This window comes from Tachysurus fulvidraco, chromosome 1 (assembly GCF_022655615.1).
Source record: "Tachysurus fulvidraco isolate hzauxx_2018 chromosome 1, HZAU_PFXX_2.0, whole genome shotgun sequence".
Classification (NCBI taxonomy): domain Eukaryota; kingdom Metazoa; phylum Chordata; class Actinopteri; order Siluriformes; family Bagridae; genus Tachysurus; species Tachysurus fulvidraco.
In genome coordinates this window covers 32,985,023-33,126,330 of record NC_062518.1, presented here as the reverse complement: position 1 = coordinate 33,126,330, position 141,308 = coordinate 32,985,023, and the positions used below count along the sequence as shown (strand labels likewise).

General features: G+C 37.9%; 14 protein-coding genes across 32 annotated transcripts in view; 9 read left to right on the top strand and 5 right to left on the bottom strand.

Moving 5' to 3' along the window:
• Window positions 1–7,026, bottom strand: part of LOC113635162 (heat shock factor protein 5-like) — a 7,032-nt gene extending 6 nt beyond the window's left edge. Inside the window, exons 1-9 of one of the 6 annotated variants that reach the window (XR_007143410.1) lie at window positions 6,879–7,026; window positions 5,589–6,047; window positions 4,330–4,803; window positions 3,399–3,659; window positions 2,553–2,644; window positions 2,271–2,393; window positions 2,051–2,177; window positions 1,286–1,407; window positions 1–1,201 (exon numbers count right to left, since the gene is read on the bottom strand). The exon at window positions 1–1,201 is cut by the window's left edge and continues 6 nt beyond it. Coding sequence is in view for 4 of the 6 variants with exons in the window: in XM_027134425.2 (XP_026990226.2) it covers window positions 2,058–2,177; window positions 2,271–2,393; window positions 2,553–2,644; window positions 3,399–3,659; window positions 4,330–4,803; window positions 5,589–6,047; window positions 6,879–6,990 (1,641 nt within the window). In the remaining 2 variants the exon portion in view is untranslated. The other 5 variants (XR_007143409.1, XM_027134425.2, XM_027134424.2 and 2 more) reach the window with 5 other exon arrangements.
• A 2,788-nt stretch (window positions 7,027–9,814) lies between these two features.
• Window positions 9,815–17,430, top strand: LOC113635156 (E3 ubiquitin-protein ligase TRIM39). The gene is given in 10 exon segments (XM_047811907.1): window positions 9,815–10,009; window positions 12,909–13,033; window positions 13,035–13,248; window positions 13,402–13,557; window positions 14,469–14,590; window positions 14,592–14,790; window positions 16,048–16,156; window positions 16,886–17,161; window positions 17,164–17,354; window positions 17,356–17,430. Coding segments are annotated over 10 exon segments (1,662 nt in total).
• Window positions 17,431–22,418: 4,988 nt separating this feature from the next.
• On the top strand, window positions 22,419–28,543 carry ovol1a (ovo-like zinc finger 1a). The gene is made up of 4 exons (XM_027134531.2): window positions 22,419–23,047; window positions 26,399–26,637; window positions 26,920–27,211; window positions 27,437–28,543. Exons 1-4 carry the CDS (start codon window positions 22,948–22,950, stop codon window positions 27,775–27,777), a joined length of 972 nt encoding a protein of 323 aa, XP_026990332.2. The 5' UTR covers window positions 22,419–22,947; the 3' UTR covers window positions 27,778–28,543.
• An 894-nt stretch (window positions 28,544–29,437) lies between these two features.
• mus81 (MUS81 structure-specific endonuclease subunit) lies at window positions 29,438–36,928 on the top strand. The gene is made up of 16 exons (XM_027134463.2): window positions 29,438–30,234; window positions 30,347–30,476; window positions 31,335–31,453; window positions 31,541–31,657; window positions 31,811–31,891; window positions 32,000–32,088; window positions 32,635–32,802; window positions 32,979–33,134; window positions 33,217–33,344; window positions 34,203–34,315; window positions 34,408–34,527; window positions 35,352–35,447; window positions 35,553–35,693; window positions 35,782–35,885; window positions 35,993–36,076; window positions 36,733–36,928. The coding sequence occupies exons 1-16, from the start codon at window positions 30,097–30,099 to the stop codon at window positions 36,797–36,799; spliced, it is 1,851 nt and encodes a 616-aa protein (XP_026990264.1). The 5' UTR covers window positions 29,438–30,096; the 3' UTR covers window positions 36,800–36,928.
• A 154-nt stretch (window positions 36,929–37,082) lies between these two features.
• LOC113635179 (transmembrane protein 151A) lies at window positions 37,083–46,483 on the top strand. Of its 2 annotated transcripts, none has more exons than XM_027134464.2 (2): window positions 37,083–37,955; window positions 42,292–46,483. In XM_027134464.2, the coding sequence occupies exons 1-2, from the start codon at window positions 37,899–37,901 to the stop codon at window positions 44,074–44,076; spliced, it is 1,842 nt and encodes a 613-aa protein (XP_026990265.2). In that variant the 5' UTR covers window positions 37,083–37,898; the 3' UTR covers window positions 44,077–46,483. The 2 variants fall into 2 exon arrangements, with proteins under 2 accessions (XP_026990265.2, XP_047673278.1); XM_047817322.1 differs by lacking the exon at window positions 37,083–37,955 and adding an exon at window positions 40,312–41,029.
• Window positions 46,484–47,556: 1,073 nt separating this feature from the next.
• On the bottom strand, window positions 47,557–52,416 carry tmem179ba (transmembrane protein 179Ba). Its single transcript, XM_027134489.2, has 5 exons — window positions 52,259–52,416; window positions 51,071–51,261; window positions 50,755–50,892; window positions 50,550–50,628; window positions 47,557–49,467 (listed from the first exon to the last, which is right to left on the bottom strand). Exons 1-5 carry the CDS (start codon window positions 52,355–52,357, stop codon window positions 49,309–49,311), a joined length of 666 nt encoding a protein of 221 aa, XP_026990290.1. The 5' UTR covers window positions 52,358–52,416; the 3' UTR covers window positions 47,557–49,308.
• A 1,747-nt stretch (window positions 52,417–54,163) lies between these two features.
• On the bottom strand, window positions 54,164–59,150 carry prox3 (prospero homeobox 3). The gene is made up of 5 exons (XM_027134351.2): window positions 58,901–59,150; window positions 56,553–58,058; window positions 56,041–56,148; window positions 55,535–55,735; window positions 54,164–55,445 (listed from the first exon to the last, which is right to left on the bottom strand). The coding sequence occupies exons 2-5, from the start codon at window positions 58,029–58,031 to the stop codon at window positions 55,257–55,259; spliced, it is 1,977 nt and encodes a 658-aa protein (XP_026990152.1). The 5' UTR covers window positions 58,032–58,058; window positions 58,901–59,150; the 3' UTR covers window positions 54,164–55,256.
• A 3,521-nt stretch (window positions 59,151–62,671) lies between these two features.
• Window positions 62,672–67,991, bottom strand: snx15 (sorting nexin 15). 4 transcript variants are annotated; one of them, XM_047817815.1, is made up of 9 exons: window positions 67,650–67,991; window positions 67,090–67,125; window positions 66,419–66,539; window positions 65,556–65,671; window positions 65,127–65,418; window positions 64,350–64,496; window positions 64,050–64,259; window positions 63,106–63,222; window positions 62,672–63,065 (listed from the first exon to the last, which is right to left on the bottom strand). In XM_047817815.1, the coding sequence occupies exons 1-8, from the start codon at window positions 67,869–67,871 to the stop codon at window positions 63,110–63,112; spliced, it is 1,257 nt and encodes a 418-aa protein (XP_047673771.1). In that variant the 5' UTR covers window positions 67,872–67,991; the 3' UTR covers window positions 62,672–63,065; window positions 63,106–63,109. The 4 variants fall into 4 exon arrangements, with proteins under 4 accessions (XP_047673771.1, XP_047673766.1, XP_047673761.1 ...); XM_047817810.1 differs by having other exon boundaries at window positions 62,672–63,059; XM_047817805.1 differs by having other exon boundaries at window positions 62,672–63,222; window positions 67,650–67,990.
• Window positions 67,992–68,794: 803 nt separating this feature from the next.
• Window positions 68,795–75,135, top strand: fis1 (fission, mitochondrial 1). 2 transcript variants are annotated; one of them, XM_027134461.2, is made up of 5 exons: window positions 68,795–68,878; window positions 71,642–71,774; window positions 72,031–72,107; window positions 74,199–74,304; window positions 74,808–75,135. In XM_027134461.2, exons 1-5 carry the CDS (start codon window positions 68,834–68,836, stop codon window positions 74,906–74,908), a joined length of 462 nt encoding a protein of 153 aa, XP_026990262.1. In that variant the 5' UTR covers window positions 68,795–68,833; the 3' UTR covers window positions 74,909–75,135. The 2 variants fall into 2 exon arrangements, with proteins under 2 accessions (XP_026990262.1, XP_026990263.1); XM_027134462.2 differs by lacking the exon at window positions 68,795–68,878 and adding an exon at window positions 68,881–68,900.
• Window positions 75,136–78,388: 3,253 nt separating this feature from the next.
• Window positions 78,389–81,042, top strand: cldn15a (claudin 15a). The gene is made up of 5 exons (XM_027134474.2): window positions 78,389–78,803; window positions 79,463–79,627; window positions 79,758–79,839; window positions 80,082–80,189; window positions 80,445–81,042. Exons 1-5 carry the CDS (start codon window positions 78,587–78,589, stop codon window positions 80,542–80,544), a joined length of 672 nt encoding a protein of 223 aa, XP_026990275.1. The 5' UTR covers window positions 78,389–78,586; the 3' UTR covers window positions 80,545–81,042.
• Window positions 81,043–81,254: 212 nt separating this feature from the next.
• Window positions 81,255–87,156, top strand: dnajc3b (DnaJ (Hsp40) homolog, subfamily C, member 3b). Its single transcript, XM_027134473.2, has 12 exons — window positions 81,255–81,787; window positions 82,162–82,272; window positions 83,057–83,181; window positions 83,333–83,407; window positions 83,598–83,741; window positions 83,865–84,046; window positions 84,301–84,420; window positions 84,908–85,013; window positions 85,122–85,242; window positions 85,363–85,495; window positions 85,655–85,803; window positions 85,980–87,156. The coding sequence occupies exons 1-12, from the start codon at window positions 81,703–81,705 to the stop codon at window positions 86,129–86,131; spliced, it is 1,503 nt and encodes a 500-aa protein (XP_026990274.2). The 5' UTR covers window positions 81,255–81,702; the 3' UTR covers window positions 86,132–87,156.
• A 906-nt stretch (window positions 87,157–88,062) lies between these two features.
• LOC113635121 (cytochrome b5 domain-containing protein 1) lies at window positions 88,063–90,723 on the top strand. Its single transcript, XM_027134353.2, has 4 exons — window positions 88,063–88,331; window positions 89,115–89,191; window positions 89,371–89,589; window positions 90,238–90,723. The coding sequence occupies exons 1-4, from the start codon at window positions 88,211–88,213 to the stop codon at window positions 90,466–90,468; spliced, it is 648 nt and encodes a 215-aa protein (XP_026990154.1). The 5' UTR covers window positions 88,063–88,210; the 3' UTR covers window positions 90,469–90,723.
• A 768-nt stretch (window positions 90,724–91,491) lies between these two features.
• Window positions 91,492–131,726, top strand: chd3 (chromodomain helicase DNA binding protein 3). Of its 4 annotated transcripts, none has more exons than XM_047820018.1 (40): window positions 91,493–91,888; window positions 94,066–94,202; window positions 94,317–94,487; window positions 94,734–94,858; window positions 94,943–95,181; window positions 95,637–95,764; window positions 98,105–98,234; window positions 98,358–98,533; window positions 99,956–100,213; window positions 100,377–100,580; window positions 100,941–101,158; window positions 102,252–102,383; window positions 102,794–102,884; window positions 103,016–103,207; window positions 103,605–103,805; window positions 104,326–104,463; window positions 104,600–104,721; window positions 104,817–104,990; window positions 106,259–106,400; window positions 106,955–107,086; window positions 107,389–107,506; window positions 107,779–107,903; window positions 108,034–108,265; window positions 108,425–108,594; window positions 108,745–108,922; window positions 109,800–109,886; window positions 110,053–110,138; window positions 111,282–111,415; window positions 111,543–111,687; window positions 112,342–112,507; window positions 113,246–113,394; window positions 113,536–113,761; window positions 114,549–114,716; window positions 114,817–114,945; window positions 115,510–115,618; window positions 115,785–115,917; window positions 117,198–117,393; window positions 119,613–119,776; window positions 119,849–119,972; window positions 124,523–127,540. In XM_047820018.1, exons 1-40 carry the CDS (start codon window positions 91,723–91,725, stop codon window positions 124,726–124,728), a joined length of 6,321 nt encoding a protein of 2,106 aa, XP_047675974.1. In that variant the 5' UTR covers window positions 91,493–91,722; the 3' UTR covers window positions 124,729–127,540. The 4 variants fall into 4 exon arrangements, with proteins under 4 accessions (XP_047675978.1, XP_047675974.1, XP_026990324.2 ...); XM_027134523.2 differs by lacking the exon at window positions 124,523–127,540 and adding an exon at window positions 129,519–131,726 and having other exon boundaries at window positions 91,494–91,888; XM_047820020.1 differs by having other exon boundaries at window positions 91,494–91,888; window positions 114,573–114,716.
• Window positions 131,727–133,035: 1,309 nt separating this feature from the next.
• tnfsf12 (TNF superfamily member 12) lies at window positions 133,036–139,327 on the bottom strand. Of its 6 annotated transcripts, XM_027134525.2 has the most exons (8): window positions 138,781–139,325; window positions 137,244–137,303; window positions 136,408–136,489; window positions 134,819–134,875; window positions 134,436–134,492; window positions 134,315–134,338; window positions 134,045–134,172; window positions 133,036–133,885 (listed from the first exon to the last, which is right to left on the bottom strand). In XM_027134525.2, exons 1-8 carry the CDS (start codon window positions 138,985–138,987, stop codon window positions 133,631–133,633), a joined length of 870 nt encoding a protein of 289 aa, XP_026990326.1. In that variant the 5' UTR covers window positions 138,988–139,325; the 3' UTR covers window positions 133,036–133,630. The 6 variants fall into 6 exon arrangements, with proteins under 6 accessions (XP_026990326.1, XP_026990325.1, XP_026990328.1 ...); XM_027134524.2 differs by lacking the exon at window positions 134,819–134,875 and having other exon boundaries at window positions 134,436–134,558; window positions 138,781–139,327; XM_027134527.2 differs by lacking the exon at window positions 134,819–134,875 and having other exon boundaries at window positions 138,781–139,323.
• Between the last annotated feature and the right edge of the window lie 1,981 nt (window positions 139,328–141,308).

Sequence of the window (141,308 nt, the reverse complement as noted above, 5' to 3'; positions counted from 1 at the left end):
TTATTATTATTATTATTATTAATAATAATAATAATAATAATAATAATAGTAGTAGTGGTAGTAGTAGTATATACAATGTTTTTCTCATTACACTGTGGACTAGCACATAACTCAGACATTGCCTCATTCTCATTGTTACATGGATCTGTCTATACATGTTATATGGTATATGAATAAACCAAGCCAAAGAAAACTGTCCAGTATTGTTTACTGTCTCATGTATTATGTGCAATGCTACTTGCTAAGTTCTGAGTGTGGATGAAGCACATTTGAAATTTGAATCTAATCTTGTGAATGGAGCCATTGTTTATATTCCTACTACCAGGCCATGTGTCCTTCTAACTATGCACACACAAAACAGCTAATTCACGAATGTATTCACAACCTGAGCAGCTACTGTACTAGATTTGTTTTGTGTGAATGTGAAAGTGGAATAATTGTCATAATTCTTCCAGATATTTTTTTGACTGCAGAAAAGTCTGCAACACACTGCAACCATCTTTGTTTCTTGCTGATTTTTCCACATGTCTTCTCTCCTGGTGCCTCCATGGTTTATAAGCAGATTTTGTTCCTGCTTTCCAGGTATCACAGGGAATTACACAACAGTGCCCATGCACCCCGGTTTAGAACTGCACACCTCCTCAGGCCAAGTCAAGTCTAAATTTACCAAAGTTCACATAGCATTTATTTCTAAGGTCTAAACATGCTGATAGCACATCATATTGCTGCTTGAGCATCCTGACTCCTTATTGGTGGAACAGTATTTTGCTTCTAGCCATCATGTGTCTCTATCTTTTAGACAAACATCTAACGGCTTTAAACTTTAGGCAGTATCTAGTTTAGTATCTCACATTGTTGCACTGACCATGCAATAATTGTTATTTTGTACAAGTTCGATGTTTTATTTTATTGTATTATTAGTTATGCGGTTGTGTTTAAAATTGTCCTTTTGTTCCCAACTAATTACAGTATGAACACTTGCAATAATACATTTGTTTAATTTCAGCGATATAAAACAAAATGCCTCCTCAGTCAACCAGCAGTAAAACTATACAATATAAGAGCTTTTGGTATATATATTAATGTTTTTGATACATCTTGGATTTATTTTTTTATTAAAGAAATTATTCCAAAAATACTTTTTTAATTAATTCCCAGGTGACTTCTCAATGGTGGTCTAAATAGAGATGAAAGCAGCAGCCTGAATGAGCAGAAAACAAACACACATTCACACAATGTTTTGCATCACAATCATAGCATCACAGCATAATCTCAAACCTATCACCTTACTGTATAAACAGGTTGTTTTGGTGTCACGATGGTCACACTATGACATTTGGATACCACTCACAGAGATGTTCTCTTCTTCACTTCCAATGCAAGCAATCTCTACTTGCACTACTTAGACTAGATTTTAAAAAAGATCATATATCAGAACAACATTTCTGAGATATTCAGACTGAGTACAGCCCATATGTACTTACTGAAATAGACAAGCAGTGACTAAAAATCACTGAATAATTGTAACTGTGTGTTCATGTTAAAGCATGTGCAAAGAACAGGATTAATCCTAGAGGTTGCTTAGTAATTATAGATTCACTAGCTGACTAGTTGCACATGCTTATTCACACTGCAAAGAATTTATGGTTAGTTTATGGTTTTACTGGGGGGGTTTTTCATTACCTTGCACTTTTGAAAAAAAAAAAAATCAGTCAATCTTACTTGAAGTCAAAATAAAAATGGTATCAAGGTACCTCACTGCTGTTTGGTAAAACAACTACAATTATCAGTGCATTTTAGGAGCACACATGTTAGTGTTTATATGAAATATGGCCTTGAACTGACCATTTAAAAATGAAGCACAGAATATGGCCTTGAACTAACAGAGTTAAGTGGTAAACCTGGTAATGGATACAGAGATTTGGTCCTTATAGTACATACACTGTGGTATATATTACACAAAGTCTATTATTAGCACAGGGGGGTGTTCTTGATGGGGGATCATCTAATCTGACTTAACTGCATAATAATACTTTCTGTATAATCTGACCTGCATTTCATTTTCCACTATGAAAAAAAGTATCAAGGTTCATGTAACTTGTCCTGGGATACGGATCATCAGCTGATTGCCAGTTTGGATCCTGAGCAGTGCAACGGACAGGGCTGACTGAGGAGTCCTGGACAATAAGTAGTAAAATTCTGTGTTACAGCACACATTAAGGTTTTATTTTTACATCTCATCTGACCTGCAATGCTCTGCCTAAACTGACCTGCACTTCAACTTCCACTTTATCATTATCCAGGTTCATGTAACTTTTCCTGGGATCTGGAGCATCAGCTGATTGCCAGTTTGGATTCTGGACAGTGTACTGGAGGTGGCTAAATGAGTAGTCCTGTACAATACATGGTAAAATTCTGTGTTACAGCACACATTAATGTTTTACATTTATATTCCTATCAAACCTTATTGTAGCTACACATTCTAAAATAATTGCACTGACAATTCCTTTTGATTAGTACATAAACAAAAAAAATTAACTCTCAGCTCTCACAGGATCAAAGCCACGATGAGTGTAGGAGGCAACTTCTTGTTTGGAGCAGCGCATTTTTGAATCCAAGGAGCCTGGCATATAGCACTGATACTCTGCAATAAAACAAACAAAACAATGAATTCTGACAAACGGCTCGTTGTTGTGTAACATGTTACCAACATCTCACTAATACATTATTCTGGAACAAAATTATAATACAACGCAGCTCCTAGTGTCTATCTACTGAACTAAATGGCAAGGTGAAATATCAGGTTTTAAAATAACTGTATTACCCAATTTCCCACTGGGGATTAATAAAGTATTCTGATTATAAACACTCAATGTACACAGAAATAGATCATGTGCAATGTAAAACCTGACTAATATACTTGTTGGCCAAATTAAGGGTCCATTAAATCAACAGAAATCATGTGCATAAAGCACCACAAATAACACTTTAAATATGTTAAACATACGGATAAACACAATATATAAAGGATTTCAAACAAAATCAAATGCGCTGCCAAATGCTGTAATCACTTGCATTTTGATCACAAGCAGTATATGCAAGGCATTGTGGGACTTGTTGGTTATAGTGCCTGCTTGTGGAACTAAATACATAAAGGAAAGCCATGTTTTGAAAATTTTATTTTAAATAACATGGTAAATGTTAGATTATAAATAAATGTAGAAATTTGTTACTGTAATATTTTTACAATCTTTGTGCTTTATCCTACACTCATTATTAGAGATTGAAATTGTGAAAAATTGCACTGGGCTGCATCCAATATTGCATGCAAGCATACGCAGCATGCAACTGGGCTGCTTATTAGTCTTAGGGTAATTAAAGTATTAACTATTCATTACCTGGTGCATAAAGTCTGCATTGTGAGAAATGAGGTATGAAGGCACCTAAATTCCCATCAGGCACTGCACAACGTAAGCCCTGTTGCATTCGACTGGATGGATGTGCCCACAGAAAATCCATCTGGAAGTGACAGAACTGAGGGCGTGAATCACCATAAGCTGTTACAAATGCCTGGGAGGTTTGGGGTGTTGTGTCAGACCCCTTCCCCTGCTGAGAGTACAGGTGATAAGAAGCTCCTTGATGATTAACTAAATCTGTGCCTGAACAAACAGAAACAAATCATACATTAATGTAAAACAAGTAATAAAAGTACAGATGAATGCCAAGGCAACAATGTTAGCTAGCTAGAACTTTGTCTTTGTCTGTTTTCTTTACAAATTCCTTCATATTCTTACAAATTCTTTTCAAAGGACATGGTTTAAAATGGTTAGGAGAATGAGGAGGAATGTGAAAAGGACCAAGATGTCAGAATATGCACACAGGGCCCAGAAATCATTCCTACGTGGAGTTTTCTATAAATTCCAATCCTTCATACAGTATATTACTTACTTGATGCAAACTGACCTTTCTTAAAAACGGTTTTTCGAGTACTAGTGCTAGCTCAGCTACTACAGTTATGGGGTAGTGGGTAGTGTTTTTACAATATAGATCCAAAGAACCCTGCTTCAATCCTGAGCTCCCTTTACTGTCTGTACTTTCTGCTGCTTAATGTACTTAGATTTCAGAACTCCTACATCCTCCCCCATACATGCCACAAAATAGATGGGTTATGCTAATAAATAGCACATAGTTGTGAATGTATGTGATGGGCTGGCGTCCCATTCAGAACACCCAGTTTTATTTGGACAGGCTCTGGAGCTACCATGAAACTGACCAGGGTAAAGTAGTTACTAAAAATAAATGAATGTATAAATAAAAGAATAAACTGACCGACCACAGCAGAGTTCTCAGGTGAATTCCACATCGGATAATGGGAACGTCTTGACTGGTTGGACACTTCTAGCCCAGCGGCAAGCTTGGCCTTGTTCGAAGGTGTCAGTCGCTTTACCTTGACCAGAAGCTCTGGGTTAGCCCGTTTGAAGTTGGGGTTGGAAAAGTGATGCATGGAGCTGTCTCGCCTCTCTGAGATCTCAGAGTCTGGGCGCACTTTTCTGAAGCCGTACAGGTTTAGCTGACGAACAAAACTGATGAAATCTTTTGTTTCAAAGTACTTGTTCATCCGCTTCTTGGATGTAGATAGCACTTCAGCTTTGAAGGCCTCCTGACAGATCAGTATTCCTTCCCCACGGTCATCCCAGCAGATTGAGCAAATCTGAGGGTCATTCACCAAATGCCACAACTTGCTGGGAAAGTTTCGGCGGTTGATCCGGACGGAGAGAAGTATTTCATTGACTTTCATGCCAGCTAAATGATTTGTAACCAAAAGATAAGAGCTCAGTGTTATTAAACTATAGATGTTTATCCATCTAGACAATTGCTTACTAGATTGTGAAAATTGATCTGAAGTGCTAAATAGTTAGCAAGGCAGCTATCTAACACATTCATCCATTTTCATTAACAAATGATTTGTTCAATAAATAATGATTACTGTAAGTCGTCAAAAAATTTAAATCAACAACAAGCTAGCAACAGCTGTCCAGAGTTGGCTGGCCTCCTGAGTGGAAAAGAAATAAAAAAAATTTTTTTTAAAAAAGGTCTATACGAATAGCCTACATGACTTACACAATCGGATTATTACTGATATATGACTAGATCATATAAAAAAAACTTCAGGGAAATCTAAAGGAATCTCAGCTCCTCCTGGAGAATCCTCATTTTCATCCATGATCAGAAGCATTTAAACTATTTGCAAACACTTAAGCACGCTTGGCCCTTGTGCCTTTTAATTCATAACTAAGGTAGACGTGTGGTAATTCTAGAACATTCTGTTAAAATACATGAATATACAATAAGTGCGGGCTTGGATCTATCCAATCTGAGTAAAACAAGTGACTGCGACTTCATTCAATCGCAAAATGAAACCCTGCTGTTTAATAAATTGTAGGTCAACGTAGAAAAGATGCTATTTGAGAATATTTTGTTTTGAGATTTCAAACACCCCACCAATAAAAAAAATACAATAAAACATTAAGGGAACGCAACAGTAAGTCAATTAAGTATGTTGACTTATAGTTTGTTCTGATATATACCCATATACTGACCGACCACAGCAGAGTTCTCAGGTGAATTCTGAATCGGATAATGGGAACGTCCAGACTGGTCAGACACTTCTGGCTTAGCGGCAAGCTTGGCCTTGTTGGAAGCCGTCAGTCGCTTTAAATTGACCAGAAGCTCTGGGTTAGCCCGTTTGAAGTTGGGGTTGGAAAAGTGATGCATGGTGCTGACTTGCCACTCTGAGATCTCATAGTCTGGGCGCACTTTTCTGAAGCCGTACAGGTTTAGCTGGCGAATAAAACTGATGAAGTCTTTCGTTTCGAAGTACTTGTTCATCCGCTTGTTGGCTGTAGATAGGACTTCAGCTTTGAAGGCCTCCTGACAGATCAGTATTCCTTCCCCACTGTCATCCCAGCAGATTGAGCAAATCTGAGGATCATTCACCAAATGCCACAACTTGCTCGGAAAGTTTCTGCGGTTGACGTCCATCCTAGCTAAATGATTTGTAATCAACAGATAAGAGCTCAGTGTTATTGAACTATACATGTTTATCCATTTAAACATTTGCTTACTAGATTGTGACAGTTGATCTCTTGTGGTAACTACTTAACAAGGCAGCTATATTCATCGATCTTCAATGACAAATGATTTGTTAAATGAATGAATGAACGAATGAACAAATAAATAAATAAAAGAAAGAAAGAAAGAAAGAAAGAAAGGTAAATAAATTAATAAATCTTAAATAAATTTTAAAAAATTTAAATAAGAAAGAAAGAAAGAAAAAAAGAAAGAAGCAAAAAAAAACTGCCTTTAAACAACAAGTACCCAGAGTTGGCTCACATCCTGAGTGGAAACTAATTTAAAAAAAAAAGACAAAAAAGGTAAATAAATAAATGAATAATTAAATAAATAAATATATAAATATGTAAATAAATAGATAGAAAGAAAGAAAGAAAGAAAGAAAGAAAGAAAGAAAGAAAGAAAGAAAGAAAGAAAGAAAGAAAGAAAGAGAAAAGATTGCCTTTAACAAGTATCCAGGCTCACATCCTGAGTGGAAAATAATTTAAAAAGTAACAAAAAAGACAAAAAAAGTTAAATAAGTAAATAAATAAATAAATAAATAAATAAATAGAAAGAAAGAAAGAAAGAAAGAAAGAAAGAAAGAAAGAAAGAAAGAAAGAAGTCAAAGAAATCCGATTAACAACAGCTATCCAGAATTATCTCGCCTCTTGAATGTAAAATAATTTAAAAGGTCTATACGAATAGCCTACATGACTTACACGCTCGGATTATTTCTTATATATGATTATATCCTACACAAATACCTGATATTATATCGGCTCCTTCTTGAGATTCCTCGTTTCCACTTTTGATCGGAAGCGTTTGGAAACACTTAAGCACTTGCGGACCTCGAGCGTTTAAATACTCTACAAACATAAACAAGTGGAGGCGCCGTAATTCTAGAACGTTCGCGTCAAATTCGTGAATATTTAATAAGTGCGCGCTTGGATCTGTCCAATCAGAGTAAAACAAGCGACCAAAAAATGCAATTAAAACATTAAGGGACCACAACAGCAGATCAATTAAAGTAAATCGATCCCCAAATTAAAGATACGCTCAATCTTTCAATTGAAACTTTTAAATATTAAAGTTCGAGGGTTGTTTAAGTTTAATCCTGCATTAATGTGAGCGCGCTTCCTATTGGCTGCGCTATTGGTGACGCTACGTCGTGCTGAGTTAAATGATCAAAGGAGCAAAGGAGACCTGCTCTGTGTGAGAACATATGTTGTAGCTCCACAATAAAAGGTCAAATATATTAAGCTCATGGCCAGTTTTATACACAGTAAAAGGATTGCACAAACTATTATAATCGATTATATAAATAGTTCCCTTTCGAGGGAACTCGACGCTGTGTCAGTGTTGACGCTATGGGAATGCTTCTGTGAAGGAGTTACATTACTCCAGCTTTTTTGTCTTCTATCTAGCGCAGGGAAAGATGTATGTGTGTGTGTGTGTGTGTGTGTGTGTGTGTGTGTGTGTGTGTGTGTGTGTGTGTGTGTGTGTGTGTGTGTGTGTGTGTATATTTATTTTTATTTTGAAGGGTTGATTTCGGGTCCGAAGACACGCCCACTCCTGCAGAGCTGAGCGTTGACATTGAGCACTCATGTGCCACGCAATTGGTGCGGCGTGTTTTTTTTATAAAGAGCACATTTAAGTGGGGCGCTTTGATTTCTCTCTTGTGCGCATAAAAGGGCTTTCGTCTTATATTTTCCTGTTGCTTTTCCCTGGTAAGTCGTCTGCGTTATTCTTTTATTTTTCAGTCGCGTAGCGTAGTGACAATAGTTTAACCTCGTTTGTGAGGTAAGAAACTTTGGTTTGGGTTCTTTTATGGAAGGGGGAAACTTTGAAATGTTTTGGGTTTTGTTTTCTGCTGTTTGTTTGTTTGTTTGTTTGTTTGTTCTTTTTATGTACGTTTCTCCGAACTGTTTCAGAACCGTTTTATAAACTTGACTCATTGCTGATTTACAGTCGGGGCCGTGCGGACGTTGCAGCGGTGAACCGCTGATATACAGATTTTTGTTTGTAAAGATTGTTCTGCCCCGTTGACTGGTACAGTAGCTACTGTATATTTCAGTAATGCATTGTTGGATATTTGTCCCTGGTACAAGTTTATTGAATTAACCGATTTGTATTTCTGCTCTGTTAAGCACCTTGGGTCCTAAATACTATTTCTTTTCGGTTTAATTCTTTTTGTGTTTAATTCATTTTCCTGGGTTAATTAAATAACCCCTATGGCGTAGTTGGTTCTTTTATATTTTTAGTACTTTAGTACAGGGCTCTCAAGTTTTGAAGACAGGCAAGAGTGACATCTCCAAGAACACACACACACACACCCCATCTTTGATAGTCTCCCAAATTGGCTTAATCCAGTCACCTTTGAAAAAAGGAACCAGTGGCCTCTATTACTCAGATGTTTTCTGGCACCATCTCAGGGGCCCCAGTTTGAGAACCACTGGCCTAGACTCCTTGTTCTGAGCAGGTGTTGTCAGTGAACAGGCTGTAAAACTGTTAGCTAAGTTAGACGCTCATAAAAAACTCACGCTGATTATCTGGAAAACATTCCCCAACAGCAGTCAAAATGTCTTTTTTTTTCCCCAAATAAGTTGTTGTGAATTTGTTGTAACATTAAAACAGGAGATCATGACTAAGTCTGTGCTCAAAGTGATGTTTGCAGCTCCAGTGGTTTTCTCTGTGGGTGAATGAGGATGATGCTGAACAATTCCAGGATGATTTTTTTTTTCCATTGGTTGTTGTGTTAAATCTTACCCAGATACAATAGTGCTATTTTCTGATTGGCTATTGTGTAGCCTCTTTTTTTCTTTTTCTTTTTGAGTCGATCAGTGTCAGTCTCGACTAAGAACACCAGGGGAGACGCGCTTGATTCCTGCCCCGGTTCCATAGAGAGAGCGGTGTGTACAGACATTTTGGGCACTGTGCCATATTAAATATATGATAAATAGTAAGTTTTTCTGCGTGAGAAATACAATGTGTGGTGGGAGAAAAGACCAAAAGGCATGACACTTGACAGCTCTATCTATCTATCTATCTATCTATCTATCTATCTATCTATCTATCTATCTATCTATCTATCTGAGTGTGGGGTGTATGTTAATTAGGGAAAGCTAGGTGGAAAACACAAAACTGTTGCAATCCAAGCATGTTAAGAGACGTGCACATCCGTGCCCCCGCTTTATCAGGAGCTGGCTGCGTGCATTGTGAGGGATTCCTTCTGTGTACTCTCTGGATCCTGCCTGGCTGCATTTTCAGCTTTGGCTGCGCCTCGCGGTTCAGGCTTCGATAATGGGGTTCGCAGACTCGTGTCACCACCTCGAGGAGCTCCTCGAATGCCACCGATTGCATCGGCAGTTCAGCGAGGGAAAGTGGGTGGGGAGGGGCTTTCCCTCTCAGAGAGCTGGCATGCAAGGAGCTCCTCGAGGTGGTGACATGAGCTGTGTCTAGGTTACTTTTAGACTGGCCCGAAGAGGAAGTTAATGTCGTCCTTTCTAAGCTAAACGACCGCTTTCTGACTTCAAGCCGCAGGCCAACTTCACGCAGGTGGTTGCCGTTTTTCCCACACCTCCATGCCAAGGTGTGAGGTCTTGGGGAAATCCATATTCAGCATGTCTTTTCTTTTTTTTTCCCCCCTGCCATGTCTGACTATTCAGCCATTGACGGGCTTGAAAGTCATGGGTATGGGGCGATGCCTGGGATTGAAGAGACGCTTGCAAGCTATCTCTGCCCTACATTGCCCACATGGAGGAAACCTGCCCTTATTACCAAGCCTTGTAGGACTACTTCATCCCTTGTGGGTAAGGCCTACACAGCAGCAGGCCAAGCAGGTGCGTTCCTGCACACCATGGCAGTTTTGCAGGCCTACCAGGCTGACCTGCTGACAGTTCAACGGTGGTGAGGGGTTGGGACCTGTGGATAGAAATTTTAGGAGTGGAGTAACTGCCATATCACACGTAACTGCCATACAATGTGCACCTGGTTATCCTTATGTCACAATCTCATCCAATACAATAAAGAAACAAAGTGAAATTAATGCAGCAAAAAGAGAAAAATGAAATTGACGACAAATACAAAGCAAGGAAAAAGGAAGCTATTGAAAATAAACTAAAATAAATGGGGAAACTGTTTGAATGAAATGAAGAAATTGAATGTATCTGATTCAAATTGTGAAGAAGAGATCCAGAAGGAAGCTGGTTCAACAGGATGAACAGACACTGCACCTAGACAGTTGGATAAAGACACATTTTTGCTGAAAGAATATTATAGAAATTGCTATTTTTTCCATTTTATAGAATGATTTTTTTTCTTTACTTTTTATATGAACTTATGTAATCTTTTGTATGCTCATGGAATATATTTACCCATATATGGCTATTTGCTTTGACCTAGAGATTTTAAGAGGTTACTGTGAAGCATGATGAGAAGCATACTAATAAATTGTATAAAAAGGGTTTTAGAACCAGTTATTAGTGTGCATTCAACTAAAGGCAAGCTTAATGTGTTGTACTCAGTTATTGCTAATAGTGTGTGTGCATCAGAGAAAAAACACAGGCTTACACTTGGAGAGTTTCTTGGTTTATCTTTGCATCTTAATTACTTTTACTTATTCTATATGGTTTGATTATTTGAAGGAGATTTTTTTGTATTTTTCCTTGTATTTTTACTTTAGAGATATTACACATTTATCTATTACATTGCTATTAATAAAAACAAGGCCTCCCTAAGTCTGACTCCTTCATCTAAACATTCAAACAATTGATTGGGTAGAAGAACTTGAAAAGGACACTTTGTTAGAAGACCGAGTGACTTCGAAGGACACCTGCATTCAAGGTAAGACCGACTCTGATAGTTGATCTTGTGTTTTCAAAACTAACCCATGCAACCTAGGACACATTTCTTTGTGGGATTGTGGAAGAGTTTCCTAAGCAATCTGAAAACAAGTGTCACCAAAGGACACGTACGTCAGTATAAATTACGTCAAACTGCTACTGCCTTCCAGCACTCAGTCTCCATGGGATCTTCTCTAGAGCCACCTTTTGTGACCATTCTATGCACATGCTGTGGCGGTTCCTGCTTTTTTTTTTTTTTTTTTTTTTGTCCCCCCCCACCCCCATGTGGATCCTTAAATAAAATAAAAGTATTCTAAATTATGGACAATTTTAAACAATGTTACAAAATAACAACTTAATTCACCTTGATACTATTTTTTACTTTTCTAATGAAGATATAAAACATGTCTCTGCCACATACACATCATTAATTTGGTTAAGTTGAATAAGTTTGGAATTTACTTTCATTTACAGATGGTTGACGGTCAGTAAATACTGCAGCTCTGTAATGAGAAACATCAATTAATTTGCATGCTTTGCACTCCAGATACTCTCCTCGTAATGCCTGGTGAGAGTTTCTGTGGGGGGTTTCAGACAGGTACACCATTAACCCTGAATCTTCTCATTGTTTTTCCACAGCATTATTCTGAAAAGCACAATAATAATGCTTTCAGGCAAGGATACATAAAACATTTACATTAAAAACACAAGCAAGTGCAAACAAAATAATGTGTAAGTGATTCAGCATATTTAAATTGTCTGCCATCTAGCATTTCCTCTTTTGGTTCGAAACAAAGAACAGTCTGTGTATTTGTTCTGGTTTGCCATGAATGTTGTTTCAAGCCCAACAGTTGTTAACCTCCTGAATTCTTCTTTGACCTTCAAAACAAGTAATTCATTACAATTAGACCTTTAACATCCCTTAATTTTTATAACTGGACAAATTTAGCCAGTCAGACACAAAAACCTATTAACACAAGCTGTACGTGTAAATATGTACCTGAGAGATGTCAAACAAGGCAGGTCACCTTTACTGAAGAAATTCTATGGACTGTCCTTGACTATCTCCTGTTGTCCAGTTATCCTTATCTTGACAATTGTAAGGATGCTTTCTGCTTTTGTGTGCAGGAAATGTGCCATAAACATTTGCCTGAAAATCACAATGGTTACAAACACAATCACACAGTTTAAAAATGTTTTCGATGCTGTCTGAGATGTGTGAACAAGGCAGTGTCTGTTGGAAATGTGACAGAGGCACAAGGTTGACATGAGAAGGAAATGTGCTCCCCAGGTCTGTGTATATCATCAGGGACATGATGCCTTTTCAAGTGTGAACTAAGAGTTTAACGTCTACAATGAACATGGACAACTAAGATAAACACATGTAAGTGAACAGTGCCGACCTAGACAATCATGCTGTAATCTATAATGTTCGAGTCCATCAGGTTTTTTTTAGAAAAAACTGAGCTGCAAATTTGCATGGCCATATCATTGTGGACTAGGAGGTAAAGAATGATGTTTAACCTATGACTTTAAATAGCCAATAAAAAGCAAAGTGTTAACACATGTAAAGAACAAGACAATATATATTGTAAATTGCATATAATATAACATTGTTACATTTACATTGCTATTGTTTTTAGAGTTCAACTCCGTGCTCCCTATATACTTTCAAAGCAGACCTTTCTGAACAAGAATTTATAAAATTTCCTGCAAACCTGCAATGGGTGGATGTATTTTTAAAATATAATACAGAAAACTTACAAAACAGTAATGTAACACAAGAATTTGAATTTGTAAAGCTAAAAAAAAATTAGAAATGTTTTAGGTAAAATTTACTTATCGTAATACTTTGTAATTGTTGAGACAACGAATCACCTTTTACAGTGTTGAATTATTTCGATACATTCTTTCCCTTCTTCCATCTCACTTCACTTTCTACATTTGCTGTAGAATTATGTCATACCTGGAGTCCTCTCTGAGAAGCAGTTCCAATGCTCCATCTGCTTAGACATCTTTGACAATCCGGTTTCCACCCCAAGTGGACATAGTTATTGCATGAACTGCATTGGGCATTACTGAAATGGAGTCAAACTATCAGTGCCCATTGTGCAAGAAATACGTCAAGAAGAAACCTGATCTCCACATCAATCGCACTCTTCAAGGGATCACAGTGCATTTCAAGAAGATGAAAGAAGACACTGGGTCATGTGGTGGGTTTGGGAGAGGAGAATTACAAGGAAGATGGATGGAGAAAAGGGCTCAAACAATTGCCAGCTGCCTGGGGATCTCTTTATTGAAATGAAGCATAGGTTTCCCAAGCCATCTCCTCCTTCTGAAAATTATAACTGTCAGTCACCGGTGGACGGAAGAAAATTAATCTGATAAATTGCAGCCCCCAAAAGGTTTTGAGAAGAGTGTCTCTCAGGGGATACACTGAGTGGAGCTGCAGACAGCAAAAAAAGTGTCATGCTGTGCAAATCATCACCATAAACTGGATCTCTTCTGCAAATCTGATGGGGAGTGTATCTGCTCAGAGTGTGAAGATTTAGATCACCAATCTCATAACATCCCTGCAGAAAAGGGGTGGCTGACAAGCAAGGTATGAAGACCTTAACTAGACAATAATGCTTTTCATTGTAAATACTGTAGCTTAATTCTTTCTAATTCTTGGTTTTGAAAGGAAAATATGGTCAAGTGATGCTTTTATAAAAATTGAAATCAAGTATACAATGATTATCAATTGAAAATCAGTGTCAATCAACAGTGTGTTTTAGTGATGAGCTGTGCATACAGTATGCAACAAACTGTGCTGAACAACTTCCACTGTATAATGAATGTAGTATGGACTGCTGTCCTTCCTCTTCTGTATACCACATTCAATATAGATTCATTATAGATTAACATCACAAGCAATACAGGAAATGATTGGACAAAGGCAGAGGACAATAGAGGAGATTAAAAAAGTAAAAAAAAAAAAAAGTCAAAGGAAGAAAAAAGTAAGTGCTGTTTGATCACTTGAGTGAAAAAGTGTGCACACCCTTGGGATAATGGGATAATGTTAAACATTTATATACAATAGAGGTTACAAGAAACAGTGATTTCTTTTTTACATATAAAAATATTTGACATTTTTTAATACATATTTTTCAAGCTGGTGGGAATATATTTAAGATTTAAGATTATACAGGCAAAGTCTTGTGTTTTCAAACATGCTGCACAATAAATTTCTTTATCAGTGGAATAAATTTTTATAAATATTTTTTTTAAAAACAGAAGGACTCTTGCTTCATGCAAAGTGTATATTTTTGCTTTTTTGTTGCTATGGCAGGTCAAAGCAACTTCAAAGGGTTTATCTAGAACAATTCATATAAACAAAATTATATAGAAAAGAAAACATTTTAACCAGCTGAACAGTCCAGTAATTCAGAAAAAAATCCAAAAATACTTCCTGTTTTCCATTCTTTTGTCTCATTTATTTCATTTCATTTGTATATTTCTGCGAAAAGAGAGACACAGGACAGCATGCACATGTTTGGCGATCTTCAGAGCTCTGTTGAGCGCAGCCAGGCTGAGCTGCTGGAGGCAATTGAATTGAGACGGGGCTCAGCAGAACACAAAGCAGAAGGAATGATCAGAGTTGAAGCTGGAGCTCAACGAGCTGAGAAGTGCAGAGCTGAGCAACCTGACCCAGACTGATGACTGCATCATTGGACTGAGGGTTGGGGCCTATATAGATATTTTAAGCATCAAACATACTACTATTTACCCCAAGTCACCAAGGTTAATTGTCATCTTTAAATCATTAACCATGTTATTGTCTGGAGAGACTATCTGATTCTTTATATATCTGTGGCTGGTAGCCAACATTTAAATAATTCAAAATGTACAAAAATTCTAAATTAATGATAATAAAAATGATGATCTGAAATGTTTACTTTCCAGGTGCTAATAATTAGATTAGATTAGATTGGCTATTACTATAAACAGTAATTTACAGATGTGTATGTACGGTGAATATAATATACAGATGAATATATATGTAATATGAATATAGTGTACAGATGAATATATATGTGCTATGAACATAATATACAGATGGCTATTACTATAAACTGAAATTTACAGAAGGGTATGTGCTATAAAGAAAATATATTGTTATTACTATAAACAGAAATATACAGGAGGATATGTACTATGAACATAATATAATATAATTGTGGTTACTATAAACGGCAATCATATGGCATTATATAAGTCCACTTGTCCCCTTACTGGAAAGGATCACTATAAATTAATTCAAGGTTCAAGGTTCTTTATTGTCAATGCCACTATATGTGTGGACATTCAGAGGAATCAAACAGTGCAACAGTGTCAGATATATACAGAGAGTTAAAGTGTCTTGTGTGCCATGAAGAAGTGTATAGTGAGCTGTAGATTTTTTTAAGTTCAGGTGTAGATGGAAGGGGGGAAGGTAATGGACAGAGTTTAACATCCTGACAGACTGATGGATGAAGCTGTTTGAACAAGCCCGGAGGCTCCGTTACCTTCTCCCTGAAGGCAGCAGGCTGAGGGGGAGGTTTGATGGTTGGGAGCGATCAGCAGCGATCTTGATGGCTCTGCTAGTGAGGCGGGTGTGGAAGATATCCAAAAGGGAGGGCAGAGAGACACAGATGATCTTGCTGGCTGCATTCACTAGGTGTTGCAGAATCTTTCAACAGGAGGCAGTGCAGCCCCCTTACCACACAGTGATGCTCTTAATGGTGCCTGGTAGAAGGAGAATGATGGGGGTCAGTGCAACAGACCGGTAGTTGTTGTGGCTGGATGGGTGTATGTGCTGGATGTATAGAAGGATGCATTGAATGATCACCTTTATCCTACTACTCTATGTAAGATTTTTCTCCTGATGGGAGTTGTCTCTTAGATGACAAAGTCTCACAGGGCATGAAGGCTCACAGATTGGCTTGAGAATTAATAATAATAATAACAATAATAATAACATTAAGTATTATTGTTATTATTATTGTTATTATTATTATTATTTTACTCAAATAGAATGCCCTGTCTAAAGAGCTACACTTCTCATCTCTAAACGCCAATGCCAGTCAAAGAATGGGCTGAAGTCACAGTGACCTTTGATCTTGGTACAAAGTCAGTCGACACTTCAGTATGTGAACTCCTAGGGCAGTTCCAGGAGGAAAACTTACAATAATTCTGTTAGGATATGCATTTGTGTTTCATTGTAATACAGCACATGGATATTTTACATTCGGGGGGGTTGTCTTTCAATCAGTGAAAGCATTGAAGGGAAGTCAGTGCCATCTAGTGGCAGTGAAATAGAACTAGTGAAGTAACTGTTGTATTTTCGGGTAGTTAAGACATTTCACTCTAGAAAATGTACATATGGCTTAATGTGTTTAAGATTGGTGACAAGAATTGTCTTTAAATACCTAAATCACTGCATCCATAAAAATGTTGCAAAGCATAAATTGTTAGACCATAACCAGCAGACACCTTTGAATTTTTTACACAGGCTTATCATTAACTGATCTTTCATCACTGAACGCACAGCCAAGAATGTATCAAGGAATTGAACAAAATACTATATTTTTAAATGTTAGTTTGCATTTAACATTTGAATTTTATCCAATAAATTTCACTGTTTGCAGAGATAAAGAAAATACAGGGGTATGCAGTTATGTGACGACTATAAAAGTGGTGCATTTAGTGCAATAAAACATAAACTGAGCTGTTATCTAACTTTTGACATACTAGTAACTAAATCAACTGACTCACAATAAAACAGCTCTGGCATTTTGTGATCTAACTAGGTGTGTCATTTTTATTATTATTGTGGGTTTTTTTTTTTTTTTTTTTATAAAAATACTGTTAGGTTAAACCACTAAGTAATCCTAAGTAATCCTAATCAGTGGATGTGACCTTGGGCCCCAGTACAGTTCATCCTTGTCTCATCCTGTCAGAAGACAGGAAGCAAGTGAGGTGTGGAGAAAGGCACCAACTTGTCCCCAACAACCCAGAGCTCTTTGATTGTATAGTGTGTGTACTAGGCCAAGAGGCCTTTACAGATGATCTGCACTACTGGGAAGTGGAGGTGGGAGGCAAGACAGACTGCCATTTGGGGTTGGACCGCCACTCTGTAAACAGGAAGGGAAAAGTAACTGTCACCCCCAGCAATGGATACTGGTTTCCAGCCTACGAAATAAGACCAACTATGCCATTGGAACAGACCATTCTCTCAACCTTTCCCTTTACTCCAATCCCAGAAAGATTGGTGTGCTTGTGGACTATGGGAAAGGGCAGGTTTCCTTATATAATGTGGAAGCTAAGCGGCACATCTACACCTACAAAGATATGTTTTGTGAGGCCATCTATATGTTCTTTTGCCTCCTGCACTAACAAGTCGGACCAGAATGATGCAGCACTTGTCATTGCATCTGTTTTTTTTCCAGTCTGACAGATATGGTGGCTGAAAACTGTTTTGACCAAACACTGTAAAGGATAAAACATAATAAGGCATTTGAGTTTCAACAAGAAACCTTGTACAGTTTTCTTTAATACAGTATTTAACTAACCAGAAGGGTATTTTTATGAAATACATATGTTTTATCATTTACATTCTGTGCAATATAGTTATCTATCTTGACTATCTTAATATTTAAAAACATCTTTATAACAGTAATATTGTAATTTTCTATACTATGAAAGTAATCTGTTAATAAAAGTCCATGCTTTTCCTATTGAGGTTTCATTTACTTATACTATTCCTCTGTTTACAAAAAATAAAAAAATAAAAAAAATAAAAAAAACATTTGGCAGACCTCACCAGCAGCACGTCAAGCAAAATTCATACCGGCAAAAAGATGCTGCTCATGGGTGAAACTTACAGAATTAATAGAGGAGCTGACTAGAAATTTGGGTTGCATGCACCCAAAATATAGGTGGCGTCCACCAAATAGCACCTAGTCTACACCTTTTTTTAAACCAGCTATAATTCTTTTTTTTTTCTTGAAGAATCTAAGCCAGAATAATAGATACGGAGGTTAACATAAAGGTTCTCTAGTGATAAAATAAAAATGTATTGATTCATTTAGTAATAAATAAGATGGAAAATAACTTTCCAGATGAGTAAGATGGTCTACCAGTTTGACTGGCTTGGCCTGTGTTTTGTAACTGGTAGTTCATCAGACTAAACCGGATTGTTTTAGCAGGATTATGAGTTTAGGTGTAGGCCTGGCATTACAGTAATACAAAAGTGAATGGAAACCACAGAAAGATTAAAAAAAAATGGTTCACTCCACATAAAGGTATAGATTATTTATCTTTGTTTGTTTTTGATAGGAGTCCCAAAATTAACGAAAAAATAAAATTATGTTTAAATTTATGACTAACAGAATCAAAAATCAAAAAAATGGCAAAAACAAAGAGGCTTAAAGAACTATTTTTCATTTTGCATGCTCTTAGGAATGTTTTGTCATGTTTGATTAGTGCAGGTGATTGAAGTAGACAATAGTACAATAGGCTATTAGACAGTAGGTTGCTTCTACGTTTTGGGGTTTTGGTAGACCGCTCTGTCCCTCCCAAAGCAAATCCTAACGGTATTTTTTTACTTTGCACGCCAGGCTTGTTGAAGCATGTAGTAAGTAACAGTCGGCCAGGCCCTGGGGTGATAAAACACTGCAGAGACACTAACTTACATGACCACACGGTGGCTAATCCATATACAGTACAATGTTCTCTATATTGTTCGATTCTTGCACATAAATTTCTGTTTTTGATCCAAGGACGAATTTTATACGAGTTGAATAAAAAATGTTTTAGTGATAACTGACTATCAATGGTATAAAAGGGATTGATATATTGTTACAGTTGCCCCGTCTTGCTGTAAAAATTTCCTCCTTCCTTCATTTTCAGTCCCTTGAATGTAGCAGAAGCAGCAAAGGGTGGCCATACATGGGCATACCATGTTTATTTGATTTCATATATACACACACACAGGTGCTGGTCATATGATTAGAATATCATCAAAAAGTTGATTTATTTCACTAATTCCATTCAAAAAGAATATCATCAAAAAGTTGATTTATTTCACTAATTCCATTCAAAAAGTGAAACTTGTATATTATATTCATTCATTACACACAGACTGATGTATTTCAAATGTTTAGTTCTTTTAATATTGATTATTATAATTAACAACTAAGGAAAATCCAAAATTCAGTATCTCAGAAAATTAGAATATTACTTAAGACCAATACAAAGAAAGGATTTTTAGAAATCTAGGCCAACTGAAAAGTATGAACATGAAAAGTATGAGCATGTACAACACTCTATACTTAGTTGGGGCCCCTTTTGCCTGAATTACTGCAGCAATACGGCGTGGCATGGAGTCGATCAGTTTGTGGCACTGCTCAGGTGTTATGAGAGCCCAGGTTACTCTGATAGTGGCTTTCAGCTCTTCTGCATTGTTGGGTCTGGCATATCACATCTTCCTCTTCACAATAACCCATAGATTTTCTATGGGGTTAAGGTCAGGTGAGTTTGCTGATCAGCAGCAGGAAGCATGAAGTGCTCTATAACTTCCTGGTATACGGCTGCATTGACCTTGGACCTCAGAAAACACAGTGGACCAACACCAGCAGATGACATGGCACCCCAAACCATCAGTGACTGTGGAAACTTTACACTGGACCTCAAGTAACGTGGATTGTGTGCCTTTCCTCTCTTCCTCCAGACTCTGGGACCCTGATTTCCAAAGCAGTCCAGTCCTTTAAGACTCTTCTGATGCTGTCTGTGCATCTTCATGCTTCCTGCTGCTGACCAACTTTATGGAGATGCAGATTTCATTTTCCAACAGGACTTGGCACTTGTAAACATTTATTTACACAGAAAATGATAACGCTACCCAACAAAGCCCATACCACCAATGAGTACTTTCTCCATGGCACCAAATTAAGTTTTATAGTTTATTATTATATTTTTTTTGTAAGAAAAATTATTCCTAATAATATTGCATCACTGTATAAGTAAGATCAGCTTCACTGAAGTGCTGCACATAAAAATACTGAATATTAGAGTAAAGCTAACCAATAAATTAGTAAAGTGTACCAGCATTACTACAACTTCTCAGATTTAAAATGTATTTTAACATCAATCATGATAAGGTTAGTCAAGATTCCTTTAGATAATGCATTAGAGGTGTGACACCTAGCTGTAATTAACCATGCATCTCTGTACGGTGTTTAAAAGTTTATGAGAAATGCAATAACAGTGGCAGATGCAGATACACTGCATTCCTTTGCCTATTAATACAGTTAAGAATGTGGGTAGCCATCAAAAACTAGAACTAGAACTAGAACACCTTATGAGGTATAAATCTGTAATGTGATTGAAAATCTTTGGCTCTTTTTCATTACTTAAAGAAAAATGGAGTAAAACAGGCCTTGGGGGATGGAAGGTACAGTTAGCAAGAAAGGGGGCAACAGGTCACCATTCAGGTTATTCTTGATCAGACTTACAGTACATTAACTTTAATAGATCATAAAGCATTTTTATAAACCAGTGGTATCAGTTCAATGATACATTCAAGGAAGTAAAAAAGAAAAGCAAAGACTGCATCAAGTAGACTATGTGCTTGTGTAAGTGAGTGTAAATAAGATGAATCTTGTTATATAATTCTCAACACTTGTAATTAGTTCCTTTGTAATAGAGAGCACACCTTTGAGGACTTTGGGTTTAAGCTGTCCTCTGTCTGCATAACGGATGCACAAGAAGTAAATGACACTGAACTGTACATTGAACTGTACACCATTTGTTCTCTCATATTGTCTTCCAACTACGGAATACAGGACACTGTTCGGGCTCAAACAATTCACCACATCTGTTTCAAACACTGCACCTTATTAAACATCAGTACTTCTTTACTACAGTCCTTTTATATCACATCACAATCTAACATTAAACCTATTTAAACACCACAGGTTTTCAACTTTTTCAATATTTTCTTCTTATGCTTATCCACAATTATATGGATACAAGGTGATGATACATTCAAAAGTATACCAAAACATCAAAGCGATTTACAGGTGAAGCATTTTACATAAATCCTAAAATAGGCTACAAAAAATAAACTTAAATGAATGCAGTGATAGAGGAAAATAGACAAGAATCATTAAAACCAATACACCACCATCCCCACCCCCACCCCCACATACACACAGGCTCACAAAACAGTTAAGACTGAGTTTCCAGCAACTAACTGAACTCAAGAGCTATAATAGAGGGAACAAGGGAAAGAGGATGAGGAGGAAGAAAATGAGGTTAATGTGCTGCCTCAACCGCTCGGACAGCCCAGGTAACATACCACTCATTCTACACACCTACACACTCCCTCTTTCTTCGTCAATCCACATCTCACTTGTTATTCTCATTACATTTACATTTACAGCATTTGGCAGATGCCCTTATCCAGAGCGACGTACATAAGTGCTTAAATCTCTAAAATTGAATTAATGCTGGTTCACTAGGTTACATACTTAAGATACCATGAGTTTAAAACATTTGTTCAAAGTTACAATGAAAATCTTACTTGCTATCTCACTCATAATATGTACATTTTTAAATAAATATGCATTGAACATTTTATATATATATATATATATATATATATATATATATATATATATATATATATATATATATATACATATATTACTTGAGATAGCAAGTAAGATTTGTAATATATATATATGTATATATATATATATATATATATATATATATATATATATATATATATATACATATATATTACTTGAGATAGCAAGTAAGATTTGTAATATATATATATATATATATATATATATATATATATATATATATATATATATATATATATATATGCACTTACCACTGATAAAGAATCAGAAAGATATACAAAATATGGCTCCGGAAAACGTTCGATTTGAGATGGTGGAGGTTTCGAGGGGTAACAAGTCTACTGATGAATAATATATGTCTGATGGAGTCATCTGTAATCTTAGTTAGACATGGTTTTCTTCTAAGAGAATGAATTAGTGATGGGTAGGGTCATTCAGTCAAATCAGTTTAACATATTTTTCAACAAAGACAACTGGTGAGGTCTTATGATGATGATGATGATGATGATGATGATGATGATGATGATCTGACTGCCCATCACTAAAACTATGAACATCATCATAATCAAGTTCATATGTTAAACAATGGCCTGCGTTTAAAAGTTATAAACGTTCAAAACCTAGTTTAGTTTTTCAGTTTAGCTTTTACGCTCCAAAGCTTTACTCCAGTAGTACTAGGCCTATTGCATTTAGTTGCTCCTGCCTTGTGTGTGTGTGTGCGCGCGCGCGTGTGTGTGTGGGGTGGGGGAAGAAACCGGTTGAACAGGTAGAGCGTAGAGGTTGGGTCGGGTTTGTTGTCACCGTTATTTCCAGGCGCATGCGCGCTGCCACCTGTTTCCTCATGAATGTGTACCTGCGCTTCAATCAACCTTTGAAATTCGTTGTGCTGTGACTCAAGTGAGCGGATCGAAACATTTCCTCCATCGGTCTGCTTTGGCGGAGCTATCAAGCAGGCGTGTGGACGACCAATATACGCTCGTTTTGTTACAGGAACAAGCTTCCTGCGTGGAAGTTACGGAAGAGAAGGTAGGGCGCGCAAAAGTGGATTAATGGTGGGAGACGCCACAGGAACCTGTAGCCTATAGGTACAAAAGTTTGTAGAAACCGTGAGGAGGGAGGAGAAGGAAACCAAATCGTCTGAGTCTCCGTTAAAATCGGCTACTCAACGAACACATTCCACTAGCAAATATTTCATTAGCTGTGTTACCTGTGTGGTTCAATTTAGTGGTAGTTACGTAGTATAGAGACTACAATACTGTAGCAACCACAACAGTGTCGTGGACAGAGATAGCGGAGATCCACCTGGAGAACTCAGCATGCCACGAGCATTCCTGGTGAAAAAGCCCAGTGTTTCACCCGGCAAGAGAAGCTGGAGTGATCTACCTGACCACAAGCGAGGAGACATTTACATACCAGGTGAGGGGACACACTCATTATGTTGCACACCATTTAACCTGAGCCTTAAAACGCAGGCCGAATAACGGTTAACGGAAACCATACAATTTATATTTAACACTTTTAGTCATGACTTCAAAATTGTAATGTTTTGTTTCCAAGCATTTACAAAGCTATTCGTTACTTAAAATTATATCCCATAATGATAATTTTTTCCATCTTATTTTAAGCTTCTGCTCTGAAGCAATGTTTCACACTCTGACTTTATTTTAAAGCATTTCATTCATCAAATTTAACACGTTTTGCTGTTTTGTGTGTGTGTGTGTGTGTGTGTGTGTGTGTGTGTGTGTGTGTGTGTGTGTGTGTGTGTGTGCTCGCCCTAAAAACAACCAAGAAGCCGTTTAGCTGACCTTCAGCCCCAGCTGCCTTCCTTATAGGCGACTCAGTAAAACCCATTGCAACACATTGCGTTGCGCACATTTCAGTCTCGCCAGAACGTACCATTTGGAAAAGCTCTTAAATCCACGTTAATTTCGGAGATAAGACAGTATCGGGGGTGGAGTGGATTCTAAATAAACGGCGTTTAACCCACCTACATGTTTCGAAGGCCATGACAAACTGATTCATGTGTGATCTTGACAACGGTTTAGAAAAGCAGGCAGAAATTTTGGGTATCAGATGACCTGCTGATTCATATAACGGAATAACTGAAATACAACCCTGTCTTTGTGAGCCCCTTCACCATGTCCATTCTCTACATCCAAACAAGCTATTGGGATAATAACTGACCAGTCCATGATGGAGTTATACTCGCAGTTACAAACTAATTTCCGAACAGGATGTATAGGGACATAACCTCTGATAAGCATTTTTTTTTCACTTGCCTGTAAACCTAAAATGTATTTAGTGACTGAATAATTTAGCCTTTCAACTTTACATACATAAACCAAAATATTTTTCTTTAAACACTTAACATTAATTTAAACATTCACCATTTCATGTTGAGGAAAAATGTTTGTACAGATTTACTGTAACACTAACATCGTCGTGTGGCATGTAGTTAATGTTGTTCAACTTGTTTTTGTTATGAACCTAATTGCCATAGCAAACTATTTTCTACTTTCATTTCATGTTGAATGCAAAGTCCCTTCCCTTGACAAATGAATTTTTGAGGCTACTGAAAATATGTCAGAAGCCAGTGGTGACAACTGAATTAATCTTCATTTCTAAACACTGTTTTTCCTAAATAAATAAATTAAATTAAATTAATAAATAAAAAGCTAATAATAGGGAACCATTTCTTTTTCTATTATTAAATTGAATTTGGAAAGACGGTGTTTCTAATGAACCTATATTATATTCGTTCGGTTAGACAATTATCTGGTATGTTTATCCTACCAGTGGCTTTGTGGTGCACAGCTGAGTTAATGAACAGCGAAGGAAATAACGGAATGGCCACGGAGTCGCTTCTGTTTCTCTCTACACCCTTAGCAAACATGGCCCAAAGTAAACTGGCTTTCAGTGGGCTAGGCCTGCTCTCCACCTTTCCCTCACTGATAGCCGCTCTAATATACTGTTTTATTTACCGATACAGCATGCAAACTCTATACCGAGCTTTAAATGAACTGATATATATAAATTTTAGTTTTTTTTTACTTTCTTTCCGATTTGCACAGATTCCACACTCGTTTTTCACCACGAGAGCGTGATTTCGTGAGTTGTGACGTCACCAAAAGCGGTGTCACCGCTGCGAGATAAGACATGAAAAGTGGATTTGGATTGGCGCGTAGTGCAGCACAATAAACCGGGCCAGTAGTTGTGCACAGTCATTATGCTCCTTTTCCCTTTTGTTATTTACCCGTATCGGTTTCAATTAGTTTCCTCAAATGCGGAGCCGTCTTAGGAAATAGTCTAATGAAAAAAGAAAGATGAATATTATCGAAAATGAATTGGATAGTAAAAATAAACAAGGCCATAAATTGTACGTTAATAATGGCGCATAAAACGGACACTGCTATATTTACTGCTAGTGGTATGGTAACAAAAACAAATCTGTGCGTCAAATTTTAAACAAATTTTCTCTTGTTTTATCTGGATTTTATAATAATAATAATAATAATAATAATAATAATAATAATAATAATACTATTATTATTATTATTATAACATTGTTGATTCTGAATGTCAGTTAGAATTTTTTATTAATTTAAAGCTAGTAAAAAATTCAATAGACAAAAAGGTGTTTGGTTGGAGGAAATCATTTATTAAAAAACAGTTAGCCAGTTTATGACACATACATTTAGCATTCATATTATATTAAGCATATTTATTTATTTATTTGTTTGTTTGTTTATTGTCAATTGGGCAAGTCACTGCACATTTCCCTGCTTAAAGTACAAAAGCGCTAGTGTAATGTCAGTGTAATATTAACTGATGTTAAGATAATTTTTTTATGACGCCACTAATCAAGATTGTAATAGAATTAAACATGAACATTATAATAGAAGAGAACATGATACATTAAAGGGGTTCTGTTTGCAGCCCATGCTTTGTGTATGTATGTTTGTATAAAGTGAGATGATAAGCCTGTGTCTCTAGCTTGGCCAGTCAGACTGGTAATGCTGTAACAGGAGTGGCTGACTTCAGAACAGGACAATACAGTTGCACACACACCTGCCTCCCACCCAGCCATGCACACACACACACACACCCACACCCCTTCCCTTAAGGCACAACTGTCCCTAGTTTTGAGAGCCACACAAAACATCCAGTTTCAAATAATACAGATGGTTTGGCATGGTTAAAGAAATTATCTAAGAAGTGTTAGAGTTCTTAACACATTAGGCACCTGACCATCACACCTGTATGTGAATTTTGAACATTTAATTCCAGATTAGTCTAACTTTGCTGTTAAGGTAACCACTTCTGTTCTGGGAAGGCTTGCCACTGGATTTTGAAGTGTGGCTGAAAGGGCAAATCCCCTTGTCACTAATGACTAACAAGAAGGTCTGGGACACTGTCTGCATTCCAGTTTATCCCAAAGGTGTTTAGTGGTTAGGGCTCTTTATACAGGCCAGTTGAGTTCCTCTACTTCAGCCCTGGCAAACCATGTCTTAATGGAGTCAGCTTTGTTCACATCGGCATTATAATATTAGATCAGGTTTGGACCACTTAGATGCAGTGAATCTTAAGGCTACAGCATACAAAGACAATAGTGTTCCCCTGCAATAGTGTTGTTCCAACTTTGTGATGCCAGGTTAGGGAGGTCCCACATGTGGGTGTGATGGTCAGGTGTTCACATACTTTTGAATGCCATATAATGTAATATGACAACCATTAACACACACATTTCCTCCATGATTTCCCCTTCAGTCTCGGTGTCCCCTCAAGCTCTATGGGAGGAGTCAGAGGCAAGTACAGCTGAAGTGGCCCTGTGCCTGTCCACTCATAAAGAACACAACAGATGTACACGGAAATACTTGCAAGAGCCCTATACAGTGGTTTCTACAGCTGAACTGCCCTCCTCTACCGCTCTGGGACAGCAGCCCAGTCCTGAAACAGAGCGCATACGAAGTGCACAAAGCAACACATATGTCCGCTCCAAGATCAAGGTGAGGCTCTCTCTAAAACGTGCCTTTCATTAAGTTCCTATTTTAGTATCTGGCTAAAACTGGTTTGGCTTGCATGGTTTCAGTGTTAGTTTCCCACCTATTCTGATTCAGAAATTAAGTCTGGTATGTGGCATCATACCAGTAATTTATGTGCAGGCTGATTTATATATTACTGAGAAACCCAAGGAATCTTTTTAGATTTTAGTTAACTTAATCACAAATCATGTTGAATAAATTGTGACTCTTCCATCCATTCCCCCCCCCCATATTTTATATTCTCAGGTGACTACAGGTGAACTCCCCATTGACTCTCCACTTAATATTCTGAACACAAATGCTGATCCTCCTGCCACTGTAGCAAACCCATGTCCCACAAAAAGTTGTGGGACATCTTCTGCACCTACCGTAGGGGGAACCTATATATGTCAAGTGTGCCAGAAAGTGTTTCAGTATCAACGCATGCTCAACAGACACCTAAAGTGTCACAGTGAACAGAAACGGCATCTGTGCAGCTTCTGCGGCAAGGGTTTTAATGACACCTTCGATCTCAAGAGGCATGTGCGCACACATACTGGTATGTGAGCATAACGTATTTTCTTGGTCAAATTACTCTTTGACAAAAAGAGATTGACAAAACAGGGATCAGATTTATTTACCTGAGTGGGTAATATTTTATATAAATATACAGTTACAGTTTCAGTTTGCCTCAAGTTCTACTGCCAGGCATTAAGCCAAAACTTTGTGACAACACACTACACACAGACTCTTAAATATATACTTTTCTTTTGTCATATCCCAGGTGTTCGTCCATATAAATGTAATTTGTGTGAGAAGGCCTTTACCCAGCGTTGCTCTTTGGAATCTCACATGAAGAAAATCCATGGTGTGACACAGCAGTATGCCTACAAGGAACGGCGCACTAAGCTATATGTCTGCGAGGAATGTGGCCACACTGCTTCCACCCAGGACACATTGTTACGCCATATTCATAATCAACATCCAAACAGTGCCTTCTTGCGGGCCAAGGGGGCACGTAGACCTTCGGGGGCAGCAGGTTTGGTTGCACGGGAGGAAAACTCCCTGCCTGGTTCTCCTTTATCTCTGAACAGTGATGATACAACAGGTTCAGGAGGACGATAGAAAGAGTTGAGGTTAATTGAGACAAAAAATAACATTGTTTAAAAAAATAATGTCACATCTGAATAAGTGAAAAAGAGTGAAAAACATTGACAGACTAGATGAAATGATGAATGAGATTTACGCAGCAATCATAGTGAGATTGAGTTTACACATCCACTATAGAAGAGGGCTGGTTCTTTGCTTTGAAATCAATAAACAGCTAAATATGGACTATGCACTAGTTTAGTTTACATCAAAGCTTATTTTGAAAAACTTTAAAAAGTACACACTATTATGTAAATAATACTCCATTTGCTCAGGGGAGAAACAATAAAGAATTCTAAATATTGTTATATTAAAAATGTTATATATTATGTTCTTTTTTGTTGCAAGATTTATTGAAGAGGGGATGGTGTTCAGTAATTATTGATGTTTGTAATATATACTGTCAAATGTGTGATGAAATGTGTATTTATCAAGGTGGGTGTAATGTTCTCTTGACAGAGTTAAGATCAGTTATTCCAGATTATACAATAATAAGATAAATATTTGTACATAATATAAAAATAGATTCACATTTTCATATTCTTTAATATCCTCAAGAGTAAGATATGAGATCACTACAATTACTGTCTGATATTCTAACAGTACTAATTCTGATTTATCTTCAGGCCTAATTGTTTAACTGATGGTACTGATGTACTGTATGGAATTTTACTTCATAACCTTTTTACATTGAATGTGCTTTCTATATAAAATGCAATAAACTTTTATTTTATATTACAAATAGTGAGCAAGTGAAGTGAGTGAATGTCTGGGCTGAAATTAGTTTTGAACAGGAGTGTTTGTGTGTGTGTGTGTGTGTGTGTGTGTGTGAGAGAGAGAGAGTGAGTGGGTGGGCACTATGTGAGCATACAGCGGATTCCAGGTCCGTGTTTGGTCTTGTTGCTGGAATTCACTAGAAGCCTTATTACAGGGTTTCTAGGTGTTAACGGTTCAGGAGCATTATGTTCTTGTTCTGTGTCCGTTATGTTGCTTAAAATAGTTACTTTTTGGTAAGCTGTTGTAGATTAATTCTGTTTAATACTAAATAATAAAAAATATATATTTAAGTTTAAAAATACTAGAACGTAATGCTTATCTAATGTTTATCCTAAGCCATATGCTGATCTACACTTACTGCATCTCTTTATACAGATGTTACCCTATGATATTTTTTATACATATGTTACCCTATGATACCTTTTTATACAGATGTTACCCTATGATACCTTTTTATACAGATGTTACCCTGTGGTGCCCAGACACATGAAATACATGATTTAAAACGAGCACATAAATAACCAAGCTCACTAATTCCACAATATAAGACAAGAAAAGTTCAATATTAAATATGCACTAATTGAAAAAAAAATAATAAAATACATAATTAACAAAGATTATTCCCTATTAAATAGTGTTAATACTAATTTGCTACACACTAATAGTATCAAAAATCACAATACGTTATATTTTATAATCGTCTAAAGATTACTGCTATTTTTACTTTGCCATAAAAACACTTGTACAAAAGGCAAAGTTCTTTAAAAACCAAAGCTCTACGTCTATTGTGAAGTACACAGGACCGCGTCGCGTAACAAAAACGTCACTTAGGGACAAATGCCATGTCCGCGGATTTAACGCGTAATCACACACACACACCATCACGTTGTATTAAATATTCTAATATATTTTATCATGACAGTGATGGTGTTAGGCTTCAAATGGGTTTTAGGAAGGACAGAGCACAAAGTTTAGGTTTTTTTTGGAGGCAATGGTCTTGCAGATCTGGCAACCCTACTACGTACTTTGTTTTTAAATACACTGCCGCGGAGATCACAGGGCGCACAACCACTGTACTGGGCAGCTGTAGATATATTACATTTATATATATTAATAATAAGACACGATGAGTTTCGTATGCTGAAGCTATTATTCGGCTTTACAAACACACGAACTACGCTGAAGAAAAATTGGGAACTAATGTACACTAGGTACACTTACATTGTTAGCTACCTAAGCTAACATGTTAGAAAATCCGCAGGAATCACCGGCTAACTTCAGTTTTTAGTCGAGCAAAACGTTATATATTAGCTATCTCAGTGTCAGTGTATTCCAGTAAACAACACCTAACAACTCGTTTAAACAATAAAAAAAAACGCTAGAGCTGTTCCTTAGCTGCATAATTAGGTTGTGTATAAAGTTACTAGCACATTTAACGGTGTTTGTTTACATTCATTTGAGACACCCGGAGAGGTTTTTCGTTGCTTGGTTACGTGGCTGGACTCACTGTGTCTCCACATGCCATCAGAAGCATTGCGTTTGGGTCGGAAGCGGCCTGTACCTTCCTGCCCCAACCCTCTCTTCCTCGAGTGGCTCACTGAGATGCGTGATCACGCCAAAGAGAAAGGCCTCAAGACACAGTACGTCTATCAGAAGGTAAATTGCAACCTATCCTGTTAGCATTTCAGTAGATATTTCACAAAGCCATCACTGGTGTTGGTGGTGTTGGTGTTGGTGTTACAGTGCGTCCTGTTGTGTTCTCCTGTAGGCTATTAATTCTTTAAAAAAGTATCCACTGCCACTGAAAAACGGCAAAGAGGCCAAAATCCTGCAGAACTTTGGGGACGGAATCTGTAAGATCCTGGACGAGAGGCTTGAGAAACATTACAGAGAAAAGGGTAAGAATGAAGTGAACACCACTCAGCCAGCTGTGTTACTAATGTGATGTGATTTCATTAGTGGACTGAGTGACTTTTGCATTCTCAAAGGGTCCAAGTACAGTATATATTATCATGATCGTGCAGGTGTACCCAGGGCTACCAGCAAGCTGCTCAGAAACAGGTGTCAGTTCTCATACATAAATAAACACTAAAGGAAACACTTAATATGGATTTATTACACCTCCTTAATATAAAGGATGCAAAAATGTGTTTTTGGATATTTCTATTCTGAAAGTGCCATATTTTCCAGCATTGTATCCTATAACTCAACCTTAAGGATAGAGAGAAGTAAATGTGTAAATTGTTATACTTTATAATGTCTAAAGAGGAGCATCTGTGGACCTGTTTGGAAGGCTTAGAGACATGGGGTTGTCTAGACAGGACAGGACAGGTCTTTGTCTGGCAGTGCATCTAAGCAAGTTGTGCTCGTTCCTTGAAAAGTGTGATGCACTTTGTATAATCAACATAGAATTTGTTTGTTGCTGTAATATTATTTGAACTTCATTCTTGCAGCTACATGAAAAACAATGGACAGAAATCAGCAGTGGATTGATTAAATGTCAGCAGGTTAAATACAAATTAAGATGCTTCATTCTGAACCAGTTGTAAAGACTCAATGGCACAAAAGCCCAAACAGGAACAAGAAACAGTAGTCAAATCCCGAGATTGAAAACTGAACAACATGTACCTCTTTGGACAAAAATGCTTGAGTCCTCCTTTAAGGATTTTATAGAGCTCCTGATGAATTCTACAGGAGAATTATGTATAACCTAGTAAGGTTTGATCATTCTCTTCAATTATTTTTTTTCTTCATAGGTGCTAATGCTCCTGTTCACTACCTCCCTCATAGCGCTGAACCCTGCAGCAACATCCTGCCTTCCACCAAATCATCACACTGCTCCAACCTTCCTGCTCTAAAGGGTGGAAGAAACATGGTGATTTTCACATAAATTCACACCATATCTCAGTTCTTGTATTTCTTAATAATGTGTGTCTCAAACACTTTTTTTATGTTTTTGCAGAGCAAGGCTAAAGCTGATGCAGGACAGGAGAAAGGAGGAAAGAAGAAGAGGGAGTATGTCCCTCAGAAGAGATCAGGAGGCTATGCTGTTCTGCTCACATTGTACAGACATTCACAGGTATAACACACTGTTGTGGACATTTGTATAGCTTTATATTGATGTCATAGACAATAAGCAACAACTGAATTCCCTGAATTATCACTGAGTAAAAGTAAATAGATATGTGACTAAAAAAAATATTAAGAAATATTTGTCTACTTTGTTTTTCAGATACCTAACAGTAAAGGCTTCATGTTTAAAAATGAACTACAGACCGAGGCACAGTCCCTTTGTGATAAATCCTTCACTGTAGTAAGTACAATTTATATAAAAATGTATATAAAGCCTTATGTAATTTTACAGAAATGCCTCTTGTTGACTGTGGAAGTGCAGCCAATTTTAACCATATGTGTTGTGTAGCCTGATCTAGGAAGTAAATACACAGCCTGGGCTTCAGTAAGCACCCTCATTCAGAAAAACTTGCTACTGAAGACACACAACCCTGCCAGGTAAACTCTCACTCAGTGCTGCATTTTCCTTCACTCAGGAAGGTGTTTAATTTCTGTCTTAGACATGCAGAGCTATGTCTTATAAGATAAAAATCACAGAATGATAATAGAACTGTCCTAAAATAAATACTGTTTTAACCAGTGTTTATCAGGAACGTCTTTGTGCTCCTTAGCTTTTTTCCTTCCACCTTGTGCATAAACATTGTCATTATCAACACCAATATTATAATTAATAATATAATTATTATTTATAATCTGTGGTTACAGAGAAAAAAGTGTATATTGTAATGTGATACATCATGAATCTCAAATTTGCTGTTCTGTAAAGCCATTGTTAAAAGCACAATCCAAATAAAATTAAATTGAATTAAAAAGTCAGTTTGAAGTGTTTTTGCCAGCGTAAATGCTTGGTTGTTGTGACCTTTGTCATTTAATTGAATCAACTCATTATTCCTTATTATTACTTTTTCATATTGTGCTTTAGAAGCTGGTCTTAGTAGCTACTCCTTCGACTCATTCCTTCGGGTTCTCGCCTCCATTTGTTAGGTATTCATTGACAGAGTTTGGTCTGGCTCTAGCAGAAAGACTGGAGTCTGGAGAGCGGGGTGTAGATGGACAAGAGGAGGAGAGGAAGAGTCAGGCTGAGGACTCAGGGGATGGACCGGTTACTGTAGACCTGACTCTGCATGAAGACAAAGAAGAACAAGACAGCTGGTGAGAACAAGATTAATCCGTTGAATAAATAAGTGAATTAAGGTGCTGTGTGTTGAAGTGTTTCAAGTGTTGCACTCAATGCACAGCAAAACATTATAAAAGATACTGATCACAGTGTGAAATACTTGCGTCAAGTGTTGAAATTATCTTAAGAAATTAATTTTTATTAATTTCAGCATCCCAGGAGTGTCTAGCAGAGCCGTCTCAGTAACCCATGCAGGTAGCGCTTCGCTCTCAGAAAGGTTTCACAGCTCAGAGAAAGAGAGAGCTGCATATCTTCTCCCTGAAGACTATGACATTGTGCTGTGTGTTGACTTTATAGAGACCACTGGGTAAGTGCATGATGTGAAATTCTCTATCTCTATTTTGAATATGTTTAAGTTCTTTACTTACAAGGTGCTGTTGACTTGGCAGAGGGAACACAGCACGCAAACAAGAATTGGTCAAGGAACTACAGAGAAACGGTGTGACCTTTGACATCAGAAAACTAAATGTAGGCGACTTCCTGTGGGTTGCTCGTGAGAAAGTGGCACCTGTGCCTGGTAAACTGTCACTCTTCACTAGCTATGTTTATGTCTCACTCTGACACTCACCTGATTTCTAAACACATAAACTCCTTTTTATTCCTGTCTCTTTTATTGTGTAGGTTTCAGGGTTAAAACTAACTACTAGGTATAAACATATAAATACCTGAGGGATGATTTCTTGTGTTTCCTTTACTATAATAGAGCTTTTGCGCTGTAGTGACAGATACCTGAGCTGTTTTCTCAGATATTCTTTAATACTTACTGAAGATAGAAGTACAGAACATGGGAGAACTACAGTCAGGTCAGCTTGTCAAGTGCTTCAGAGGGAAGTGGAGTCACTGAAGTAGGTTTCTGCAAAGAATGAATAAATAAATAAATCTCAAAGTAATCTTTCTTATAATAGTAGTGATTACATTCTGTCAGCAGGTGGCGCTATTATTTTTGTTGCAGTCCTCTCTTTAGTCCCATTGTTTTCTAAATGATTCTTACTGTGCTAATACTATGCCCATAAGAATAATTTTACAATTCAGTTCAGATATATTTGTGTATTGCTTTTAACAATGGACATTGCCTCAGAACATAAGAAACAATACAAAAAAATAAAAAAGTAAGAATACAGATATAACTTATTATGAAAAATCAGTGTAATAAAACAAATATACATTATGGTTAATACAAAATAGACTGAGTTAATCAAGTATATTTTTATCTAAATAAATATGCAGGACACTTACATTCTTACTTATTGTGTAATATTTTATGATTTGTATATTTTTTCATTCTAGCTTTTTTATATTGACCGTTCAGTTATGTGTATGACAACAGCATATAGCTTTTATACAGAAGTTTATTCATGGATGGTTGTTAATTAAGGTCAGTTGCGTCCACCTGTGGCAAAAGAGCTGGTGCTTGATTACATCATTGAGAGGAAGCGGATAGATGATCTGTGTGGAAGTATAATGGATGGTCGCTTCAGAGAACAGAAGGTATGACATTCAAATGCTTCAAATAGCCTACTATACACAGCATCCACCAGATTTTTTTTAAAGGAACTTGGATTTCTTGGTCTCTAACTCAGTTCCGTCTGAAGAGGTGTGGTCTGCATAAACCCATCTACCTGGTGGAGCAGTGTGGTTCAGCAGCAGCACACCTCAGTCTACCAGAAAGCACTTTGCAACAAGCTATAATTAATACACAGGTATGCATGCGCACACACACATCGATTAAGACTCCGTATGAAATCACAGTAAGGCATAAAAATGGATTTCAGGTATGGAGTGTGAGAGAAATATCATCAAAAATCCCTGAACATATTACATGTTTTTGTGATTCTTTCAATGAACACAGTTCTTATAGAATAGTCTTTTTATTTGACATACTAAATTAAACAATTAATTGATTATTATTCTATTATATACATTCACTGTCCATAGATCAGCCAATCATGTAGCAACAGCTCAATGCAAAAAAGGGAAAGACCTTTAGTTAGTGTTCACATCAATGATCAGAATAAAGAAAGGTGTGATCTCTGTGACTTTATATGTGGCATGGAGGTTGGTATCAGATGGGCTGATTTGAGTATTTCTTTCTATAACTGATGATCATCTGGATTTTTCCACATACAATGTATCTAGAGTTTACACAGGACGGTGTAAAAAAAACAAAAAAAAAAAACAGAAAAGCTTGTATGAGTGACAATGAGTGGAAAATGGCCAGAGTGGTTTGAGCTCCCATATTAACTCAAATAGTCACTTTTTAACACTATCTAAAAATATCATGGGCATAGACTCTCAGAAATGAGTTTTAAACTGATCAGTGAATTTATTATTATTAGTGAGGTTGAGTATACACAGTGATTATAGGAACATGTAAGTGCCTTATAATAGAGATGCAACACACTTGCTGATTAAGATATGTTTGTGAATATAATAATTATAAATAAGGGTTAATGGAGCATTTGGCAGGTCATGCTTGTGTTTCTGTATACTTTTCAATACTTCACATCATTATGATATGTTCCAGGTGGTAGATAACTTCTTTGTGAAGAAAGTTCAGGATGTTAAAGAATCAGCTGCCTACCTCACAGTCATGACCAGATATCTGCAGAAACTTTATCAGGTCAGTCTGAGTTTGAGTGCCATATTGCATCATTGTCATGTGTGGTATTTCTTGACTGTATAGTGAGAGAGTTCTGTATAGTTATACTCTATAGTTCTCTTCCAGAATAGGACATTGTACTACCGCTCCAGAGAACTGGAACAAGGTGGAGAGTGTGACACAGAGAATGGAGCCAGGGAAGGTGAAACCCCCCGCTGCTCACTTATATCCTTCACAGACTTCAACTATGGAGCCTTGAAAAACAAGGTAGAATGTGTTTCTGTTCAAGTGCCACTTCGAGAACTCTATCATGCTAAACCAGTCTTTACTGAATTTACCTTGTACGCTCTTCCAGTCTCAGACAGTTAGAGAGGTTTTTGCCCGACAGCTGATGCAGATCAGTGGAATCTCTGGTGACAAAGCGGCTGCTATATTAGAGCACTACAGTACAGTAAGCAGGTATGAGCAATATAAACAAATAAAATCATTTCACTCTTCACTTTCTCACAGCCTAATTTTATATTGGCAGTATAATATAATATAATCGGACTGTTTTCCTTTCTCAGTTTATTGAATGCATACAACCAGTGTTCCACTGATGCTGAGAGAGAAAAGCTCCTCTCATCCATCAAATATGGCAAACTTAAAAGGTTTGACTTCTGCATTATTTCTTCTTTCTTCATTGGTAGTCTGTAAAGACTCGGATGTGTGTATGTGTGTGTATATATTTACATATTTGAAAGTTTTACATTGTGGTCATATTCATTATTTATTATATTAAGATAAGATTGTAGAAATCTACATATTTTGTTTAAAAGTAAATTTCAACCAAATAAGCATTTCAAAACGTGTTGGTATGTGTGCATGTATCTGGCCCAGATGTCAGTGTTGCCTGGGCAGCTAATTTGTCCAAATATTTATAGACCTGATTTTATATCATGTCTTACACTGTGTAAAATGAAAGGGGTTTGTGTTAAACCCAGGAGCTAAGATTGGTGATTGATGAGTATCTAGTTTACACAGTAACAAGTCAATATGTGAATAAACCTTCACTCGTGGGATAAGTCCTGTCTGCCACAAAATCTGTATCTCGCTTTATTACACAGATTCCAGAAACCTTAAGTAGTTGATTTCCTGTTACTAAAGTCGTAAACAATATTAAATTCAAGGATATCTACAGAAAGTCTGTTTTACTAACTTATATATTTTTCTGCATTGGGTTTTAACTTTGTGTCTTACTGTATGAAGTGTACAGGCTTCACAGTTGTAAAGTAACGCTTCATGGATGCTGTTTTATTTTTTCCAGAAACATTGGGCCGGCTCTTAGTCGGACTGTATACCAGCTTTACTGTACAGAAGGACCACTATCGTAACCACACAGTATTGCTGTCCATTCTTCATCAAACAGCAATGCAATGATTATTGCATTGCAGTTTATTCCCTAACCAGTTTTAGAGGATGTGCAATAAATAATTGAATCAAATAAAGATTTATATTTCATATATATAGTTTCGTTACTGTTGATGAAAAATATAAATGGTTTGGTTAAAGTAAAAGGACAACAGTTAACTGCTGCACTTTGTTGCTTAATGGTGTTTTCTATATTCATTATATTTGCATTCATCTTTACCGTGGCATTAGAACGAAACTTGGTCTGTGTGAGTGAAGGTGCTCTTACTCAAAGAAGCACAACGTGCTGGGGACTAAAGACATTGTCTGAGCATGTGCACTGTAAGGAAAACATGGTCGCAGTAAGTAAACGCTAGACAGGTAGATGACGTCAGCTCGTATTGAAGGATGTAATTTATAGGAAAGTCTCTGTGGCTACGTCCCAAACCGCCTACTGCTCTATTAATTAGTGTGTCAGTATAACGTACCGGTTATATCCTCCTTATAGGGAGGTATGTGGGTTTGGACTTAGCTCTATTGTTCCTCTATAGGCCAGGGAGAGAGCGGAGGGAGACCTCTGATGACGTGCTCAAGGAGAACAGCATCATACACAAAAGGAAGGAAGAGCAAAAGAAAAGAAATAATACCGCGAGTATTTTTTTTTTTTAAATAAAATTTGTAAAAGGATTCTATGTTAAATCAACAATACGCAAATGTTTCCCTTTGAACATCGAAAATGGATGCATTAATTTATTTAATTAATTAACCCAGCTTTCCCCCGCGCCTCCCTTTAGCAGACGTAAACAGCTTCACCTCCACATCCTCATCCTCGTAGTAACGCGCCTTTATAAATAAAGAGATGCTGGATATAGACGGGAACAAATGGGCCGATTCGAGAAACTGTATTTACGGATCTTCTAAAGAATTACATATTTAGAATTAGTGTGGCCGGACGGTGCGGTTTGTCTCGCAGCGGCGCAGGTGTTGGAGCGGATGCTGAGGCGGCGGATGGGGTGAGTCTGGCCGGAGCGGAGCGCTCCAACAGCGGGCTGCTCCTGAGTGAGGGTCCGCTGAGCGGGAATAATGCAGGACGCGGCAGACGGAGAGGAGCCCATTCTGGCTGGGACTGCCAGGGAAGAGGTGAGATTGGTTTATTTTGGAAAGGGATATACGATTAATGCCCATTACGCTGGGCTGAAATTACAGCCAAAAAGGTTTTATTGTCACAGATAGTCTACTGCGCTCCCATTATCACTTGAAGATGATCAGTCACATGGGTATAAATGTGGAGCTAAAATAATCAACACCGGGACGGACTGCTTCATGATGCGTGTCCTCTTCAGCATCCTCATCGCACTCCTGCATTGCAGTTAGGAGCAAATGCGCTGCTGTATTTATACATCATTATCTCATGCCGAGTTCATACTGCTCGTTTTCCCGAAACAGACCTTAATTTTGTGTCCTCTACGAATAAGAAATCTGTCTTACAGGTATGAAACGGGTGCACTAGCGAATTAGTGACTGGATTTTTTTTTTTTTGCCTGAAGACAGACTCCAGCTGCTCTGTCTCAGTCTTTATAAACATACACATAACCAAATCTTTCTACACTTTCCCTAAAGGGCAGTTGAAATCTAATAGGCTTACAGGGTTAATCGATTATAAAAGCCATAAAAGTTCTGACCTAAGTGTGAGGATTTCAGAGAACACATTGCATTCACGTTTCATTCAGGCCTGTAGGCTAATTTGTTCCCAAAACAGCAGAATAGTTAAAGCACCAATCATCCATGGATTTTTTTTAAAATTATTATTTATTTCTGTCAAAAACATATGTGAATGTATTCCCTATTCACTCTAAAGTATAAAAACTAGAAGATGCATTTGTTACTTTGCTATGTTGCATTATTTTTTATCATTCTTACTACTTTGTTGTGTGTTTTTTCAGATCTATAAGATGCCATAGAGCACAGACCCCCGCAATACATATTTATTTCATGAGCAGTATTTATTTACATACAACTTTTTTGGAACTATAAACCTTTTTATTGCATGTTTTTGAATCACTTGAGTCACAAGAGTCCTGAATCTGATCTGTATTTGTCCATGCACTTTATTAGGAACACTTGTACACCTGTACATTCATGCAATTATTCAGCATGTGAAAGCAGTGCAATACAAATAATTATACATAGACAGGTCAAGAGCTTTAGTTAATGTTCAAATCAAACTGTACACTTGGAAAGAAATATGATCATTGTGACTTTAACTGTGGCATGGATGTTGATACCGGATAAGCTGGTATGAGCTCCTGAGATTTAGACTCTACAGTTATACGGAACGGTGTGAAGAATTATACATTGAGTGGGCTAATGTTCTGTGGGTGGAAATGTCCTGTTGATAAATGTGGTCAGAGGAAAAAGACCAGATTGGTTTCAGCTGACAGGAATGATATAAAAACTCATATCGTCAATCATAGTTAATCTCAGCATTCACAAAACATTGAGCTGGATGGCCTAAAACAGCAGAAGCCCACATCAGTTTCAACCCTTGTCAAACAAGAACAGGAATCTTTTTCCAGTCTTCAACCATTTACTTTGGATTTAAAGAGTGATTATTTGAGTTACTAGTGAAATGAAATACGGCTAAGTATGGTGACCCATACTCAGAATTCATTCTCTGCATTTAACCCATCCAAAGTGCACACACAGCAGTGAACACACCTGGAGCAGCTGCGGCACCCGGGGAGCAGGGGGGGTGGGGTGGGGGTGGGGGGGTGTTCGGTGCCTTGCTACAAGGGCACCTCAGTCGTGGCCGCCCCGAGACTCGAACCCACAACCTTAGGGTTAGGAGTCAAACTCTCTAACTATTAGGCCATGACTTCCCAACTTCCCTATTATAGACTGCCTATCAACTGAAACCAGTCAGAATCTTCTCCTCTGATCTTTCTCAGTAATATACAGATATAACAGTATAAACAGTACACAGATCCTCCACTCACAGCCCCTTTTGTACCTGGTGTATGTAATCTGGTTAAAGTCATTTAGGCCTAAGTCCATTTGGGGAATATAGAGCAGCAACCCATTTCATTTTTGTTGTTAAATGTGAACATTAACTGAAGTTTTAAGCCTGTATGTACATGATTTTTATTACAATGCGCTGCTGAATCACGATTGGCTGTTTGGATAACTACATAAATGTCCATTTGTTCCTAATAAGGTGTATAGCAAAATATACAATGTTCTTATGAGCCCTATACACTAATACAGTAAGTGTGTATTTACCTCTGGTGTTTTGCTAAATACTGCATTTCCATGTCTCTTCTAATTTGTTTAGTGCTTTATGCAAGATTAAGACTTTAGTTAGAGAATAATCACTTGATAATGGCTTCTGTTAGACCACCAACCATTGGAGAGTGGATAAAAACAGATCCTGCCCACCCCACCTAAACCACACACATACATAGACACAGAAAAATCCTAATTGCTGAGCTAACCTTCTGTATCCTATTACAGTTGCAGAATCTTGAGATTTCATAGTGGTAGAAACTGAGAAGGCTGCACCCCACAGTAGCATGTATTGCAGTTTGCATTACTGTAACATAGCAATTTCCAGCATGTGTGGCAGAATAAAAGAAAATGTGACAGTGTCTTTAGACTGGTGCTATATAGGAATCCTACTTAAAGCCCACATGTAAACTTTAAGCTTATTATTTAGTGCAGAGCAACTGCAGGAATGACAAAAAGTCTAAATATTTTCATAATCTTTATTGTCTCATTTCACTCATTTCTGACTTTACACAAAAGTGTTTTCTTACTAGTGTATTTTATAAATATGACAGCACCTCATTCAGGGAGAAGGATTTATTTCATTTTCACCATGTCAATACACTGTTCTGGACTAGGTCTGTTCAAAACTAGTGAGAGATTACAGCATCAAATTGTTCTAAATCGGTGTTATCCAAGTATACAATCAAATAAGGTTTGCTGACTAAATAAGCTAAATATTTGTGAGGCTGTCTACACTTTGAATTTAAAATGATTATTAAAATTGTGCTGGTTTTGACAATTCACTGTGCTTTTAATTTATAATTTCAGTCATCGTTGCTTTCCTCTAAATGTGAGGCAGCATGAGCAGGGCATCTCTGGGAGGAAGCATGTATTAGCTTTCACTCTCCTCCTTTGGTAAATGTCGTATGATGGTGAGAGCTGGATAGTGGGTGGGTCTCAGTTATTCTCTCACACTTATGTTGATCTGTGATTGTTTTTCTATTCAGTGTGATTACAAATATTTCATTCATCTACTTTCATTAATATTTCATCAACTGAAGCATTATATATATATATATATATATATATATATATATATATATATATATATATATATATATATATATATATAAAAACATTTAACAAGGATACTGGTTAAAATTGCTGTCTCACCAACGTAGTACAAAGTCCTGGTTTATGGTTTCTAATGGCTTCCTTCTGCTCAAGACCAATCATATGTGCCTTTAACCTCCACAATGTGCTTTGCAAATGTAATCATATCCTCTACTGAAACATTTTAGATATCCTCATATTGCCATTCGGGTGAGATCATGAAATTCCAGAGAACCTTGAAGCTAAAATAATACTATTTAAATGATTATATCGCTGGATGACTGCCAGTAAAGATTATATTTGTGCATAGTCAGCTTAGCTTTTAGGTTTTAATAAAGTTTTTTTTTTTTTTTTAAAAAAAACATTATTTAGCTGTATGTTTTAGGCAAAATGTTGTGCAATTTTAAGATTGAAAATCTTGTTACAGTTGGACCTATGCAAGACTGGTTAATTATTTGATTTAGCTGAAAAATATGCTGTACTCATTTGCTATTTATAAATCACTTGACTACATTCAGTCTTTAAATAGATGCATGGCAAGCAGCAGAAATTGTAGAAGCACAAGCTGTTAATAATTGATTGCCAAATTTTTTATTTTTCCTCATGATGTATTGCTAGAAATCCTCTGGGAGTGGATGTGACTGTATAAGTCAGAAGCTATGACAGAGCACATGAACCCTGTTTCTTCCTCCCTGTGGGATCAGAGTAACGCTATTATTGGCTGTTATGCTAGGTGGCAGCAGAATGTGTTGTGTCTTGCTGGAATAGGAATTGTGTGATTGGTCTCATCAATAGGCTAATTTAAGGGATATATAAGAGAAACTTAGATTCTGATTAAAAGCACCTTTTTATCCTGACAAAGAATCAGCTTCATCAACCCAAATCCGAAATGCAGCAAACTTCAAAAACATTCACAATTATCAACAACCTCAGATCATTCAGTAAAATTAAGGCAAATATTGTATATATGCCTATATGTAAATATATTACCTTTATGGACTCAAATTATGCTAATAATGTTAATAGTTGAGATTGTTTTTCTTCTTCCATAACAATATGTTAAATTACTTTTTCTGCTTTTCTCTTGTCTCTTCTACAGCAGCGTCCAGTGAAGCAGTCCCTGGCTAGCTCTCTATGTCGAGAGTCACATTGGAAGTGTCTTCTTCTCACGCTGCTTATGTATGGTTGTTTTGGCACACTGACCTGGTGTGGATTATGTAAGGTTCCTGTCCTCACAGTACCTGTAGAGCTTGCAGCTACAGTATTGGAAAATGAAGACCAGTCTACAACTTCAGCTGCTGCTAATACCTACAGCCCTGATGAGTTGGCTCTTGACAGCCCTTGCTCAAGTGGTTATGTCTACATTCCTCTGGCTTTTCTGGCCATGTTATATGTGGTCTACTTGGTGGAGTGCTGGCACTGCTACTCTAAGACTGCCATGCTGGCTCAAGCAGAGGTCGCAGAGGTCTATGAGCGTGTGCAGAGACTTCAGCAGGCTACACCATGCATTTGGTGGAAGGCCATCAGTTACCATTATGTGCGAAGAACCAGACAGGTAACACGCTATCGCAATGGAGATGCATATACCACCACACAGGTCTACCATGAACGGGTCAACACGCATGCAGCCAGTTCAGAGTTTGACTATGCCAGGCTGGGTGTAAAAGATGTCTCAAAGGAGCTAAGGGGCCTTATGGAGCATCCGGCAGTACGTCTGCGCTTTACAAAATGCTTTAGTTTTTCCAGTGCCCGAGCAGAGGCTGCCTACCTCACACAACGTGCACGGTTCTTTGGGGAAAATGAAGGCTTAGATGACTACATGGAGGCACGGGAGGGAATGCACCTGAAGAATGTAGACTTTCGTGAACACATGCTGGCCTTCCCTGACCCCGCTCGGCAGCCCTGGTATGCGCGCAGGAAGGTGTTCTGGCTTGCTTCAGCTTTGCTGCTTTCATGGCCACTTCGTGTTGTGGCAGAATATCGCACTGCATATGTGCATTACCATGTAGAAAAGCTGTTCGGTGATGAAGATGACAGTAGCAGAGGTGACGGAAGTGACAATGGAGGAATCAATGAGAATGTTAATGGACCTGGTGGAGGTTGCATCGGATCGAGCTACCGTGCCATTTCCCGGGTTAACACCGTTGACATGACGGAACTTGAGTGGCACATTCGCTGCAATCAGCAGATGGTTCCCAGTTATTCTGAGGCACTGCTGATGGATCCTGGCACAGATGGTAACCAAGGTACAAACCCCTCTCCCCCTGGGGCAAATTCTAATACTGGAGGTCCTACATTGCCTGTGGCCTTTGCATCAGCCTACCTGCTCCAGAGCTGCCCTCGCTGTCGCCGGTCCACTAGCAGCATGTCACTCCCTTCCAGGCTTAGAGGCCCAACAGCTGCTTTGCTGACTGGCACTGTAGCTGGGATGAGGGCTAGCGGAGCAGGAGGTGCTGCTGGAGGTCCAGGCAGACTTGTTCTGAGCAGAAGTGGCTTTTCATTGGGTCGTCTCCAAGCCACACGTCCCGCATCTCTGTTCCATTCCCGCAGTGTAGGTGGAGGTCTAGGAGGACGAGGGGAGGAGGGGAATGGTGCAGGAACAGGAGGTGGAGGATTTCTTGGTTTGAGCTCAAGGCAAGATGAAGAGAGTAGAGGGGTGTTAATGGGAGAAGGGGAGGAGGAAGAAGAACAAGGAAACCAGGTGGCTAGGGAGGAGGAGAGAGAAAGACAAGAAGAGGAAGCAGAGCAACCAGAAGATAGCAACAGGGAGGAAGGGAGAGAAAGCGAAAGGGATCGGCCTCCTACATATCAGGATGCTTTTTTCTTCCCCGTTCTTATTGTGCATGGAGAGGAGAGTTGTCATTCAGGAGGGGACATCTCTTAAACAAGAAGTTTCAGTTCTAGAAAAAGGAGAAAATGGAAGGATGACTCTAGTAATATAGAGGTAGCATTTTTTTTCCTAGAGAGGTATAAGGGACAGTAGGAACTGAAACCCTTGGTTGTTGTGTAGAAAAGCTAGGTAGGTTGGAAAACATGACTCATTATATCTATGCAAGAGTGAGAGAAGTCAGGAAAATAAGTAAAAGATATTCAGTAAGTTCTTTCTCCATTTGTTATGTTTCAAAAAGAAATATACTACAGAAGGAAAAAGACCAAGAAACAAATAAAGAAATGAATAAAATTTCTCTGTACATTTTCAAAGTAAATACATCACAGAAACCTAGGGTTGGATCATAATACAACCATTTCTGTTTCTGGTTTTCCACTATCAAGTAATTCCAATGATAGACTTATAATCTTCAGGTACAAAAAAATCACCATAATCGCAGCCTTGTAACCCAAATGGACCACAGTCTTCTTGAAGACACCCCACCTGTGCATGTAACTTAATGTTACCTCAGCCAATGTGCTAACAACAAACTTGCAATTTACAGTGTATCCCATTTATCAGCAACAGAAACATACAACCCTGTTTTCTGACCTCCGTCTATCCAGCTTAGTCTGGTCTTAACATCTTCAAAAATCTCCTGTGTTGCATGCTGTTTCTGGAGGCTTGGCTGAAGCCAGATGATTTTTGGGAGATCTGGTGAACATGTTGTGGAGCTTTGGCTCATATTGGAACAAGTGTATTACCTTTGCTGAATAGCTTGAACCAAGATTTCTCATTTAAAATGAGAAGGATATATTCTGGACATTAAATGGCTCTGTACTCAGTTGATATGAGAAGCATAAAAATGTGGAGTGTGTTCTCAATGCTGGAAGCTTTATCACATCACTGGTATAGTGAAGCACATTATGTTTTGGGTACATTTGCTATATTAGTAAGATTATTTGTTTTGTAGTGTATTACCAGTTTTGCCTGATTAAGGGCTTTGCTCAAATACTTTGCCTCACATAGACACCTTGTTTTATGGGAAGTTATGGTGCAACCATACAACATATTGCCTTCCATTATAGCCTCTATACTTGTCTTTCTTATTGTGTCACATGAGCATGAACCAGCTAATCATTAATGAAAATGGTTAGTGTGCCAAGAAATACTCACTGATTGCTAATAATTGTATGTATCAGTGCCCACAGTCTGTACCCATTTTGTATATAGGGCACACTTTTACCAAACTTTTTTTTATTTTATTTTTGCACAAATGCTCACAACACCATATTTCCAGTCACTCAGTCCTACATGCAATATTTGTTTTGAGTGTTTTTATGTTTGTATGTATATTTGATGCCTTTCTATATTTAGTGCTTGTGCATCTGGGACTAATACTACACTTGCAATATGTCACTTCTTAAGCTCTATTGTTTGTTGTAGAGTAAGCAACAATATTTGGCAGTTTCACTCAAATTATTCTCACTCAAAAAAAAAACAACGCTACAGCTCCACCAACAGAGGTTCAAACAAATCCACACTTAGTCATTCACTCAATTATGTGAATGAACATGCTTTCATTTAAAAACATGCAGGCTAGGCAGACTTCCTAGAAGCACTTACATGATACCATATATGGGAAAAATAAAAAGAGGGAAAAATATGTTCAGGCAATCTTGTCAGAATGTTTTGTGCTGCATAATCAATGTTGACTACCGCTGATGTTTTAATGAGAAATCACAGAAAGAGGATATGCCACAAGCATTTAAATGAGAGGTTTTGCTCCGCATATGTAAAGGCTTTAATCTACAGCCACATTTTACAAGTTTAGATTTAACTAAACTTGTGCTGAATAATTAACATTCCAGTGCAGACAACGGCTGATTGTTATGTGTGGTTGTGGAGTTGATATACAAGACTAAGGCAGCTGAGTGTGTTTATGTATGTAGATGTTTAAATGTGTGATGCTCTTTCATTTCTATTCTATGTCAAAGCTTTGGGGTGGGGTGTCTAGATCGGGTGGATTCTACGGGGTGGGGGGTGGGGGTCGAGAGAAAACTTTGAAGCAGTAAATCTAATGGCTTCAGCTGCTTCCAAAACTACGTGTAGCCCAGAAGAAACAGTAGTTTCCACTCTGGGAGAATGTGTCTAACATTGTTAGTGATAGTGTAGTATGGTTCATCTGGAATGGATGGATAGGCTATACAGTATCCCTTTAAAATAAATAAAGTCAACTAGCAAGCGAATAGCTACTTTCTTCTTCAAATATCAATTCAAATTGTTCTATTGTAGCAAAGATTGTTGATTTGATAGGTATTAGTTAGGGAGATTATGATGATGATGATGACGACGACGACGATGATGATAACTGATAATGACATTATTTATGCTGTAATAAAACCAGACTGCTTGATTTAAAGCACCGGTCTTATGGTTATTACTTATTTCATTTTTTATAACGTATTAATTCTTCTGGTAGTTAAATTATTTGACATACATATACATATTATATATATACATATTTTATATATATATACATACATACACACACACACACACACACATATATATATATATATATATATATATATATATATATATATATACACACACACACACACATTATGTATATATATTATATATACTGTATATAATGTATGTATGTGTGTGTGTGTGTGTGTGTGTGTGTGTATATAGCTTCTCGTGTAAATATGCACAAATCAATTTACTGAGCCACCCTGTGGCCATTTTAAGTATTAAAATAAGTGATTCAATAAGAACAAATCCAAACGTTTTACAGGTGAATGACCACTACAGATCTGCCGAGTAGGATTAAATTCTGTCCTTGGAATTTACTGTTAGCTTCAATAAGCCTCTTTTTCACCACTTCAAGCCACACTAATGCTCCTGCTTTACACTTGGATGGCCTGACCTATAATCATGGTTAGGAATCACATGGTAAGTTCATTTTGATTGTAATTTTCAACTATAGCTGAAGACGTTGTAAGGAATTCATATAGAGAGCTAAACATTCAACTTACAAAATTGATCAGAAGCTATGTAGAACAATAGAATTAATAACAGAAGCTAGTAGCATTAAAACAGACTGTCTTGAAAATAAAAAATTAACGTGGAGAAATTATCTTAGGTCCTATAGATGTGTTTACTTACATTCACTTATCTTACTTTCTCTGTTAAAAATATAATTAAATCACCATCAATTGACTGGAGTTATTCAGTCATTCAAGCACATGGTAGGAGCACAATGCAAACAATCATGCAGATACACAAATAATTTCAGTTAATTTTTACATCAAACATCAGGAAGGAGAAAATATGATCTTTGTTACTTTTATCATAGTGTAGTTGTTGGTGCTAAATGGGCTGATCTGAGTATTTCAGGAACTGCTGATCTCCCGGCCTTTTCATACAAACCCGTCTCTATAGTCTACACAGAATGGTGTAGAAAAACTAAAACATTTTGTGCAATAGTTCTGTAGATACTTTATTGGTAATAGAGGTTAGAGGAAAATGACCATTTTTAATAATGAAAATGATTTAGGCTGCCAGGAAGGATATAGTAACTCAAATCACTGCTCACAACTGTGGTGATCAGAAAAGCATCTCAGCATGCACAAAACATTGAACCTTTAGGTTGATGGTATACAAATGGAAACCACAGTGGGTACCATTACTGTCATTCAAGAACAGGAATCTGAGGCTATCATGGGTACACACTCTCCAAAACTAAAAGCAGGAAAGTGTGCAGTTGAATGATAAAGGTCTTGCTACAAGTACCTTGATGGTGCTGGGATTTGAATTCAAAACTTTCCATTCAAAGCCTGAAGCACTAAGCTATTCCTGAAAATACTCTGCTCTCCACATTATTTTACAGTCATGTAATTCCAGTGGTAGTTTATATTTCACCAAAGCTCTAATGAATTAAAAATAAAGGGACAAAGCAGGTGAATTGTGTTTGATACAAATTCTGTAGGTCCTGTAAGAAGTCATATGGTCATGAACCCGGCTTCTAAGCCCAATATTTAATATGCATGTATATTACTACAAATTAAACCTTTAAATCTAATTTATTAAAATAGTTCATTAGCCAGAAATTCAGTTTACTTTTACATTTATATTTTCAGATGTCTACAGGGAATACTGACATAAATAAAATGAAGGAAAATTAATAAGGCAATATCCAAATGATATCGCATGTATGTTGGCATGCGATAAATTGTACAGGGAAAAAGTTTTCACATAGCTCAGAATGGCACATTAAACAACTGTGCTGATAAAAACAAAGATCACAAGGACAACTATATTAATTTCAAAGATAATAAGCCAGTCAAACATATTTCCATTATGTGTTGGGGATGCAGGAAGGTAAATGTCCTGCTGTGAGCAATGACATGGTTGGCAACCAACATGCAAGTCTTAACCAAACACCATTGATAGGTTTATGTCCCCACAAGCACTGTGCACTTTTCCACAATTATGCTCACATATCTCCAAGTTATGTACAGAAGGAATATCTCACAAAAATGATAGTCACATTAACAGCATTATTTTAATCTAAAACCAAGGAAGACTTTCAGCATATAGGTAAAATCATATGACAGCATAAATATATAGTGGATAAATAATACTTAGAAGTGCTGAACATCTGTATTTTCATTACAAGAACTTATAAAAACTGACAGCAGGTGGAGCTAAAGTCTTATAAATGCACAAAGTACTGTATACCAATAAACTTTTGAAATTTCAGCATGGTAAAACATAACAGAAGTCTCATAACACATTTATTTCATTATGTATTACATGTACTTATGATATTTTACTACCACACTAGAATGTTTCTAGTATTTTAACACATCCCAAAGCTTTTATCATCGACTGAAGCCAGCAGGTCACATAAAACTTATCCATTTAAATGTGGAAGTGTAGCCATTAATCTAGTCAGATGTGTGCATTTTAATTTGTCTTTAGATCAGTATGAATCAGTAAGGCCAATCTGGCAACCTCATTCTCTTAGCTGCCAGCTACTGCTGCCAATTGCTGGTCAGTATCCATGGCAACATGGCCTGGATACCACTAGGGAGCAAAACCACGACCACTGACCGAGGTAGCCAAAACCAGTACTGTGCCTGCATCTGTGTGTGTTGGTGTTTATCTTAATCTGTGATTGGTTCATTGTGTGTTCAATGTATGCATGCCACAGTGCCTGTGCCATCTCGTGTGTGTTCAGTTGGGGTGTTCTGGCCGTTTGAAGAAGGGTTCTGTTTCAGAAGGACTGGCTCCGGGGTCCTCTATCCGAGTGTTGTAGTCAGAGCCCCATCTACGCTGGACCACTACCAGAACAACTACTATTATCCAGCTGAAGAAATTCACCCACACTGCCGTCTGAGCAAGGGAGAGAGACAGAGAGAAAGGGAGAAAAAGAGAGACAGACAAACAGAGAGACAGACAGAAAGCGGCAGAGAAAGAGACAGAGAGAGAGAGACAGAGAGGATTAATGAATACAAAAATAATTAGGTAAAGAAAATCATAATGAAATTTTCACACATTTATGTTAAAATGAGTCAGTCCAAGCACACCTGAGAACAGGCAGTGAAAATGCAGGCAAGGAACAAAAACATGGTGCAAAATGAATGAAAAATGTAAAATGGTTAAGCAAAATGAGCAGCCAACATTTTGTCACACTTGTGTGAAAAACTTTCTGATTACTGCCGAGTTTAACAAGAGTGTGAATGTGTGGGTGGCTCATCACCACACCTGTGTAAACTCATGAGTTAATGGGGATAAATAACACTAGATAAAAGGATTTGGCATGCCTAAGGTGTGCAACTGCACAGTTCTCAACACTAGCCACACTAAACATTAATTCAGAATTGTATTAACATATAGCAAATATAATAAATTATAGTTTTTAATAATTGTAATAATTGTGACCCAAGTAAAGTCAAGTAAAATAAAATTATTAACTGTATTTAAATGTAGTAACACTACATTTAATTCATAATTATGCTTTTTATTGATTATTATTATTATTATTATTATTATTATTATTATTATTATTATTATTATTATTATTATCATCTTGTTGTTGATATTCATTCTGCCATCCCACCATAATCACCATATTCCAAACAGACTAAGAACACCTTAATTGTTAAAAAAAAAAAAAAAAAAAAAAAGGGTGGAAGGTTGTAAGGCTTTAAACATAAAGAATTCATATTAAATACAGGCTGAAACCAGTAGCTGATTTAGAGGGCAGATTTACAGATTTAATTCCATTCAAACCACATTAGGAGGTGGTCCAAATTCATGTAGATAAAATCCACATCAGGATACAATGTAGATACAAGAAACATGAAATGGCAGATGAAGTTATTTTGATGAAATGGGAATCTGGCGCCACTGTGTGAAGTGGCAATGCAATCAAACATTCAGATGGTTAAAGTAGAAGAGATGTGGCAACATACCTCAGCATTGAGTAGTTTGATATAGAAACTAGACCCAATCAAAGGGCTTTTCCATTTCTGGCTCTGTGCTGCATCACACCTGCAAACACACACAGCTGTTACACTGACCAAGAAGCACTTGTTTCTGCTCAGACCGACCACTTTCATCAGTACTTCTAGACTTTATAGGAAATGTTTATATAGATTTGAGAAATCTTATTCTCACCTGGATATATTGGGCACCGTTTTGATCACAGATTCACAAAATTTGTCTCGACCGACTTTCAGGATGCATCCCGTCACCAGAAGGAAGAAGAGGAAGACTGCGCTTACAAGCAGTAAGGAAGTCATCCATATTCTCTCTCTTAAAGCGGAAAGACATGCACATGTGAGAACTGACAAGCAATCTTATAAGTTACACTACTAAAACCTTTGCATGCATTATTTAAAAAAGATTTCATGTCTAAGTGAGGCAGTGCTAATACTTCATACTACATAATGACTCAGGCTCATTATTAACAGGCAACAAATAAGCCTCTCACCTTTTGACCTCTCCATCCACACAGCATGAGTAAACCCAGTAGAGCGTGGTGGAGAAGCAGAACACAGCCACACACACCGAGATGCCTGACACAAAGTAACAGAGAGAAGAAGCGCTGGACCAGCTCACATCAATTTCTGAGGCGTTTAAGCGCACAGATCCATACAGCAAACACTTCCCTGAAAAATCACCCTGTGTGTAAATGTGAAAGTCAGTGAGTGTCACATTTATACTGATTTGTAGAAAATAATCTTATGAGGATTATAGTACTTGCATTTTGATGAAAAGTTAATTAACTAGATAGATAGATAGATAGATAGATAGATAGATAGATAGATAGATAGATAGATAGATAGATAGATAGATAGATAGATAAAAATAAACAAGTTACATTTTGCTTTCAGGTTGTGTTTAAGACTGTAACATGAAGCCATGGTTCTATACGCATGGGACTTTCCTGTGTTGACAGAGTGAAAGAGAAATCTACAACACTGATCCGACGTCAGTAAATCAGGAACAAACCGACACTCGGTCACATGACAAAGGTTAAGAGGCGGAAGAGACCAAACGAGTTGCACTGTCTGCTTTTATTGGCTTCCTTATTTTTAACATGATTTGCTCATTTTCTTTTTGTGCACTTCCAAAAAAAAAGGGAGTGTGTAATCTGCCCTCTATTTTCACATGGCTTTTTTGTTGTTGTTAATGCTTAATCCTCTTATGCGAACTTAAAACCCAATAAGCCTGAACTCTTTCCACTAGTCATATGACACAAGATGATGTTTATGGCTCCATAATACGAGTGTTTTCTTATTTAAGTAAAAAGTTTGAAAATGTCCCCTTTTCTGCGCACCAACAAAATATTGATTACGCATCTGCAAAGAAAACAGTACCAGAAGTATCCAGTCAGTAGTAAGTGGGGTGAAAGTTTCTTTTTAAAAAAATAAATAAATAATATAGCTTAACTAACACTGTGCTATTGCTGGACAAAACTCTACAAAGTTTGACTACATTTTGTCACTTTGTTAAGGAAAGTTTTGGTGCTGCCAAAAACTTTTTACTTATTAGTGACAGACGCAAGTTGCGCACTGCAGCAACAAAGCTGTCTAAGTCCCATCGCCTGTATGGTTTTAAAAATGTACATACTGCACTGATAAATCTAACTATTAATAAAAATGCTGTTTGTTTTTACCTGAGAAAGAGTTACGGAGGCGGCGGTGATAATTCCGCAGATGAAGCAACAGGCGTAAAACGCGAGCTCCAGCAGCAGCAGCAACCGCGGCAGCGCCATCACGAGTCACGAGAACAGGAACTCGAGAGCTCAAAACAACACACACACACACACACACACACACACACACACACACACACACACACACACACACACACACACACACACACACACACACACACACACACACACACACACACACACACACACACACACACACACACACACACACACACACACACACACACACACACACACACACACACACAGGTGGTTTATTAGGACTTTTTCCTCAAATAAATACCACATTGAGTTATGGGGACACACCTTGCACGCGCGCGCACACACACACACACACAAACAGAGAGGGACGACTAAGCCCCAGAACAAATGGCAAATTCATACAGCAATGATTAGATTTTTTTTTTTTTTTTTTTTTTAAGCAATGATTAGATTTCTTAATCATGGTCTCTATGATATTTACAACATCACTTTACAATGTCTTTTCATTTTGTGACCTCCAGCATACACGGGTGTTATTTACATCAGGGCTGAATGTAATGACTTTAAGTGGCTATAATGGGATAAAGTTGGCCTAAATTTTGTGTGTCAGAATTTAGAGTATCTCACAAGAATATACTGATGCTCGAGCTGGTAGAATGACATGATGTTTCTTGGCTCGCGCTCTACGTCAGGCGATTACACTTATGCTCCTAATGTTCCTTATATTGTCTATAACTCTGGACTTGAAAATGATATTTTCCTAGGGCACCAGAACGACACCTCAAAATATTCTTAAAGACAACCTGAAATGAGAACTGATTTTTTACGGTGTCTAATTTGTGCACGATGTAATTTTATGCAGTACAGTAACACCATGAGGGATCCTAAAGTCTAAAGTAAATGAATCCCATTTAAATCATACATTTCACACCAGAACGTTTGGTTTATTCGGGGGAAAAGGCTACGTCATAGAATTTCATATTATATTGACATAACCTGCATCTTATCCATTTATTTATTTTCTGTACCACTTATTCTACACAGGGTGGCAGGGAACCTGGAGACTATTCCAGGGTGTTTAGGGCAAGAGGCCTGAACAGGGTGCCACCCCATGGCAGGGCACAATCACACACACAATTACACACTTTAGACAATTTAGAGATGCCAATTAGAATACAATGCATGTCCTTGAACTAGGGGAGGAAATGTTGTCCCATGTTTTTGGAAAAAGTTGAAAGGAGAACCTGAAGGAAAATCTTACAGAAATATGAAGAACATCAAATGACACAGAATTTCTCCCAAGCTTGAAACCTGGACCCTAATTTAAATAAATTGTGTATGAAATATTTTTAATGTGTTATCTTCTTTTACTGTAACTGTAACATGTTTGCAATACATCATTAAAATATTGTGCATTTAGCAGTCACGTAATTATCGTCCTTGCAGCTTTACCTACAGCTGTTCCATGAGGTTTATTTGCCTTACTTTTCTAGTGAAAACTTTTGTGCTTAGACACTCGCTTTGTAGCTAGTTATTCACTTTGTCTGGAATATTAAACTAGGTTTATGACACAAATATAATTACATCATAATCCGGTAGATTGTTCCAACAGTTCCTACTTCCAACAATATAGTACTGTATGTAGTAAAATTATCTTTGGTATAAGGAATATAAGCACAGTGGCAAAAGTTTGTTTTGGCAGCATGTGTTGACCCTGCCACCTTTCTTCTCTTTTTCTACACAAGGATATTTTTCTGATCCTTGCACAGGATATACAAAAATTTAACATGTGTAAGTGTCAAGTACACAATGGCATTTGTGTAGTTTTACATGCATGTAATACAATTTTGCTACTATAACTGCTTGGACAGTCTCACATTTTAATTACAAGTAGTACGATCACATCAAAATTCACATTTGTACACTCAATGTCAAGAAATAGCCACATAATTTCTAACATAATGACAAATAAGCAAACTGAATAAAAAATTACAATGAACCACATCAAGGGCCACGGTAGTTTTCTTGTCATTTTCTTGATAAATACATGTAAATAAGGTTTCAGCATGTTGAATAGAAAAAGCCTTTTAAATATCTTTAAATAATGCTTATAACTCTGGAACAGTATAGCCAAAATTATTCCAAGATGTCTGTCAATGACCTGTTTAGTGTTTATACATTCAAAAAGGCCATAGACTTTCTCATCATTCCTGCTATATTTATTTCTGTCTCTTAAATCTGGAAGGCAAAAAATCACCACGAATTCACTCAGATTATACAAATGGTATGTGTGACATTTTAGCAGGTATGTATATACTACAGGCCAAAGGTGCGTAAGCAAGCACACAACATGTATAATGTCTTTGCAATAATGAGCTCATATTTTAACATGCTATATTTTAAAAAGGCTGGTATTCATGGTTGTTGAATTTTAACATTCAAAACTTAACTTAACTTAAAAATTTTCTCCTAATTTAACATACCTGAATCAGTTTTTCAGGTGCGTCTGAATGTGAGCTCACCTCTGTATGATTGCAATAAAATTCCATTTTAAATGTCAAATGCAAAACCAAATGAATAGTCAGTTAGTAGAATATCACTGCATATATTTAACTAAAAGCTTTGCCTTAAAAACACATTATGGCCTGTAATTTCTTTGGGGGTAGAATCGTGCTTACTTTTGAAAAGCTTGTTTTGCTTTCAGACTTTTGGCATGTAATGTGTTTGAATAGTATCTGAACTGATTCTAATCAGGTAATAGGTGAGTGGGTGTTTATGCCAACTCCAATCCATTTGGTCAATGTGTTTGTCTATTTATCCACATTAATCCTTAAAATAGGATGTGTGTGTGTGTGTGTGTGTGTGTGTGTGTGTGTGTGTGTGTGTGTGTGTGTGTGTGTGTGTGTGTGTGTGTGTGTGTGTGTGTCTGAGAGAGTGAGCCTGCTCATGAACATCTTTAAACCATGCGGTGTGTGTCCATGGGGCAGCCTGGCAAGCGGAAGCTGTCAGGCACAGGGCTGTCGAGTTTGCAGATGATTTTGTAGATGGATTTTTTCCAGCAGGGGTCAGTATCACGTCCGCTCTGGATAGCAGTGAAGAACTCCCGTAGTGCCACTTCAGACACCTCCACAAACCTATCCGGAACCTGAAAATGTAAAAGGACATGAATAGTTACACACTTCATTACTTTCACACAAATGCAGGAAAGTCTCACACACTCAAACACACTCTGACCTGGTAGTCATTGCTCTTGTTGTAGTGCATGTTCAGAATGCGAAAGAGCTCAGAGTTTCGGCTCAGACGCAGTCCCCTCTCTCTGGCTGTGACAGGACCCTCACGAGCTGCCTGACGTGCAAAGCGCTCCATCTGAATGTAGAAGAACTCCCGGAAGTTACTAAACCACTTAATGAGCTGAGAGGTGACGCAGCGGTTAAACTATGGAGGAGAATAACAAAAAGCCAAAGTTAAATCATGACATATTAAAATGTTCTAAAGCACCACATAAGCATAGATTTCCATAGAGTTCAATCACACCGATGTGGTGTTCAATCACACCGAGGATTTAAGAAGTACTGGAAGGGACTTTTTTCAGTGGAGTATTCAAATTAAATTTTCTCTGCACATCATCAGGAGTCCCAAAAATGTATCAGTTAATTGTTCAAAATTTTTTACACTGCCTGTCATTATGTTTTGCATCAGGATTATGGTAGAATCATTTTCCCATGATGATGACAGAGCACCTTGACATCAGGGAAGTAAGTCTTGAGTGTGTTGGAGCTGGGGTAGCGTGTGTAGAAGAACATTAGCTTGGCTTTCTTCAGATGACATGGAGAAAGGCCCTCCTGAGAGTTCAGAGAGTTAAGGTAATGTGTGACACACACAATCAATCACACAATGGCACAAGATAAGTATAAAAATAGGATACTGGGAAAATAGTGGGGATACTGGGATACATAGAATATTGATATTTAACTAACCTAATGGTGAGCATTTTCATTCGGAAAAGCATCATGACAGTACTTTGTTAAACATAACAGCAATATATCAGCTATTAGCACAAATATATAATTACAGGTGAACATACATTTTCACTATATATTAGAATTGTTTAAAATCTACAAACAAAACACACCCTAATATATAAATTGACAAAAGAATTATCAATTTTTAATTTTTTCCCATTTTCAAATTATTAATATAGGGTCTTTATCTCTTTCACTTTAATACATCCTATGTATAAAAAAAAGGATATTGCCCCAGGACCAAGATAAAGAGCTGAATCTCCTCCATCAATTCCTACTCTCATCCCCTCATCTCTCCCTCTATCTCCAAGAGGTGGGTTTAACTGGCCAAGCAGAGGCAGGGGAGGGAATGAGGGGTTGTGTGAGCGAAAGTCCATGAAGGGTTCATTGTGGAGCCCGTCTTTGTGGAGCGGCATACTAGAAAGCGAACGAGTAAAGAGGTGTTGCATGGTGTAATGGAGAAGAGGTAGGGGCAGCGGAGGAGGATTTGGAGGGCAGGACTGCAGGAAGGAGTCTTTGCTCCTTGGTGGTAAGAGTGCAGAAAGATGAGGCTGGGGTAAGAGGGGTAAGCTGGAGTTAGCCTGAGGCATCAGGAGGTTCTTTTGTCTGCCTTGAATTAGGGGGTGCCTTTTCTCTTGAGCTCTCTTTGCAACCAGTGGCAGTGCTTCAGCTTGTTCTGTCATATTGACAGCCATCCCAGGCCTATGCTTCTTGTCTGGGTCTATTGCCCTACTAGTGGGAATCTCCTGTGATAGCATTGCACTGGATGGTGGTGTTTGGTTAGTTTCAGCATAGAGATGGAGAACCCTGTCAATAACTCGGGCTACTGCACTGGACAGCTCCTGCTTAAGAGCCTGGGCAAATTTTTCACTGCCACCTACATTCTCCCACTCCCCATGTACCAGACTGCAACCTAGCCACACTCCACCTCCATCAAGTTCCATGTCAAGGTCCAAATCCACAGGAGGTTCATGAAACAATTCAGAATTCTGACTCCCTGTACTTTCATGTTTTTTTTCATTAACACCCAGGGGAGGATACAACCCACTGCTGAGATGATCATCTGTTTCTCCTTCAGAGAACATCTCTGCTGTTTCATCCATCACTCCGTCATCTCCTTCTCCGCCTTTCTCTTCTTCCACATGATGTTCTCCATATACTTGCCACACTTTGCGCTGAAGCTCTAGCAGCTTCCCTCTGGTTTCCTCTAATTGGAGTTTCAGCTCACGCCGTTGCCGCTGTCTTCCCTCCCTGCTCTTCTTCCTCCGCCCTCTTTCCTCTGCACTCTTCTCTGCACTTTCCAATTGAGCTACACTCCTCCTACCTCTATGCCCGTCTCTTTCTGCTTCTGCTTCTCTTTTTACAGAACTGTCCACTCTAAGTTGCTTCACTCTGAGAAGGTCCTGACTCCAGTCACCAGAACCTCTTCTCCTATCTCCAATTCGGTACTGCGGAATTGGGGTTCCTCCTGTAGCTGATTTTCTACCAAACCTGTCCGCATCCACCTCCTGTTCCTCCTCCTGTGTTGGCATATCTGAGAATAAGCACTGTCCCTGCCGATATCCACCCCACCTCTGGGAGGCACTGTTGGGGTGCAGAAGAGGAGAAACGAGGGGGCCAGTAGAGGTTGACTCTGATGGACTGTGGTACAGATCAAAGTGGCACACCTGGGACGGCTGCTGCTGGAAAAGATCTGAAGGGCAATCCATCACCCCTCAACTCCTTAGCCTGGAATTCTGAACATTAAAATTGCTTGTGTCAGTGTTTAAAAAATGCATGTGAGCTTCTCTCTGTTATCTTTGTCAGCAACATCTCTCTCTCAACATCTCTCTCTCTCTCTCTCTCTCTCTCTCTCTCTCTCTCTCTCTCTCTCTCTCTCTCTCTGCATGTGTGCGTTATCAGCTCATGGACAGCTGTGGCCACTGTTTATTCAGATTGTTGACTCTATATCCCTCATCCTTCTCTCTCCCTTGCTTTCTTCTCTACTACACACATAGACAACGAGGAAAGGTAAATATTTTTTTAATGAGATTACTATAGTGCACCAACTATAAGTACGGTTCAAAGCTATACAGTGGACATTGTGCGTCATAATTTTACGTAAAAGTCTAAACGAAGAAAAAAATGCTTTAAATCAGACCGGTAGGTATTGCTGTCATTTTATATATTATCTTCTCAAATGTCATAGATGGCATGCGCTTATTAGAACTGAATGGCAAGCTATTTAGCAGCCAATGAGAACGAATAACCAATAATAATAATAATAATAATAATAATAATAATAATAATAATAATAATAATAATAATAATATCGTTCTGAGAGTATTTATGAACTGACCTTTTTTTTGAGTGTTATATCTATATATCTTTCAGGACAAGGTTCCTAGGCAGGGACTGAGGTCTAATAATCTGAAAGTGCATCGTGTTGGTTTACTCCTGATTCCGGCGCCGCTCACTTTACGCGCTGCTCATGTCGCACATTCAGCCACCGATAAACGCACAAAGCTATTTCTCAAGCAGATAAGCAGGTTTCATAGGTAAATAGCGTTAAGTAAAAACATTTGTAAAGATAACTCACACAACAGTAGAGGTGAAGGCGTGCCCGGCCGGTCACTTTGAACTATGATTTCCTGGTGGTGTGTATTCCTGAAGAGGCGACCGTCACCCTGTGGTCATGCAGAGCAGCAGCGCAGAAAGTGCCACCGAGTTTCCTGCTACTGCGATTCCTTCCGTTTCCCGACCGCGTTCTTACTGTCCAGTGGGCGTGAGGTGTGAGGGAGGGACTGTCCATCAGCACACACACACACACACACACACACACACACACACACACACACAGAGAGAGAGAGAGAGAGAGAGAGAGAGAGAGAGAGAGAGAGAGAGAGAGAGAGAGAGAGAGAGAGAGAGAGAGAGAGAGAGAGTTCTATTTTCTGAAACATTTATTGCGTATTTCACACTGTATTTTCAATCATTATTAGACAAAAGCAGGTTTTTAGATATGGATGAATGAGAAGCCAGTAAAAGTTGTATGTGCAGAATATATCATTTAGAACATAGTTCAGTTTGCTCATGAGATAGAGATTATTCATTGAGATGGGATTTTACCTCCAGAAAAGCAGAAATCACTCTTACAGGGTTTTGTAAAAACAGGTAAATAAATAATTATTTTGAGGGAAAAAAATCTAGACAATGATTCATTACAGTCCACACACATGGTGCATGATAAAAATTAATGACGTAATAATGTTAAAATAACCTATATGAGATAGTAATGATTCTGATTGAGTAATAAGAAATCTTAAATCTTCAGGAAAGCAAACATTATAAAAGTGCATATGGGTTATGTTTGTTTGTTTGTTTGTTTAAGTGTGAAACATGGATTTGCTGTTTGGATGGTAAACTGTTGGCATGGTTGCATTTGCCACCCATGTGGTCACACAACCCAGAGCCCGATCATCTCTCCTCGCATTCAATAAATGTCGAAGAATTTAACTTTGGTTGTCAAAGTGTCACGTCATAATAACGTCACAAAAAAACGAGTTGAGGCAGGTGCTCAATTACAAACAAGCAGGTCGAATAAACATCTCTGATTGGCTGAAATATTATGGCTCATGCATTTATATTTACCTCCAAAACTATTCAAAGTAATTCTATTATTCTGGCAAGTAAACCTCTTCTTCTTCTTCCTATGTGAATGCAGTTATGTTATCTATGCTCTTGCTTATTTTCATGCTCCAATCACTCCACACCTTTCCTCCACTTCAGGGACACCAACCAGGGGCCCACAATCACCAGTCGCCACTGTTGTTATGGAAACAAGAAAATGTGACACAAAGCCTTTTTAATAGAGAAACGACAGCCAGATCTGAGTAAAAAAACAACATTTGAATAAATTAAAAAAACAATACTGGAGCAAAGGTTAGATGAAAATAGAAAATGACACAGCACAGCACACACATGTAGGCCATATGCAGCAAAAAGGTAATGCTAAAGGAAACAAGTCAACCAATCCTTATTCCCTATAAATATTCATGTTGTGAAATATAAAAATCTAAGGTTTGTTAGATTCTCTGCTCTAACAATAAGATCAATTATCTACCCCTTATGTGTTTTAGGCTGAGGGCTGGATATGCCATTGAATGGTGACAACTGCACATAGGAAACTGAATCCTTTGAACAGGAGCCAAATGACTGACAACATCTCTGTTAAAATTTATGAGTCATTTGAACAAAGCGCAGAGAAATGCATGTTACTGTGTTTTAGCCATTTGTGCACAGCATTATAAACTCCCTGTCCTTTTCCACAGTGCGGGACATAATGAAAATGCTTCATTTGAATAAGTCATGATCAAACATATTGCAGTATGAATTCAAATGCGGCTGGAATAAAAATTTGGCAGCCAAAAGGAAAGAGAAAGAGAGCGAGAGCGAGAGAGAGAGAGAGAGAGAGAGAGAGAGAGAGAGAGAGAGAGAGAGAGAGAGAGAGAGAGAGAGAGAGAGATTGGTGAGGGTCGATGGACTGCCAAAGTGTTTGCCTATTGATTCCCTTTGCGAGAAAGTGGATGTGCACTCAAAACAAAGCCTTGGGCAAGGTGACAGAGGGGGGAGCTGGAGAGTGAGAGAGAGGTAATAGAGATGGAAACCAGAAAAAAAAGAGGATCTGACCATCATTTGTAAATAGGAATTAAATAAACAGAAGAGAAAGATGTGGCAAAATATGCATGGAACATAATAATCGCTCATCTGTCATTAGCTTATAAAATGCATTCTTTTTAAGATGAGGATATAGGGTCCTTGTATTTTGCACCACAAAGTAAGATTAATGAACCTATGCATTGTTCTCCAGGATACATAAAATAGTGTGTGAGAGAAAGATTTGATTTTGAGTTTGATGTTTTAGTGCACTTAGCAGAGCAAACTGGTTCTTTGATCTTTGACCACATGACTCCTACTGTGCTGTGAAGAACCTTACTTACTGTAATGCACTGTGGCCCTCTAGAGCTCTCACTCTGTACACACACACACACACACACACACACACACACACACACACACACACACACACACACACACACACACACAATTTTTAAACAGAAAAAAGTGTTGAATTCAATGTGTGTTTGTGTGTCACGCAATCGTTCGCCTTCTCTGATTTATACACACTAACACACACACACACACACACACACACACACACACACACACACACACACACACACACACACACACACACACACACACACACTCTAACTCACTCCGCTGCACACTCTCTCCCCAGCACTCAGGATGCAATTATCCTCTTTGGCTGGAGTGTTTTGATGGCATAATTGCTATGGACACTGACGAAAGAGAGAGAGAGATCGGCAGGAGAGAAAGAGAGAGAACGAGGGATGGGAGAGGGATGAAGAGGGGGACAGAGGCACATCGAGTGCTGACACTCTCAGCATGCTAATGCCAAAACACAGTCCACCTCCCCATTTTGTCTCTTTGTCTCTTCATCCATTTCTCTAAACATACTCTCTCTCTCCCTCTCTCTCTCTCACACACTCCGGTGCAATAACCTCTCCATTCCATTTCACATCTCTCCACTTTTACAAACACAGAAGCACAGCAAGAGACAGAAAATAACGAGTGAAAAAAAAAACATCAAGGGAGGGAGGGATTTTCCATGCATGGACAATGAAGAGATGATCCCGCTCATATTCTATTCATACCTGTGTTCTGTGGTCTGCTATCTCTTTTTCCTCATCTATTCATTCTTTATTTTGCCCTCTGCCCACAAAGGAAATGAGGGATATAATGCTTCTTATCACAGTACATGTAGCAGTAATGGACATACCCTACAATAAAATTAATAGTTTCAAGGGAAATATCATGTTCACACAGTTGATAAGTCAAGATTCTTTTAGTGTCTTTTAGATTTGCACTGGAGCTAGAGTACTACAGTGAGCGCTATATTGAAATTGTTCTATTGAAGCAATTTTTAGATAACGGTGCATCATGCAAGTCTACAGTGTCTATAAAAAACTATAGAAACCAGATCAAGTTTCAAATAACTTGTTTATTTTTGAAAATGTCTTGAAATCCATGTCATTCAGCCTGCTGACTTATGGTAACTGCTACCCATTGGCTTATTTGTTAATTATATATATATATATATATATATATATATATATATATATATATATATATATATATATATATATATATATATATAGTAAGTTCATAGTAATAGTAAAGTTTGACCATAATGCATAATGGTGACACCTGGTGGTAGTGTCAAGCAAATACACTCAGTCGCTTGTACCAACGTTTCTTGTTTACCAAAAAATCAAAGACATATTAAAAATATTTACAATAATTATTTTAAATAACAAATACATTAAAATACAAGACTGTATTATAAATATACAGTATTCTCTGAAATCATGTCATGAAAATGAAATGGCAGTCCACTGTCAGTAGTTTTGGTGAAAAGAACATAGTGTTGAGAACTCGTGCACATATCTTATGCATACACCTGTTGGGACTGTAGGTAAGGAAAAGCTTATAAGTAGATGCAGGATTAAAAAATTGAAAGTGGATGAGAGTCTGTTCATGTGTGTCATAGGTTGTTCAATGGTAACACTTGAGTTATATTTGAGAGATTTATAGCATGAGAGTGTTGCAGAGGTTTGTAAATCTTTGTGTGTGTGTGTGTATGTTTGTGTGTGTGTGTGTGTGTGTGTGTGTGTGTGTGTGTGTGTGTGTGTGTGTGTGTGTGTGTGTGTGTGTGTGTGTGTGCACGCTACGTGTTGTGCTGTTGAGTAGGAGTCTGTGAAGAGAGCAGTCGCTCTGCATGCTCGAGGCACTCAGCTACCCTCCTCTTCACTGCATCCCTTTGCTGAGGATCCACATCTCCTACAGAGCGAGGCACAAGGTGTTAGCTTGTTTTAAAATATGACAGTTAATGGTTCTCCAAATCTCCAAATCTTTTAAATAGCTCAAGCTAAATGAGAAACTTCTCCAGTTATTCAGGTATTCTAAACATGGGTTTTACATGTGACCTGACAACCTAGAAGCTTAAAGTATCAGTAAAGTTCAAATATGGCTTGGATGAAAGGGCAATGCACTATGGCTTACACATTGGCTATGATCTTTGAAAAGGTTCTACGGATCATGTTCTGTCCACAATGCTTCTTCGATTACTTCAAAGACATATGTGCTGATTTACAACATCAAACATCAGTTAGTTATTTTTTATCCTATAGTCGACAGATCATGTTTAAATCCTGGTATTATCATAGCCATCTGTAACTGACATTGTTACACAGCCCTGTGTTGCAACATAAGCACGAGTTGGTTGGCGTTGTGTCTTGAGAGAACTGATTGTAGGTGAGAAATTTGCAGGTGACTAAACTGTGGAAGAAAATGGGGGAGGGAAAAATAGCCTGTTACTCGTAACATTCATCTTAATCGAGGAAGCTTTTATATACTTGATATACTTGAAGTCTGACCAAAAGAAAAAATTTAATTATTTTTTTAATAGTCCTTACTCGGTTATACACTGATAAGATATTAAGCAAAACAGAAAAAGTATGCATTGCAGTATAATAATGTAGAAAACATTCACTTTGAACTGCTTCAGACTTGTGTCTCTAAAGCAAGGATTTATATAAAGTTAAAATCAAGTCCAAATCATTACCCTCTAATACCAGGAATCTCTTTTGCTTTTTTCTGTTCCTCACCTTGCAATCCTTTCATGAGGATTTCCACTGCTGTTCTGTACCGCATTACAGCTGTGCTGTAGTCTCCCTCTTTCTCACTCTCCTGGGCTGCAGTCATCTCGCTGGTTGCCTGGCTCACATAGTCTGCCTCCTTCCCACACTTTTCACCATCCTGAGTGGTCATTTTGAGGGACAGGAGCTCAGAGTGATCAGGAGATCCACAACCCTGATCTGAGAGACAGGATGCCAAACTAAAACATATTGCAATACTGCAGGAATAGATTACTTGGAAGTGAGAGCTGGATTAACGGTGGTAAAGACCTTCTTTAGCACATGGATCAAAGATGGCTAGGTCATTGTCTGAGAGAAGGGGTTGTGCACCATCTACAGGCTCCTCCAATACACCGTCGAAGAGTGAATCAAACTCTGATTGTTCAACTGGAGATCCAGGAGGCTCTGAACTGGGAGCTGTAATAAAATAAAACAGAGAATCAGTCAGAAATGGAACAGTCCTTCAGTATTATAATATTAGAACTAACTGATCTGAAGTAATGTGTGCAACAGTTCAACCTTACTGGTTTGTACTTATAAGTTTGTTTATAGTTAATCAATAAGCAATATCAATATCTGACATTTTCGCTTTGTGCTACGAACATTATTACAGAGATTTTGGCATTCGCAATGTATATAAAACATATGTTTCTTTAAATCCATTTCTGAAAACACCATTATAAGGAAACTAAAAGGAATGAATGATGAAATTATATATAATATATATGCATACAGCATACAATAGGACAGACAGAGAAAAGATTTATCTAGGTTTAGGTAGCTCATTTGTACAGAACTAGTTCCTCTCTGAAGACAATAAAGAAGCTAACATAACCTAAATTTCTACAGCAAGCATCTATGTGTTACGCAACGCTTGTGTCAGACCGTTTATTTTGTTTCCATTTGAAAATATTATCTGGAAATGTTCATTATTATTAGCATTATTAGCTGAGATTATGATGTAATAGGCTACAGAAACAACAATAATACATAACTTTGCTCTGGCCAGATTGAAAAAACTGCCATAAATATATCAAAGGAAAGCACCTATGGTTGGTTGGTCTGTGCAGAAATTTGCTTCTGCTTCCTCTTTCTCTATATGTATCTCTTCTACTGGGCTGATCTCCATGTTACTGAGAGCCTCCACTGCCATCTCAGGTTCACAGAGCTCCTTATCATCCAATGTAGATTCAAGTTCCTGGGTCAAGATCGGCGCCTCTCTCCCTGTCTCCTCTTCAGCTCCCAGACCAGTGTCCCCATTCGGTAATGGGATGAGAGGGGGAGGTAGAGCTGTAGAAGAAGTGATGCATTGATCTAATGGTCTTCTCACCTCTCCTCCCTGAGGAAAAAGACAATAAAATGGAATAATGACATCATTATTTTATCAAGAAGCTGATCTTTAAGCTATCAGTAAATGAGGGTGTATATGTGAAAGAGCATGTGCATCACTAGTATATATGTGCATGTGTCTCTGACCCTAAAGAATTCTTTGAGCTGAGGACTGTTGTACAATGCAGGAATGTTTGTAGTGAAGTGTAGCATAGCTTCAGCTGCATTCCTCCGCTCCTCAATCACGGCCTCATCAAACCTACCTACGAAAGACAAAGAGAGAGAAAAATGTAGTGAGAGACAAGATGAAGAAGACAGAGGAGAATGTGTGTATATACTGTGGAAAGCTAAATTTTCCTCTGTTTGTTCCATGTCCCTCAGTCCTTCTTACCCCTGGGCTGTTTGGGAGTACCAAAAAGAACCAAATGTCAACATGAAAACTACTGTTTTTGCAGCATTTATTTGTAAATATATTAAGAACCAAAATATTTTCTATTTTTGTTGAGGTTAATTCTTAATAATTATGTCCATAAAAAGATAAAATAAAACAGTTTCTGTGTGTGTTTAAGAAAAGATGATGAGAGATCTTTGGATGAGGATGAGAGATCTCTGTATCTCATTCAGAGTTAGACTTTACCATGTTATATTGGACTACAGAAGTACCTTCATCTGAAAACCTCCCAAACATGAAGTTAGCTGTTTTGAAACTCAAAATTTAAACAAATACAAACCATCCCTTCAGCTGCTCCCTCCAAAGTCACACTCACAAAATGCAACACTATGGGCTGAAGCTTGAACATCTGAATATCTGAGAATATGGCAGATTTTTTTTAATTAACAGGCAAGTAAAGATGCCTTTTTATCAATGTTTGTAAGATCCTTACTATGTCTATTCCTTCACTTCAATTTAGAGAGAATAACCAAGGATATTTTATTGAAAGCTGCCAGAAATTACAGCATTTTTCTAAGCAAATCTGATCACTGGCACATATATTGTACTTTAATCTTACCAAAGAGCTGGGCTCGGGGAAATGAGGGAAACTCTTCTTGTCTTCGGAACAGGTTCCTATGAGTGTAAGTCAGCTCTCCATGCAGCTTCTTCAACTCAGTATACCGTTTCCACACCACTACCTGCCGATGAAATCCACAAAATATTTTCAAATGAAAGAGCACTGTAATTCAAAGTCCTGCTGTCCTTCTTTACATATCAACTTACATTACAGATAAATACTCCATGATACAGTTCACAATTCACACCACAATCTTTTTGTGGACATTATTACTGCATTGATACAATAACTCTTCTAGAAACCAATCAGCTACTATCACTACCTCTATTTAAAGCTATACATTTTAAACATGTGCAATATTACCTATGTGCAATATGACTTCTGTCTAACCACTACTCTTTCTTTACACATTGTTGTTTTTGTATATACTGTATATTATATTATGTCTTTATTCTTTATATATAATTTTTGCTGCTGTAACAGAGAAATTTCTGCATTGTCTGACGAATAAAAGGAATATCTTATCTTATCTTATCTTACAAAGTCATATCATTATCAGTATTTATTAGTTCCTTTGACATCAGGTACACTTGAAAATACCGAGCCAACAAATGTCACTGGTTGGGGTTTATTATTTATTTCCCTGGTAATTAAACAAAATCATTACTCACTTCTTTCACATCCTCTGGTCTCTTCTTTGATACAAACTGTTGGAAAAGTGCAGGGACATTACATTAAGTTTCTGTCTTTGTTCATGTACTAACAGACGTTTGTGCAAAACAGTTTGAAAAGTCCTAATAAACTCCATTTCTGTCATTTAGCAGACACACTTATCCAGAGTGACTTACAATCTATTTCGATTTCTACAACTGAGCAATTGAGGGGTTAAAGAGCCTTGATAAGGGACCCAAAGCAGTGGCTTGGTGGACCTGGGATTCGAACTCATGACCTCCTGGTCAGTAATCCAACAGCCTTAACCACTAGGCTACAACATCCCATTTAAACTTATCTTATCTAATCTAAATGTATGACTATGACGAATGCAGGCACTTCTAATTTTGCCCAATGAGCTACAAGGCCAAGGGCAGTCACAGGGTTTGTCTGCAATGTTTTGTGTCACGAGATTCACAGAGGCACACAGCCAGCAAACAGCTATCATTAGCACACTGACTACACTAAAGCATTTCTTTATCATGTTTCCACTGTCATGAAGTATATGAATACATCCTACTCGAGATAGAAGACGCCACACACATACGCCAAAGACGCCGCGCATTATTCGATCAAATCCGAGAGAAATAGATGAAATAGCAGCTAAAGACTGTAGATAACTAGCCTGCAGGATACTGACCCTCGCTGTTACTTTATATTCCGTGTGCCCTTTCTCGTGTGTACGTGGCTCTGTGACGGTGAAGAAACGGTAGTATTCCTCTTTCTTAGTCTTCCTAGACATCACGTGTATCGATATTTAAGGCGATATACTGTGCAAACAACAACATTAAACTGTCTACCTCATACGCGAGGCTAGTTGTTTGTTTATTGACAGCTAGTTCCTGTTTAATGACGTGTGGCGTGATGTCATTCGAGAGGCACGACACAAACTATTTATTTTTATATAAATCTTTTCTATATATTATATAATATATATACATACACACACACACACACACACACACAAACATATATGTATATGTGTGTGTGTGTGTGTGTGTGTGTGTGTGTGTGTATAATATAATATATATATAATATAAATATAATATAATGTATAATATATATATAATATATATTATATACTCATCATCATCATTATATTATTATTATTATTGTTATTTGCTGATAATGTACAAAAATAAATAATAATAATAATAATAATAATATTCTTCAAAATGATACTTATACACACACACACGTTGAATATATATGTATATATACACACACATATTCAATACACATATTAAATTCAAAATTATTATTATTACTATTATCATTATTATTATTATAAAAATCATTTTGAAGAATATCACTTTATTCTTTATTATATCACTTTATTATTATTAGAGAACATTTAACTTGTTAATATTTCCCCCATGTTTATGACACTTTAACAAAAAGTACATCATCGTTTTAAATGTTTACTCAGAGAAATGCAAATATTACCTGTATTTAATGTGTACACAACACCGGATATGTTATTATCTCTCAGTGGAAATGTAAACACTAAATTCTTACATTATTTACTTAAAGCTCATACTAACTTATTTATATTTCAATATGCACATTTTTCCAATGTACATACAAACTGTCTGTATTATATATGTGTTCGTGTCTTTTCAATGTCACTGATTCTAAATTGATGCAATAGTGCTTCTTTCTCAGAGACTTTTATTTTGTTAGTTGTTTAGAATTTCCGGCAACATGGAAGCGGTGGTGGCTGATGTCGTAGCTCCGGAGGATTTACTGGTAACCGTTTGTTTAGAGCATGGTATTTATATCTCACGTGTGAAATTGAAGCCTTCTCTCACTTATATCACGATATACGGTCTTCACGACGGATGGGAAGAAACATGAATTATTGTGGCACATTTTTTCGTGCCAGCTAGCTGCTAGCTTGCTATACTACATCATCATATTGCGTAACAACTACAATAAGAATGGTTGTTATTATGAGTATGTTATGGTATTGTAAAGTACACGTCTAGTTATTTAATATGCTCTGTAATATTCATTATATTTAAGTGGAAATCTTGTGTTGTCACTGAATCGACTGAATATCAAACCCTGTCATTGTTTAATTAGCTTTGTTTACATACCTCTGTGTAAAAGTTAGTTAAAATTAGTTAGATGCGCTTTGCGCCTTCTATTTATCTTGAATTACTTTTGAACAGACTGTCATCACTAGTACATGTTTACACCATGTGCGTACCAGGACACCATGTGCACCATGTTTTGTTTTGTTTTGTTTTGGTGACATTTCCACAAAATCACAGTCCATTCTTAATCCTTCATGAACACATCTCCATCAGTACACACACACACACACACACACACACACACACACACACATACATTTACTGTCTTTTTGTGTGAGTTAAATTCCTTTAAAAATAATGTTCCACAGCAGTAGATATAGCGTGAATCGCTTCAGTAGCTTTAGATCATAATCAGAATCCGGTTTATTGGCCAAGTGTGTTGATGTTGACACACACAAGGAATTTGGGTCCAGCTGTTTGTGACTCTCAAAAGTACAGACATAACACTATACAAGATAATACAAATTATACAAGACAATGCAGACGATAAGATACAATATACACACAATGAGTATTAAATATGAATATAGAATATGAACGATCAGTTATGTAAATAAAGTGTGGGATTGCAAATAACAATATTGTGCAATATTATGCTTTTGTACAATATATAGCAGCAGCAGTGTGTGTAATATATACAGATGATTTGATTACTGACAGTCCTGATAATGCAGTACTTATAGATATGAAGCAGTGCATATAATTTTGGTGAGTTGTTGATCAGGGTGATTGCCTGGGAAAGAAACTGTTCCTGTGTCTGACAATTTTAGATCAATCGTGTTCCATACTTTTAGCTATAAGTATAATTTTCAATACTTTTTCTGACCTGTTTTTCTGTTATTCATCTAAAATAATGCATTTATAGCAACATTTACAGGGAAAACTGAAAGTAGTTCCATACAAACAGATAAATTGTGTTAATCTCTTTTAGGTTTTGGGGAGTTTTGCTCTTGAAATTAGGTTTATGATATGATTGTATTTTTACAATTATATTGTTCTTTTTGTGCTTGAAAGGGAAAATAACCAATATGATAAAACACAAGACTTGCCTTTACATGAGCTTCATCTGTTACTAAACATTTTATCATTTTTTCCCCTTCTGTGCACAAAATGCAGTATTGGATGAAGGAAAAGCTGTTGAAGTTTTAATATAGCTATTTGTGTTTAGCTATTTATAGCTATTTATGAACAGAAAAATAAAACTGAAATGTGCAAACTTTTACAGTGGAAATTGAAAACAAAGTGTGTGTATTAATGGCTGTGTTATGTGGGTTATTTCTTTTCTACAGTACATGAAAGTGCTGTAGAATAAGCATGAGGAACTATTGGTACAGGCAAAATATGCTCACTGTTATTAGAATAAGTAGTCTATTTAAAAGCTCAGTGTAATTAACACAAGTCAGAAGGTCTTTCTACATGTAGTATACATACCGAATGTGTGTATTTAACCCACTGAATTGAAAACAAATTTGTCTGCAATGACGTACATGTGCTCTTTACAAAAAAAGTGGCACTGAGAACTACGACATGTTGGTGTACACTGTTTTGCATATCAAGTCAAGTATACGCGGCTCTGTTTCAGCTTTGGCGTCTGTTCAAAAGTCATTAGAAGCAAAAACAAAACACCCAATTTTACTGCTGTGTGCTTCTATTAACCGTCTGTCGTCCTGGTCTTGTCAGAAGGTTGCCTTATTTAATTTTACTCCGTGATAAAATTTTCTCTGCTCATGTAGAGAAATATGTGTTATGTGGTTAGTTATTCAACTGATTTTCAACACCCTGAATAAATATAGTGTTGCTCAACCGTATTTAACCAAAGCACACTCAAAGTCTTTAGTCTGCAAGAAAAAAGGCATTTTGTAATAAAATCCTTCAAAGATTATGAAAGAAAAGAAATCATATGAGCCTTCCTTTTTAATAAACCACTCTTTACCTTCTTCCAAATTCATATTTACTATTAAAAACAAATATTATGACAAAGTTATCAGATCACTAAACATTTGACCCCAAAAGCAATTCAGTGTAAACAGTAAATCTGCACATTGAATATCACAAAGTATATCAGTCAATGGTTGGTATATTTATTCTCATATTAAGTCAGTTATTAAAAGTAAAAACAAACATCTAGATCACGGCCTAAAATTAGGTTATTTTGATAATCCATCTCATCTTATAGTTTGACCTTTATAATTTTAGAACTGGGCCAAGCAGCTTTTGCTTTTTGTTTCTGTACATAAATGTATGGAAAAACATTATATTTTCAATACCAGAAGTTGTAACAACAAATCAGTGAAATAGCTTTTACATCTCTGATAAACATTATCACACTTGTGGTCCTGACAGCAGATATACAGCAGATGTTATCATTTTTGTTGTTTCTCGTGTTGGTGATTTTGTTTTTGTTTTTTGACAGAGGTTCGAGAAAAAATACAAATCGGAACTGTCGAAGGGAGCCGTGTCTAAAGACACCAAATTTGAGTATGCATGGTGTTTGGTCAGAAGTAAATATACAAACGACATAAAGAAAGGGATTGTGCTATTGGAGGGTGAGTCCATTTATAGTTCTCACAAGTTCTTGCTTATCTATAGCATGTAACTGTTTGCATAGCAAGTAATTGTTTGAACAATATGACAGATTTCGTGATAGTTCAAAAAAGTGTATTTTCTTTATTATATTTTTAACCTGTTGCTTATTGTTAACATATAACTACTATGTTGATAGTTTCTCAGATTCTACTCAGCTAACTGTGTGTTATACTGTAAAGCTACTTCATCATTGTATGAATCTGTTCACTGTTTTAGAGCTGGTACAGAAGAGCTCAAAGGATGACCAGAGAGATTATCTGTTTTATTTGGCTGTTGCAAACTACAAACTTAAGGTGAGGTTAATGCTCTTTTTGCTATGCATGTCCTGATTTCTTATGAATTAGTCTGTTAGTTTGAATAATATATAATAGTTTTTTATTTATTTTGTGTATTTTGTTTAGTAATATTATTTATTACTTTTTTATAAGATTTGTTATTTCTGAAAGAGAATTGCTGTCAGTGTTTTCAGCTGTGTTAATGAAGCACTGTCTTAGTGTCTTGTTTAGGGTTGCAAAATTCAGGGGATTTTCATGCAGGGATATTGAGGCCATACCCCGTAATGCACCGTGCATTCCTCCATAACATACATGCAAAATCATGTTAAAGGTCCATCTTCATGAGTATTTACATCAGAATTAGAATCAGAATCAGAAGGAGCTTTATTGCCAAGTAAGCTTGCGCATACAAGGAATTTGTTTGTCATACGCATCCAGTACACAGAGACAACAACACAGAGACAATAAAAATAAGATGCGAATGAAAAGAAATAAAAATACACATATGTAAATACAAATAGACCAAAAAAAAACCTTACAAAATGAATTTGAAAAATTTGTATGTACAGTTGTGCTATAGATGATAGGACAGAATAAAATAGAATGAGAGAAAAGTATTTAGCATGTTAATTGTTAAATAAAGTTATATTTAATTCTCCCTTGTGCTTTGTCTAAGCTATTGTGCAGCAAAATTATACCGTTGTTAATGCACATACACTGACTGAGCAGACATTTAGGCTCAGTCGGTCTAAAAGCTGTCTAAAAAGACAATCAATCCCCTTAACCAGCCCCTCACCACCACACATACACACATACACACACACACACACACACACACACACACACACACACACACACAAACAGACACAAACGCACGCCGCCACCACCACCCCTTTCCAGTCTCTGACTACTACAGAAACATTGATTCCACATTGGTTTGCATTTTTTCTAGTTTGCATATATTTACTTTATTAAATATGATTTATTTATAGTATTAAAGATTATTTAGCAAATAATAAAAAATAGAAAAAATGTGTTTTTACAGTATCTAGCCAGCCAGTAAATCATATATGCTAAATGGAAGCTAGCACTATTTCATTGACTATTTATGAGGCTAACTAGCTCAAGCTGTTCTGTACTTTATCTTTTAATCCTCTCTGCTAGCCAGTTTTCTGTCATTTTACAGAAGCACAGTACTGATCATAAGTTTTGACTCATTACTATTTTTAATATTTTTGAAAGAAGTCTTTAATGATCATTGAGCCGGCATTTGATTAAAAAATACAGGACAAACTGGTTGTGAAATATTGTTATTACAATGTCTTTCTGATGTAATATACTTTAAAATATGATGTATTTCTGTGATGCAAAGCTGAATTTTTATCAGCCATTAAACCAGTCTTCAGTGTCAGATGTACCTTCAGAAATCATTCTAATATGCTGATTTCTCATAGAGTTGTTGTGATCCTCATAATTTTTTATAAGCTGTTATTTTTTTTTCAGGATTCTTTGCTTAATAGAAGTTTCAATTTTAAAATGTAAAAATATTTCACAATATTACTGCTTTTTCTTTATCTTTGATCAAATAAATCAGGCTTAAATGAGCATAAGAAACTTCTTTCAAAGTATATAAAAAAACTTTATTTGTCCAAGCCTTTAACTATTGTATATAGTATATAGAACTATTGCTCATATTTGTTTAAGCAAGCATGCTGATTAAGGTGTATTTATTCATCTAGATATTTCTATTCATTTGCAGCAATTATAAAATGTTTTTTGTTCAATTGTTCAACTAATTATTTATATATCTGTGCATTGCATTGAATAAGTGTTTTTTTTAATCTTATTCGGTAGAACTAGGCCAAAATGTTGGGGTTTTTATAAATCTTATGTTTAAGCAAAATGTTTTTATCTATGATTTTATATGATACAGTTTGTATAAATTTCTAGAAATTACAAATCAATATCCATTAGAATTAAAATTCCTCAAATATAGTTTGCATGAAAAGTTTCGGGAAATGTACCGGAAAATGTCTGCCCCTTATTGCTGAGCAATGAACACCTAACATTATGTTGTTATGTGTGGCTTTCTTTTTCTATTTTTCTCAGGATTATGAGAGAGCCCTAAAGTACGTTCGCATTTTGCTTCAGAATGAACCTGGAAATAAGCAGGCCAGTGAGTTGGAAAAACTCATCGAACAGGCACTAAAGAAAGGTAAGTGTGTGTTGTGTTGATTTTGTTTGGGTGAATGGAGGTACATTTTTTGTAAAGCAAATACTATAGATAGTAAAGATAGTAAATCACAAGGAGAAATCATAAGAGGAGAATTGTGAGGATTTGCCCGATCCACACATTATTAACGAATGATACAGGAAGTCATTATACACACGATGTGCTAGGTGCATATTGACAGGTTTCCTTATACCCTCTCCTATTCTAAAGGTCCCCTTTGGCTCAGGATCAATAAAAGATTGCCTAATTTTTACCACTTGCTCTTTATTTGAGAGAATTTTGCTTTGACCTATATAACAAACTGTATCACCTAGCAAACTGTAGGAAAGATTGATAATGGTGCACAAAGCAGCAATGTTTTAGACTTTAAGATTTCAGTATGTGATATCTTTCCTTTTATTCTAACTAGTTTAGATCATTTTATAATTGTGTGAGAGTTTTAAATTAAATAAATGAACATTTTTCCCAATTTTGTTTTTCCTCAGACGGCCTGGTTGGCATGGCTATTGTCGGAGGCATCGGCTTGGGTGTGGCAGGATTAGCAGGACTGATTGGGTTGGCTGTGGCCAAATCTGGGAAGTCCTAATAATGAAGAGAGCTTTTGTGGCTTCAAAAGAACAAGATTGGCTAATTAAACAAGAATTACTCATCTTTTCTTTGTTGATTTCTGGTCTGTTTATTTTTTCCTTTTTTTTTTTTTCTTTTTTTTTACTTGCACCAATTAATCACAGAATCACTTTTACAAAGTAGCCTCATTTTAATTTTTTTTTTTTTTTTGTGCTTATATATTAAACTCTTTGGGTGAAATATTGACATGAGTATTTTCTTTCACAAGTATTTCCATTATATTATAAATATATAATGTATAACACCGGTGTAAATGATTAGCAGGTTCTAATTATAACTAAAGTTATAATATCGTAACACCGTAATTGCATATTTATCAATTTTACTTAATGTGTATATATATATAATACAGAAATGTAATACAGAAGTTTCCATGCAACGCTGTCTTTGTTTTTTTTTATCAACGTGCCTAAGTTGTTTTAATCGTGTATATGACCGAAGTCCAAATGACTGCTCACCTAATCGCAAGGGCCGCTGTTGCTTTCTTATTATCTTTATTATGTATGGGATTTACTGTCACATTTGTTTGCTGTAACGTTTATGTGTCATGTCTGTGTGTAATCTTTAGTCTGTGTGTAAATGCTAATTAACACTGCGCAGTTTTATTGAAACAACTAAAAAGGGAACTAAAATTAGGGCTCATACAATTAAAGAGAGTAGAAGTTAAAGGATAACGTGGTCATCTTTACACGATGACAACTTGTGGTTTTACAACCGTAATGTGCCATTAACCTTTCAAAACTGCATGTGTTTTTAAAGCAGTGTGTGAGCTGCAGTGTGATCACACAATTAGTCAATGTCTAGCTCTAACACTGAGCAGAACTGATCCCACTCATTCTGATAAAACAATAAATGGGCCTTGAGAGAAAGAAATTGCTTATTGGGTTTACACACCAAAACCTTGTCTAATGGACAGCAGACCTGTGACCAGTGGTGTGGGCTGTTCTTAAATCATTGATCAATTCACCTTTCCATCATTTGGATCTGAGATCATTTTGCTAGGTCACTGGATTTTACAACAGGATAGATTACGGCTGCCATCAGTGATGTTCTTTATGTTCTGCATTGTTGTTAAACATTAACTGAAGTAAAAGTGAATGATGACTAGGTGCCTGGAAAGCACATTTCATTTCACCGTTCTTTCTCAACATTAACTCAATTTAATCAATATTTATACACTTATTTATAATGCCATATTTATACTTTGGACTTTAAATGTTAATATTTATTCAGAATCAATGTTTCTTTAACATTGTTATTTTATAATGCACTCTGTATGTACCTGTTGCTTCACATCCTTAAGAATATGCCACTCAGTTTGCCCCACAGATGCTTTCAGACAGAAACGTTAAAATATATTCAGATACATTTTATAGGTCACCTGGGTTCCTGAAAGAGACCATGAAAACGTCGCCCCCTGTGAAGTCAGCGTTTAAAACATTTGCTCTATTATTATCTTTAGTGATTAAACCCTTTCTCATGATTTTTACTTTACAGAACAATAACCTGGAGAAACTGCCTGTTTTATATGTCTGTGGAAACACTACACAAGTCAACATGTAACATTTTATAGAATATCCTTAGTGTGAAAAACCACATTGTGCTCAAACAGCAATAAAAACCAAACCCTTGTAAACATGACGGCAATAAACTTGACCTTTACAATGCAACAAAGTTAATTCCACATCAATACCAACCAAAAGACCACAAATGCTGTATTTTCAAAGGATATCAGTGTAGCACTACAAATTTGGAAGTCTAAATGCTGATCTTGGATCAGAGATCGTTTCGGTGTATTTGACCATGTTCAGTATTAAAAGATAAGAAGGATATTTAATAGCAAAAACTAATACATGTTCCAACTCAGTATCAGAGTTGTGCAGTAGTTAGCCAGGCTATGATGATGACAATTTATCTTTAAAGAATACCTCTTAACAAAATAACATAACAGGGATCTGAATGGTTACTGAAAACTCAACTGATTAAGTTACCTTAGGTGTGTCGTTTTCAACTGTTCACTTGTTTTTTTTTCCATGTTATATACAAGTGTATCAACATCAATGGACAATTTAATAATTGCCAGAATTACCCTCATTACACCTATGTGAAATGTTCTAGACAAGAATCAATATTATCTCCAAATATTCATGTGTTAACAAAGGTCACAATCCTCCAATGTTTGCCAAAACCTTTTGGGTTGTTTTTTAACTTTCATTTGAAAACAAGGAAGACAGAGAAGATTCACGTTGAAACCATGTGAAGGAATTGCTGGTGAAGCTGGAGAAAATCATGTCCAAAGTGCAAAAATCTAGTGTAATATTGAATTTAAAAGCTAATTGAACTAAGAAGAAATCAATCATTGACAACCCTAAGGCAAAAGAGAATGGGTGTGTCTTAACTGAATGAATTTGTTTTAAAATGCCTTTTCAGCCAATCCATTTACCAGAACATAAAATAAGGCTAATCTATTTTCCTACACATTAAAACTACAGAAACATCATAAACAAAAAAGCCCTGATTTTATGACTCTTGTTTTCACTCCTTATAAGATAAATAATAATAAATATTCCCAAACTCTCATTGTTTACTTTCATTACAGCTCAACTTTAGTGGTGCACAGGCTTAATTTACAGGTTTACTATCAGTATTTTCCCATATTGATATATAGGTAGCTGGCACAAGAAACATAACATTGGTCAAGAACAAAAGACTTTATCCTAACATTGGAGAAGATGAAAAATGATGGCAAAACAGAAGACAGGTTTGCTATGTCTCTATATGTGCAATATGTCTTTAAGTAAATCGACCATATACTTTTTGATTTGTACGTGAAAGTCAGCCAATGCCTTGAGAATAACACTTCATGGGTATCTGACGAGTATAAGATATGTTAAAGGATGGGAATGATACTACTATATGTTTGTCAAATGTTTGTGGACACCTGACCATTACATGCATATGTACTTTTTGGACATCCCATCAAACATTTTGCTCCCCTTTGCTGTTACATAACCTCCATTCTTCCGAGAAGGCTTTCCACTAGATTTTTCAGTGTCAAGCACAACTTCCATAGTGTTGTCCATTTAACTTGTAGACCTTTCCTTGTATCAGGGGTGCTACCTTTATTGAGTAGTGAACCTTGAAAGCTTTAGTTGAAATTTTTTTTGCGGACTAATAAAGATAATATTTCCACGTTTTTAGGTGAAAGAGAAACGTACAGTTTTTGGTTGTTGATTTTCTGAGAGTGTAGACTAAATGATGCCCCTGAAAAACAGCTTTGAGTTTCCCAGACAATCACTGTTAAAAAAATCATCATACTATCAAGGCACTAGGCAGAACGTTGGACTTTGTTTCTACCTGGTCTCTAGATAACCAGCTGCCCAGTTTCAAGGGTGTAAACCGAAGGAGAAGAGCGCGCAAGAGTGAGTGAGAGAGAGAGAGAGAGAGAGAGAGAGAGAGAGAGAGAGAGAGAGAGAGAGAGAGAGAGACTCATAAATCATTGATTTGCGTGCTTTATACTCAGCATCTTCGAAAGATTTGTCTCACAGGTGTGCACCCGCTCTTCATGGGTAGCTGGACAAAAGTGAAAAGTGAAGTATAAGGACACAGGATTGACAAAGGCGCACGCAGAAAACAAATGGATCCGATTGTTGAAGTGGTGGCCCTGTTTCTCGGGTTTTTGGGCTGGGTTATGGTAGGCATCACATTACCTAACCGCTACTGGAAGACCTCCACTGTGGACGGGAACGTTATCACCACCTCCACTCTATATGAGAACCTGTGGATGTCGTGCGCTACTGACTCGACCGGAGTGCACAACTGCCGCGAGTTCCCTTCACTACTTGCGCTCTCCGGTAAGCCCGCTATACCGTGTCTCTTTCTTCCTTTTGTTTTATTAAAAAAAGAACGTTGTTTTTCTTAATTTGAAGCTTTTATTATGTCTTATACTTATGAAAGTAATTTTATAGGGTAAGATATATTATCCTTATATACCTTCTTTTATATATATATTTTTTCAAATCTAAATGTTAAACTTAAAATTCAGTTCCGTCAACTGTATGAAAATGGAAACCATAAAATGTGCTATGCATTAGGCACACTGCTATAGAACAGAAGAACGTGGAAAAATTCGGGTATCCATGCTACTTTCAAAACTGTTTCTAAGTTTAATTTCAGAGGTCTACATGAAAGCCATTATATTCATTTTTAATTAAAGACTTCAAAGATTCAAGGACTTCAAGAATTCAAGGAAATCTGGAATATTTTTTTCTAACTGCACATTCATGAATGACTTAACTTGTACTAAAGATTGTAAAGGTCAGAGTTAGGGTTAGGATTTGTATCTTGTTGTGGAAATTAGAAATAATAATTAAAATAATTCAAAGTTACTTATTAATAATAATTCAATAATAATGTTTTCATAATAGTATCTTTATTCGACAGCTCCCTTATATCCAAAATGTTTAATAGCCCATTTAAATAGACTCATGTCTATACTCACTTGTCCATGCAGGTTATCTTCAGGCATCAAGGGCTCTTATGATCACTGCTGTGGTTTTTGGGACATTTGGCCTGGTTGCCACCCTCATAGGCATGCAATGCTGCAAAGCAGCTGAGGACAACCTAGTTCTCAAAGGCAAGCTTGCTGGAACTGGAGGAGTCTTCTTCATTCTACAAGGTAAGAAACCTAAATACAGTGATTACATGTAGCCATATTACAAGATATATGGCCAGGGAAAGGAATATGATAAACATTGTATGATTGACTCAAAATTGTGTCGTTTTATTTTTTTGTCCTTTTACTAAAGGCATTTGCACAATGATATCTGTGTCCTGGTATGCATTCAACATCACCCAGGAGTTCTTCAATCCACTTTACCCAGGCACAAAGTGAGTTATGGTTTTTGTAGTGAGGAGATGCTGCCATCTGGAGTCACCTGGATGGAACACACACACACACACACACACACACACACACACACACACACACACACACACACACACACACACACACACACACACACACACCAGTGGTCTAAAACCTTTGGACCCCACTGTATGGGAGTATGTGCAGGATGTTAGTTGTATCCAGGTTTTTATGTTGTGTTACTGCTGTGTGTTTTGGGCTGAAGGTATGAGATAGGAGAAGCACTGTACATTGGATGGTGCTCTGGGACTCTTGCCATCTGTGCTGGAGCATGTCTAGTATTTTCCTGCAAAACTAAGACAGATGACAAACCGTAAGTACAGTATCTCTCTCTCTCTCTCTCTCTCTCTCTCTCTCTCTCTCTCTCTCTCTCTCTCTCTCTCTCTCTCTATGTCTCTCTCTCTCTCTCTCTCTCTCTCTCTCTCTCTCACACACACACACACACACACACACACACACACACACACACACACACACACACACACACACACACACATACATACACACACACACAAATGTAAATATGTTTGTACATGGAATACAATTATTTTATTCCTTTTTTCTTTAGCGCGTATACATATCAACCTTCCAGAGGAACCATATACTCTACAGGAGCAGCATCAAGAAGAGATGCGCAAAGCACTTATGACAAGAATGCATATGTCTGATAAATGATCAAACAGCCAACCAGACCAGTACAGGACAACTCAGTGTATAAATATGATAAAGACCCAGAGTGTGTTCATGTTCATTGAGTGCATGTAATGTAAATGTGTAGATTTGTACAAGCATTTGAAGCATTGTATGTTAGTTGGAATCAAATTACGAAGCCAGATTTGTTTTTGTTTTTTTGAGTGACAATTCTGCGGCAATACTTGAAGCAACTTTTAAACCGTTTTTATTAATCTGTTCTACAGAAATGCCTTGAAATTATTCCACTTTTATACAGAATTTGTAATATTTTAAATTACAAATTCTTTTTTTTTTTTTTTACATTGTACAGGAATGTTGACGCTTTTGTGTGGTTTTGTAAAAGTAAACAGCTGTTCACGATACAGATGAATAATTATGTTTAATTATGTTTTATTTTTAATTTCCTGGCACATTCTTATTGCATGTCTTTGTTTTATAGCTATAATTGTGAAATAAATGAATGCCAGAATGCATTGCAAGCAGAATGTCTTTTACTTAAACAAGGGGTAGGTAGGGGTTTGGAGAGAAGGAGAAGGAGGGCAGTTGCTCTATACTTACTTGGCAAAAACAATCACTGTTTATTGGAATGGTGTTTAGACCCAGGAATAAAAGTGACGTCAAAATGGAAACCGATATGGTGGATGACCATATATGGAAATGGGCGTTCCTCGCACTCGTTTAGCCAATGAGACGCGACCACGTTGGTTGGGAAACACCAGCGCAAACACAGACGTGCTCTCGTACCGTCCAGCCACATAGCAAGCTGACAGGTAGAAGATTTGAATTCTACGCCCTAGAGCTCGAAGCATAAAGTAGACAGCTCTACGTAATAAGCGTCGCAACTGGCTCTCGGTTAAACTGTCGTGCGCCGTGAAATGACAATCAAGCTTTATATCTCGGAGAAAGGAGCTGATAAACCTGGGAACGTTATTTCTACGGTCTGATTAGTCAGTCGGAAGCATTTGACAGTCGGACACTTGAAACATCATTATCAGGAAGTTATGGTTTACCTGTAAAGATGATTCTTTGGTGATATCTTCATTAAAATTGTGGGGTTTTTTGTATTAGTGGTCGGAATTTACATCTACATATATATAGGAAAAAGTTACATTTCGTTGTGACGAGTTAAAACGATGGAATCGGGACGCCGGAGAGGTTTAAGTAGCTTCCTGTCGTCAGTGTCACTACTGTGTGTTGTTCTGGACCTGCAGCTGGACGGTAAGAGTCAGGACAACAACTCATCTATTACATAAATATATTCTGATTATAACGTGTGTTAAACAATGTGCTATGTCTTAATGTTCCTACAGAACTGTCTGTGTTTATAAACCGCGCACACGGTGTGTTATAGCAGTGAAAAATTTACCAGTGTGATATTATACGTTATTTATGTGTTGTGTAATTGTCTGTCACGAGTAACTGTTTAGTGCTTTAAAGTCATGAATAATGTCTATTATTTTGGTTCCCAATGCAATATGACTGGTTTTCATTATGCACTTTAGTGTTTGTTCATGAAGTGAATGGTTGTACTGTATGTAGTGACTGGTTAAATGTCTCAATAAGTAAGACTAGTGATTTCCACTGTGTTACAGGTGTGTTGGGTGCCACCCATGTGGAAATCGAGCAGCACCTGGAGATGGGCCGAAAGCTTCTTGCTGCAGGGCAGCTGGCAGAGGCGCTCTCCCATTATCACTCAGCAGTTGGTGTGGCCCATTTATACACACATGCACTACATGGCCAGTTGTAGGTGGATATCTGACCATCACACACCCATACGCTTTTTGAACGTCCCATTCCAGATATAGTTCCCCTTTGCTGGTACAATATTATCTACTACTATTTGAAGGTTTTTCAACTGGACTTTAGAGCATGGCTGTGTTCTTGCAGTCACAAGAGCACAAGTCAGGTACACTGATGGCAATTAAACAAAGCTGTTAGGTCAGGTTTCAGATCAGGTTAAAGCTTTGTAACGGTTACTCAACTTCTTCTACTCCAACCATGACAAACTGTCTTTATGTTGCATAATCTTTTTCCTGATGTAACAGTTTTTTGGGTCTCTTAGATCAAATGAAGAGAAATATTAAAGCTACAGCATTAAAAATGTGTGTTTCCAACTTTGTGGCAAAAGATTTGGGAAGAACTACATATGGGGTTGATGGTCAGGTGTCCACAAATTTCTGGCTATGTATAAATCAATATATACAAGTCCAAGAAATATTTTCACTTTATTTTCAGAAGTAGTTTTATTTTATAGCTGTAATTTCAGTCCATCAGAAGATTTTTTTAAGAACTTTTACTTCTCTCATATAGCAAGCACTGAAATAATTTGCATTGCAAAGTTAGTGAGCAATTTGAGCAATTACCTTATTTTCAGGACTCACTTTTCTATGCAGAGAGAATATTTAATACAGTAGATGCTGTTTTTTTGTATTGTTGTTTTCTTTTTTGATTGTTTCTTTCTCTTTGCCTGCTGTCAACCACATGTAGAGGGGGACTCAAAGAATTACCTGACGTACTACAAACGTGCAGCTGTGTTTCTGGCCATGGGGAAGTCAAAATCAGCCTTGCCAGACCTGACTCGAGCTATTCAGCTTAAACCAGACTTCCTAGCTGTAAGTCTGTTAGGTGTCTTGTTGTTATAAATAAATAAAATAAAACATTTAGGGAATATTTCATACAGATGTAATAGGTTAGATGAAACCTGATAACTTTTAAGACTTTTTACTATTTATGATATATTTTGTGTGTGTGGGATGTTTTCAGGCTAGGATACAACGGGGGAATATTCTCTTGAAGCAGGGAAACCCTCAAGATGCCAGAGATGATTTCCAGGCTGTGGTGAGATAAAGAATGATTAGCCTATCCTTATTACTTCTCATACAGATACATAAGCAGATGTGTGTAAACTGCTGTTGCATCCTTAAGCAAATTCTGAGATGCTTTAGAGCATGCCATAACAAAGTTAAACCAGGCACTGTGACCCGTTACACTGTTAATGTGGATTCTTTGTTGTTCTTTCTTTCTCCAGTTGCATCGCTCTCCAGACACGGCGGAGGCCAATAATCAGCTCCGCAGAGTCGAGGAGCTGGAGCATCTCCAGGAGGAGGCACATAAAGCCCATCATCGTGGGGATTACACCACCACCATCCAGGTGCTGGAGAGGGTCATAGAGGTGAGTTTCAGAAAGGGTCACCCCAAAAAAATCATAAGAATTAATTCATTTGTTATGTTCAGGTGAATTAGGGTTATGTAAAGCTTGCTTTTAATAACATCGGTCATCCATCCTTTGATTTAGATCTCTCCATGGGATCCAGAATCGCGGGAGCTAAGAGCAGAATGCTACATCCGCATTGGGGAGCCGAAGAAAGCTATATTAGACCTGACTCCTGCAGCACGGCTTAGAACGGATAACCGAGCGGCTTTTCTCAAACTCAGCCGTCTACTATATGACCTGGGACAACACCATGAGTCACTCAGGTATGCACCTGTCTGAACAACTAGTAAAAGTGAAACTGCTCAGATAAAATAAGAAAAATAAAATTCTCAAATAAAGGTGTGTTTTCGATGTGACACTGACTGTTCTGGTCTTAGAATACCCAACATATTGTGGAAAGATTCTCATCAGCTTGTTTACATATTTAGTCTATTCTCTCTCTCATGCTGTCTCTCTCTTTTTCTCTCTCGCTCTCTCTGTCTCTCTCTCTCTCCCGATCTCTTTTTCTGGTGATTAGTGAGATCCGGGAGTGTCTGAAACTGGATCAAGATGACAAGGAATGCTTTGCCCATTACAAGCAAGTGAAGAAGCTTAGCAAACAGCTGGACTCTGGTGAGGAACTGATCTCAGAACAGAGGTAAGCTCTGGGTTGCTCCATTAGCATAGGGAAATTTTTTTGCATTCAATGGTACCAAGCAAACTAGCTTTTGCCTCTTCCAAATTACTGTATGTATAGTGTGTATGCACCACTACATAAGTACTATATGTAGATATGCAGGAAAATGTGATTACAGTCTAAAAAATGCCAATGTGATGTCTGACTTCTGAACAAATCCCTGATATACTTTCTATACTAATATAACAATCACATCCATTTGTGCCCTTTGAATATCCTGTTCCAGATTTAGTCCCACTTTGCCTTTGTAAATACCTCTGTTCTTCTGAGATGGTTTATCTCCACTATATTTTGGAGAGTGACTGTGGGGGATTTGTGTTTATTCCACCACCAGTGCATTAGTGAGATCAGTCAGGGTTTTGTGCAGCCTACTCGGGTTTGTCTGCTTCATGAATGAGAGCACATACATCCATCCTAAGTGAATGTTATTTCACCATTTGTCTAACAGATATCAAGAAGCAATAGAAAAATATGAGTCTGTAATGAGGACCGAACCAAATGTCCAATTCTACACTAATAAAGCAAAGGAGAGGATCTGCTTCTGTCTAGTGAAGGTTTGTAATGTTCTGGACTTGAAACAATGTTTAACTGGTGCAGTAACATTGTATTATAATTGTAGATTCCTCACATTCTTCTTTGTGGTCTTTGCTTCATGTGAGTAGAATAAGAAGGCAGAGGAGGCAGTAGACACATGTTCAGAGGCCCATCAGAGAGACCCTCAAAATATCCACATCCTCCGAGACAGAGCTGAAGCCTACATTCTGCTACAGGAGTATGAGAAAGGTAGATTGTCTTGTGCTTATGTATGAGACATAAGACACATGTTTAATCAATGAAAATCAAGATATGGTCAAGTTTATGGTCTGTCTCTTGAACTCTTTCTCATTCTGTTTCTTTGCTCAGCTGTGGAGGATTATCAGGAAGCACGGGAGTTTGACCAGGGGAATCAGGAGATTCGTGAAGGTCTTGAACGTGCACAGAAACTCCTGAAGATGTCACGGAAAAGGGACTACTACAAAATCCTAGGAGTGAGCCGGTATGGACATAAGGAAGATACATTATATATATGTACATTATATATATACATTATATATACTAATATATATATATTGACTTCTTGTTTTTATACCCTTCAGCAGCACTAGTACAAAACTAATTCACAAGTGAATAATCCTTGTTCTTGTTCTCTCCTCAGGACTGCTAGCAAACAGGAAATCATTAAAGCGTATAGGAAATTGGCACAGCAATGGCATCCGGACAACTTCCAGTCTGAAGAGGAAAAGAAGAAAGCTGAGAAGAAATTCATCGACATCGCTTCAGCTAAGGAAGTTCTTACAGATCCAGGTAAATGTATTTATTTTTTGAACTAGATGAGGGAAATTTGTTTTGTAAAGACAGGGGCATGTATCCTAATAGTAATTGAAGTAATGGCAAAGCAGTGACAAGAGTCTAATCTATTAACAGTATAAGATCTAGCCATCGCACTATACTAAATCTTAATACTTCAATGTGTTCTACAGAGATGCGCCAAAAATTCGACTCAGGAGACGATCCCTTGGACCCTGAGAACCAGCAGGGAGGAGGTGGAGGAGGAGGAGGAGGAGGCTGGCCATTTGGCTTCAACCCCTTTGAGTCGGGTGGAAACTTCCACTTCAAGTTCCACTACAACTAATATGGCTATGCCATTGAATACAGTGGACATGATTATTATGGACAATGGACTAATTTAAAAATCCCACAAATGGAAGAGAAGAAGAAAATCCACATATTCTTCAGATGGCTCTTCTGTTGGCTCTTATCACCCGGGGCAGTCGTGTGCCAATTCAGGCGTGAATATACTGACTTTTGGATCTCTTAAGGAATCAGTTGTTCTTACGTGAATGAAAAATTGTTTGCTTGACTCCATGCAGTCAATGGCTGTGACGAATGAAGTCTTATTTAGTATTTTTCAATGCTATACTCTTTCAGCTTTATCAGCTGATCATTTCTGTGGCATCTGCTTTTCCATCTATGTCCCATCTCTCTGTGTCACCCACAGGTTTGCTGTCCTTCCATTCTTCTCTAATTGAATAGTTCACATTGGTGGGGTTCTGATTACAGTATGTAAGAAGTGTGTATCTGTGACACCGAATGGTTTCAAGGTTCAGTCTCAACACTCCAGACTTGATTACATTAAATCAGTATTGCAGTGTTTTGTGCAGTTAATTAATTGGTGTAGTTTACAGGGAAGAAAATGGTTAGCCAGAACAATGAGATTGTCTCTTTCTGTTTTGTTTTTCATGATTCTCTTTGAAAGTTTGATCGCCACTTTTTATTTATTTATATAATTTAGCTCAGTTCTGTTCAACATATCAGATGTCACTCGTGTCAGACCACCCAGGTTACTGAATGAAAGGGAGAACCTACAAGTCTAGTTCTTACAGTTAATCCAAGACATGGTCACAGCTTTACAGAAGTATCAATATGCCTCATGACCTGCCTATACACACAACACTCTCAGCAGCATTGGTAACCTGGCCCACTCTGTCAACCTATAACTTTACAAAGTAATCTATATCTGACACAGACTGTGGCAGATAATCAGATCTAGTTTTGTTTCGCAGGTATCTTCAATGATTAATATCTCTGTGACTCTTCTTTTCCAATCAATACTTGCAGGTTCCCCTTGAACGGTTTAGTAAATTCTTCCAAGTGGTATTTATGCCTGTGTGTTTCATAATTTTCTGCATTCTTTGAATGAACTTATTTGAAGCCACTTTTACAATGGATTATTTTAAATCTAGAGGGAATCTTCTGATTAATACCATGTTGATTCTTGTCTCTCGAATGGAGTTGCATGAATACACACTGGGTTGCTAAACACCACTAATTAGTTTCCATCACTGAAACATCCTTCTCAAACCTGCTCTTTATTGTATTGACAGTATTTGACAATACAGAATTTACAACTCATGGTGGGCAAAACAAGGCTTGAGAAACACATGCATATTTGTGCCTAATTTGTCTAGTTTTTCAAACTTTTGTTTTAATAATCATTTATTTGCCCTATCCTTTACTAAAAAACTGTTCATATTCAAATTTATTTGTATGTAACGTTTAACAGTGGACATTGTATCACAGTGACTTTACAGTACGTAGGGCACAAAGTACAGAAATTTTAATAGTATACGAAGATTAGTATTATACAAAAAATTCAAGATTAATATTAGACATATTAAATGTGTTTGTATTTATTCCAAATGAGCAAGTCTGAGGTGATTGAGGGGACTGTGGGGAGGAAAATCTCCCTTAGATGGAAGAGAAAGAAACCTTGAGAGGAACCAGACTCAAAGGGAACCTCATTCTTATTTGGGTGACACTCGACGGTGTGATGATAAATATACAAAAGCTTGAATTAATTAACTATTAATAGTATAATTAGTTAACTACTTTAGTCATTGCAAACTTGTTCTTTTTTATAGAAGGTTTCAGGGGGAGCAAGTAACCAGATATTATTGAACAGATCTGAATAATGTGCCAAATATTTAGATATTTGTTATATTATTTCCTTATTATCTCTATTATAAACAAGGCTAGTGTGTGTGTGTGTGCGCGCGCGCGCGTTCCCCGTGTGGTTGCCATAGCAACCACCGTGCGTACATATTTGCTACACCGAAACAATAATGAAGGTGTTTTTAGCTAACAGCTAATTCAACACGTTCTATTATTAGTTTTGTGCTTCGGTTAATGTTGCTTCATCAATCTTATTACAATGCCACGTTCGAAGTATTTTACACCAAACGAAGTTTCCGTGCACAACACAATAGGAGACCTGTGGGTATCGTTTCTGGGTAAAGTTTACAACTTGACGCCTTTGCTTCAGGATTACAAAGGTAAGATATATCTGTATATAATGTAGTTCTAACACAGACTGACTAACACTCAGTTCTTCAGCTAATCTGCCCCTTTTCCACCGAGGCAGTTCGAGTGCTGTTTCGGAACCAGAGCCTAATTTAGAACCAGTTCTTTCTGTTTCGACAGCCAAAGCACCGGCTCTGAACCAGGAAAAGTGGTTCTTAAGTAGCACCAAAACGTTGCAGGTCTAGACTTAAGAACCGCCTGCGTCAGGAGCTGGGGGCGGGGCTACTGTTAGCGCGTTTGATAATGTACCTTAAGTATACTAATGTTTAATACACTTTTACTTTACCGCGATATGATATATTATCAGCACACATGATAGTAGGTAGCTACATGCTAAGGCTAAATTTTTTTCTATGTTAACGATAAAATAACGTTATGTACTTTATCGATTACAACCCCCGTTTATACAGATTACACGGAGCTGCACGTACACGTTTTATTCGCCGCGTTTGGATGCCAATGTGGGTTCGCAAAGCCATGAGCATTAACAGTAAAGCAACATCCGGCATTGTTGTTGTGTTTGTGACACGTGACACGTATACAGTGACGTAACACTCGGCGCTGTGATGGCTCTCTAGCCGGTGGAAAGGCAAACCGGTTCTTAGAAGGTTCGCCAGTGGAACCAACTTTGAACCAGCACTAGCGCTAGCTCTGAACCAGCACCCGGTTCTTTCCGGTGGAAAAGAGGCATGTTTAAACACCTCAGTGGAAGTTAATGTCACATAATTAACCTCAGACCTGTGTTTGTCTTTTAGGAGATCTACTTTTAAAACCGATTATAGAAAGTGCAGGCAAGGACATCAGCCACTGGTTTAACCCCAAAACGAAAGATGTAAGACTCTGGAGTAAACTATTAGTATTCAGTGAAGATCTCTCTGTCTGTCTGTCTCTCTGTGTGTGTCTGTCTCTCTTTCTCTGTTTGTCTGTCTGTTTCTCTGTCTGTCTATCTCTCCTTCTCTCCAATATAGTTCTGAGTCAACATAATTTATATTTGTATATATGCTTTCTCAGATTATTACCCATGTTGATCCCTTAACCGGCTGTGTGAAGTATTACACCCCCAGGGGGCGCTTTGTGCATGTGCCCCCCACGTGCCCAAGCACTGACTGGGCCAATGATTTTGGGAAGCCTTGGTGGAAAGACGTGCGCTATGAGGTTGGCATTCTAACAGCCAAGGCACGCTGGATCCGCATTATCAACACACTCACTACCCAGGAACAGAGGCTGGAGGTACAGTACACTTGTACACTCATCGTAACAGTGATGAATTCAACATATTATTCTCTCTTATAAAATCATGGTCTGTCTCCAGAGAGCACTGATTCAATGATACACTGATACAACTGCTTATGCATAAATGTTATTTTTCTTTAGTCAAATGGGTTATTTGCACTGTGCACTGGCATGCTGAAGAGGGCAGGATTGAGTTATTTCTGGATTCTTCTCACTTAAACTCTACACCCCCCTCCCCAGCCGCATTTGACTAGATAATCTTACCTTCCATTTGGTTTCAGCATTGAATTCTCCTTCTTGACAAAGGGAAGTGTTACTTCTGTTAAGTCGCTGGGTGTACAATTGGTCCAAGCTTACAAAATGCCCTCTTGGGCATAAGGTTATTCTGCATGGTCCAAAGACTGTGTATGTCATTTATTTTTAAGCTCACCATGTCAGTCATAACCACCAGACACCCCCCCCCCACACACACACACACACAACACCACCACCACCACCAGAAAAAAGAAAAAAAAAAGGCTCTGCTTATACAATTTGTATTAGCCTCTGTGAAGGCAATTAACCTTGAGGGGGAAAAATTATTGTGTTGTATTACAAATCATTAACACAAGGAACATCAATGATAATTCGTTATTATCTGGCTAGGTATGTTCTGAGGAAACAATGAATGAGATTTTACACCGTTACCTGCACTACAACTCCCATGCAGTAAGCTACACCTGGAAGCATAATGGTGTCAATCTGGACATGAGTAAAACTTTGAGTGAAAACGGGATTCTGGACGAAGATGAGGAACTGGACCATTGTCGGATGGATCGTGACCTCTACACCCCATCCATATGTCTGTACTTCAATGATGACCTTACTGAACTTTGACCAAAAGAGCAGACTATTATCATATACAACTTATAAATGCTGATATTGCAACAAAACAAAATATATTCATTCTAAATTGTAATTATTAATTGTTAATACATTGTTAATACAGCATTTCATTGTACCAGGGGTGTTGATGGAATATCACAGAAATGTCACATTCTTCTTAAATTTCATTGATGACACTCACAATTTCACTGTAGAAATAACATGTTCATGCTTACGGTTTAAATAAATATATCAAATAATGGCAAATACGGTGTGGAATTTGATTGTGGTATGGCAGAAAATACATAAAGGGGATACATTTGACAAAGGTTTTACATTTCAAAAGTCGTTCGATGGCATACAGACCACATTTTCTGTAGAAAGCTTCACTCTCAGAGAGGATGCTTGCTTTTCAGGATGTCGTCAATCTGATGATGAAATGTAACTTTCAGGTTCCTCTGGTACACAGGATTCATTTTTGGTCTGTATGTCTGCTTCACAAATCACAAAAAAATTAGGTATATTTACAGAAATTTTTTTTCTCTCTCTCTCTCTTTTCACTCCAAGCAAATAACAACTGAATCCAGACATTAAATGGTTAATTTTTATAAGCAACATCTGATGTAAATCTGGGCATGGCTGCGGCAGAGCTCCTCTCCCCCCTTCTTAGCCTCCCTCCAGTCAGACAGCCCCAATAACGCAAAGCCTTTGCTCCAAAATAGTTTTATACATCGGTGGGGGCTTTTAAGAATATCAAGGTAGCCATGTTGGATGAATTTGTGTGGCTCTCTGCAGTCTGACTAAAGATCCTGTCTGCACTCTCAGAAATAAAAAACGCACAATAGACGTTTGACTGTATGGTGGATTTCAGCAGAGAGAAAAAAGCAAGTGAAATCCAACTTAGTATTTGCAATAACACCCCCTTTTCAATGGAACAATGTGAATGTTTTTGAGGAGGGAGGGAGGGAGGGAGGGGAGACGAAGAGAGAGAGAGAGAGAGAGAGAGAGAGAGAGAGAGAGAGAGAGAGAGAGGAGGGGGGGCGTTCTGAAATAATATAGTCAGCCATTTTTATGTAAGGGGATTTTTCTTATTGGGGGGGTTGTTAAAAAATAAATATAAGGGCGGCCATCTTTGTTTCTCTGCCTTGTAGTGTAAAATATTCCAAAACGCCCCCCACTTTGTGTGTGTCGATTTGAATATTAAAATAAATATTCGGAAGGAATATACTTTTTGATCTCGAGGACGGGGTCGCTGACAGGGATACAATGTCCTCACCTCTCCGTTCTTGTGAGGAAGATGAGGGCATGGCGGTTAATTCCGAGGGAGGAGATTTTGATGAAGAAGAAGACGACGGGGAGCTGGACGAGAACGCAAGCGACATAAACTCACCGGCAGCTCCTCGAGAAACTGCAGCGCAAACAGCCGCGCCAGGTACCGGACACGCACACGCACACGCACCCTGGACCCTGGAGCGCGCAGGAAAACGCACATACATATGCTTACAGCTTTAAGGTATCAAAATACATACTTTTACAACTCCGAGCATGAAGAACTCATCAATATCTGCAGATACAGATACTTGCCAGTGGCTGCATTTTGCTACACATCACAAGCAAAGACAATGTGCACCTTGAGCAGGAAGTTTAGAGTTTAACCAAAGTTCACTAGTTACATTTACTGTCCCATAATAAACTCTAGTCCTCGCATTTATGCGATTTCCAAGCCATAAATGGCTTATTATTGTACAAATGTACTTTAACACATTCTCCAGGTTCTGCTAATATCTACATACATATTATAAGGCTTTGTAAAAGACAGAGAGAGAGAGAGAGAGAGAGAGAGAGAGAGAGAGAGAGAGGCTCGCGTCTGATTGAGAGAGTGGTGTTGTGACAGAATGTAAATAAACATGACCCGACCCACTGTCACTTCAGACAACACACACACCTAACATTGCTATGATCTACATGTATTTATCTGTAACAATACACTTTTTTCAGGTCTTTGACTTTATGTCCTGTCTTGGTGTTACAAATTTACATAGTTACATGCACATGTGTACATCTTAAACAATGTCCAACACCCTAATGGATACATGTAACGTCTTATTATCAACAGATTAAGAGGCGCATAGTAACACTTGGACATTTCCTACAGGATGATAAGATGCTCTGCAGTGGCGTCTTGTTCGACTTCTCATAATAAATGTGGGAAAGTCAAAGATTGTTTGTTTTGTTTTGTTTTACATGTCGAAGAATTGTATCAAACGTGTTGGCTGTTTGATAGCTGGCTCAGCTTGCAGCGTGCATGTGGGACGTTTTGAGTTTGAAACGCCGTAGGCCCTTTCTTTCTGTGCAGGATGTGTCTCGCAGGCAGTAAAAGGAGCGCATGAATCAATTAAAGTACGCGCCCCCGTGTCCCCCTGCGGCCCCTGGAGACCTGCAGCAGCAGTGGCGGCGGCTCGCCGGCTGCGTTCATTCCCGGGAGCGCGGACTCTCTGTACGGGGGAAGCAGCCGCACTTTAACGCTCTGAGCCGCAGTGAGCGCGCGGCCTGCACATCCCCGAGTCCCGCGTGCGCGCTGCTGCCGCCTCTGGCTGCGCGAGGACAGCTGGGCGGAAAAAGCAATCGCGCCTCTCGCGCCCTGAGTCTAAGTACAAAAGGCGTTACATGAAAACCGAACTGATTCGAGTACAATGGCGGACGCAGTTTACAGCTCGATTTTCTTTCCCGCCACGACCGCCACAGTCAGTCGTGAGCTTTTGTTCTTACTTTTGTCCCATAACCGAGGAATTTTATTAACAGTTTCCCCAGAAGTTTATCAAACTACAACTAATTTAAGGCACAACATTTGGGAACACATCAAAATAACTCTTATAAATGTCTTATTTATAAAGGACAGAAAATAAAACATGTCTTAAATAGACTTTCATTATGCCTCATATATCAGTTACAGTTTAGACATAAAATTATATCAAAATATTAGATTATTTTTGAAATAGATACAACATGAATATTTTATACTTGCATGTGTATGCGAAAAAAAGAGAGACAGTGTGTGTGTGTGTGTGTGTGTGTGTGTGTGTGTGTGTGTGTGTGTGTGTGTGTGTGTGTGTGTATATATTAACTTGTTAAACACAACATCTTACTAATGTAAATTAGTAACAAAAAAGACAGGAAAAACTAAAAGACCTGTGAAAATTGCATTGTTGCAGATACATACATGTAGATCATAGTGTGTGGTTGTGTTGTCTGAAGTGACAGTGGGTCAGGTCATGTTTATTTACATTCTGTCACAATCTCTCAATCAGACACAAGCCTCTCTCTCTCTCTCTCTCTCTCTCTCTCTCACTCTCTTCATCTGACATTGGTCTTTTAGAAAGATCAGAGGTCAGAGGTTGAATAATTCAGTGACACTGATGTTGTCTGCTCCATCAACCCCTGTGATGCTCTCAAGGGTCAAACCATTGTCAAGACTAATTGTTTTGGGCTGCAGTTAAAGGGATCATTTTCAGCTTGTGTCAAGGATTATTGTCAGTTCTGTTGAGACATCACTCTCTTCTAAGCACTAACACCCACACTTAAAACACAAACATACATGTTTTTTTTCAGACGATGGTGAGGATGGAGAGGAGACATCAGAGAGGGAATGCCTGGGAAAGAAGAAGAGAGGTCCAAAAAAAAAGAAGGAGGCTAAAAAGAAAGACAAAGAGGGCAAGACTACCAAAGCACGCAAGCGCAAAAAAATAGTATGTCATTCCATCTGGCATTATGCTCATTATGATAAATTTTGTGTGAATATTGTATTTTCACTATTTTAACTTGTCACTTGTTAAATCTAAATCAACACATCTGTTTCCTAGGACAGCGACATAGAGAGAGACTCAGAACAGGACTACGGGGTGAACTCAGACAGTCCGGTCAGTGATTATGGAGAGAAGAAGAAGAAAAAGAAGCATAAAGAGAAGAAAGAAAAGAAGACCAAGAAAAAGAAGAAAGATGATGAAGACAGTACACATGAAGAGACCACAAAAGTAACATAGCTATCTGGTCTCTAGTGTTGTTTATTGTAAAACAAGTGCTTTCAGAGTTCCTAACCACAGTATATCATTCTCCATCTTACACTTAATTTTACCATAGATGCTAGATGCTATCCTCTGAAGCATTCTTAAAATGGATGAGATTGCCTTCTCTTTTACAGATAACTTATGATGAAGTACACTACCTTATGAAGACATGCTTCTTTTTCTTACCTTCGTTTGGTTACATGTTTCTTCCAGCCAGTAGAACTAAAGACATCTGCTCAGTTGGCGAAAGACTGGGGTCTAGAGGATGTGGATCATACTTTCACAGAGGAGGACTATCGCACACTAACCAACTACAAGGCCTTTAGCCAGTTCATGAGGTACTGTGCCCACTATGTGTGATTTCGCACTTTAAAGCACCAGAATGAAATAAGGATGACTGGGGATTTTAATTTGTTGTGCAGGCCTATGATAGCTAAGAAGAATCCTAAGATTCCCATGTCTAAAATGATGACCATCTTGGGAGCGAAGTGGAGAGAGTTCAGTTCCAATAACCCCTTCAAAGGTTCAGCAGCCGCTATTGCAGCCGCTGCAGCTGCTGCTGCAGCTGCCGTTGCCGAGCAAGTCTCCGCGGCAACCGCTTCTCCTGAGCCGCCTCCTCAGCCACCCCCACTGCGCAAGGCCAAGACCAAAGAAGGGAAAGGTGAGTTGCCTTAGAACAGGATGGAGGTGTATGGTGTTGTCTTAATAGTATATAAATGATACTGGAATTTGGTTCATTGTTCAATATGTAGTGTTTGCCCAGGGTACATCTTATGATCATGTAGGACAAACATTTTATTCCAAACATTTTTAATCAGTATAAACAATGTTTGTGGTCATTGACAGAACTATTCCCACGGGAATCTCCCGAATATAGGTTTGTGTGTACAACTATGCAAAAATGGGGGAAGTGCGTCTGCCAAATTACTGCAGTATTTTTAGTTTTATTTTACATTCCTACCCAAATATCTCAAACAATTTTTTAAAATAATAATAATAATAATAATAATAATAATAATAATAATAATAATAATTATTATTATTATTATTATATTTCTGTTTGTATGAATTGCCTTCAGTGTGTGTAGTGTGCAATCCTGTGTTTGTGTGTGTCAGGCCCTGGTTATAAAAAGCGCAGCAAAAGTCTACGCGCCTCTGACAAAAAGAAGCCCAAGCCTAAGAAGATGGCTCCCCTCCGGATAAAACTGGGAGCTCTCGGGAACAAGCGCAAGAAGAGCAGCTCGGTGAGAATGCACGTTGGTTGTGTTGGTTTCTGTTGTTGATGAGAGATGTTGTATTAAATTTGTTGGTGTATGTGTAGATTTATATTTGTATTGTCTTTAGCAAATGAGAATGACCCAATAGTACACTGTTATGTGAAAGTTTCAACTCAAAATTGTACAATTAACTACAAAAGGTTTAGCACGCTGCAAGGGAATGTAGTTAACAATTTATTACATATTTATTCAAACTTTAATGCATATGACTTACCTTTACAAGACCAAAATTATTCTTGGACAATAGTATACTATTCAATAGTATTTTTGTTGACAAAAGTGATGCTATTTTTACCAGCCTTAAGCAATAAATCGTATGTTCCTGAGCTGCTCCGAGTCTTGTAACAGTAGTGCTGCATTCAACTAGAGGGCTTGTAATTCCTAACCTCAGACTAGACTGAAAATTTTGCGGTCCATTGGAGTTATCTTCTCAAGGAAAATTCCTCCAGGTTCTGCCATCACACTAACATGGCTGTGCAAAGTATGAGGCGTAGACAAAATAGCACTTCATAACTTGGTATGAGTTATGCAGTATATACATTAGAACAATTGAAAGACTTATTAGCTTGTAAAACCTTTAACTTTTACTTAATGTATATAGCTGTTTTAAGTTGGAAAATATAAACAGTTAGCTTGATGCTAACAAAAACGAGTCCATGGTTTTTCCCTACTTTGTATCTAGACGGTATGGAGGCTAAAAATGAGGTCATTTGGAACTCAGAATTTCCGCTTCAGAGGTAAGATGAATGCAGTGTAGTTCACCATCAGTGTGGTGTCTGGGTGAGAGAAACAAAATTGAAAGCATCTAGTATTTACATTTCAGGACTGATGGTGTTTTATCTTTTGTTGTTGAACATTTATTTGGTCTCTAATTTTGTGAAAAGCTAGTGAATGAGTGTAAGACCATTTTTCCTGATTGTGGAGTTTGTATCATTGTCATCTAGGTGTGAAGATCTAGCAAACTTGAGGTAATTGGTGAGTTTCCTTACATTTGTAAATAAAACTCACTTATATTGGGCTAGAGTGAGTGATTTAAGCCCTCTGTTTTTCTGATCTTTATCTCTATCCTCTGGTGTGAGTTTTAGCCAGCCTGCCATTTGGCTTGAATCAAATTTAATTGATACGCTGATGAACCAAATAAACAAATTGGGTAACAAAATATATTGGGAGAACACAGACTCGGCTAAAAATCATTAGACATGATAAAAAGTGATCATTTTGTTCTATGCACTGTTGTTTAGCTAGGTAGCTAGAGTTAGAAAGCTAGCTATCTCCATCAGCCTTGGAAATAAGCAGAGCCTCTAGGAAAGTCTGTACATCTAGTGAAACTCGGTCCGATTCACAGACAATGGGCATTTGTTCTGTAGATTATTTGCTGTTTGTAATTCTGCAGAATGAACACTGATACACTGCCAAATGTAAGTGATGCACAGGTGTTGCTACTTATTGGGCTGTCACAGTAACAGCTAACTGGCAGAGTAGCTAAACCACAAGCTCTATTCTGTACTTGATAGACACAATGATAGTATGCACTATATGTTTGGCAGCATTACATTTTAGGGACCCCCACATTGTGTGCATTATAAGATTTGGGATCCAGCTGCAAATTCTTTCTAAATTACTTTAGGTGGCACTCTGAGTTGTAAGAAGATTTCATATGATGGAAAACATCTCAGCACAACCTACGTTTCCTGCAAGTAGCTTGCAATAGCATTTTTGACTACGGAAATTCCAAAATCATACATTGTAGATATAAAACATGCAAAAATGGTCAAATCTGGAAAATTGTTGGTTTGAGCATAATGCCCACCTACACAGTGAGAATGATGGTGAGAAAGCTGATAAAGAAACCACAGATTATAGTTTCAGAACTGCTTGCTTTTGTAGTTTATTATTGGGTTTTTAAATGTCAAAATCCAAAAAGTCAAAATTTTAACTTTTTTCTGTTTGAATATGCTGCAAGGGGAATGTCTGAGAGCAACCCACATAACTGACTCGCTCTATTGTGAGACAAATTCTGTTGAAAACCTGTGGTCTAATCTGATGGCTTCATCTAGTACTTTGCTCTCTTAGAGAAAAAAGTTGTATATAAAATATTGTGTTAAGATTAAACTCTACATAACCATCACAAGTTTAGAAATAATGGATCACTCATTGCATGTGTCTTTTATTTTCTGTATTAAACCCTGTTCTTGTAAAGGGTGCCAATAACTTTGGAGTTGACTGTGTGATAAATGAAAAAAGGAAAGTGCGTGTGGTAGCTTATTCTTTATAGTGATATTGTGTTGGTCTATGTGTTTTGTGTAGAGTGAAGATGTGGACGATGATGACTCTGAGCAGGAGAACTCGAGTGTTCACAGCTCCTCGGTGCGCTCAGACAGCTCTGGCCGGGTAAAAAAGAACAAGCGTGGTCGGCCAGCAAAGAAAAAGAAAAAAGGTGACATTTTCTGTTTCTCTTGTTAACTGTGCTACATTGACATGCGCCATTTATATGTTTGTATTTTTTGTAGATGATTAGGTCCTCTGTGTGTCCTCTCTCATCTCTCTCTGTCTTTCTCAGTGCTAGGAGATGAGGATGGTGATGGCTATGAGACAGATCATCAGGACTACTGTGAAGTGTGTCAGCAAGGAGGGGAGATCATCCTGTGTGACACATGCCCGAGAGCATATCACCTAGTTTGTCTGGAGCCTGAGCTGGAGAAAGCTCCTGAGGGCAAGTGGAGTTGCCCACACTGCGTGAGTCACCTTCATAATACTTAAGCACCTCTAAAGCTTGCTTAAAAGTTTAAAGGAGCAACAGGTTCATGTTTTTGTGTTAAATCCTGAGTTATAATTATTATCTAGTGGGTGTGCGGTAGTGTTACATCTTTTGATGAGCGCTTGGAAAATCTTTTTTAACATCCTGTGCCACTGGAAAAAAAAATCCTTTTTTAATGTTGTACCACTTCATGAGACCAGCCATGTGACCAGTAGTGAGGTTGAACTGCTATGCCATACACCACCAGTCATCACAAACAGGTGCCTGCCTTTGCTGTTTTATAACTGTATATTTATAATATAGAAGCTACAATATATGGCCAAAAATATCCGGACATTTGATATGTCCTCATCAATGTGCTTTTTCTCCATACTGTTGCTACAAAGTTGGAAGGGCAGGTTTGTATAGAATATCTTTGCATCTTGGAACTAAGTGGCTCAAAGCTGTTCCAGTCTGATAGTGCTCCTGTGCACAAAGCAAGCTCCATGAAGATACGATTTGAAAGGTTTGGAGTGAAAGCACCTGAGGGTTCTGTACAGAGCTCTCACCTCAACCCCTTTGAACACCTTTGGGATGAACTGGACTGCTGACTGCACACCAGGACTTCTCACTACGACAGCAGTACCTCACCTTACTAAAGCTCTTGTAGCTGAATGAACAAAATTCAGTCTCCAACTTCTAGTGGACAGTCTTTGAAGAAAGAAGCCATATGCTAAAAAATGCAAAAAGAAAAAAAAACAAAACGTAAATCACACTCCAATCAGGTTGACTGCTGACATTTTTAAGGCTGTTGTCCTACTTAGATGAATGAACTCACATGGTTAGGCATTATTATTCACTTCTTATTTAGTTTGTTATTGAGTCACCATTATGCATTAGTTATTCACTGAAATTAAAATGAAGGCTACAGAGCTATTAAAGTGAGGAATGTAGATAGGGATTAATGAATTGTCCTCATGAATCTCTTTTGAAATCATTTAAAATCATGAACACTACTTAATACAGGGTTCACTCATACAAGGCTGGGGTCATTGTTACATGGAAGATAAAAGTACTGCATACTCGGGTAGTACCGAATAATGTACTGTAACATCAAATGCTTGCCTGTGAGTTATATGGAGAATGTTCTTTTCATATTCTGGATATATTTATAAAATATTTAAGTGCCATCATACAGGTTTTTTTTACTTCACTCCTGTAAGTAAAATCCATTAGATTAGCAACAATAAACATTTCTCACTTATTGCAGTTCTATTTATATTACACTGTTATTTAAATAAATTTTAAATATGTACTATAGCCACGTATATAAAATGTTCAGTGCACTTGAAATCCATTCCTCATTAATAACTTTTTCAGTTCTGTTACATTCATATGGTTTGTGTTTTATTTTCTCCTAGGAGAAAGAAGGGATTCAGTGGGAGGCGAAAGAAGAAGACTTTGAGGAGTTTGAGGAAGAGTGTGATGAAGCAGGGGTGGTGGAGCCAGGACCGGGAGGAGAGGAAGAGGAAGATGATCACATGGAGTTCTGTCGAGTGTGTAAAGACGGAGGGGAGCTGCTATGCTGTGACTCCTGCCCTTCCTCTTATCACATACATTGCCTCAACCCCCCACTGCCTGAAATACCCAACGGAGAGTGGCTCTGCCCCAGATGTACAGTGAGTTGCGCAGAACTGAACTAGAAAATATCAAATTGGGCTGAACTGATATATCTGAACTGTTTCAGAATGAGTTGAATTGTTATATGACAGAAGCAGTGCATTTTGAGATGGCGAACGTGATCATATGTGCCGTCATTTGTCAACTTTCTAACTTGCACAGTGTCCACCAATCAAAGGGCGGGTGCAGAAGATCCTACACTGGCGGTGGGGTGACCCGCCACCTCCTGTGCCTGTTCCTCCGCCTCCAGATGCACCACCTGATGCTCCACCCCCACCTCCCATGAAAGGCCGGGCAGAGAGAGAGTTCTTTGTTAAATTGGCAGGACAGTCCTATTGGCATTGCACCTGGATCACTGAACTTCAGGTGTGTGTGTGTGTATGTGTGTGTAAAGGAGAAATTGACTGAGAGGCTAAACATGAGCCACTTTATCAAATCGCTCTGGATAAGAGAGTCTGCTAAATGCTGTAAAATGTAAATGCAAATCTATATATGGTGGATGAACAGAGAGATAGATGAACAGATAGATAGACAGATAGACAGATAGATAGATAGATAGATAGATAGATAGATAGATAGATAGATAGATAGATAGATAGATAGATAGATAGATAGTTAATGTATTATTATTTTATTACACAATATATTACATATACTGTATATGTCTTAAAATATATAAACAACAAAGTCAGCATCTTTCCTATGTTCTCATCCTCCTGTCCTCAGCTGGAGATCTTTCACTCTGTGATGTTCCGTAACTACCAGCGGAAAACTGATATGGATGAGCCACCTAGTCTGGACTATGGCTCTGGAGGAGAGGAGGATTCTGGGAAAAGTGAAAAGCGACGGGCCAAAGACCCTCAGTATGCTATCTTAGAGGAAAAGTATTACCGCTACGGCATTAAGCCAGAATGGATGATGGTACACAGAATAATTAACCATAGGTGAGGTTTGTTTCATTCAAAGTATTGTCATGACTGTTGTCTTCATATTCTGCTCCCTTAATAATGTTTATAAGAATCAGAAGGAACTTTATTGCCAAGTAAGCTTGAGCATACAAGGAATTTGTTTTAGTGTCATACGCTTACAGTACACAGAGATGACAACACACAGACAATAAGAATAAGATGAGAATAAAAATAAATAAATAAAAATACACAAATGTAAATCCAATTAGTAGAAAAAAAAGAAATAAGTAAATTGTAAAACAAATAAATTGTATGTGTAGATGATAGAATGGAATAGAATTGAATGAGATGCAGGGATGTGGTGGTAACAAATAAATATGATTATGCAAATAAATATGCACATTGTTATTGCATAATGGTGGGAAAATTTAACTGTTCATGAGGTAGATTGCCTGGGGGAAGAAACTGTTCTTGTGCCTGGTTGTGCTGGATGGTAAACGTTCAAAAAGCAGATGACTTGGATGTGAGGGATCCAGAGTGATTTTCTGAGCCCTACAGTTCTTTGAGTGTGGGAAGGGGAGCACCAATAATCCTTTCAGCAGTGTGAACCGTTCTCTGTAGTCTTCTGTAGATGTCTGATGTCTGATTTTGTAGCTGCGCTAAACCAAACAGTATTAATAATAATAATAATAATAATAATAATAATAATAATAATAATAATAATAATAATAATAAGTATTAATGTGCACAGAACAGACTTGATGATGGCTGAGTAGAACTCTTTCAGTAGTTCTGTTGGCAGGTTAACCTTCCTCAACTGGCTAAGGAAGGGCCTTTTTTACAATGGTGTTGATGTTAGTGTCCCACTTCAGTTCCTGGGAGATGGCTAGAGCTTACTCTAGAGCTTACTGGAGGTGTTACAGGTTGTGTAAAGAGATGGTCACAGGTGGGGTGGGGTGGGGGTTCAAATCTACAATAAAACTCAATCAGATCTTCAGCAAGTTGTTGATTCTCCACAGTGCTGGGCTGGTGTCTTGTAGTTGTAGCTTTCAGACCTTTCCAGACCATTTGCCAATGTTGTTTTTATTTTTCAATGTTTTTATTTGTGTATTCATGTGTGTCTTTGCAGTGTGGATAAGAAGGGGAACTATCACTATCTGGTGAAGTGGAGAGACTTAACTTACGATCAGTGTACATGGGAAAGAGATGACTTGGACATCCCAGAGTTTGGCATCAATAAGGCAGCTTATTGGAGACACAGGTATCACTCAAGTAACAAAATCCATAATCTGATAAGTTCCTTACAGAGACAGCTTTTACTTGTGCATGTTTGGATTATCTTGAATCATGGATGGATGGATAACAAATCCAATTAATATTTTTTCACATACTGTACATACATACATACACACACATTATGAGATGTAGTGAAATGATTGTACGAATGCCTTTAACATTATTCATTTGAGGGACAATATATTTTGAATAGGGAATAGGTGTGTAGAGATGGGGAGGAGTAAACATAGGCGGGGCAGACACGAGACATAAACAAACGCACATGGCCAAATGTCTGGGCTGAGTCCTGACAGAACACTACCCTCAGTTAGAAGATTTGTCACTATTTGTTTTATTAGCCTTTCCTTGACACCAAGTCTTTTTTGGGTCTTATAGAGAGGAGGTGATGAAGGAGGACCCAGACAAGCCAAGGAAGATGAGGAGAAAAGAGGAAAATGATGAAGCTCCTGGCACACCTGTTAATGATGTGAGTATGAGCTATTGATAGACCTGGGCTGCTGCTTTCCTATTTCTTTAGTTGTACTCTATTTTTAACAATGAATATCACATAACCCTTTTGTTCATTAAAATAACCCTCTTCCCTCATGACTCACCCAGCCCACGATAAAGTACGAAGAGCAGCCAGACTTTGTGACAGTAACAGGAGGAACTTTGCACCTCTACCAGCTGGAAGGTCTCAATTGGCTGCGCTTCTCCTGGGCTCAGGGCACAGATACCATCCTGGCCGATGAGATGGGCCTGGGCAAGACTATCCAGACCATAGTCTTTCTCTACTCACTCTTTAAAGAGGTGTGTCTCCTGTGAGCTTATATTAGTTGGTTTAATGAAGCACAAGTATTGCTTTCTGATGCATTAGAAGGCTTATCTCTTTTATAATAAGAATCTGGATATGCACATTTGTGGGCATTAAATCAGTGGCCATAATCATTTATTTTTAGAAAGAAGCTAATTATCAGATGACAAGAAAAGTCAGTGTTGAGTTTCATATTACTAAACATTTCTAGTAATAGGCTTAATCTAGAAATTTCTAGAAATATTCTTTTTAATAATAATAATAATAATAATAATAATAATAATAATAATAATATTCCATTATTTTACTGTTTATCAGATTCTTTCACCTGATAAGATTAGATTTTTTTCGTACTTCAGTGTGTTTTTGTCCTCGATCTCTCTCACTGCTCAGGGTCACACCAAGGGGCCGTTCCTGGTGAGCGCTCCACTCTCCACCATCATCAACTGGGAGCGGGAGTTTGAGATGTGGGCTCCGGACTTTTACGTGGTCACGTACACAGGAGACAAAGAAAGTAGAGCTATAATCCGTGAGAACGAGTTCTCCTTTGACGATACAGCCGTGAAAGGAGGGAAGAAAGCCTTCAAACTGAGGGTGAGAAGGAGACAGGATAAAATGCCTACAAAAAAAATGCCCACAAAAGCAGCCCATATGAGCCCTACACCTCTTATACAGTACATAGTGCCAACATTTATATTAGTTTCTACTTTCATCTTGTACTGTACATCTAATTAACTCGTAATTTCCTGTTAAACTTGACGTGCTTGTCATCAAGAGGTTTCAGAGTATAAACGTCTGAAATGCTTGTGACGTGTAGCATGTGTTTACAAAATCCAGATGTACTGCAAATTACACCAAACAGCAGCAGCCATGTTTACATGCAGTTTAAAATCTGTTCATAATGCCACAAGAAATAATGTTTATGCACATGCATGTGGTTATCTAATTTTTAATTTTCAACAGTTAAGGAGGTCAAATTGGTAGAGGATAGACCAAGAACCTGTGGTAAGACAAAAAGGGTTTTTAGAAAAGGACACAAACTACTAATAATAAATATGGCATTTAGGACTGTAGATGATATTTATGTACAACTGTTTGTCTTTCTATACTCCAGAGAGAAGCTCCCATTAAATTTCATGTGTTGCTGACATCCTATGAGCTGGTGACTATTGACCAAACTGCCCTGAAATCCATCGACTGGGCCTGTCTAGTAGTGGACGAAGCTCACCGTCTCAAAAATAATCAATCTAAGGTACCAGCATTTGTGTGCATGTCTGTGTTTGTGTACATAACATAGTTCATATTGACGTGTAGTTATATTTCAGGATTGTAAAATTCAGTGCATAAAAATTCTAGTTTTGATGTTGATAAGTTTGTGCACGTGTCAGTTTTTCAGGCGACTAAATGACTACAAGATTGATCACAAACTGCTGCTAACAGGCACGCCGCTTCAGAACAACCTGGAAGAGCTTTTTCACCTGCTTAATTTCCTCACCCCCAACCGTTTCAAGTGAGAACGAACACACATGAACACAAATTCATTTTACACACATAAACAAACACATTTACAGAGCTCAGTCTGTCTCTTTGTCTTTGTGTCTGAAGTAATCTGGAGGGCTTCCTGGAGGAGTTTGCAGACATCTCCAAAGAGGACCAGATCAAGAAGCTGCATGATCTGCTGGGGCCACACATGTTGAGACGGCTCAAGGCGGACGTGTTTAAGAACATGCCGGCTAAAACGGAGCTCATAGTGCGTGTGGAGCTCAGCCCTATGCAGAAGTGAGAGAACAATGAGAACACAAAAGGTTTTTAGATCTAGGCAAACTATAGGATACTATAGGCATTTTATTGTAGTCATGTGCAGACTCAGAGACTTAAATGCTTTAAAGTACAAGAATATACTGTCCAACATTATTGGCACATTTCATTAAAATGAGCAAAATATAAATAAAACTTTGAAATGAATGTCACAGGTTTCTAATAGACACAACAGAAAAGTGTTCACCATGTCATCAGGAGCTCGAAGATCTCAGATCCTGATAAAGCCACAGCTACTCAAGAGACTAGAGCCAGGCTCTTTAAGTGGGAGGGATGACAGCTTTTTCTCCTGACAGTCAGAGTAGCACAAGCCAATCATGGGTGTCTGTAAGTTAATTTATGTAAAAGACAATAAAATATTTGACTTCAGCTGCTTTGTGCTGCAGCATGAGCAGCAGTTTGAAAGATGTCCTAGCAGGCAGCACATTTCACATATCAATGATATCAGTGTAGTAATATTAGGTAATGTTCCCACTATAAAACTCAGAGCCTCTTCCTCATAGGAGAGCATTGTAAAGGAAACCTGGAAAACTCTTCCTTGAACTCTTCCTGTTTTCTCTAATTGTGAGTTGAAGCATTTCAAGGATTTTTGCTCATTTTTCATAATATGTGCCAATAAAACTACACTTAACTGTCTGTTGTTTATAAAAAAAACAACAACGATTGTTGAGCTAGTTTGCCAGTTGCTGACTAATCCCCCTGACCAGTGTCCTTTAACTGAGTGCATGACAAGCCTCGCTTACACTTCTTAGTGAAACATTCTTTCACTAGCATCATGCAACCAATAACTTAGCACATTTCAAAATGTTATCAATTTCCTGTTGCCAGTGATATGCACAGAATATCCACAGACCAGGCAGCATGTGAACAATGTGCACAAACAATAAGCAAGAAGGCCTCCTCTTTAGATAATTGATGTAAAAAGTGTAACTAACAGATTTCCAGAAATATGTTGGCACAATGTTCAGTTTGATTGCTGCCTAAAAAGCCCTCTCACTCATCCATACTTCATTCTTGCATAATTGACGGGCAGTTTGTTTTGTAACTCATACTAATATTTACAGTTTCAACTTGACATACTTCAGGGTTGGGTCACCGATATGATCATGTATATGTTAGAAGAACCAAAGGAAAATTGAAAATAGAAGGAGAGAAACCACAATTCAAATGTTAAGTGAGTACAAATTAGATGGTTTATTCAGTAATCATTTTTGTATATTTCTAAAAAGGAAATACTACAAGTTTATCCTGACACGGAACTTTGAGGCGCTGAACTCAAAGGGAGGAGGGAACCAAGTTTCTCTGCTCAACATTATGATGGACCTAAAAAAATGCTGCAACCACCCCTACCTCTTTCCTGTCGCATCTATGGTGAGGGACACACAGTTAACAATTTTCACATATGCACACACACACACACACACACACACACACACACACACACACACACACACACACACACACACACACACACACACACACACACATTTCACACTAATTAGGTGAGATACACACAGTGCTGTCACTACTGATTAGTAAACAGCTGGTATTCACAACCTCCTAGTTTAATACATACTAAAATAATCGTAAGTCTACCAGACACACACTTTTGGTCCCTTAGCTCTTAATTGTTTGGATTCTCATCTCTCCCTCAATTGGATGAATGAATCCTGGCAAATAAACAAATATAAATGTATACTTTTGTCTTCAATGTATTTCTAAAAATAGTGACAACAGCATGCAAAGTGCTGCCATCTTCTGTCTGAAATTGTTAATGCACTATTGGTCAATTTGAATGAGACTTTCCTCTCAAGAAGTAGAATTAAAGTATGGAAAATGTCTGTGTAGTTCAAGTAAAATGTTTTAATGTTTGACTGAACATTATTTGGAAAATGCACATTGCTAATGGCGTGTGTGCCATATAGGAAGCTCCAAAGACACCAAGTGGAGCTTATGAAGGGGTCAGTCTCACAAAGGCTTCTGGGAAATTGATGCTGCTGCAGAAGATGCTGAGAAAACTGAAAGAGCAGGGCCATCGCGTTCTTGTGTTCTCTCAGGTAAAGACAGATATAAGTTTTATAATATGTTTTCTGTAAATGTTGTATACACCCACTGAGCACTTTTTATGATCATCAATCTGCAGGAACTGTGTGATGTAATCATGTCAACATGGACCAGAATGTGTTCTTTCCACAAAGAATTGAGGCTATTTCTAGAGCAAGGCGAAGCAATACCAAGATTTATTGTAATTTTCCTATTAAAGAGCATAGTGTACATAATAATTTACCACACAGGGCAGGGTCATTATGTAGTACTATTTATGCCCTCTCTCACTTTCTAATGCTTGTGTTCACATTAGATGACTAAGATGCTGGATTTGCTTGAGGATTTTCTGGATTATGAGGGGTATAAGTACGAGCGAATTGATGGGGCAATCACTGGAGCACTGAGACAGGAGGCAATAGACAGATTTAATGGTAAGAACAAATTAAATAATTTAATTTAACTATAGCCTAATCATAATCCCAATCTTTTCAGGGGTTAGGTTTAAAACATATCGATATATATATACGTAATTGAAAAGTTAATTAGAAACACTAACCTAGAATGTTTGTTTTTCATTAAATATCAGTGCAGAATCTTTCTTTCATTATTTCTATATCCTAAACATAACCCTCTTTTACCACTTGTCTAATCTACATAATGTGCCACATAAAAATAATATCTGTCTGTTTTCTCTTAATTTCAGCTCCAGGTGCACTTCAGTTCTGTTTCCTTCTATCTACAAGGGCAGGGGGACTGGGGATCAATCTGGCAACTGCGGACACTGTCGTTATTTTTGACTCTGACTGGAACCCTCATAATGACATTCAGGTAGGTACACACACACACACACAAACACACACACACACACACACACACGTCTTGTCTTGTATGTCTGTTTTAAAGTTATATATTTACTTTCGTTCATCTGTCTCTCTCTTACACTCTACATCTCTCTCAGGCCTTCAGTAGGGCCCATAGGATTGGTCAAGCAAACAAGGTGATGATCTATCGGTTTGTGACACGTGCTTCTGTTGAGGAACGGATTACCCAGGTAGCCAAACGTAAGATGATGTTGACTCACCTGGTGGTGCGACCAGGACTGGGCTCCAAAGCTGGCTCCATGTCCAAACAGGAGTTGGATGACATTCTGAAGTTTGGAACAGAGGAGCTATTCAAGGACGAAACTGAAGGTGAGAGTGTAAAAAAGGAATATATGGATAGATAGAAAGATAAAATGGTGAGTGGATAGACTTGTGAATGAGTTGGAAAGACATCTGTTGAGATGCCCATTAGATCCTTGTAATGACTGTACATCGTCACCAAAATTGTGTCTGTATCTGTGTGTTCAGCTGGAGACAATAAGGATGACGACAGCAGCGTAATTCACTACGATAATGTCGCCATTGAACGTCTGCTGGATCGGAGTCAGGATGCCACTGATGACACGGACATGCAGAACATGAATGAATACCTTAGCTCCTTCAAAGTAGCCCAGTATGCAGTTCGAGAGGACGACAAGGTAAAGAAAGAAAGAAAGAAAGAAAGAAAGAAAGAAAGAAAGAAAGAAATGTAGCAAATAAGAATAAGAAGTTATAATGTGAAAAATTAAGAAATAATACCAATCAAAATGTGCATGTGTATGTGTGTGTGTATGTATGTTTTTTGCCAGATTGAGGAGATTGAGAGAGAGATCATTAAGCAGGAGGAGAACGTAGACCCAGATTACTGGGAGAAGCTTCTTCGGCACCATTATGAGCAGCAGCAAGAGGATCTGGCCCGCAATCTGGGCAAGGGCAAGAGAGTTCGCAAACAGGTCAACTACAATGATGCTGCACAGGAGGATCAAGGTACCTTTGCATACAGGACATATTTCACTGTATACCATCGAGAGTAGTATTTTTGCCTTTACATTTTTATTGCATGAATGCTACATGAGCTTCTTCCCCCAAATTTTTTGCTTATGCCCAAGTGTCAGGCCGAGCCTTCAACACACGCACTTCTGCATTCTTCTTCATTTGTTTATGTTTTCACATGCATATGTTTTGATCCTGGTCTTGTCTCCACTCAGGTCTTGTCACTGGCTGTTTCGCTCACGTGTCCTTATTGCCTGCACATGTTTTGTGTTTACCTTTTGATTCATTAGTGTATTTAAACCCTTGTGTGCCTTTTTTCTGTACAAAGTATGTGTTCATTGTGATTATGATCTGTCTACATTGAGCCTTTTGTCACTGCTTCGTTGATCTTGTTTTTAACTTTATGTGCTGATTGCCTGACCTGTACTTGAATACTGTTTTGATTGTTCTGGACTATTTACGTTGCATCTGCCTACATCTACATTACATGACACCAAGTCTGCCAACATTTGCAATAGCTGGCTTAATGATTCAAGTCTTTTTACTGATCCAACACATCTACTTACTTGGGCAGGACTTGTACCATGATTCCACTTAGTCTCACTAGAGTTACATCTTTAACAAATCTATTTAGAATGCACCAAAAAACACAATAAAATACTAAAGAAATATTTGATTGAAATGCAAAAAATAAGCTGGTAGAACTATGGCTTTCTCTGTGAAAGTGACCATGGTTTGCAGTGAAATAGCTGTAGACTCCAGGGTTCTGTATGACCTGGACCAGTAGCTAGACCTCATGTAAAGTGAGAGCAGGCACACTGTGGGATGTTGTTTGTCTGAGTGTGGCTGACCCTGCTGTGTACGGTTTCAGAGTGGCATGCTGATATCTCAGACAACCAGTCTGAATACTCTGTGGGATCTGAGGAGGAGGATGAGGACTTTGATGAGAGGCCAGAAGGTGAGGAAAGCAAAGCATATGTGCACAGACTACAGAAGGAGTGAATAAACAGACAGAGGCTTTGATGTGATAAGCAAGGTCTTTGCATTGTCTGCTGTTGACATTACAAATAAACGTACAGTAATGTTTTGAACAGACTTTTGGTCGCTGTATTTTCCTCTTAAAGGTCGAAGGCAGTCTCGAAGGCAGATCAGAAATGAAAAGGATAAACCGCTCCCTCCACTTCTGGCTCGAGTGGGTGGCAACCTTGAGGTATTAGTGTCTACTTTTGTTGAGTTCCTGACTTGGCAGTGAAAAGCCATTGTGTATAATTTCACATGATTACCCAATTCTACCATAAACTTTAGCTGACTTGTAATTTTCCATTTTCGGTTTTTGATCGTGATCTCTTGATGAGATGGAGGAGTTGGTATACACAACAACTTTGTTTTATGCCATAAATAACATGACCAGTTGACAGATCAGTGCTGGTGTGTATAAAGCTGCACAGAGTAAAATCTTTTTTCTAAACTTTTTAAAGATCTTATTCATACAAATGGGCCTAAGAATGAGAGCAGGGTACTAACATTTTTAGTCATACTTTCTTCTACAAGCCTAGGAGCGTCTGTTATTGTATAGAAATATGGCGGCACAGAGACAGGTACTGTAGGTGTAGGTGTGCCCAAAGCCTTTCACACTCATTAACACACTGCAAATGATAATGCAGGGCTCATAAATACATTTGTGGGTGCACAATTTTTCTAATCCTGAAAAGGCACAGGTAGTTTTTTGTGCTTTCACCAAATCAACTACAATATTTGTATATATATTTGAAGAGAAACCAGATGAGACCAGATATAGAGCTGCTGAAACCAGATGACATTGGCAGAAATTACACCTGTTATCTTGGAGACAGTGGCTCATTCTGACCTTTATTTTCTTCACAATTTGATAACCATCTAATTTCCACTCACCGGTTCGACCCAGCTAGAAACTAGGCAGGGTGAAAGCTAGCACATGCTTCCTCTGAGACACATGAAGCCAGCCAACGGCATGCTATCAAACTGCTGCTCATGCTGTGTCCCAGGGACATGTAACATATTTGCTATCTACTGTTTTCTGCACGCATGAGCTCACAGATATCTATGATTGGCTGAGATTTGCAGGAGACAGTGAGAGAGAGAGAGAGAGAGAGAGAGAGAGAGAGAGAGAGAGAGAATCTCCTATCCAGAGAGAAAAAATTCCACTCTTTGCAGTACTTCTATAACTTTTGTGAAAGTAATCAGATCCGTTATACATTCTCACTCCGTTGTTAGATGTTTTGTATTAATTTACTTTTTGAGTAATATATGGAAGAAAACATAATTAGCAGTTTGTGTAATATGCATGTTTGTGTTTTTTGTCTATGTGTTCTAGGTATTGGGCTTTAACACTCGTCAGAGGAAAGCCTTCTTAAACGCAGTGATGAGATGGGGTATGCCATCTCAGGATGCTTTCTCCTGCCAGTGGCTGGTACGAGATCTGCGTGGCAAAAGCGAGAAAGAGTTCAAGTAAGAAATTGTGATGAGCAAAGATTTATGGGGACTGAATGGAAACACTGGAAGATGATTGACAGTGCATACAGGAGTTATTGCTCATTTCTGAGTGTTTTCCCTCTCTGTCTGTCACTCTCTGCAGGGCATATGTTTCTCTCTTCATGAGGCATTTGTGTGAGCCGGTAGCTGATGGCTCAGAGACGTTTGCTGATGGTGTGCCGAGGGAAGGTCTGTGTAGGCAGCCTGTTCTGACCCGCATCGGAGTCATGAGCCTGGTGAAAAAAAAGGTCTGCCTTGTTTATTTCGGGCTCATATCCTTACCTAGTGCCCATACTGAATGTATACAGTGTATTACTATAAAGTTCTATACAGTACCAGTAAGGAAAGCAGAATTTGTAGAATTCCAGTGTGCCAATTGGCTTTCCTTCACTCAGTTTTAGAAACTTAGTTCCACAAAATCATATAAAGTTCATTCTTTGTAGCATTGCATAGTTAATTATGAACTGCTTATTTGGAAGTATAGATTAATTAATGGACTGTTATACTGTGATCATATATTATATTAAAGTCTGTTATTATAGAAATTATTATATAAAAGTCTCTCTTAAAGAAATAGACACTCATAATGTACAATATGTAATAACAGTGCATTTTCTATAGATTTTGCTAAAATGCAGTCAATAAGATAAATAATCTTGATTTCAATGTTAAGCAAAACAATTGTGTTCATCAATTTATTCATTGCAGTTCAATGCTACATTTATGGTTAACAGTACTTCAAAAAATTTTGCATAAAAAAAAACATGTTAAATAAAAAAGAAAGAAAAAGAAGAAAAAAATATGTGGAAAACAAAGCAGTGAAACAGTTGAGACGTCTAGCCAAATAATGGAGTTTCCAGAAATGTTAAAGGCAGAGGTGCTTCCTGTGCTGGTGTGTGCAGGTTCAGGAATTTGAACACATTAATGGAAAATGGAGTATGCCTGAGCTGAAGCCTGAACTCACTGGGGACTCGAAGAAATCCTCAAGAGCTTCCTCACCTGTTATTAAAACAGCTACACCAACTCCAGAGCAGAGCTGCAACAATACACCCTGCACCTCAAAACCAGGTACACACACACACACACACACACACACACACACACACACACACACACACACACACACACACACACACACAGAATGAACATACAGTAAACATGTCTCTGTCCGTGTCTGGTGTTTACACACATACATGCACACATACAGTATAACATCACACACATACACTGTCACTAGAGATTCAGGTGGAAGTTCTGAATCATAAAGTTACAATTGTAGTGTTTGTCCACAAGAGGGTAGAGGGAAACTGTAGGAAGTAAAATTAAGTACTGTATGCTATTAATTTGTGAGCTCCTAGCATTTACAGCATTTGGCAGACACCCTTATCCTGAGCGACTTACGTTTTATCCAACTGAGCAATTGAGGGTTAAAGGTGTAGGATTCACTCACAACTTTCCTATCAGTAGGCCAACACCTTAATCACTAAGCTACCACACCCCCATCCTCAGCTACTTCAGCCTCTCTTTTTAGCCACATATTAGTCAAGATTGCTCTGTTCATGATGTATGATTACATTTATACAGATTAATGAAGCTTTTTTGGACAGCTAGACAGCATGTACACTTTTATCATGATTGTCAAATCCAATATTAACAGATGATATTTTCTGTAGCCCTAGTAGGTGATAAATCTACCCCCTGAACGCACATAAGCACAAACACGACCTGCAGCTAAACATAATGATTACGCACAGAAACCCAGACACATGAAGACACATGACAAGAGTTTGCTTTGTGACCTTGTAGCTACACCCTCTCCACCTGAGAAACCTGAAAAAATTGGAAAGGAGGGAGAACGAGAAGAGGGAGAGAGCCTGACTGATGCAGAGAAGGAGAAGGATAAAGGGAGAGAGGGGAAAGAAGGAGAAAACACGGACAGTACAGAAACTAAAGAGGTAAGTGTGTAAGAAGCACTGTGAGGAAGTACAGAAGTGAAGGGCTGGCTGCACATATTGTTTTGAGTATCTGTGCATGCATGTGTATTAAACAATGTAGCACAGTGAGAGATTTTCTCTTTCTGTCTCTAAACTCTTAAGGAGATTGAACAAGGTTCTGCATCTAGTGAAACGCCTGAGCTGTCTGAAGGGCTCACAGCAGACTCCAAATCAAAAGAATCTTCTGACATCTTTCCATCCTCACCAAAGCCAAGGTGTGGGAAAGAGAAGGCTGGAGAGGAGGAGAGTCCTAAGGAAGAGGCTGGTATTGAAAAAATGAAGGAAGAAACTTCATCAGAGCTTCCTGCAGGCAAAGACGAGAAGCAAGGTAGTTTGGCTTGTACATAACAACACCATATATTTACAACATATTTACACGATGTAAATAAAGTAAAAAAAATTTTTTTCCATTACATTACACCACAATTGTAATAACGTTGCATGTACAGAGAAAAAAGAAACCCTATTAGCTAACAAACATACAATGGAGGCTAAAGGCAGTTTAACAAATTCACCAGTGGTGGTAAAAAATAACCAAATTGTTTAATCAATTAAAAATGCAATTATTCATCTTAATAAATTCTCTGAGAAAAGTATAGTTGCATAGCACTTTGTAACATATAAAACTAAAAGTACAAGAACGATTCCAAAAAGAAAGACATTTGTCCAAATCACTGATTTTAGCATGAGGAACTCTGACAATGCAAACTATTTGCTCATAGCTAACCAACACAATACAAACTGACTTGTGTCTCATTCTAATAGATGCTTTGGTTAGATTTTATATTAATAGCTATAACTTTAAAAAAGATGATTATTGAGAAATGTAGTGATGTGGAAATTACAATTAATAACATTAAATGACTCAAAAGAAATTGTTTGTTAACTTCCCTTCTCTGTTTCTGATTATATATTTTAAAGTATCATTTCCAAACCTATTTGAAAACTATGAACATTTATAAACAAAAAAATGTGCATAAATGTTTATTGGAGCCCAACAACTGTCCCAATATTTTCCTTATAAGTAACAAGACAACATGTTGAAATGGTGTTCACTACATGCATTAGATATATAATTCCTTTATGGATTCTGAATAGATAGTCAAATTTAGTAGTCATTTTTATTGTTGTTACTGCAGCAGAGAAAGAGGAGAAGAGTGAAAAGGGAGGAACAGGTGAAAAAGTCATGGAAGAGAAAGAAAAAAGTGAGGAGGCACCTGTACCTGCAGAATCAGCAGAGAAGAAGGAGAAAGCAGACGGCCAAGTGCAGGAGGTTAAGAACGGTGAATGCTGGAGAGTTCTCTTACTTATCATTTCCATTGTTAACCTCTATGTTATAAAACCATCATTTATATTGCTCTCTATTCATTTTTCTGGCTGCAGAAGAAGGCAAGATGGAAAAGGATGCTGGGAAAGAGGTCAAAGGTCAGAAGGAGGAGGTGGCCAAGGGGAACGGCAAACCAGCTGAGCGTCCTCGGTTCATGTTCAACATTGCAGATGGAGGATTTACAGGTAGAGTTTACGGCACAAGTTTACCATCCACTGCACCTAATTTGTAATTTACTTCAGCGGTGCGAATCTTGTTAACACAGAAGGTGACAGGTTTGACTGCTTGGACAAACTGTTGTGTACGAGAGTAGAACTTGCACAGATAAAACGGTTCTGTATTCTATAAATATTTTTGTAAACGTGCAGCTCTGCTGTGACTTTTGGCCAAAACACCCAAGCTCACACACTGTTAAGAGTCTATTCTCTGTTGGTTAAGATTAACTCAGAGATGATTTGGAGAACCTGAGCCCAGCATGAGCTTTTATACACAGTGCTCAAGTGCTGGCAAAACCTTTGACACAAACACTGGCTCAGTGTTAGTACAGCTTGGAGTGGAGCTGCGCATATCCTGACAAAATAAGCACAGGTATGTTTGTAAGGCTGGAAAGTTTATCAGTAGTACTGAAAATAATCAGCAGTAATATGCAGCAGCTGCGTGGTTCTCTTTGGAAACCATTTCTCAATAGGCAATATTTTATTGCATATATACAATATTTTTTCATCATGTATCTGTTTGCCTTTTTGTAGAGTTGCACACCTTGTGGCAAAATGAGGAGCGAGCAGCAATCTCCTCTGGCAAGATGAATGAAATATGGCATCGGCGGCATGACTTCTGGCTGCTGGCCGGTATCGTACTGTATCCTTGCGAATGACCGTATGGCGTATTAGCTATATGTCATCTACACCTGTGTATACCACATGGAATGTTATGACAGATGTAATTTAGAAGGCTAAATGTATGTAGCTGTGTAGATGTCATGGGACGGAATGCAGTTTAGACCTTGACCCTTGACCCGTAACAGTCACGGCTATGCTAGATGGCAGGACATTCAGAATGACCCACAGTTCGCCATCGTCAATGAGCCGTTCAAATCCCAAGCCAACAAGGGCAATTTCCTGGAGATGAAGAACAAATTTCTGGCCAGGAGATTTAAGGTGAACACGTGGCATTCATGAAAACACAAGTCTTTTACAGAAATGTTTGCCAGTCATTATTACAGTATGTCAGTTACAGCAATATCGAGTTAAGCAAGTTATTTTGGTTAAATTTCGATGAGTTAGCATGACTCTGCATAACCACAGACACAGAAGGGTGACAAATTATAGGAAGAAACAACACAGAAAACATGTGGCTTTGTAAGACTTATTCCAAAACAGCTTCTCTGTCTGGGACAGATTCGAGCTTTTGGATGAACAGCATAATTCTTAAAGATATTCCCTGAAGTTATATTTTGAGTGGAGAGTGCGGTCTAACACATCAGTCCAGAATCTCCCAAATATGTAGGGATAAGATAAGATTCAGACACTTACTGTAATCGGAAGTACTAGGTACTAGGTGCAGTACTAGGAGCAGTCTAGAACATCACCTATTTATGTCATTTGTACATATTTGTAAGTGAGAATATGATGTAGACTGTTTTTATGCCCAGGAAACATTTTATGAGTTCTTGTGCCTTGTTGATGGGGGCATTATCACCCACTCTTATAAAGATGGGAGAGGTTTATTCATACGATGAAGGCAATCATAGATTTATAACTACTATATATTTATAGTGACCCCTCCCTCTAAGGTGACATGTGGACCCAAACCAAGCCAGCACAAAGCCCTCCATAGCTTTAATTGACTGCACACTTCCCTTACTGTGCTTAAGAGGACATTTCCTACTCTAGAATTACTCTTAACCTCATATACTTGAACAGTAGTTGTTCTGTAAATATCTTATTTCAGAAATTAATTAATTCCTTATTTTAAAGTTTGATGACACCCACGCAACCTGCTGACACAAACTGTTGTGCAACACAAACGCCTTTTTTCCTGTGTTTTGCTCTGTTACATGTTTCATATCCCGTTCTCTACATCCTCATTCTTTCTTTCAAAATTTCACACTGTCTCTCGCGTGCTTGAATAATACAAAATGCAAAGGCAAGTGCTATCCTTGCAGTTATTGCATAATGTTCTTATTATCTGCTTATTTTCTTTCAGAAATCTTTCTTAAAATGAATTTGTTCCATTTCAGCTCCACTGTCAGCTTTATCCTGGAAGTTTGCTTATATTTCCTGGCTACATTCTCACTTTTGCTTATTTTTCATTTAACCCTATGAGTATACATTAATATTTTTCCCCTTGCATGCCTTGAAGTGGTTTTTTTTTATATTCCCATTTGTTTTATTTTTGTTCTGTCTTAGCTTCGCTCATCATTTTCTTGTTCTCTCAGCTGTTAGAGCAGGCGTTAGTGATTGAGGAGCAGCTGCGTCGAGCGGCGTACCTTAACATGACACAGGACCCCACTCACCCGGCCATGGCTCTAAATGCACGCTTTGCTGAGGTGGAATGTCTGGCAGAATCACATCAACACCTCAGCAAAGAGTCACTTGCGGGAAACAAGCCAGCCAATGCCGTCCTACACAAGGGTGAGGAGAGTATATGTGTGTATGCATAATATCTGTACAACACAGGTTTTTATGCCATGTGATTTGTAAGCATATACCTAAAACTCGTTCAGCCGTTTTTGTACAGTAAGTTTCTACACTTGGAGAATATCCATGAAAATACTGTCTCTGGAAGAATGCCATATTTCACAACATCCCCAAGATATGAGAGAACTCACATTCACAAAAGGCATTTTCAGCTAAAAATATTCTGAGAACCACAGCTCTGTTTGTTATCATAATTGACAAAGACAAACAAGCCACGTATGCTTTTTGCAGTCTAAATAATTTTTCAAAATTCAATCTGCCGTATAGATTTCAGCTAAAATGCGGAATCTGAAGAGTGGGTATGAAGTTAAACCCACTGTAAACTTCCAAATAATGAGAAGTTGCAAATCCAGAGCAATATAAATGGAGTGGCCAGGAGGTAGCCAAGACCATTTAAGGAGGCTCAAATTACCAAAATAACCCACAAATCCAGATGAAACATTATTTCATTTCAAGGACAAAATGTTATAATACTGATGTTCAATAATAGCGTAAAATAGAAACAACTTCTTTCACACACATAATGTTACTGATTTGAAGCTTACTGCATTTTAATCAGGCTTCATAAGTACACATGAGCAGCCCTGCAGATCTATTATATGTATCACTGTTGCATTTACATGAATAGGAAGTCAAACAAAACCAATAGCTACTTCTACCTGAGACAAGCAGCTCTGGGACTGTTTACGTGTTCGAAACAGAGCAGCAGGTCTATACCTGAACATCACTTTGACTCCAGTTTTTGTTTAATGACAACCACAAAGGGCACCCTGATCAGTGAACATATAAAGAATGCAAACAAACTGCAGATTATTACATACAACATACGGCTTACAGTTAATAATACGCAGAGTAAGAATTCGTTTAGTTTGTTTAGGCTGTAGAGTTTAGGAGTAATCTATGGTTAAAGTTTAGGAGTAATCTATGGTTAAAATCAGGAGTCTGTCAGGAATATTAGCCAAGAAGACTTTAAATTGTTTACAAAGATGACTTAAAAATATATGAGGTAACATAAGTAACATAAGCTAGTAACATAACTAACATAAGCTTATGTTAGTTAGCTGGTAAGCGATGGGATCAAAAACATGTCCACAATGTTGTCTGTACTCTTATAGGAAAGGTGTCATAGAGCTGCTTTCATTTCTATATATAGAATTAATGACAATATAGTATCTATAGAATTAGTGATTGCATTTTCATATATAGAAAGGCATACATGTCCACACAAACCTTTATTTGTGCCAAAATAAAGTGCTTTCTGAAGCACTTTATAAAGCACTTTATAAAGTGCTTTCCGAATACCAATATGAGCATAAAAATGTACTGTACACTTGCATTTTTAAGTGAGCCTAATTAGAGAAAAGCAGGTTATGTTCCCATAATCTCACTAAGAGTTCACTTAACATTAATGTTACCTACCTTACCAATAGCTAGCTTAGCTACCTTTGCTCTTATACTGTAGTTCTTAACCTTAATAACTAAATAATAATAACAGAAATAACTGTATGTTACAGCATACATATTCTGAAAGACACAACATGGGGTTTGGTCTAAGGGTTGTAGCTAGATGACTATTATTGGTTAATTACAATTCCTGCTCACTGCAATAATGTAGAGATACAATAATATATTCATGTAGAGTCTTAAAACGAAATGAGCAAATGAGTATTAGAATTTTATCTTTAATATTTCTATTAAACCTTAGATTTTGAGTAAAGCCATGCCAACTAACTTTGATTTCCTACCCATTGGTGATTTCCTTTGATAATGAATTATACAAATATATATTTACAGGTATTATAAAGTAAATTGTTCCCGACTATTAATACTTTGCAAAAACCATATATAAAGTCTCGTCTTCATTTTGTAGACAATATGTTATGTACCAATTAACTGCTGCTGTAGTCATAAGTCTCAGATTCATAAACTCTTCAACACAAATACGTTTAGTAGTAGTGGGGTTCCTATCATTTTTTTTTTTATTCCTCATGTCATCTCAGGATGTTATATATCCACATCTGGATTTATATAAAGCTGCACTGTAAAGATGACAGTGTCAAAAAAAACCCTAACTGTATAAGTAAAGTGAATTGAATGTTATGTAGAGACAACTTTCATCTATTTTTTGATTGTGTACAAATGTTTAATTGCAGTTCTCAACCAACTGGAGGAACTGCTCAGCGATATGAAAGCGGATGTAACGAGGCTTCCTGCCACACTGTCCAGAGTCCCACCAATCGCAGCGCGCCTGCAGATGTCTGAGAGGAGCATCCTTAGCAGACTGGCAAACAAGGGCAATGAGACACACACACCACCGGTAAATCCTCACACACATACAACTTGTTAGTTTTAAAGTAAACTATTCAAACATGGTCTTCGTTCTCTTCAGCCTATCCCACCTGGACCATATGCAACTCCGCAGAACTACGGTCCCCCTTTTACCCCAGCGCCTCCAGCCATGGCTCTGGCTGCGACCAACTACAGCCAGATGCCTCCAGGCTCGTTCATATCAGGTGAGTACTGCTGTTCCATTCATACTGAGGTCTTCTTTAAAACCTTCGATGAAAGGTTTATCAGAGGTTGGTTCATTTGGTCAGAGCTATAGTTTGTTCTTCAGCCCAGGCCTTCTATTAACCTACAGAAAGAACCATTTTAGATATCGGGTTGCTAAGCTGCAAAGATAGTAAATCTTAATCATATCATAATCATAAATATTTTTGGAAAAACCTTTTTAGTAGTTTGAGTGTGATTTTTTTGACCTTACTTTCTACCATACCATTAAAGGTCAGTAAGTTTTTTTGTAATAAAATTAAATTTGAAATTTTAGTAATTTAAGCAAATATTAGTGAGCGTAGAATGTTGATGTTCCCTTACAACCGTGGAGTGTTTGTGGTTTCCTCACAAGATTTGATATGTGAAAAACACTGAATCTACAGAGATGCACAGTAACATACACACATTAATTCCTTGTACATTTTGATGGCTTTATGTAGCCAAGTTAGTCATCTGAAAAATATGGAAGCATGTTGTAAAAAGTGTCAATTATATTGCAACAGTTTGTTGTCAGTCATCTTAACAATCAATTTGTCAGGGTTTAGGAATGTATTTAATAAAGACATAAAACAAATGAGGTCTATGATGCAGGAGCACAGTTGTACTTACAACCTTAAAATATCTGTTTTATATCTGCCAAAGTGTCTGGCAAGTGATTTGACTTAATATGGCATGCATTTAAACAAACTTGTACTATGTTTGTTTTTATGATTATAGGTTCCCTATTTTGGTTTTAGCAGTCCTGAAAGAATTCTAGTTTTCCTCACCACACCTCTCCATCAGCATTTCACTTTCTGTCCCAGATTATTTGATTTCTTTTTTGTTCTGGGAAGGCATATATGTGAACTTTTTCACTGAGATGGTAGATACAGTAGCTGCTTATCAATCTTTAAGCCATGAGTAAGAAGAATTATATGAGCCTCTTTTATTATTTATTTAACTTCTTTCAACTCTCATTTCCAGTTACAAGTGTACTTTGGCACTAGTGAGATTTTAGGAAATGCATATATACAATTTTTATAGCAATATTTTCTAATGTAATCCTGATGTCCTGTAGAACTTTAGTATATTGAGAAGACCACTGAAAAACACCAGAATTAGGGTAGAGGGAACAAGAAAAAATGCACTGTATAGCATAAATTTTATTTAATGTTATGCATATTTCATTTAATCTATTAATTTGCAACATACATGTTATAAGGAAGTGACTTTTTTCCATTTTGTGAACTCTGGTAATGGAAGCATAATATATCTCCCTATGGTTCTATGGCTTAATGGAGGACCTGCGTGATGATTACTTTTGGAAGTACACTTGAATTCTTGCTTCCTTGATGAGTACCAATAACAAAATCATCAGCTTGTGACCATGACCCCAGAAGTGCTTTGCTATGGCACACGTATCCTCTGGCTATTCTTGTTAATCGCAGGTGGCTGACTCAGTTGTTGTACATTGGCTACATACATGCCATTCTCTTTTACTTTCTTTTTTTATGGACTGATTCGCAAGTGGCAACTGTGTATTGATACTGTTTCTTAGGCTACAGAGGAGGAAAATGATAGTGTTGACACTGATTTATTAAGGATGACTCAAGGTGCTGATATTGTATTCCTTATCCAATGAGTTAATTGTCTTTAGAAAGTGAAGCCCATCTATAATGCTCCCCAATGCACAGAAACAACTTGCAGTCACATTCACACAGTCATTTCTGTGAAAACCCTGATTGGACCCAGGGCTGGCCTGGGCACCTTCTCCTCTGTAAAGGTTGATATATTTTATTGATATATTTCAATGTCAATATCTTTGATTGACTTAATGGTTAAATCTGGATGTTTTTCTGTCTAATTGCCTGCTGTTATGTAAGTAAGTATGCACAAGGCTCTTAGAGAACTCACTGAACCCCACTGTAACTGAGATGTGGAAATGCATGCCTAAGATCTATGGTCACCACCAATCATCTTTGTGAACCACTTATTATTATATCTGACATGTGTAGTTCAAAAGGTCCTGTTCAGTTTAATTTGCTCCAAGCTAGGGATTTCCAGCATTTCTGTACTTGTAGTGTTAGCTGCATGATTCAGCTTCACAATTGGGCAAACCATGCAACACACCGAAACATTCACCGAACAAACACTTTGTGATGGCAGACAAGATACAAATTTGCATTTCATTAAGGGCAGGTGCATCTGTGCCCAATGTTAGGTTTAACGTTTTCACAATAGCACCATATCTTTTGGGCACCACCATGCCAGCTCATTTATATTCAGCTGCATCTCACACAGATTAATGTACAGGTCTCTTTCAGCATTTATTACTAGTGTAGCAGTGTCTAGACAATCATTGTTTATAGCAGAGGTAAAGCTCTCCATCTTTGATGCTGCCATAGCAGCCAGAACGCAGGCCGTTTCTAATTAGGTCGTAACTTCAGTGTGCTTTCAGTGGAGGTGGGCTATCCATATTCTCTACCAGCATAGGCTTGAGGCCTAGAGCTGTAGTCAGTGAATGTATATCAGGTTCTGTCTCTATAGGCATGAAAACTGTAGGCTCCTAAGTTTTCCTAAGATCTCATCTTCTTTGCTCTGCTGCATTTATTTTGTGCCTGCTGCTAGCTCCACTACCCTGCATTCTAGCACATTAAAGGCAGTCATTCTTATTCTTCCATGGGACTGATCAGATGAGTCTTCTTTCCAGTTCTGTAACACAGTGAAGTTTTTTTTTTTCTTGCCAATGGGCTCTGCGACCATATCTGTGACTCACTTCACTCTGTGGCAGCGCAGTGCCAGAGGAAGGTGATTGATAGCCAGCTATATTTCAATAGCCTTCAAACTTCGCCTAAGGCATTATGTTCCAATTAGGGCAACATGTTCAGGAGCCAAAACACTTTGGCCATTGATCATGTCCATCATGCAGCTCCTTGTGAGCTTGGCAGAACAAACAACTCAAGTTCTTACAAAGTTTCAATAATTCATACATGTTATTTAAGGTTATAAAAGTTACTTTTAAGTTTCAGTTTTTCCTTGCCTCTGCCTCCTCCAGTTTGCTCATTAGGGATAGATAGAGATAAAAAAAAAAACTTTTGCGAAACTTTATTCACAATGTGAATTAAATTGAATTGCATAATTTCATAAGTTTAGTCAAACATTTTTTTGTGCTTGTTTTAGTTTAGTCCAGACATTCTATACTCTTTCATAGATGCATTTTTGTACTTAGTAACATGTGCCATGGATAGACAATAGAAAGCTGTAAATGAATAACCTTAAATATTAAATTGTCTGTCCTTTACTATAAAATCTCTTGCATTACTTAGCAAAATGTAAATCTGTTAACAGTTTTAATCGAAGCAGTCGCATTTTGATTTGAAAATGCCTCTGAGCAAATTTGGCGAAATATGTTTTCTTCCTATCCCTCTTGTCCAGCTCTCTGTGATAGAAAACTTTAGTTTATAACAGCATAAACATGTTCAGAGTACACATAGAACAAATGGGATTGATTATGCTTGTATTTTGTTTGTTCAAAATCCCAAATGCAACCAGTAAACACTGTGAACCTAAAAGAGTTCTTATGTTCCTGTGTGCTGCTGTTTGTGTATTTGTGGGAGATGCACTAGCCCCATTTTTTAGTGCAATGGAGCTTTTTCTGAAAATGTCATTACTCTGATCCACTGCCCTAGCCGTGCCAGGAATTGCTCAGCCGAGGGAACATTTTTTCTCCACAGACCAGGGATATTTTTAAGAGACCAGGGGAAAAAGAAAAAGAAACACAGGAGAAAATGTGCTCTTTCCTAAGCAGGGTTGGTATAAATGCAGATGGGGCTCAAAAGACTGGGCTAAAAATACCCCATGCATGGGGCCCATTTGAGTGCTTCAGGCCTGATTGAGACGACTGTGGTGACCCCGATGTAAACTTAGCTGTGAAGAGAGCCTCAAAACACACCAGACTAAATAAAAAAGAAGAGAAAAATATTGGGGGGGGGGGGGGGCAAGAGAGTTAAAGAGCTTGAGACAGATGGAAAGGAAAAGTCTGAACTCCTTAACCTATCTCCATCAGTCAGTTTTTGTGAAAATTGTTAAAATATGCAAGAGTGATTTTTTTTTTAAAGTTCATAGGGCACATACATGGAGCCTGTTAGAAATGTTGAGCTTCACATAGTCCGTCATTTTCTGGCTTAAACTCATACAAAACAAAAAAAAAACCAACAGACAGAATAAGCCAGTCATATCACTATTCACATTTTATCAAAGGACATCTAACTAAAATTGGCTGTGTCCATGGAGTGAATATAAAATTTGGGAATTAAAGTTGTATGGATATGAAGATGCCTCTTGTACTTGCAGTTTTGTTTTTTTTATTCTTAAGGCCTCATGCCTTCCTCTTGCCCACTGATTGTCTTCTGATGTATCTATGAATATTTTGAGGACTGATACTGTTCCACTCATTCTGATCTTGCTGCTGCTGCTAATCTACTCACTGCCCCGCCAGTGTCTACAGTCTGCCACCTTTGTGCCCCCACAGAAGCCCCACTCTGCCTGAAGACCAAAGAGCACAACGTCCTACAGCGCCAGCGTGTGGTGGACCTTTGGAAGGACGGCAGGTCGGAAGGGTCTATCGGACAGGAGCTGCACATGCCAAAATCTACCGTGCACAGCATCATCGTCAAATACCGCCTCAGCAACACGGTGGAGAACCTCCCTCGCAACGGCCGCCCCAAAAAACCATGACTGATAGATGTCATGGACAAAAAAACACACATTCAAAGGGAGAAAGAAAGAAGAGAGAGAAACGAGTGAATGTAAAAATTGAGAATCGTTAGAAATCAACGCAGAAGAAGCTTAGAAAGCCAGGTTGGAAAGGTTATAAACCTGATTAATGGAGAGAGGAAGAGTGAAAAGGGGAGAGGGGTACAGAAGAGGGGCAGCTTCTTAGTACAGAAAAACGGGAAGAAAAGGAGGGAAGAACTGAGAGCATTTTAAGGTACACACAACCTCCCTGGCTGCCAAAGCAAAATAATAAAGTCATCAGGAATAATATGAACAGATGGCAAGGTGAATAGTCTGAATAAAGTGAAGCGAGCAAGCATGACAAAAGAGGAAATCACCCAACCGTTTCCCTTGAAAATGGGAGCCTGCAAAATGCAACTCTCTCTCTCTCACTCTCTCTCTCTCTCTCTCTCTCTCTCTCTCTCTCTCTCTCTCACCCTCACTAACCCCCCCTCACTTTCATCTCTCTTTCCGACACAAAGCTCAGTGGATTCATCTTTCACTTGGCAAGAGAAATAAGTGCACATGTCGAAGTACCCAGGACCTTTACTCCCTAATTCCTGTGGAAATCTCTCTCTCTCTCTCTCTCTCTCTCTCTCTCTCTCTCTCTCTCTCTCTTGAGCCCTTTCACACATACAGAGGGAGTACTGAAACACTGCATAGTGTCAATCCCAAGGAATTCCTGGGATGGATTGCAAATTTGTTTTGTTTTCTCAACATTTCCCATCCTGATCAGAGGCTTTAGGGAATCACGGATTGAAGGGTGAGATGGACAGCCTCAGCTTTTGCACCTCTGTGGTGGACAGAGAAAATCCAGGAAACAAGCAAAATGATTTATTTCTCCTTATCAGTGATCCTTTAAAAAAAAAAGAACTGAAACCAGGACAAGTAGCATTTTTATTAAAAAAAAAGAAGAAAAAGAAGAAGAAGAAGACATTTTTTTAATATGGACACAAAGCTATATGAACTTTTGCAATTTTATGAAACACTATCTCATATGTGCAGACTGACCTTAAGAATGGCCATTGGGGATATTGGTATGGTGTGTGTTGTCTAGACACAGGTAGCCTCAAATCTAATCAGGGCCTTGGGGAAGTAAACATAACTTTTGTTTTTCTACAATATATGGCAGTGCCATGCATAGATTCCAGTGTTGGTAAACCTAAAATAAGATTTTGTGGCTTAGAATCTGAGATTGGTTTGGAGGACAAGAGCAGGTCTGGGAACAGTCCAAAGGGACGATGCTTGAATTCCTGTGCAGGATCAGAGCCAGATCAGATTAGCCAGATCAGCCCCCAATGGGACCCTTATACAGTGCAGAACTGCTGTGGGAGGATTCTCACTGCACACACACACACAGACATAAATCATAACATTTTAGTTTAAAGCATTTTTATGTGTTCAAGAAGGTGTGTGTTGGTGTGTGTTTTAAGTATACACTTGTGCATGGTGTGAGGTTAAGATTTGACACTGATGCTCTGTGTGGGTTCGTTCCCATTGCCGCTAGGAGAGTGATTAATTGTGTAAGCGAAGTGGTTGTTTAGACAGGCAGGGGTCACAGAGGCTGTCTGCCAACTGAATATTATTCTGGATAACTGAGCGAAAGGAGGCGCTTATGCAGGAGAGAACCTGCGCGGCGAAGCAATGAATACTGCTCTGATGCCCTCTGATCACATTTGCTGAGAGAGAGACAGAAAGTACAATAAATAGAAAAAAATATAAAAGATCTGAATGTGAGATATAAGATATTTTCCTTGTTTCGTGTGTACATGTCTGGAAAAATCTTGCTTGTTATTTAAGACCCTGGTTTGTTCCTTTTCTTTTTTGCCAGTCACAAAAGAAGGTTTATGAAATGGTCTGAATTAGATTTCAAGTTGATAAGTTCCCTTTCTATATTTTCTTTTACTGTACTACAGTTAATGGATGTGGGCATTATTGCACAAGCAGCATGGTTTAATCAATACAAATATAGTAGCACATCACATTGCCAAGGAAATAATATATTTTGAAAATATGAAAATAGATGCTTGGGCTTGTTGTTATAGGAATAGGATCAGTGATGCGGAAGTAAGATTTCGTTCAATGTTTTCCAATAAGATCATATCAAGTGTTTTGTTCCTGTTCAGCAATATGCCAATGTGAAAGTTTTTTGTTGAGCTGGAGGAGGTGTTATGTTTGCAGGTTCGTCCATCCTTCAAAGGTTCCCAATAGCACAATATCTCAAGAACGATTGCTTGCATGTTTAGACAATTTGAATTGAAAATCATTGTAACCATCAGATGAACTGATTAGATTTTTGAATTGATACAAAAAAGAGTCTAGCTCACAGTTCTAAATGTGTAAAATGAGTTTCCATCAATATCTTTCTTCCTGTTTGAAGTATATTTTCAGAGTATTTCATGCAAACAAATAATCAAGCAGAAGAACTAGATTTGGCATCAGGTTTTACCTGTTTCTAAAAAAAAACAAAAGGCACATCAAACATTATATTCATTTATAGTTATGTTTAATGTTGTAGAACGTCTGTGAATCTAATTCATTTCTGTTAGCACTCTGATTATAGCAGCTATAAACATATCCTGTAAGTCTTCCCTCACTAGCCTCATTTTTTTTTTGTAGTTGGTAAAAAAAAAATGCAGCTTGTCATGTTATGGATAAACCACAAAGCCTTCCATCCTGAAGACTTTTCAGTGTCAGTGAAGCTTAAAGTTGCGGCTATTGACACTGGAGACTCCTTCCATAAAATGCTAAATAAACCTCAACTGTGAACTTGCTTGATGTTACATAATCCATGCCATTTTATGAAACACCATCTGACCAATCTGAATCAAGAACTTAACAGCACTGATGTATGAGGTGCAAATGAATAGTTAATTGATGTCTTTTGAGATTGAAAATTGATGTTCAAAAATTGTATGATAATTGTATCATCTATTTTCGCTAGACAGTCACCTTTTCCTAATCTCTCATAGGATGGTAAACTTCCCTAAGGACATTGCTCTTCCATGACTAGCTAATGCATTCATCAGTGAATCACTCTAAATTAAAAGATTACAATTGCAGTATGTAGCTACAAAATGTAATGTCATCCATTTCCTAATGTCTCTTTATAAGTATTATATTGCAGTATTACTGTGGTACTAGAACATAGTGGATATGTATTTGCAATATTCCATAAATTCACTAAACTACAGTCCCATCTAAAATTATTGGAACAGCAAGGTTAGTTTTTTTCTTGCTCAACATTGAAGACATTTAGGATTGAGATCAAAAGATAACTATGAGACAGTAAATCAGAATTCAGCATTGATTTCCTGACAGTTACATCTACATGTGTTAAACAGCTTAGAACATGAAAACTTTAAACCCAACATTAAACCCACGCATGTGTCAAGTGATTAGATCTAGCTATTGCAATCAAGAGATTTGCAACCAAATATTTTGTTATTTTCTTGTAGTCTATTTGTTTTGGTACCATTAAACTATAACAGGGGTTTTGTCTGAGTTTTAACTGATGGTCTTGTTTTGTACACATGAACCAGCTTGGCCTCAGCCTTTGCTCACTGAAAATCTTGGTGGTCTGCCACCAAAGCTGGCAGGAAATGAAAATAGAAATTCAGATCTGTTTTCTCATTTTTATCTTGTGATCTCAGTCTCACCCTGAGCAGGATAAAGCAGTGACTGTTTGATGAATGAATGGCTAGCTATATCATATAGATATTTCCTTTTGTCAACATCATGAAAAATATTTTATATGGCTAGCAATGTTGTTCTTAGACATGTTATATACCCAAAAAGCAATGTTCTTCACCTGCTATGTGTTGGTACCAAAGGAGAATAATTGATTTGGACAAATGGAGAAACATAGTGCCTGCAATTTTACAAACTTGTGTCCATAAATGTGGCACATGGTATTGCACAATCGAGTCGTGTATCAGAAGGAATTCTTCTACATGAAGGCAAAACTCGATTATGATCCTCTTCCCCAAACAAGGCTTGAAATGGTCCTGGGTGCTGACTTAATTTTGAAAATTGAAGCTTTGAATTAAATGTCTTTGATAAATCTGGGATAGTGAGTTTTAGAACAGCAATCATTTTTAAACCAAAGCTTATCTTCAGTGGGAAAAGAAAAGAACAGATGTGAGTAAAAGGGACTGAAATCTCATTCACACAGTAACATTGTAGGTTTGTGTCCAAGTTCCGATTTTTTTCTTTTAAAACATAACTGTAACATAACTGGGCATGTGCTGACAGGCTGCAGTACAACATGATTCACTGTTCGTTCGGAGTCACAATGATGTGTGTGTGTGTGTGTGTGTGTGTGTGTGTGTGTGTGTGTGTGTGTGTGTGCGTGTGTGTGTGCGTGTGTGTGTATGTGTGTTTTCTACATAAACAAGACTGGATTTTTTACATTGTTTCATGATATGTGGTTTTGATGCATAAGAATATTAAAATGTGAGCAGAAGTGCACTGCTTTGTTCATCATCAGTGGTTATACTGTATTTGTAAGATAAATGAAACAAAACAATGCAAGACAGGAGGTGCAAGATACCTGGAATAAAAGAGAAACGATTAAAGCTAGTGGCAAAGGGAAAAGCATTAAAAATGAAAAAGCAGAAAGATGAACTGGGGAAATTATTAAAAGACAGGTTTATTTAAACAGTAGGGATTGTTCTTTGGAATGGAAAAGCTAGATCCATCTTGTCTGACTGTAAAAGTTAAATGTAATCCATGTGTGTGTGTTTCTTTAGTGCTGAATGGGCCTCCAATGTCAGTCAAAAAAGAGCGAGAGGCAGAGCTTATGATGGGAAGGAGGGAACAACGCAGCGGAGAAGTGATCTGCATCGACGATTGAAACCAGCCATAAACCCTAGTCCTGCACACACACGCACACACACATTAAAATCAAGTTATTCTCTCATTCTCTCAGCAGACCTGAAGTGATGAAAGTATGTTATGGCCGGGATATAATTATCAAAATGAACAACAAATTGAGAAGAAGAAAAAAATCCTCTGAACACACATCATGTGACTTTATCTGGCAAACTACCTAGTTATTAAAATAACACTGTTTTGATGAAAACCAGTGTAACAGGCTATATAAACAAAACAGAACACTCCTCACACACACACACACACACACACACACACACAACCACTTGTCTATCTATTCTCGCTTAAATTCTGCCTTGAACCAACTGCTAACACTTTACTCAGAGACACACACAAACACCTGCACACACACATAAACACACACACACACACACACACACACACACACACACACACACACACACACACACACAACTACAGAACCTCATTAGCATTCTGCCTCCCTCTGAATCAGAGATGAAGCTGCATGTGTGTTGTAAAAACATTTGCCAGGCTTCAGATCATCCCCTTGTTTCAGCAGCATGCATTCTCATATGTGTTTCATGCAACATTTCAAGTATCCAGCTGTGCCTCTTGTTCCATACTACAGTCTCAGCAACAGCTGGATTTTTTTGTCTTTTCAGTACAATTTAGCTGTAAAACCAACACTGAGAATAAGACCATCCAGTACATTAACAGTTACGGTTATTGAAATGAAATTGATTTCCTTAAGATGCAGCTCTGGCTTTTTGTAATTACTTCACATAATTTCTGTCTTTTGAGCTGCCTGATATGATTAAAAGGAGAGATGTAAGACAGGGGCACTGGTCATTGTCTCTTGTTGATATAGATGGGCCTTAATGGCATTTAGCTTTTGGAACACAAGCATTGATGTGCATTCTGATTGGCAAATGCAAACTAAGCCATGACATGCCATTAAAAGAAACATCTGAAAGTATTTCTTAGCTGTCATTTTCATGATGGTTACTATATCAAGTTCAACAGTGCTTTACTTCCTCTAATTACCCTCTGCCTCCATTCTATCTTTCCCTTATCTCTACATCACTGCACTCTTCCTTCTTCTCATGGAAACAAACAAAATATCTTCTTTATGTCTCAGTGCATCTATCCACATTGTTTCTCATATTTCTATTTCTCCTTTTTACAGAATTGTCTCTGAATTGTTTGCATATTTAAGCTCAGTTCATTGTGTTTTTCCAAGTTTTCAATCCTTGTTCCTAGCACCTATAATTATTGTTAACGTTACCGTTGATGTTGTCCTTGATGTTACGATTGCGAAGCTTCTACCAAATGAAAATAAGGTAAAAAGAAAGATAATTCTTTGTATGTTTGGTCCATGATGTTTCTCTATATACAGCTTATTGTTATAATAACCAACGAAGAGGTTGAACGAACTTCAGAACATTTAACATCTTTCTAGCTTGCGATCTACAGTAGATTTGGAGCTTGCGAGTAACCTGCACACCATGGATCAGTCATGTAATCCTAAAATGCATTGACAGTATAATGAATTCATCTATTCTAAGATTAGTAAAATCCCTAAGTTGTCTCTGAAAATGTTTCAACTTGACACCTTTGGCTGCTGAAATGCACAGTATTAATTACATAAGCGCCTTAACAGCAAAAAAAAAAACCTGTAAAGAGTTGAAGAGAGTATGTAACTCTGCACTTGCTTGCTCTTACATTATCCTTAGCTAGGCCTCACCTCAAAGTGATAGATAATGAGTTGAGAATTTAATTTATTTGCTCTATTCCCTTGCATACTGTACCTCCTGTGTGAAGACTGAAAAAATTACATTTCAGTGCTTGACTAAAAAATTGGGAGAGTCTAAGTGTTGAATCAAGCACCACTTTTTGTCCACTCTGTATTTCTATATTTTTTATCTGTTTCTTTTCCAACATTTCATTTATTAATAAGTGTCACTGTGTAAGCTGTGGTTCCGTACCAGTTCCAAATCAGTGGCTATGCTGTGATTTGACTCCAGGTGGACGAACGGAACATGTTAATAATGCATCTTTCTTTTCTTTTGTTTTGTTTTGTTTGTAATAAAGATTCGAATGAAAAAGATGTGTACATTCTTAGCAAACCAAACAGCTTCATATTATGGGGATCGCAAAACACTAGTGTAGAACAAAACAGGACGTTCTTTACTCATAACCGTTTTCAGTCTTTAATAATTATCAGAAAGAACTCGTAAATTATTCTTCACAATGCTTAGTGTTGTACATATGAGGAGTCAAAACTTAGCCATTAAAACTATATACACTAGTAAACAAAAAGCCATAGAATTGCTGCCAACTTTTCTTTAACCTTATTTATTGTGTAAAATCAATTAATGACAGTTATAACAAATAAAAACCTCTCACACACATTCAGTTTGGCCATGGTGAACGTTCAGGTTTGGTTTAAAGGTTTGGCTTAAAGGTTTGGCTTTGTGTAATAGTATAAGTCAGTCAAACCGGATTTTAATGGCCAAAGAGATAGTCTAAGGTCTATCATATTAAAAGGTACACCATGTACATATTATTTCATATTCAGGCTAAAGAGCCGTGAAATATTAACTGCCATTGCAGTTACCCTGATCTCACATTTACATACACACACACACACACACACACACACACACACACACACACACACATTGCAATTCCACACTTCATCTCAACCCAGACGAGTTTATCTTGGACGCCGTTTGTGAACAGCAGAAACCCCTGCAGCAATCCAAATGTGGATTGTGTGCAAAGAGCAACCCCAGAAAGTGGAAATAAAGAAAAATGGCAGAAGGAAGAAGGGGGGAAAGACTAGATGGAAGAGACAAATGGGAATATGTTACTCCTCCAAGTTTTTTGGCTATTTACTCAAGATGATAAAGGAAGTGAGAGATGAGGGCATGGGGAAACAATGGGGGTACAGATATACAAAAGGGAAGCTGAGGTAGGATTAGGAAATCCAATCAGCACAATGTGCATTTTAAATGGCAAACATTCCATTTCAGATCTAATTAAGCCGTCCTTTTTATGGTAGTCTTAATCCCAAGAGACATCAAAATGACACGCTAGTTCTTTCACACATGTATAACCCATGAGGCTAAATGCAATAACGTTGGTATAGATTCTGTAACTTTACTGCTAGAAAACTTTAAAAACTAAATGTGCATTGTATAAAAAATACCAACATGGGTATAATGTGACTGTTATATCATTTATCTATAGAAATGAACATTGAAATGCAGTGCTGTAAGCTGTTCGCATACCACCACTTCATGCCTATCAGTACTGTATTTTCACAATCATATAAAAAAAACATTATATAACAATATAGTAGGCACTTAAAGCACTTAAAGTGTCCGTGAAGGTCAGTAATAAGGACAAATGCAGAGTAGTACTTAGTGTGTATTTGATAAATCAAAATTCAAAGCTGAACTGATCCAAAGACAGCCGTAAGTTAGTCAGAACAAATGTTTGATCAAATTAACAGTTGATAAAATCACATGTCCGCTTTGTATTGTCAGTCTTAACGTCACCAAAACTGTACCCTCGGTTAAACCTGCCTCTGCCACTGTTTAGGCAAGGCAGCCATTTGTCTGGAACAAGGTCCTCATCAAGCTACAATCAGTGTTTTTGCACTTAAGTCCAAACCAATGCAATTTAAAAAAAAGATGCACTGTAGCTGTCCAGCATTCATGGTTTCATGTCTTTACCATCCTGATTATTAGGGCACTAGTATGTGTACAGTCATTTAAACTACTCTCAGGTGCCTGAGATGAAAACATCACTGTCTCAGTCACAGACGTTCTCCATGACTGCACGGACCCTATCCAATATGTCAGATTTATATATATATATAAAAAAAATACAGATGTTTAACTTTTTTAACAAAAAGATGGTTCATCCAGCCAGTGAGTATCGACTTTGGTAGATCTCAGAATAACGATGCAGTCAGTGAGGCTGAACTGTACGGCTGTATCCACTAGTTCACCTTGAAGAGGCCGAAGTAATGTTTGCCTGAGTCCTTCAGGGTGAATTCACTTCCGGTCTTTGCCTTAAGCTCAGCGCCTTTCTCTAAGAGAAGAAGGCCAGAAACCTGGCATGGTTTCAGGAAGTGGAACTGTTTAAATCCTGTTGTTGGAGTGGTGCTGTATCCCTCCATGCACTGAAGTGATGGGCCCTGTGGGACAGTCACTTCCAGCTTCACATATTGACTCGCTTGCTCACTAAAATGCACCTGAAGGAGAAGTAGAGAGTGATGGGATGGAAAACAACGAGTCAAAGGAAGGACGGTGCTATTGAATAAAGAGTAACAAAGAACAAGCAAAAATTGGACCGCATATCTATGTGTTAGATTACTCTTCTAGAGTAAAATGAACAGATGAAGCCATCTTACTTGACAGTAAAGAAAGTAGACACCTCTCCGAAGTATTTTAAATGTGCCTGTCTCTGTGTTATACTCCACAGCCTGACTCATATTCAGGTATTGTTCAGTCCATCCTTTAATGATTCCCTCAGTCCCCACTGTAACACACACACACACACACACACACACACACACACACACACACACACACACACACACACACACACACACACACACACACACACACATTAATACCCTACTAGTCACACAGTGTTAACATGAAAATTTATATTGTCTTACCTGTTTTGAAGGAATCTTTGGTTACTGTGAAAAATAAGAGGCAGATCTAAGAACGTTTGGGACGATAATGTAAAAAAAATTCTATAATTTGTGTAGATAAAACACTACTTTATCAACTTACTCTCGAAGTGAGAGGCGACTTTCCTTCCATTTCCATTTTTTCCTTTTGTCCCTCCAGCTTGCAAAACAAAGGAAAAGGGGAGAAATGTTTTGGAATAAGACATAAATGTTTCTGGAATGTGTTCTGGTAGAAAGATAAGATGCAAGGTGTCAGTGTGAGGCCTCAGCAAGTTACTGAATAGAACAGCTGTGAAGATAAAAATGCCATGGATTAACCTAGCACCATTTCTTGATTAGCTGAGGCCCAGAGTGGCTGTCCAGATGTTCAAAAATTGTCTTCCCTTTCCTCCACTGTACACCTTTCAGACTTGAGTACCTTTTGGATAATAAAATAAGAAATTGTCTATAATTGTACATAGATAAATCTATGTTTTATCAACTTACTCTCGAAGGGAGAGGCCACCTTCCTTCCATTTCCATTTTTTCTTTTTGTCCCTCCAGCTTGCAAAATAAAAGAAAAAAGGAGAAAGTGTTTTGGAAAAAGTCATAAATATTACTGGAATGAATTCTGTTGGAGAGATAAGATGCAAGGTGTCTGTGCGAGGCCTCAGCAAGTTACTGAATAGAACAGCTGTGCAGATGCAAACACTCTGGATTAAACTAGTAGCATTAGCTGACCAACTGAAGCCTTGATTGTCTGTCCAGATGGTCAAATATTTTCTTCCCTTTCCTCCATTCTACACCTTTCAGCCATTGTTTTATCACAGACATGCACAGTATGTTCTCTTTCCTGTATAAGAATAAAGACTGAATCTTTCATGACCCAGAAGGGGCTGTAAAGATTCCATGTGTGAATGGGGGAGAGAAAGAGCAATGGCCACAGCTACTATTCAGCAATGGTAATAAATTAATAGATGTTCCAAACGTTCTTTCTTTTGTTTTTTTTGTTTTTTGTTTTTTTTTTTGTTTTCTTGAGCATCTGGGTTTATGTCTGCTCTCAGCAGACCTTAAAAAAAATCAGTCAAACAATCTGATACAACTCAGACCATACACATCAAAGGAGGTCCAGAGAAGCACTTCACCCAAATGTTATTGCTGGCAAACTGGGCTAAGTAGCAGCCTCATGCTGTCCCCGAAGGCTGCTATATTTAGGCAAGAGTACAATCAAGCTTCAAATAAAAAAAAAGAAAGAAAAAAAAGACTGTGGCTGAGCATTTTGGCTCTGGATTCACAGTTATCATGTGTCTGTTGAAGCATTTCAGCTGTTCAATAAGTCTCTAATTATTCATCTGTTATACACTAATCTTTATTTTCTCACTTTTCTTACCATTATTGCAGGATGCTTGCAATTTTTCCCTGTTAATGCAGCATGCTCCTTCTGCACATCCCTAACAAAGCCAGATACTTTATCACATAATTGCAGGAGCTATCAAAGAGCATTCATAATTGCACAAAATAACAAACTAAGGTTATTTCAGGCTTCACCAATGGGGTCACTTGAATTTAGAATGTCCCCAAAACCACCAACCCCGTGCAACTCTCGTGCCAGTTGGTTTTGCTGGGTGCATGTCCAGCTCAAGCCTGCAATTTCTCATGTCACTCCGCATGTTGCCTCCAGCTTCCAGTTGCAGATTTTAGAAATATGCCCATTAGTTTACCCAAGATGTTAATGTTGTCCAAGGCTCTGTAAATACCATCCAAAGCATTTCTCTTTTTTTGTTGCCATTAGATAGTGTCAAAACTGGTGCATATTTTACAGACAATGCTCAAATGTCCTTAAAGTGTTAAACTTACACTTAGCTTCTCAACAGCAATGTGAAGCACCCATAATTTTACAATTTTATAACGCTTTTCAATGTGTCAATTCACTGTCTTTAACTTCACACCCTATGCTTGCCAGATTTCTTTGTCGTTACATAACAGCGTCACATGTTACCCAGAAAGGACTTGTTTGTCATCAATTGCTTAATGTCTGAAAATCATGAAAATAGGGGGCATTCGCTAACAGGTTAAAAGTCATTTACTCTCAGTACCTTCTCTCTTCACTCGCAGATTCTCCAGCAGCTCCCTCTTCTCCAGGAAAAGCTGGACAATAGCCTTGCGCTGCAAATTTACCTGACAGAGAGAGACAGAGGGGGTGGGAGGGCATAAATATGTGGTATGAGGTGTGTGTGTAGACAGGAGTGTGTTGTTATTAATTGGTGCTTCATGTGGCCAGTACTCGAACCAGGCAAAGCCTGCGAAATAATCAAATCCACAGACTTTTCTGATCCAGACACAAACACTACCATCTCCCTTCCTGGAGCTTGGCAAACACTTCAACACTCCTCTATTAATAGGTCACCCACAAAACTAGCTTCCACACATTAGACCTATTTTTTGTTTTTAAAAAGCTGCAGATTCCTGGCATGTTTCAATGGCCTTGTTGAGACTGGACCAAGAAAAACATTAGTAAAAAATTATGACCGGCATGCAAGCTTTGTCAGCAATTCAAACAGGGATTTTTTTTTTTTAATAAGAGCCATATTGTGTGAGGAAGAAATGCAACAGGTCTATGCAATATTTGGCAAAAAATTATTTGAGCAATGTGATTTTTTTTTACTGCATAAATCAAGTGAATGCCACAGAGGGTAGTGCACATTTAGTTCAACTCACTATGCAGCACAAAGTTAGTGCCGGAGTCATGTGTGGCTCGACTGCTTGCTGAATCAGCATGTCTTTCTAAGCATGTGCATGTGTGTCTGCTAGAGTTGCACATATGGAAATTTTTTTATATTGTTTCATATTACCACTGCAATGGATTAAAACACATTAGTGAACGCATCATGTAACCTTGTTAAAGACTGAAAGTAGGCACCATCTTGCTCACCATAAAGGGTTCTTCAGGATTTCTTCCCTCTGGTGGAACCATTAAAGGATCTGTAGAACCCTACAATCAAGGGTTTCCATTTCAAAAAAGACTCAATATATAATTTCTTTAGACAGCTAAAAGTCATTTATCTAAGTGTGTATTGTTTGTGGGACCATGGGAATGAATAAATAATCACTTTGCTACTTATGATGGGACTTATGACAAGCATGAAACATTTTTTAAATTGGACACCGGCTTTATAGGCACATTGCAGACTTCTACAAGTACAAGTTCTGCAAATGCCAAACATTTCACTTTAAACATTAAAAATTTGTCCTTCTCTGGTAACTTTGAATAGAACCATACAGACTCACAAGAATCTTTCCCTTTCAGAATTGCATTAAAAAAACACTGAGCCTAAACTAAACCAGAAAATGTTTTGAGTGGATTGTGTGCATACTCAGTATGCACATCTGTAGCTTTGCACTGTTTAGAAGTCAATTGCACTTCCTTCTCGAATGGCATTCTAGCGATCACTGCACCATAATTACACACACACTTATAGGAGACGCTGGACAGGCTGCTTTTGCCCGTTCCGTCTGCCTGCTCGGGCGCATGCGCGCGCCAAGTGAACCAGCAGTTCCAGTAAATTGCGCTAAACGTGGCTTGGCAGAAACGCTCAGGCCAAATAAGCCACAACTTGCAGTGCCTCTACGCTGGAGCGATAAAAACTCCCCCTCTCAGACCCCCACAAGTGCTCCCACAGCTGTTTGTATAATCAAGAACACAGCATGAGAGCTTTTGCCCGAAATGTCCACAATAAGCAGCCAGGCGGTTAAAGCACTGCGCAGACACGCGTGTGAGTGCAGTTACTGTTGGAGAACGGATGCGCAATTACAAAATGATCAAGCCGTGTTTATTACCGACCGGCCAGCGGCGCTAGAACCTCTACTGCTTTATTTTCTTCCTGAGACACACGTCTCTAGGCATAAATGTAAGGTAGGCTACAGTCGAGCTCCTGCAAGTTAAGAAGTACAGTGGAATTGAGCCTGAGGGAAAAGTCTTAAAGAAATCCGGGGTGGCTTTGTATAAGGCGTTGAATAATACTGAATAATACTGACGTGTGAAAAGTCTATGACTTCTATGCACTTCATACATTCATGACTCTCATCCCAACTGTCGCGGTTTAAGTAACGCTATGAAGCCAAAGTTCATGATGTGGCTATTCGTTTGTAACAAACTTCAAAAATAAGACGATGTTCTGCAATACAACGTCGTCCTATGCAAATCCTGCTCATGTGTAAAAATCTGAAAATGCCACTGTATCTCTAGGATGGTAAGCTTCTCTAAAGCTCGTAAACAGACAAAACCGTACAGCCGATTTGTAATAGTCAGTAATAATAAGTGCACATTAATAATAAATGTACAATTTTTAAAATAAATTATTAGTAAACAAGTAAACATTGATATGATGATCTTATTCATCTAGTATTTGGTGGGAAAAGTGAGGATAGTTGATCCTATGTGCAGGTTCCGTGCATGATGGACAGTCTACCTGATCCAAGCGGTCGCGCAGATTTTGGACGGACCTGGTCAGATCTCGGGTTTGTCGCCACGTCCATGCGGTAAACACGGCGCTGGAGGCGGCGAGCGCGAGCGCCACGGCACCGAGCAGCGACCACGCGGAACGGAGCGGCCCTGCACGCCTCCTCTGCACTATCCGATGCATTGTCACGCACGGCTGCTGCTGCAACTTCACCATTCCGCAGTTTTCCACTCAGTCATTGCAGACGCGTTGTGCGTGCACATTTTCGTTTTTGTTTGGTCCCGAGCGCAAAGACCCTTAGCAGACCTTTTAAGCGCGCCTGCAGATGGTGAGAACGAGCGCGCGCACTGTTGTTTTTCCGGAGATTTGATTCTGTTGCAGCCTCAGAATAGAATCTGGCTGTGTCTATAAGAGAGTGGCACAGATTCACAGATGTTTTTTTCTCCCCTGAAACGGCAGCTGAAAAATCACGTTCTGGTTGTGTGAGTTGTCAGACTTGCTCTGCTGAATTCTCACCGCACACTTCCTCGTCCTCGGAGAATATAACAGGCGACTCGCAAAAGAATCGGTTCTTTTTCAACCACTCTTATAGGCTAAACGAGCCAAGCGATTCTCAAAAACGAGCGAGTCGAACATTTCAGCAAAATTTAATCTTTTCTACTTTTTTCAACATCCTTGTACTGTCTTGTCATGTTTAATATATAGAACCCTGACTGTAAATTGGCCATGTCAATAAATGTATTATAAACAATTAAAACTGGTTAGTTGATTAGAGTCATTATAAATCTGCGGTTCCCTGAGCTGTAATTGATAGTCAGATACATGGTTGTTTCTAGCCCTGTTTTAACCGGATTTTTTTTTTTTTTTTTAATGTAATGTGAATTTTCAGTGATTTAATTAGCAAATCCATACAAGATAAGGAATAACATGCACTCACTCAAATACTCACCTGCTCGAACTCACAGACTGACTCATCTCACACACACACTTATTCACTCATTCATTCACACAATCATGCACCCTTTCCACTCACTCACTCACACACACACACACACACACACACACACACACACACACACACACACACACACACACACACACACACACACACACACACACACATTTATTGACACACTCATTCACACAATCATGCACCCTTTGCACTCACACACACACACACACACACACACACACACACACACACACACACACACACACACACACACACGCACACACACGCACACACACACTTATTCACACATTCATTCACACATGCATGCACCCTTTCCACTCTCTCTCTCTCTCTCTCTCTCTCTCTCTCTCTCTCTCTCTCTCTCTCACACACACACACACACACACACACACACACACACACACACAAAAAAACACACACACACACACACACACACACACACACACACACACACACACACACACACACGCACGCACGCACACACACACACACACACACACACACACACACACACACACACACACACACACATTTATTCACACACTCATTCACACAATCATGCACCCTTTCCACTCACTCTCTCTCTCTTTCTCTCTCTCTCTCTCTCTCTCTCTCTCTCTCACACACACACACACACACACACACACACACACACACACACACACACACACACACACACACAAAACAACCCACACTCATTCACACAGTCTTGTTCTTACGTACAACAATAAAACTTAGATTGCATTGCTCATTGGCACATGTTTTTATCTAAAGGAACACATGAGGATATAGAAGCAATAGTACCACTACTACACTAGTTTGAATGTTTTGGAACGGGTCATCGTGACCCTACCATGCAATAGTCGTTAATTGATCACAGGTTGCGAGAGGGAACATAAACCTCACGGAAGTGTTGAGTAGGGGTGTATTGCTCCAGGCAAGGTCTTGTATATGAGCATCATCAAGCCAGTGGTGGGAGTCACAGAGTGTATGACGTGGGTCCTCATGGGATGGCAAAAACAAGGCATCCTGCTGTACTGTGAATCATATGAATGGGTTTGAGTCCTATTATGCAATTGTTAGTTCCTAAAAATTTTGTTCTTCTTTCAGATTTTAGTTTGTGTTTTGGATTGCCATATAAGGAAAAACTGTCAGATATCACTCAATCGTTATAGTTATAGCTATAGTTAATGCCCTGATATTGGGCATTTTATGAAATAAAATAAAATTAAAAAAATAATTAATAAATAAAATAAAAAATAATACTAATAATAATCTTATTATTATTTTTATTATTATTATTATTATTATTATTATTATTATTATTATTATTATTATTATTATTATTATTACAAGTCACACAGAGAGCAAAACAAACACGAAGAAGTGTGTGACTGGATAGGTTGAAGTACATTTGCTGGGCTTCACTTGGCCACAGACAGGTGTGTCTGTTTAGTGATTTTGTTTATTTATTTGTTTTTCTACAACAGAAAAATTATAAAGTACATTATAACACTGGGTATCATACCATGAATAACTGACAATCACATTCTAATGACTAGGG

Bases quoted from the DNA above. Each gene is read 5' to 3' on its own strand.
- LOC113635121 (XM_027134353.2), top strand. From the start codon at position 88,211: ATGCCACGTTCGAAGTATTTTACACCAAACGAAGTTTCCGTGCACAAC. The intron at 88,332-89,114 runs GTAAGATATATC...TTTGTCTTTTAG, and splicing joins TTTGCTTCAGGATTACAAAG to GAGATCTACTTTTAAAACCG. The intron at 89,192-89,370 runs GTAAGACTCTGG...ATGCTTTCTCAG, and splicing joins TTAACCCCAAAACGAAAGAT to ATTATTACCCATGTTGATCC.
- cldn15a (XM_027134474.2), top strand. From the start codon at position 78,587: ATGGATCCGATTGTTGAAGTGGTGGCCCTGTTTCTCGGGTTTTTGGGC. The intron at 78,804-79,462 runs GTAAGCCCGCTA...TTGTCCATGCAG, and splicing joins TTCACTACTTGCGCTCTCCG to GTTATCTTCAGGCATCAAGG. The intron at 80,190-80,444 runs GTAAGTACAGTA...TTTTTTCTTTAG, and splicing joins ACTAAGACAGATGACAAACC to CGCGTATACATATCAACCTT.
- LOC113635179 (XM_027134464.2), top strand. From the start codon at position 37,899: ATGCAGGACGCGGCAGACGGAGAGGAGCCCATTCTGGCTGGGACTGCC. The intron at 37,956-42,291 runs GTGAGATTGGTT...TCTCTTCTACAG, and splicing joins CTGGGACTGCCAGGGAAGAG to CAGCGTCCAGTGAAGCAGTC.
- prox3 (XM_027134351.2), bottom strand. From the start codon at position 58,031: ATGGATTGCCCTTCAGATCTTTTCCAGCAGCAGCCGTCCCAGGTGTGC. The intron at 55,736-56,040 runs GTGCTCTGTCAT...TCTCCTCCATAG, and splicing joins CTTACTTCCCTGATGTCAAG to TTTAACCGCTGCGTCACCTC. The intron at 55,446-55,534 runs GTCAGAGTGTGT...TTACATTTTCAG, and splicing joins ACAAGAGCAATGACTACCAG to GTTCCGGATAGGTTTGTGGA.
- dnajc3b (XM_027134473.2), top strand. From the start codon at position 81,703: ATGGAATCGGGACGCCGGAGAGGTTTAAGTAGCTTCCTGTCGTCAGTG. The intron at 81,788-82,161 runs GTAAGAGTCAGG...ACTGTGTTACAG, and splicing joins TCTGGACCTGCAGCTGGACG to GTGTGTTGGGTGCCACCCAT. The intron at 83,742-83,864 runs GTGAGTTTCAGA...CCTTTGATTTAG, and splicing joins TGCTGGAGAGGGTCATAGAG to ATCTCTCCATGGGATCCAGA.
- chd3 (XM_047820018.1), top strand. From the start codon at position 91,723: ATGTCCTCACCTCTCCGTTCTTGTGAGGAAGATGAGGGCATGGCGGTT. The intron at 104,722-104,816 runs GTGAGAACGAAC...TTGTGTCTGAAG, and splicing joins CTCACCCCCAACCGTTTCAA to TAATCTGGAGGGCTTCCTGG. The intron at 112,508-113,245 runs GTACACACACAC...GTGACCTTGTAG, and splicing joins ACCCTGCACCTCAAAACCAG to CTACACCCTCTCCACCTGAG.
- mus81 (XM_027134463.2), top strand. From the start codon at position 30,097: ATGCCATCAGAAGCATTGCGTTTGGGTCGGAAGCGGCCTGTACCTTCC. The intron at 32,089-32,634 runs GTAAACTCTCAC...TCCATTTGTTAG, and splicing joins AAGACACACAACCCTGCCAG to GTATTCATTGACAGAGTTTG. The intron at 33,345-34,202 runs GTAAACTGTCAC...TTGTTAATTAAG, and splicing joins GAAAGTGGCACCTGTGCCTG to GTCAGTTGCGTCCACCTGTG.
- ovol1a (XM_027134531.2), top strand. From the start codon at position 22,948: ATGCCACGAGCATTCCTGGTGAAAAAGCCCAGTGTTTCACCCGGCAAG. The intron at 23,048-26,398 runs GTGAGGGGACAC...TTTCCCCTTCAG, and splicing joins AGGAGACATTTACATACCAG to TCTCGGTGTCCCCTCAAGCT. The intron at 27,212-27,436 runs GTATGTGAGCAT...GTCATATCCCAG, and splicing joins GCATGTGCGCACACATACTG to GTGTTCGTCCATATAAATGT.
- fis1 (XM_027134461.2), top strand. From the start codon at position 68,834: ATGGAAGCGGTGGTGGCTGATGTCGTAGCTCCGGAGGATTTACTG. The intron at 68,879-71,641 runs GTAACCGTTTGT...GTTTTTTGACAG, and splicing joins TAGCTCCGGAGGATTTACTG to AGGTTCGAGAAAAAATACAA. The intron at 72,108-74,198 runs GTGAGGTTAATG...TATTTTTCTCAG, and splicing joins TTGCAAACTACAAACTTAAG to GATTATGAGAGAGCCCTAAA.
- snx15 (XM_047817815.1), bottom strand. From the start codon at position 67,871: ATGTCTAGGAAGACTAAGAAAGAGGAATACTACCGTTTCTTCACCGTC. The intron at 64,497-65,126 runs GTGCTTTCCTTT...ATTTTATTACAG, and splicing joins CACAGACCAACCAACCATAG to CTCCCAGTTCAGAGCCTCCT. The intron at 64,260-64,349 runs GTCTTTACCACC...CCTGTCTCTCAG, and splicing joins TGATCCATGTGCTAAAGAAG to ATCAGGGTTGTGGATCTCCT.
- tmem179ba (XM_027134489.2), bottom strand. From the start codon at position 52,357: ATGGCGCTGCCGCGGTTGCTGCTGCTGCTGGAGCTCGCGTTTTACGCC. The intron at 51,262-52,258 runs GTAAAAACAAAC...ATTTACACACAG, and splicing joins CCTCCGTAACTCTTTCTCAG to GGTGATTTTTCAGGGAAGTG. The intron at 49,468-50,549 runs GTATGTTGCCAC...TCCCTTGCTCAG, and splicing joins TCAAACTACTCAATGCTGAG to ACGGCAGTGTGGGTGAATTT.
- tnfsf12 (XM_027134524.2), bottom strand. From the start codon at position 138,987: ATGGTGAAGTTGCAGCAGCAGCCGTGCGTGACAATGCATCGGATAGTG. The intron at 136,490-137,243 runs GTGAGCAAGATG...TCTCTCTGTCAG, and splicing joins ATCCTGAAGAACCCTTTATG to GTAAATTTGCAGCGCAAGGC. The intron at 133,886-134,044 runs GTAAGATGGCTT...CTTCTCCTTCAG, and splicing joins TCTACTTTCTTTACTGTCAA to GTGCATTTTAGTGAGCAAGC.